The sequence below is a fragment of the Phytophthora cinnamomi genome (genome assembly GCF_018691715.1).
Source record: "Phytophthora cinnamomi strain GKB4 chromosome Unknown Contig111, whole genome shotgun sequence".
Lineage (NCBI taxonomy): Eukaryota > Oomycota > Peronosporomycetes > Peronosporales > Peronosporaceae > Phytophthora > Phytophthora cinnamomi.
This window is the reverse complement of record NW_027151044.1, coordinates 552,804-669,690: the sequence shown is the minus strand read 5'-3', so window position 1 is coordinate 669,690 and position 116,887 is coordinate 552,804. Positions and strand designations below refer to the sequence as shown.

The 116,887-nt window shown below is 54.1% G+C and overlaps 23 protein-coding genes across 23 annotated transcripts; 13 read left to right on the top strand and 10 right to left on the bottom strand.

Moving 5' to 3' along the window:
* Positions 1–54: 54 nt before the first annotated feature.
* Positions 55–1,399, top strand: IUM83_15823 (Myosin protein; the record flags this gene model as incomplete). The annotated part of the gene is made up of 2 exons (XM_067940663.1): positions 55–220; positions 924–1,399. The coding sequence occupies 2 exons, from the start codon at positions 55–57 to the stop codon at positions 1,397–1,399; spliced, it is 642 nt and encodes a 213-aa protein (XP_067782073.1).
* Positions 1,400–1,657: 258 nt separating this feature from the next.
* IUM83_15822 (Tyrosine decarboxylase 1) lies at positions 1,658–3,298 on the bottom strand (the record flags this gene model as incomplete). Its single annotated transcript, XM_067940662.1, has 1 exon — positions 1,658–3,298. One exon carries the CDS (start codon positions 3,296–3,298, stop codon positions 1,658–1,660), a length of 1,641 nt encoding a protein of 546 aa, XP_067782072.1.
* A 143-nt stretch (positions 3,299–3,441) lies between these two features.
* On the top strand, positions 3,442–5,445 carry IUM83_15821 (DNA repair protein; the record flags this gene model as incomplete). Its single annotated transcript, XM_067940661.1, has 1 exon — positions 3,442–5,445. The coding sequence occupies one exon, from the start codon at positions 3,442–3,444 to the stop codon at positions 5,443–5,445; it is 2,004 nt and encodes a 667-aa protein (XP_067782075.1).
* Positions 5,446–48,915: 43,470 nt separating this feature from the next.
* On the top strand, positions 48,916–50,043 carry IUM83_15820 (Molybdenum cofactor biosynthesis protein A; the record flags this gene model as incomplete). The annotated part of the gene is made up of 3 exons (XM_067940660.1): positions 48,916–49,146; positions 49,238–49,460; positions 49,532–50,043. 3 exons carry the CDS (start codon positions 48,916–48,918, stop codon positions 50,041–50,043), a joined length of 966 nt encoding a protein of 321 aa, XP_067782074.1.
* Positions 50,044–52,785: 2,742 nt separating this feature from the next.
* Positions 52,786–53,891, bottom strand: IUM83_15819 (pyrroline-5-carboxylate reductase; the record flags this gene model as incomplete). Its single annotated transcript, XM_067940659.1, has 5 exons — positions 52,786–52,867; positions 52,948–52,983; positions 53,051–53,149; positions 53,223–53,273; positions 53,347–53,891. 5 exons carry the CDS (start codon positions 53,889–53,891, stop codon positions 52,786–52,788), a joined length of 813 nt encoding a protein of 270 aa, XP_067782135.1.
* A 227-nt stretch (positions 53,892–54,118) lies between these two features.
* On the bottom strand, positions 54,119–55,415 carry IUM83_15818 (pyrroline-5-carboxylate reductase; the record flags this gene model as incomplete). The annotated part of the gene is made up of 5 exons (XM_067940658.1): positions 54,119–54,355; positions 54,431–54,545; positions 54,596–54,639; positions 54,717–54,953; positions 55,026–55,415. 5 exons carry the CDS (start codon positions 55,413–55,415, stop codon positions 54,119–54,121), a joined length of 1,023 nt encoding a protein of 340 aa, XP_067782136.1.
* A 216-nt stretch (positions 55,416–55,631) lies between these two features.
* IUM83_15817 (uncharacterized protein) lies at positions 55,632–57,560 on the top strand (the record flags this gene model as incomplete). The annotated part of the gene is made up of 10 exons (XM_067940657.1): positions 55,632–55,643; positions 55,717–55,854; positions 55,917–56,006; positions 56,092–56,181; positions 56,258–56,374; positions 56,449–56,787; positions 56,863–56,931; positions 57,005–57,104; positions 57,180–57,307; positions 57,384–57,560. 10 exons carry the CDS (start codon positions 55,632–55,634, stop codon positions 57,558–57,560), a joined length of 1,260 nt encoding a protein of 419 aa, XP_067782137.1.
* Positions 57,561–57,625: 65 nt separating this feature from the next.
* Positions 57,626–58,042, bottom strand: IUM83_15816 (elmo ced-12 family protein; the record flags this gene model as incomplete). The annotated part of the gene is made up of 1 exon (XM_067940656.1): positions 57,626–58,042. The coding sequence occupies one exon, from the start codon at positions 58,040–58,042 to the stop codon at positions 57,626–57,628; it is 417 nt and encodes a 138-aa protein (XP_067782138.1).
* A 44-nt stretch (positions 58,043–58,086) lies between these two features.
* Positions 58,087–58,823, bottom strand: IUM83_15815 (elmo ced-12 family protein; the record flags this gene model as incomplete). The annotated part of the gene is made up of 2 exons (XM_067940655.1): positions 58,087–58,497; positions 58,551–58,823. 2 exons carry the CDS (start codon positions 58,821–58,823, stop codon positions 58,087–58,089), a joined length of 684 nt encoding a protein of 227 aa, XP_067782139.1.
* Positions 58,824–59,017: 194 nt separating this feature from the next.
* IUM83_15814 (putative DEAD/DEAH box RNA helicase) lies at positions 59,018–60,480 on the top strand (the record flags this gene model as incomplete). Its single annotated transcript, XM_067940654.1, has 2 exons — positions 59,018–60,418; positions 60,475–60,480. 2 exons carry the CDS (start codon positions 59,018–59,020, stop codon positions 60,478–60,480), a joined length of 1,407 nt encoding a protein of 468 aa, XP_067782140.1.
* A 5,157-nt stretch (positions 60,481–65,637) lies between these two features.
* Positions 65,638–67,158, bottom strand: IUM83_15813 (Kynurenine-oxoglutarate transaminase; the record flags this gene model as incomplete). The annotated part of the gene is made up of 3 exons (XM_067940653.1): positions 65,638–65,823; positions 65,916–66,068; positions 66,151–67,158. 3 exons carry the CDS (start codon positions 67,156–67,158, stop codon positions 65,638–65,640), a joined length of 1,347 nt encoding a protein of 448 aa, XP_067782141.1.
* Positions 67,159–68,482: 1,324 nt separating this feature from the next.
* On the bottom strand, positions 68,483–70,642 carry IUM83_15812 (rna pseudouridylate; the record flags this gene model as incomplete). Its single annotated transcript, XM_067940652.1, has 3 exons — positions 68,483–69,971; positions 70,382–70,491; positions 70,559–70,642. 3 exons carry the CDS (start codon positions 70,640–70,642, stop codon positions 68,483–68,485), a joined length of 1,683 nt encoding a protein of 560 aa, XP_067782142.1.
* A 529-nt stretch (positions 70,643–71,171) lies between these two features.
* IUM83_15811 (uncharacterized protein) lies at positions 71,172–72,402 on the bottom strand (the record flags this gene model as incomplete). Its single annotated transcript, XM_067940651.1, has 3 exons — positions 71,172–71,558; positions 71,632–72,193; positions 72,254–72,402. The coding sequence occupies 3 exons, from the start codon at positions 72,400–72,402 to the stop codon at positions 71,172–71,174; spliced, it is 1,098 nt and encodes a 365-aa protein (XP_067782143.1).
* Positions 72,403–73,470: 1,068 nt separating this feature from the next.
* On the top strand, positions 73,471–74,646 carry IUM83_15810 (Arrestin domain-containing protein 2; the record flags this gene model as incomplete). Its single annotated transcript, XM_067940650.1, has 4 exons — positions 73,471–73,606; positions 73,685–73,785; positions 73,867–74,412; positions 74,530–74,646. 4 exons carry the CDS (start codon positions 73,471–73,473, stop codon positions 74,644–74,646), a joined length of 900 nt encoding a protein of 299 aa, XP_067782144.1.
* A 1,424-nt stretch (positions 74,647–76,070) lies between these two features.
* Positions 76,071–77,287, top strand: IUM83_15809 (uncharacterized protein; the record flags this gene model as incomplete). The annotated part of the gene is made up of 3 exons (XM_067940649.1): positions 76,071–76,172; positions 76,257–77,188; positions 77,260–77,287. The coding sequence occupies 3 exons, from the start codon at positions 76,071–76,073 to the stop codon at positions 77,285–77,287; spliced, it is 1,062 nt and encodes a 353-aa protein (XP_067782064.1).
* A 260-nt stretch (positions 77,288–77,547) lies between these two features.
* IUM83_15808 (uncharacterized protein) lies at positions 77,548–78,808 on the bottom strand (the record flags this gene model as incomplete). Its single annotated transcript, XM_067940648.1, has 2 exons — positions 77,548–78,582; positions 78,704–78,808. The coding sequence occupies 2 exons, from the start codon at positions 78,806–78,808 to the stop codon at positions 77,548–77,550; spliced, it is 1,140 nt and encodes a 379-aa protein (XP_067782063.1).
* A 1,851-nt stretch (positions 78,809–80,659) lies between these two features.
* Positions 80,660–81,671, top strand: IUM83_15807 (uncharacterized protein; the record flags this gene model as incomplete). Its single annotated transcript, XM_067940647.1, has 3 exons — positions 80,660–80,910; positions 80,996–81,275; positions 81,369–81,671. 3 exons carry the CDS (start codon positions 80,660–80,662, stop codon positions 81,669–81,671), a joined length of 834 nt encoding a protein of 277 aa, XP_067782068.1.
* A 709-nt stretch (positions 81,672–82,380) lies between these two features.
* IUM83_15806 (Adenine phosphoribosyltransferase) lies at positions 82,381–82,989 on the top strand (the record flags this gene model as incomplete). Its single annotated transcript, XM_067940646.1, has 1 exon — positions 82,381–82,989. One exon carries the CDS (start codon positions 82,381–82,383, stop codon positions 82,987–82,989), a length of 609 nt encoding a protein of 202 aa, XP_067782067.1.
* A 436-nt stretch (positions 82,990–83,425) lies between these two features.
* IUM83_15805 (3-oxoacid CoA transferase 1) lies at positions 83,426–85,209 on the top strand (the record flags this gene model as incomplete). Its single annotated transcript, XM_067940645.1, has 4 exons — positions 83,426–83,635; positions 83,728–84,256; positions 84,355–84,449; positions 84,538–85,209. 4 exons carry the CDS (start codon positions 83,426–83,428, stop codon positions 85,207–85,209), a joined length of 1,506 nt encoding a protein of 501 aa, XP_067782066.1.
* Positions 85,210–85,506: 297 nt separating this feature from the next.
* IUM83_15804 (succinyl CoA transferase) lies at positions 85,507–85,868 on the top strand (the record flags this gene model as incomplete). The annotated part of the gene is made up of 2 exons (XM_067940644.1): positions 85,507–85,706; positions 85,787–85,868. 2 exons carry the CDS (start codon positions 85,507–85,509, stop codon positions 85,866–85,868), a joined length of 282 nt encoding a protein of 93 aa, XP_067782065.1.
* Positions 85,869–88,824: 2,956 nt separating this feature from the next.
* On the top strand, positions 88,825–93,131 carry IUM83_15803 (Zinc finger SWIM domain-containing protein 3; the record flags this gene model as incomplete). The annotated part of the gene is made up of 9 exons (XM_067940643.1): positions 88,825–88,855; positions 89,020–89,262; positions 89,340–89,404; positions 90,557–90,716; positions 90,787–91,047; positions 91,185–91,509; positions 91,568–91,966; positions 92,094–92,336; positions 92,498–93,131. 9 exons carry the CDS (start codon positions 88,825–88,827, stop codon positions 93,129–93,131), a joined length of 2,361 nt encoding a protein of 786 aa, XP_067782071.1.
* A 5,003-nt stretch (positions 93,132–98,134) lies between these two features.
* IUM83_15802 (PhosphoLipase D) lies at positions 98,135–99,877 on the top strand (the record flags this gene model as incomplete). The annotated part of the gene is made up of 1 exon (XM_067940642.1): positions 98,135–99,877. One exon carries the CDS (start codon positions 98,135–98,137, stop codon positions 99,875–99,877), a length of 1,743 nt encoding a protein of 580 aa, XP_067782151.1.
* A 259-nt stretch (positions 99,878–100,136) lies between these two features.
* Positions 100,137–100,553, bottom strand: IUM83_15801 (uncharacterized protein; the record flags this gene model as incomplete). Its single annotated transcript, XM_067940641.1, has 1 exon — positions 100,137–100,553. The coding sequence occupies one exon, from the start codon at positions 100,551–100,553 to the stop codon at positions 100,137–100,139; it is 417 nt and encodes a 138-aa protein (XP_067782070.1).
* Between the last annotated feature and the right edge of the window lie 16,334 nt (positions 100,554–116,887).

Sequence of the window (116,887 nt, the reverse complement as noted above, 5' to 3'; positions counted from 1 at the left end):
AACGAGTGGGTTGCCACCGCAGGGCTATCAGCTTCATAGGTGGCGGAGCCGACCATGCCGATCGAGGTCAAGACACCTGAGGACTTCAGCGGCGCCATCGGCGAGAAGCAGCCGGCCACCGTGCAGTTCTCGGCGCCGCGGTGCGGTGGCTGCAAGATGGTGACCCCACAAGGTGACGCAACTGACGGAGAACGAGTTCCTGGCCGTCAAGTTCCTAAAGGTGAGCACCGAGGAGCTGGAGAGCGTCTGCAAGGAGATTGACGTGGACTGCTTCCCCACCTTCCGCGTGTGCAAGGACGGCGAGATGACCGCGTAGCACGTCAGCAAGTATAGGGCCCCACCTAATAGAGCGTGGTTGTCAGATTGTGTCCGATACAAAACCGAAGTGTTTTATTTTCGTACTTACACGAATAAAAATGAAAAAATATTTTTATTATATTGTTATCACGGATAAAAATATTTAAATATTTTTTTTGCCATCCCTGGTACAGAAGGGGTACACGTTGAAGTTTGGGGGGAGGGGGGGGGGGGCGACCTTTGGTTGATGATATCGATGGCTGGGGATTCGTTCTCTCGAGTTCTCCAGCATTCATTCTCCGATCTGCCAGAGATAAGAGAGGGTGCCATGGCTCAAAAATACTGCGCGGGATATAAGCGTGACGGAACCCGTTGCAAAATTAAGTGGGGGCTTAATGATCAGGGCTACTGCTTCCATCACGACTGGCAGGCCCGCCCCATATGCCAAGGCTTCTCTGTCGACAACCAGACACGGTGTAAAAACCACGCCAAGACCGGCTACGCGTATTGCTGTGCTTCTCATGATCCGGCGATTGGACTCATTCGATCTCACGAGCTCGACCCGATCGCGCCTGGGCTGCGCGTCCGAGTGCAAGCTGACGTCGTTGCTCGCTATGGTGGTACAGACGTCTACAACCGCGAGTGGCTGGATTTGAAAACGCCGTTTGCACTTGATCTCGACCATATCGTCGAGAAGCAGTGCTTCCCGTTCATGTTTTCCCAGATGGGGCTTCGCCAAGGGGATGAAGATTTGGCTATGGCCACGGAGGTCCTTCGGGAGAACGTTGTGCACGAGCTTGATAACTTGGCACTTACGCGCTCGAACACGAACCGCATCAAGGGCAGTGCGGTCTGGCATTTTCTTGACGACTCGCTTACGGGCCATCGTAGCAAAACCTTTACGGGCTACCTGTCCGACGCGAGGCGTGACAACGAGTCCCTCGGACGAGATGCCACCCGCCAGATCACGCGTTGTATGGGAAGATCCATGAAGATGTGCCAACGCAAATTGGGCGACGAAGGCGAAACCCCAGTGCTGGAACAGCTCAGCGAGCATCTGCAACAGATGTATGTGGACATGGAGCTGCACGGAGCTCGATAAAGCGGTCTGACCGACCACATTCTGCCGGTTTGGCAAACAACAAAAGCCGGTGAAGACGTCAAAGGACCCGTTCCAGGGCACTTCTACATTGAGAAAACAATAAACTAGAAACAGCAGAAAAATATCATACCCAGAAACAGCAGATAACAACAACAATAAAAAGAGGGGGAGGAAAAAAGAAGACTGCGTGTCGTGTTGGTTTTTACAGTTTTCATAGTACATGGATGCTGTACTGAACGAGTATCTGTCGTTAAAAACTCACCGCAGTGTTGCGCGCTGAAGTTCATGCCACTTCGGGTTTTCGTCGATGACCTCCGTGAGCACCTTCGAGAGCAAACTCACCACATTCTCAATGTGCCAAGTATCCACCTCGAGGCCACCGATAGCCAGACGCAAGAAGTGCACTCCGTCCACAACGGAGTGGATGAGGAACGCCTTGCCCGACTCGTTCACGCGACGAAGCAGAGCTTCGTTGATTTCACGGCCTCCGAACGCCACGTAGAAGCACACGAGACCCATTCGCGCCTTCACAAAGAGCTTGAAGCGCCTGTCCTTCGTCAAAAGCTCTTCGGCGTGCTTCGCCAGCGCGACCGAGTGGCGAATGTGCTCGCGGAGACCAGTAGCTCCAAAGCGACGGAACGTGAACCAGAGCTTGAGCGCTCGGAAGCGGCGGCCGAGCGGTACCTGCCAGTCCTTGTAGTTAGGAGCCGACTGCATGAAGTCGTTCTTCAGGTACTCCGGGTCGAGGGCTAGTGCCTGGACAAGAGGACGACGGTCCTTCACCCACAGCAAACTCGCGTCGAAGCTCACGAGCAGCCACTTGTGCGTGTTGACGCAAATGGAGTCGCAGCCTTCCGCGCCATCCAACCAGTGCTGGTATTCAGGGCACACAGCGGCGGCACCTCCGTAGGCTCCATCCAGGTGCACCCACACATGCTCAGGCTGCTCACGCGCGACAGCAACCAGCTTCCGCAAGGGGTCAATTGCCGTCGTGGACGTCGTGCCCAGCGTGGGCATCAAGCAGAACGGCACTAAGCCCTTCGCTCTGTCTTTCGCCATGGCACGAGCAACATCATCAGGCGCGAGTCCGTAGTTGTCCGTGTCGGCCTTACCTCGAACCGTGGGCACCACTCGCAGGTGCGGGAGGTCCAGCACCATGCAGCCCTTCTCGGCGATAGCGTGCGTCTGGTCCGAGACGTACAGCACGAGCCTGTCCGCCTTCTCCTCTCGGGCGATACCTTCCAACCCCGCCAGAGCTTGGTTGCGCGCCGCAATGAGCGCGCACAATGCTGCTTCACTCGCTGAGCCTTGAATGACGCCACCGCCGGGAGAGCTCGTGAGGAAGCACTCGGGCAGTCCGAGCAGCTTGGCCATCCAGTCGCAGACCACCTGCTCGAGTTCCGTGGCTGCCGGGGCCGCGACCCACGAGAATCCGACGACGTCCAGCGACGAGCACAGGTAGTCAGCCAGCACACTGGGGTCACTGCCGCAGATCTTGAAGTACGCGTGGAAGCTGGGCGACGCCCAGTGCGTGAGAGCCGGGAAGATGAGCTGCTCGACGTCGCGGAAGATGTTGGCGTAGCTCTGCGGGTCCTCGGGGCACTCGGACGGCAGCTGGGCCACCAGCTGCCCGGGCTTCACCTGCGAGCGGACTGGGTACGAGGAGCTGCCGGCCTCGCCGCGTTGGGGGTCCCGCCGCTGCAGGTTCTCGTGGTAACGCACCAGCAGCTCCGTGAGCGCCGCCGCTGGGTGGCGAATGGCCTCGGGGTCCTGCACGTCCAGCGGGCGGGTGGACTCCAGCGCACGGCGACGAGCGAGGTGCTGGAAAGCGGCCAGCAGAGCAGCACCGCCCACCAGACCCGAGCAAAAGGCGGCAGCAGTGGAGGTCGAGTCGTGCATGACGTACGTAGTGGAGACCGAGCAAGTTCAAGGATGACAAGCATGCTGCTGACGTACCTACCGAGTTTGACAGGGTTTCAGTAGTTCTGACACCAAAAATGTACTGACTCAGTACAGTTGCATTCAATACATCGATAGGCGAAATGGACGAGGACGACGAGGAATTCGCCTACTCTGCAGGTGAGCTGGACGAGGAGGAGGACGTGGACTGGGAGGACGTCCAGACATCGCAGCCCGCCTCGGACCCTCCCACCTCCCAGCCAGAGGCCCCCAACTCGCCTCCTGAGACCCACGAGACCGCTTCAACAGCCGACGATCCCGTCGCAGATGACGCCCCCGACACCTTCGAGTCGGCGCCGAATCTGCAGCAAATTGACTGGGAGCAGGTGAACCGCTCGCTGGCCGAGCAGGATGTGGCCTCAGTCGCTCGCAAGAGGCGGCGGCCGCCCATCCGCCTCACGAAGGACGAGAAACAGCGAGAGATGGCGCTGCACCAGACGCACCTGCTGGTTCTACTGGCCGCCCGCATCAAATGGAGCGAGCTCAGCCGCTCGCAACTGCTGCGAGGCCTGTTGCTGTCTCTGACCGCCAGTAGCGATGTGGATTTCTTCGCAGAGATGAAGCAGCAGCCACTTTCCTACTCTTTGGAGCTGCTGGTCCGGTGGTTCAACCGCGAGTTTCAAGAGGCAGATGAGGTGCAAGCGGAAGCTTCGGAGGCAGATTTGATGACGGAGTCCAGTCTCATGGACGTCTTCTTCACTCGAGAAGGGCGGGACTATGAGTTGGTGATGCTGTTTGCTGCGTTATGTGGAGCTCTGCAGCTGCGGTATCGTTTAACTTGTGCGCTGGACCCGCTGCTGGTTCAGAAAGGGAAGGCGTTCGAGTCCTCGTTCAAGCAGAGACCTAGCAAGCGACGACGGACTCGGAAGGTCGCAGACTCGCTGCTGAAGAAGAAAACCTGGTCGGATGGTGGTGATGAAGAGGAGAAACAAGAAGTCGAGGAGGAGTTGGAGGGTGCAGCGACTGCCGACCGAGTGTTCTGGCTGTGGTGCGAGGTGCTGGATGAGAAGACCAAGAGCTGGGTCCATGTTGATGTTGTACGTCGGCTTGTTGGACGGCCTCAGGAAGTCGAACTGCTACGAGGCAAAGCGGCCCGCTTCTCGTACGTGGTCAGTATCCAGGACGATGAGCTACTGGTGGATGTAACATCCCGATACACTATGCAGTGGAGCAAAAGCATAGAGCTGCGTCTTGCGGATTCGTGGCTGAAGCAAGTGATCGAGCGGTTCAATGAAGACGCAATGGAGAGGCGTGGTGTCTCCGCAGAGAAAGCGTCTGCCTCGCTGCTGAAACCCGAAGATCTGGAAAAGGCTCTCGAGGATGAAAAGAAGTCGCTCGAGACGCTGAAACTTGCCGAGGGCATGCCCACGAGCGTGGAAGGGTTTCGAAAGCACCACCTGTACTGCCTAGAGCGCCATCTCGGCCAGCTCGAGTGCCTTCACCCTCGGAAGGTGGTGGGGTTGTTCAACGGCCAGCCTGTATTTCTGCGCGAGCACGTGCAGCCGCTTCAGTCCGCCTTCAAGTGGCGTCGGCTTGGCCGCGTAGTGAAGGAGAGCGAGCGTGAGAAACCCGCCAAGTGGCAGTCGCGAGGCAGTGATGCGGGCTCTATACAGGCTGGGGCAAGCGATGCCAGTGACAACGGCGACGGCAAGCCTGGCGGCGTATCGTTGGCGCTCTTCGGCTTGTGGCAGACGACCTCGTTCGAGCCTCCGCCCTTGGTGGACGGCCGCGTGCCGAAGAACCAGTACGGCAACATCGAGATCTGGAGTCCGGCCCACGTCCCTCGCGGAGCGGTGCATTTGCGCCTACCCCGCATCGACGCGATCGCCGAGGCCTTGGGCATCGACTTCGCGCCGGCCGTCGTGGGCTTCGAGGTGTGCAACGGCCGCACCATGCCAAAAGTGGCGGGCATCGTGGTGGCGCAGAGCTGCGAGGCCGCGCTGCTGGACGCCCACGCCGAGCGGCAGCAGCAGACCATCGAGAAGGCGATCCAGCACAACCGCAAGCTGGTGCTCAAGCGCTGGGAGAAGCTCACCAAGCGGCTGCTGCTGCGCCAGCGGCTTGACGACGATTACGGTGCCGTGTAAAGCTGACGCTTCTGCGTGTAGTATGATACTAATGAGACTACTACAATAGTAATATCTCTCAAATGAAGTCGAGCGAATATGTTTATAATATATTATGTTTTGAAGACAAAATTACTACTCGAAGTATTTTATTACTATTTCGTAGTTACTACTCACATGCGATCGATTGCTGTATAAATTTCAAAGCTAAGTACATAGCATAGTACATTAATTACATTCGAAGTACGTATATGTTTTATGGATTCAGTTAAATCTTTAAAAGATACTACTATTTGAGGAATACTACCACCGTGTTCGACCATTTCGCAATTTACACGAGTCGGTACACACACATTGTGTCTCGCGTATACTGCCAGAGCAGCTCCACCGGTAGAGGTAAACGTGGACTACAAATTCCACGTTTAAAAGCTATATTTCCCCTAAGAATGCAACCAACACCTTGGCACTGGTCTGAGAAAACGTGGAGTATGTTGATTTTCGTTCGTTTTGAAGTGGGGTCCATTGCAGCCATTTAGTTCTAAGATTCCTAACGACAGCTAATGCCCGTCATTCGGCGCGATTTAATCGCCGAACGCTGTGCTGGTTACGCTCGGTACCAGCATATGCATGTGCCATCATGGGTGGTGTCGCGGGGTTACACGACAAGTGGCTACAAGCCACTTGAGATTTAACAGATAAATATCTGTTAAAAGTTTAGATACTTCCTCACCTTGGTGTAAGTCACACCAATGGATACATTGAAGTGGGCCACACCTACCCAAAGATCCTATTGGTAGAAAGCAGCATCTTTCTACCAATTAGAGACGTGCATATTAGCGGGGCTCTGACTGTCAACTCCTTTCATAGATGATAAACAGTTTTAGCAGATCTAGGAGGAAGATCAATTTTCAAACAATACAGTTCTCATTTTACCTTAAACTAGCTACTTGGAGTTTTATTTGATTTATATTATACTTGTGTACTCAAGTATAATTAACTCTAGTTATTACTAGGTATCTACGCTTCCCCATACACGTAGCGCAACGTGTAAGTTAAAGTAGTGAGTCAAGTTAGACCCACTACACAATTGGCCCATATCCAAAGGCGACTGGTCAGGCCGAATCTTGTGTGCCAGACACCAGGCGCCGAAAAGCCACAACGGGGCGACCCTTCAGAGCGACCCTCCAAGCAGTAACCGCCAACTTCAAAGAGCAACTACCGCGAATCCCAGACCGGCAATGTAGCCATCGCTGTGTAGCCACTTCATATACGAGACCACGAAGTCACACTTCAGGCCCTGCAGGCACACCGCAGGCTCTTAGTCACGTCCTAGGCTCGGAGCGGTAGCTGTCTTTCACCAGTCTTCACTTAACCTCCCAAACACCTTGTGTCCAGACGCCAACTTGTACCCACAAGTGCCGAATCTCAGTTTTGGCACAAGTTGAAAGACTGCCAGGTTGAAAACCTGAGCTGGGACCAGATTACGATACTGATTCCATATCCCGGCTGTTCAACCAATTTGACATGTCTCAATTCTGGCTCGAATTCTGGGACTCTGAGACTGGGAATCTGAGCTGGGGGTAAAATTACGATATTGATTCCGTACCACAGCTGAGGCACCCCAGAGCCAAGATGAAATCAGACGCCGCACAGCACACTCTCTTCCCAGACCCCAGACTACACATCTCAGGGTCTGTTCCACAGGCAAACCTGAGATCGACTCCAAATCCCAAAGTCTCAGACTTTTGACATCACTCTCAGGTCCAAGAACCCCTGGCACTCCAAATTAGGTCTCCAATCTGAGATCTGGGATCCGAGACTTAAGCAACCATGCGACTCCAAATCACAGATCCAAAAGGCCGAAGCTCAGTTCTCTGCCCATGGTCCGACTCAAGGCCTGGAACCCCAGATCTGCGGCCTCTAGAGCGAATTTCAGACCTCAGCCCCCAGACCGAATTCAAATCTCAGACCTGGGGCCCGGGGTCGTTGCAACTTAACGTCCACAGAGCCCAGTTTCCCGATGTAGCCAGTCCAACTTGAAGTCTGTACAAAGACCAGACTTGGGTCAACAAATATCTGCGATTCAACTGACATGTGGCCGGTACGTGGTAGGGTTTTGGGATTCTGACTGATGGGTCCTGGCCTATAATTGGCTGGGATCTCATCACAGTGTTTCCGCGGAGATGGCATCTTCCAAGCTGTCTCAGCACCTTACAGCCGCAGAGGCACCGACTTCGAGCTCTGGTGGGAAGATCTCCAAGGATATTTGCTTCGCATGCATGTGATAAATGAAGGTGGTCGCGCACGTAGTGTAGCTATTGATGAGAGAGCTGCCGGAGGACGAATGCGCTTTGTTAATCACTCGTGCAACGCCAACGCGCAATTTTTCGAGGTGGCCAACAATCGCCGGCATGCAGTGGTCATTGTTAGCACCCGCCAGATTATTCCTGGTGAAGAAGTGACTGTGAACTATGGAACGGACCTATGATTCGTGTTTTATGCGGAGCTCCTCAGTGCATTCATCGGAAGCTCCAGCTCCAGCATCTGGACGATCCGTAAGCGCGAGAAGGATGGTGACAAGTCCGACGGGGCTGACAGCAGCTCTGTTGAGTATACGTTGAAGGCGAGTGATTGAGAGGGTAATGCTCCGTAAACAAGTTGAAGTGAAGAAGGGACAATCGTTGTGGTGGCCTACTGCGCAGTCGTGCCAGTTACCGCGCCACGAATCAGCGTGTCCGGGAGGAAAGGCCCCGCAGCGGGCGACCCTCCACAGGAATCAGACCAGAAAAGATTTTTTAGCTAGGCAGCTGTATTCAGACGACCACGCGCGACGGCGATGAAGACACATGCAACGGGACGCATGTCAACACGAAGCCGAGGTCTCGCCCACGCGGCAGACGTGTGCCTCGAGCAGGGCTCTGAAGACGGCAAAGAGCAAGGATGTGACGTCGTTGGTGACGCCAACGCCCAAGACCGCGTTGAGTACGCCAGAGGGTCACGGGAATGGATAGAGCGCATGGCGGATCGCAACGAAGGCCACGCTGGTTGGAGTCTACGCCAGCTATCGGAAATAAGCGGTTAAGATCCCATTCAACCCAAGACAGAGACCATCACATGAGTCCGGACACATACGTCCGTGAGGACGACGACGCGGAGAAGGAGCTACTCGAAGACCTGTCAGATGAAGTGTGGACAGCGGTGGAACGAGGGTTTGCGGACTCTCAGATTCAAGTGTGTTTCTCGATGAATGAAGCAGCTGTACCGGTGTCCAGATCATGTAGCTGGCAGCTGGTGGACTTTACATCGGAGGTAGTGGATCATTGCAGGAAAGCTGGTGTGGAATTTGATGATGAAGGGCTATGCTTGGAGCTGAAATACCAACCTTACCTCAAAGCAAATCCTGTGCAACAGGACCGGGCTCTGTGGCTGCTGACTCCAGTGATGGCGACCAGGATTTGGCTTCAGCCAGCGTACACTGGTATCTCGAAGTATATGGGCATCAAGTAGCGTTTCTCACCTATTGTTTGCATGCGATACCCTGCGCGAACTTCGCCCTATGTGTTTTCCTACCGGTTGTTCTTTCCAAGTCCGGATGAAGCGAACACAGTCTATCACAACTACAAAGTGGCAGCGGCTCGTCATATCCGTAGGCGGGATCACCCGGAGGATACTATCCGCCTAAACATTACGCAAAACTTGGAGTGGGATCCACAGCAGGCCACATCGATACGGCCATCACCTACAGAACGAGCCAAGCGGGAGTCTGAACGTGTCAAAGTCTTCGGGGCTACAACGGAAGTAAAATCAATGTATATCAAAGAGGCGTTTGAACGTAATGGTTACCACACGAAGATGATTCGCATGGTCCGAGGAGGCGGTCGATATGCTGTAGTGACACTCGACTCGGTTGATCAAGCACTAGACGCGGTAAAATTCCTCGGCCCCAACGGGACGGAGACACTTCGTGTGGGGATATCCCATTGCTAGTCGTCCCAGCTCGAAGCGCCGACCGCTGGGGCTGCAACAAACCAGGGCACATCAGGCGTAATTGCCCACTCCTGAGCCCTAGTGCGTCGACTGCACTGACACGACGCGAACTGTACCCGAAAATCTGACACCCAGCAGCACTGAAATACTCCCTGTAGTTATTGTGGTTTGCAGATATTTTGTCGCTCGGATTTAAGGCTTAGATCGATCTCTGAGATAAAATAATTCGAAGACATAAAAATGCGAGACGGTAGTAAATCGACCTCCAGGCGTAGGTAAGTCGCACCACCTCTTCCTACTTAACATAACGGGCGCATCGTTGGTTCTCAGGACACCGAGGTAACGTCGCCGGCTACTGTGTAGTGGGTCTAACTTGACTCACTACTTTTGCTTACACGTTGCGCAACGTGTATGAGGAAGCGTAGGAGTTTATTAATAATTTTGAATTAATTATACTTGAGTCCACAAGTATAATTTAAGTAAGATAGGATTCCAAGTGACTTAGATTAGGTAAAATGAGAACTGTATTGTTTGTAAATTGATCTTCCTCTATAATCTGCTAAAAACTGTTTATCATCTATGAAAGGGGTTGACAGCGGCTGGCTGTCAGAGCTCCGCTAATATGCATGTCCCTGATTGGTAGAAAGATGCTGCTTTCTACCAATAGGATCTTTGGGTATGTGTGGACCACTCATTGTGGTTGTCCACTTCAATGTATCCATTGGTGTGTCTTACACCAAGATGAGGAAGTATCTAAAAGTTTTAACAGATAACCTATCTGTTAAATTCACAAGTGGCTTGCAGCCACTTGTACGTGTGACCCCGTTACACCATCCCCCCCTTAAGGTTAGACGCGCGGGGTCCCCGCACGTCAATCTTTGGAATTGACCATTCGTCAATTCTCCGCGTTTGGAGAAGAAATCCGCGCTCATTCAACGATGAGCGCGCCTCTGAAGAAGACCTCGAAGTCGGTGGGGAGTCATCTCTCCATCGACGACGACGATGAAGATATGGAGGGCGAGGAAGACTCGCCCTCAAAGCGCAAAGACTCAGTGTCGAGCGAATCGCTCGACCCTCACGCCAAGAACTTTCGTCCGCGTGAAGGGGACGAATCGGACGCTTCGAGCTCGAAGCGTTCGCGAACTGAAAGCGATACCCCACTCGCTTCCGCTGGGATTCTCAGTACTCCGCGCGCTGCTGCTGCAGCGCGTGATTCCAAAGCTCAAGGCTCTCCGCGCGCTGCGCCTGCAGCGCGCGATCCATGGATGCCGTCCGCGTCCGAGATCGCGGACCGGTATGAGAACTCGGTACCTCCGAATGAGGTGCCGCTGTACGTATGCAGCGCCATCAAAGATGACGCTGTGGCTGCCGAGCTGCACTTTGATGCGGAAACGCATCAAAGGCGCGATTACTACATCGGACTCTTTCATGAGCTCCGATGGTTTCAAAGCAAGAAGACATCTTCTCGCAGCAAAGTGCCCGAATGGCAGGCACTTTGTCAAAGTTGGAACGCCTTTGTTGAAAACTTCAACAAGAGGCCGAGTGCTTACCGTGATCGGATTAAGCAAGCGCGTGATCGCTTCGAGACATACTCGAAGCGTGGAAAGTTGGAGCAACTCCACGTTGCTGCGGAGGAGGCGAATGTGCCGTGCGCTGTGCCCGAGGGATTTCAGTGCACGAAGTGCTTCCCAGGTGCAGTCCGCTTGAGCGACCGCGACCTGAACGGGTATACGTCGTTCCATGTGCCCGAGAGTCTCAAAGAGCTCCATGCTACGTTTTTAGCACGTGAGTGTTCGGGCGCTAGCGATGATCGCAGCGCTCGTGTTACTTCCGCTGCGCCAGCGCGTACTGCTCTTCGTACGCCCTCACCATTTCCAGAACGTCCTCCAGCAAGACGTTCCGCGGCTCCCATGTATCTCGATGGGGAGGAAATCCTCTCCAACGAATACGAAAACGAGCCCATTGAGGGTTCGTTTTCGGGATACTATGGTCAACAATCCGCTCAACAATCCAGCGGGTTGAGCCGCGGGCGTCACGGATCGGCGGTGGCGGGGGTGGGAACACGCCCCGGGTATGATCAACCCCGGGCTGATCAGTACGCGCCTTTCCACGACCGGGTGACCGCCGTGGAGGGTTTGCAGGGCGCTGAGTTCGCCGCCCTGACGCAGGAGCTGGCGAACCAGAAGGCTCAAGTCGTGGCGGTCTCGCAGACCGCCTCGAATATTCAGGTCGATTTGGGGACCCGGATGAAGGAGTTGGTCCAGCGCGTTCGCGCGCTGGAGGAGAGGCTGCCCGTCGCCGAGGCCAAGGCTTCCGCTTCTGCCTCGGCTCCTGCCGAGGCTTCGGGTCAGCCGAGCTAGATGGCTCGTGCTGCAGCTATGGCTTCAGCCGTCCGACGTAAAGGTCGGATGGAGGCGCATGCTAGACGGTATGTCTAGTGTGCAAGCGTTGCCGTGCCGTGCCAACACAGTGAACGGCCTGATGAAGTGCGGAGCAAGCTTACTTGCTCCGAAATCCGAAACTGCATGTTTAGGCAGGTTTTGAGTTGCTAACAAATCAATGAACTAACTTTGAATCCATTTGTGTTGCCTCTGCCCACATTGTCTGCGTTCAGCTTCTGTTGATCAACAAAAGTTGCTATTGCATCCTGGACAAACCGAATTACGGCTTGGCCTTTGGTAATGAAGTTGGTTGCATCCGAGCTGAAGTCATTCAGCTCGCTCTCCGCTAGAGGCCAGGCCTCTGAGTGGTTCTTAGCGGTGTCTGCGCCCTGCGCAGAGCCGAGGCCTTTGTCCTTGTTGTTGGAGGAGTCTTCGCCCTGCGCAGACTCATGTGGTTCGTTCGTTGTTGCAGCTGACACTGTGCAAGTGTCAGCGGTTTTCTGCGGCTGCCGTGTTGAAGTCGTAGATCCTCCCCCATTTAAAGTGGGAGCCACCACTCCGAGTAAACTCGGTAGACGTGGATGCCGCATGGCATTCACGTAGAACGGCGTATGCCCGGTCGAGGCATGCACTGAGTTGTTGATGGCAAATTCTGCCATCGATAAACACTCGCTCCAGTATTGGAACGAGTGAGTGTAGCTCTTCAATATGTCGACGAGCACGCGGTTCACGCGCTCGGTTTGGCCGTCCGTCTGCGGATGATGCGCAGGCGACATTGAAAGCTGGCTCCCAAGAAGTATAAACACTTCTTGCCACAGGTGCGCTGTGAAGCGCGGGTCTCTGTCCGACACGATGTCGGACGGCATGCCATGGTGTTTGAACGCCATGTCGACGAGCAGACGGGCCGTCTGTTTCGCGGTCACCTCTGCTGGCACCGCAGCAAGATGTACCATCTTGCTGAAGCGGTCTACAAAGACCACAACACCGGTGTTCCCTCCGCTATCCGGGGGAAGACCAAAGATGAAGTCCAAAGACATGGACTTCCAACACTCCGACGGAGTCGTTAGTGATTGTAACGGAGCCTGCGCCATTCGCGCAGGTTTTACGCGTTGGCATACCTCGCAAGCACGGATGTACTTGCGCACCCACTTATACTGGTGGTGCCAGTAGAAGTCGCGCGTGAGAAGGACGTATGTCTTCTCACGTCCGAGATGTCCCGCAGTCGGGGCATCATGATATTCGTACATGATCCTGAGTCGCAGGTCATGGTCATTTGGCACGACAACGCGGATCGCGTTGTCATCGACTGCATTGTAAAGCAGTAATCCGTCGTGCACTCGAAAGCGGTGTGCACGCGCTCGAAGGTGCTTGGGCAGCTTCTGACGGGACTTGTCAGAAGGCGTTGTGCCATAGGCCAGCAAGAGCTTCGCGTCCGCGTCTTGCGCGTACGCGGCCTTCACATCATCCAACAGAGATGATGTGGGTTTGCTCGATCGCATGACGTCAATGGCATTGACGTCAGCAGCTTCCGCGTAGTCCGGCCGACGTGATAACGCGTCGGCCACCATATTCAATCTTCCGGGTTTGTATTCGACCCGGAAGTTATACTCCGCAAAGAATGAGAGCCATCTCGCCATTCTTTGTGATATGTGTGGCGACTTCACTGCGGTGCGCAGTGATGCATGGTCGGTGTAGACCACAAATGGTCTACTCCCAAGCAAATACACTCGGAACTTTGCGAGTGCATACTTCATGGCAAGGAGTTCCTTGTCATGCACCGGATAGTTGCGCTCAGCTGGCTTCAGCTGGCTTCAGCTGACGCGATTGGTAGTAGACGACACGATCACGGCCCTCGTGACCGTGCTGCATCAACGCGCATCCGATCGCGAAGTCGGATGCGTCACACACTACGTGAAATGGGCGATCTTGGTCAGCCACTGCGAAGATCGGTGCCTCAGTCAAGCCCCGCTTGACTGCATCGAATGCCTTTTGGCAATCGGGTGTCCAATTCCACACAGCTTCTTTCTTAAGAAGTTGTGACAGCGGGCGGATCTTGCTCGCGTAATCCTCCACGTACTTGCACAAGTACGTGACCAAGCCAAGGAACTGCCTCAGTTCCTTGACACTTGAAGGCGTAGATCATTCATTGATCACTCCGACCTTCTCCGGGTCAGGGCGAACGCCATTTTTCCCTATGAGACACCCGAGGACGGGTATCTCGCTCGCCCCGAAGATACACTGGTTCGCAGGTTCGCGTAGAGCTTGTGCTTTCGCATAAGCTCAAGTAGCTTCCGGAGATGCACCCTGTGCATCTCTACGTCGGTCTTCCCGTCCACAGCCCAGCTGTGGATGAACACATCATCGAAGTAGCTCGGCGCGAAGTCGCGCACCGAGCGCAACAAGTGCGTCACTCACCTGTTGAAGGTCGCAGGGGCGTTCTTAAGCCCCTGCGGCATTACTAGCCATTCCCAGAGCATGCCGCTTGGCGTGCTCACTGCCGTGAGAGGGATATCGCTCTCACGCATTAGGATTTGATAAAATTCATCTCGCAAGTCGAGAGCACTGTAAACGGTGCTCCCGGCCATCGAATCGATGATAACATCTTTTCGCGGTATCGGCGTCTGCGCCGGTACCGTCGCATCGTTCAGCTTGTTATACGCATGAACGATGCGCCATCCGCCCTGTGGCTTTTTGACACAGAACGTCGGAGTATTGTGCGGGGACTTTGATTCCCGCACTTGTCCAGCTTTGCGACGACTTTCAAAGAAGTCGTCGATCGCTTTTACTTGTTCTCGCGGCAGTGGCCACTGCCGCGTGACGCAGTACTTCGCGCCCGGCATGAGATCAATCTCGTGCTGAATTCCCTTATCCTGCGGAAGCTCCGCAGGAATCTCTTCCGGGAATCTTTGTACTCCCTCAATAATTCGTAATAGGGACTCGACTTCAGCGAGTCCCAACCTTGTTCCTCGAAGCGCTCTCGCTTTCCGTTCTTTCGCTGTTCGAAAGAACGCATACCTGTTCGATGCGTCCATCGTGCAAGTCGCGTGTGAAGCGCTTCCAGCTCATGGCTGGAAGCGAAGTCAACTCCGATGCCGTCGTCGGAGGACTAGCGAGTTCCATCTCACGATACTGGAATTCAGTATCGGTGCGCATCAAGACGCTTAGCGTCTCGACGTCCGGCGTCACCGCCTCAGTCTGCCCAGCAGACTTTTCTTGTTGCGTCTCGGTCCCGGACCGAGACTTGCGCAGCGTTCTCCGCTTGCGCCGTCTTCTTGTTGTGCGGAGCCGGGCTCCACACAGTTGTTCTTCTGCTCCAGGCCCGGCCGTGGACAGTTGTTCGCCGGCAGACCCTGTCCGTAGGCGCGCGGTATCAAGCCCGGCTTGATCGCATGGCGCTTCGTCGTGCAGCCCGGCCGCACGACAGCATGCAAATTGCGTCAGTGCGGTACGTTTGCAACCGTCCGCACTGTTTGCAGCGTCAACTCCCGGAGTTGACACGCCTTTGTCACCTCGACATCAGTTATTGGCGGATGCCCTCATCACCGAGGGTGCGTCGACCTGACCTCTTCGGGTCAGGGACTGTCCCATGCGTACTTGAACGCGAGTGTTGGTTCCCGGAACCGACACATCCTCATCTTCCGACGTCGGCAGCACCGCCGACGTGGATCCCACTTGTGCGCATCCTCGCGCACCCCTTGGGCATTCCGGGACAGCGGCATTAAGCGTTGTCTCGACTGGCGAGTCGCGCGCACCTGCTGGTGCGTGCGCTGCGGTAACAGGGCCATCGCTCTCTGTTCCGCTGTCGCGGCCGAAGCGCACGAGCGTGCGCTTCTTCCAGTCTATCACCGGATCATGCCGTGCAAGCCACGGCATGCCCATTACCACGTCGAACTTATCCTCCAGGTCTAGGACGATAAAGTGTTCGACAAACACTTGTTGTTTGTACGAGAAGCGCACGTTCACGACGCGCTTCTCGGCCTTTACGATGGCACCTGTTGCCAGCCGTACCTCTAGAAGCCTTCGAGGTGTATCTACCTCCTCGAAGTCAAGTCGCGGCAGGCTTCGTAGTCGAACAAAGTTGTTCGACGCGCCTGAATCTACCAAAGCTCGAAGAGAGTCACTCGCTCTCTTCGAGTAAACCTTCAAGATGACTAGGTTTGGCCTGTCATCTTGTTTCTTGCAGTGAGAGCTGGTCTCACTGGGGGCTGCAGTCCTCAGTGTCGCGTGCCCGATGTCGGCACGCGCGACTGCATTACCAGTAGGGCGCCCCGCGCCTACTGGATGTTCGCGTTTTTTGTTGGTCCGCGGCGATGCCTAGCATCGCCACGACGGCCGCCTCCAGGGGGCATGGGAGCTGTGCACTCCCGTGCAAAGTGACCGATTTTTCCGCAACGGAAGCATCGCACGTTGCCTCCCTGCTGCTGGTAACCAGCAGTTGTTGCGTTCGAGCGGTCCATTGGTTCCGGACCTCCCGGCCTCGCTACCGGGCGTGGTTGCGGCCTCGGCACGTTCACATGCAGTTTAGCGTGACGCAGGTTAAACTCTTCTTGCATTGCGAGAGTAATCGCAACTTCGAGAGTACTCGGATACTCTCGGAAGAGATAGGTCTTCACGGGCCCATCTCCAAGTCCCTTCATGAACCTGACGACCTTGGTCGCCTCGTCAATTTGATTAGTCACGATATTTGAGACCAAGTATCGTGCGCGCTGCGCGTAAGCATGAACGTCATGCTTACCCTGCTGAAGGTCGAGAAACTCCGCCCTCGACCGGAACTCGTTTTGCGGGGGCTCAAACGCTTGTCTGAGCTCCTCTATGAATACTTCGTACGTGCTGAAGCACGTAGGATCGGAGAGTCGGCGTCCATACGCCCAACTCCTTGCGCGTCCGCCAAGGCAGGACATGGCGAATGCGACCTTCGATAGCGGGTCGACGATGCGTCGAGCCGCTATGGGTGTGTCAAGCTCGATAAGCCACTAGAGGAGAGGCTCGCCCTCTCTTCCCACGTAATTGCTTACGCTCAATTTCAATGATTGAGCACGCGGTGTCGTCCCTGACGACGCCGTCACTGAGGAAGCAGCATCACGCTGCTCCTTTAAGATGAATCCTAGAGAAACACCTTGTTACTCCGTCGGCGATAGCGTACACAGCATCGCAGCTATCGCCGCTTTTCCAATGACTGTTGACAGTCGTTGAAGGGCTTCCACTCTGGGTCAGACAAGTGGGGGCAGTCAGCGCGTGCAACATGCGTTGCAGGCGTATTGGAGCTCTCCATGGGCACCTCCGTGTTCATGTAGTTCTCGGCTCCGCGTTCGTACACCACATCCGACGGTCAAGCAGTCGTCGTTGGACGGACTACAAAGTGCTACCAGGTGTAGTGGGTCTAACTTGGCTCACTACTTTTCCTTACACGTTGTGCTACGTGTATGAGGAAGCGTAGGTACTTAGTAATAACTTGAGTTAATTATACTTGAGTACACAAGTATAATATAAATCAAATAAAGACTCCAAGTGACTTAGATAAGGAAAAATGAGAACTGTATTGTTTGTAAATTGATCTTCCTCCTAAATATGCTAAAACTGTTTATCATCTATGAAAGGGGTTGACAGCGGCTGGCTGTCAGAGCTCCGCTAATATGCATGTCTCTGATTGGTAGAAAGATGCTTCTTTCTACCAATAGGATCTTTGGGTATGTGTGGACCACTCACTGTGGTGGCCCACTTCAATGTATCCATGGGTGTGTCTTACACCAAGATGAGGAAGTATCTAAAACTTTTAACAGATATCCTATCTGTTAAATTCACAAGTGGCTTGCAGCCACTTGTGCGTGTAACCCCGTTACATACTGCTACTCCGGTACGGCTCTGTTGGACGTGTTTAACGCCTCGTTAGCTTCGTCTGTGAGTGCACGAGCGGCTCCGGCAACACTGGGTTTTCCGCTTCTCTGTGGTGCGAGCAGCTCCCCGCCATGTAAGACCACATGTTGATACTACGCTACCATTTTACTTTAGGAAAAGCGTTTCGTATGAACCGCTGTAACTCCTCTAAATAAATGTAGGGTGGGCTTTCACGTGCTTTCGAGCACGGGTAACCACGGCACTCGGCCAACGTGACGAGCAGTTAGTTCGATCTCCTTCATCAACCACACCATCGGTCAAAAAGAACTTGTACCAACGTTGCAGTGTTCGCACGTTAGGCCAAAATATATCGCTAACATACTGCATACATATTCCATACACATGCATAAGAAAAACGGCTCGCCAACGGTAGTCGAGAGAGTACATGCTGCACTTGTGCACGATGAAGGTTTTCTAAAACTGCGGTGCTTCGACAGATCGGCAGCGTGATCTGCCGTCGACTCGTCAAGTGTCCAAATGTAAATGTCCAATTGCATATGTTATATATAGAAAGCGCGGCATTATAATCCGTACACAGCCACCGCGATTTAAAAAAAATCGGCCCGAATTGCGTTTTTGGATCGGCAATTCGACCACAGATAGCGTAAATCGAGATCGAGATCGAGGCTGGTGAAAATAACTTGGTCGAGTTAGTGGCCATCTGTTTTTATATCGGGCGCCAGATATTTTAACTCGGGCAAAACACAAGGTGAAAACGACAAACGCATTGCAAAGCATAATACTTCCTAAGCTATTCAAGCAGCCGAGATGGCTGTCAGCGGCAAGTTCAACAGCAAAATGAACATGGTTGAAACGGCGTTGACGGATATGGCGCACAAATGTCAGGCTACGGAACAGCGCTGCCAAGACCTTTTCTAACAAAATGGAGACTCTGGAGGTCACGTGGGAATCCCGTATTTCCGATGTGATCGAAGTGACATTGGCACAATTGCAGATTGGAACGTCAACTCCAGCGAGAAACACGACACACCAGTCCGTCCACTTACAGTCGGACCTAGACGATACTATGAGTGATGGCCAGCCTCCTGCGCACAACCGTGGTCGGGATTTTGCGTAAGGAGACCATGTACGCCAGGCATGGTCTCCGGTTTGCTTAATCTTGGCACTATCTTGCGGTTAGTTTGGATGCTTGTTCTGGTAGTCGAATTGGCAACCAGTACAGCAACGGCATCGTTGATCTCTGCGGAGGGGGATACTATCACCTCAGCGGGGACTCTGCAACCCGAGATAAATCTGGCGACCAGCCTGGATATCGGCTCTCGGAGCGGGTCAGATGAATCGGTTATTGAGGATCAGAGGTGTGTAGGGTAAGGCACGCAGCGGCAGGGACACCAGCGATGTGGTCGATTCCACCATCGGTGGCGGCCTACTCGTTGCTTGCTCCTTAGCACACGCGCACCTAATCGCAGTACTGTTCTACGATCTATCCTTCAACAAGAGCATTATTCAGGCGACTACATTGGAGACGACATCTCAGTAACGACAGACGCGGATAAAAATATTTTGGATGTGCACAGTGAATATCAACAAAAACATTCGAAGGAAGATGGAGGAGGAATTGGCAGGGTGGATCGTGGCGAACAATATCGACTGTCATTAGTGACGCCAAATTACGTAACCAGCGAACCGACCAGATATGGCTAACCCCTCTTGATTCCGTTCGCGCGATACCGGGACTTGTATTGATGGGTACAAAGCGCGTGGTGATAGTCTTCAACAACAGAAAACGATGGGAAAACCGCGTGATTAAAAATCAGTGCTCTTCACTCGCCTACTCGACGGTCGATGTGTATCAAAGCCCGCCTCGGAAAGGCCCGCAGACTGCTGGTGATTGGTACATATATACATCATTCACCTGAATTACACGCTGATGAAGTGCATGAAGAATGGTCCTGGATTCAAGAACGCGTTCTGGAGGGTCGGTCTCTGCGTGCCACAGTGACAATGGCCGGCGACTTCAATACATATCCAGATGAGCATTTAGACATCGCTAGCCCAGCTGACATACCCCCAGCAGCGCAGGAAATGAGTCGACAGTTCGCAGCATGGATGGCGGTCCAAGGGCTCGTATCCAGCTTTCGAATCAGACATCCTGACTTGCGGCGATATACCTATTCCAGAAATGGAACTCAGACCATGCTTAACGATACCTATATCTCCGGTGAACATGAATCCGCTTTCGCAGCCAGCGCGGTGTGGTTGAACAGCATTACCAGCAGCGAAAACGTAGGTGTACCCGCCGTCGTACTCAAGTGCGACCGCGGGTCGCACATAGCACATACCCTGTGTAATGTGAGCCCTATTCGAGTTGTGAATACACGCGCAAAATCCCCCGAGGAAATGAAGGAGTTCTCCGAGCACACAGCGATCAGAAAAAATCGATTTGATCGAAGACGTGGACATGGAAAACAGCTCTCAGGAGCAGGTCATGGAGTGGCTAGAGCGTGCTATTGACAACTTGTACAGTTGCCTATATACTAGTGCGAAAGATCTGTGGGGAGAGACTAATCAATCCCGTCGGCAATTAGCTCGCGCCGTTTGCATCAGGCGTAGTAACAGATGGACTGCCCAGCTTCGCCTAGCCTGTCTGCTGCTAGAATTTCCCGATGTCACGGATGAGCAGTATATGGCGGCGGCAGCGGCCATATGCTGACCGAAGTGGGTGCATTCCCCTGGAACCATGGTTGAAGGTAGTGCCCATCAAAAGGGTGCAAGTGTCTTGAAAGAACTGATCAATAACGTGCCGCTCTCGAATAGTACAACCGATTGGGCACGCTGGTTTAGGTCCGTCATCAGCCGGTGGAAGAAAACAATCAGGTCACGGCGTAGCTGGCGGCTGACAATGAGGAGGCGATTATTGCAAGAACAGCGCCGGGAATGGTTTGTGAGTGGAAATACCAAGGCGTTTCTGCGTAGTGCACTGGGAAAGCCGTCCCCACCTATGTCAATACGCAGTGCGGTCATTCACAACGAGACAGGAGATCATTATATAGGAGATCGCGCAGAGGTGCAAAAGGCGCTGACCGCGCTGCTAGACGCCTGGATTCCTAACTCTGAGCGCGCACCACGACCACGGTACTTGGACACGAAGAACCCTGACGACGCCACCACCTTACCTCAGTTGCGCAGGAATGGATCCTCCCCGACATCGAACGAGGTGGGCGTTATACGGAGGTGTGGCAACAAGAAGGTAGTAGGTGGGAGGACTATCATTACACAGCCGAGATGCAGGCGGCCTTCAACCGCCAACTGAAACAACACGTCGCGCCCGGGTACGGAGGAGTTTCGCAAGAAATGTGGGTTACAGCCCCTACTGTTATACAAAGCCGTGAACTCCGCGTCATCAAACGTATGTTGCGCACGGGGCTGGCTCCAAAGATCCTCCGGAGAAAGCAAATGGCTTTCTTGCCCAAAACAGCGACAATAGACCCAACACTCGACGTCTCGAAGGGCCTTCCGCCGTGGCGCCCAAAAACTATTCAATCGGCTTTTGCAAACCGTCTTTTCCTGGTGGTGAAGTTGTTCGTCGACAGAGGTGTGACGAGGCTCGCTCAGAGCTTTCCGGCGAACCCGTTAATAGCCTGCCGCCAACGCACTCTATGTCCCACGCACGACCCTTAGTGGATGGGAGAGGACAGCTGGCTTCAAGGAACCGCCGCTTCAACGAGAACTGGCTCGGAGACCATGGACACACTCTCGGCCGAAGTCCCAGGTCTCAGCTGGGAGGCTTAGCTATTTCGCTGAGACTATTGCGACGCTGAAGCCACGATGACTGAAGTTGACTATGAATTGGCTTGACTCCTATGAAGTTCGGATTGCGGTCACCCCGCTGAGCTACGCTGAGCTCAGACGTCCCGGATAGACACCTGTTGATGGCTGGATGCGCGGCAAACAGAGCCGACCTGGTCTCAGCTGAACTCGCTGCGGCTCGGCTGAGAGTCGGCCAGCTTTGGTGGTGAAGGCGCTGAAGTCTCCAAGTCTCAGCTGGAAGAACTGAAGTCCCCGGGTCTCAGCTTGGATCACTAAGACTAGCTGGTCTCAGCTGAAGCCAGTTGGTTTCAGATCTCACTACTCTGAGCTTGGGTGGTCTCAGCCGGAACAGCTGGAATCTGTATGTCTCGGCTCAGAAGTTTCAGCGGGATGTGATTGGGCTCAGCGGACGCTCCGGAGTCTCAGTTTGGCGACCCAGGTCTCAGATGATGCGGACACTGGTGGACATTTATGCTGGGTGTCTCAGTTGGAATCTCGCCTGAGACTATGGGGGCTCAGAGTGCCCGATGGGTACACGGTGAATGCGCGCTGCTGGGGGGTCGCGTCATCAAATGATGACAGACTCATATATCGGCCGGGATGGGACCAGCTGTACCCAGGTACGACACACTTTCGACCAATGAGTCATCGGGGATCAGCCACTCATCACTGAAGCTTCGTTGAAGATCTGCCGAACCCATGCCTGACCACGCTGGATTTTGCTGAGCTCGGCCCATTATTGGCTAAAACTCAGGTTGAAGCGCCGAATGCCTTAGGCACACTGGCAGCTCTCAGGATGGTCTTAGCACCCCTTTGTGGGTGCTCTCTGAACGGCGCTGTGCGCCCCCACTCGATAGGTCTTTGTTTGCATGTGTAATAATTGAATCAGAATCGAATTTGCCCCGAAGGACGCAAGTGGGAGTGTTTCCTTGTGTAAAAGGGTGCCGAGGACCGGTTCCATCAAAACTCAACCCCATATAGTCTTTTTGGGTGTGCCTCGGTGTGAGGAGGAGCTTAATTAGCTATTTTATATTATTACGTGATCTGGACGACATTACCGACACGTATTTCGTATTTTCGGGGAGTAAGTGACTCTCCTGAGGTTTCGGCGGAGCGACTACGCGGGAGCTGAGATAGGCTCAATTCTTCAGTGAGGTTGCTGAATTTCGCTCATTTTGGTCCGTGGTGCGCGGGCGTCCCTGGGTGCAGAGCGAGAACCCAGACTACGGACAGGCTCAAACCGAGCCAATTTTCTCGGGGCCACTCTAGGTCTGAGGGGCGAGTGAAGACCTGTGGAAGCGGCTCTCAGCTGGAGCCGCCGGAGGAAGTGAAGAAGCTACGGAGACCAGGTCCAAGGTCTCGGAAGAGGTGGACAAGTTACGTGTGGAGTGTCGTGTTTTGTATTGGAGAAAACCCGGGGCAGATTGGGTTGGACACGTGCGAGCTGAGACCTGTTGAGTGAGGAGCAGGTTTCGTTTGGAGAGCGCTGGAGACATCTGAAGTGGGAACAAGGTTGCTGTGGCTGGCTGACGTCTGGGCCCAAAGCGTAGCCCTAGGAAGAACCGTCAAGAGGATCGCAAGGGAGCTGCACACGCCGCGCCTGACCAAGGACCGGAGCTGGGACGTTTTATCCGAGCCGTTGTTGGGCTCAGCTGAGGTATTTCAGCCGAGACCCCAATACGCTGAGCCTTCTGAGCTCTAGTTCGACGTTCGGCGGTCTACGTTTATTCAAGGTTCGATCTGAAAAGCCGGGAATTGGCCCGCACCTCGCCACAACTGGTGCGCGTGCCCGGATCAGGAAACGACTTTGGACGGACGAACGTCAGCTATGTCGACTGAAGCTAGTTCAAGTGTCTGCAACACAAGTGGTGAGAAGAGCGAGACTTCGCTGAGGCGGAGTCTGAGAGTTGCTGGATTGCCGGCTGAGGTGGTGCCGCAGGAGGCTGAGAAGTCCAAGTCGAAACGATCGACTTCTGAAGTCCCGGCCCTCAGCGCTGAAGCGGAAGCGTCAAGTGAAGCTGAGCCAAGCGCTGAACCTGAGACCCCACCGAAGCCGGAAAATGTTGTGCCGCCGCCGGATTCGCCTGAGACGAAGAGGTCTGGGACGGATCAAGGTGGTGGAGCGGGCGCTCAGCCGAGCGCTCGTGTTGATGAAGGTCTGAGTCAAGGCGTGCCCGCGGAGAGCAAAACTGAAGCTTCCCTGAGCGAATCGAAGGCTCAGACCAAGGATTCTCAGCTGCCAAGTGCTCATCCGGAGCCAACTGCTGCGATTCGGCGCAGTAGCCAAGTCGAGGGTGGTGCGATGAGCTTGTTGGGAAGTTGTGAAATGTCTTTGAGGTCGCAAGGCTCAGCGGAGGCTGGGACGGGACCAGCTCGGTTCAGTTATGCGCCTGGAACTGGTTTCTTTGGCTCAGGAGGTAGTGGGGCTTGGTCAAGTTCTCTTTGGCCGGAGCAACGCCCCTTTCAACGGCTGAGCGGAGTCCCCGAAGGTGTGGAAGCTGGAACGCTGAGCTTGGCTCAGCTACCTGAGATGACTGAGGCTGAGATGATCGCGTATGGCCGATCTCAGCTGGAGTTGTGGATGTCGGTGCCTCCTGAAGTCGTGCACCCTGTTGATGTGGCGTATATACCGCGTCATTATGGCTATGACCTTTGGGGGTTCATCCGAGCTGCAAGTGCTACGGCCAGACACCTAATGTCGGTGACTCGGTCACCCTCGGCGAGATGGCTGAATGTTTTCCACGCTGAGCGTCGACGGATCCCTGTGGTGTCTGATCTGAAAGCCATCCAAGTCTCGCTGAGAGTGATGCCGCCTATCGCATGTGTCGCCTTACTTCAGACTATGCTGCATGAGGCTGGTTATGAATTTCTGAACCCAGTCCCTGCGTGGCACACTCTATCTGATGTGGCTGGAGTGCCGTAGTCACAGATCCGACTTGAGATCGAGCGAATTGGACGATTTATTGGAGCTGAACTGACCGCCTGGAAGATTCAGTTGGGTCTACCCCGTACTATGTTCGACCGGTCTCAGATTCGCTGCTATTGACTTCATCCCAGACTGCTGAAGCTCAAGTTGGTGCTCAGCTGGACAGGGACGGCAATGCCATTATGGATGAAGACACCCAGCTGTTCTTGGGTCCTGAGGTGGTTATGCGACTTCGGCTGTCTGGCCTCAGGCCTAGGAGTCCCGTTTCAAGTGATGAAGGTGAGCCGTCGTGAAAGCGACCATTGCTGGCAAGGTCTGAGGCTGGGATTTCGATTCCAAGCTAGCATAGTTCAAGTGAAGCCACTTCTGGAGCGACTCGTGGTGCCAGAAACGATCCCGTGCCTAGCATGGTTGGTGCAGGTGCTGGTTCCGACCTATCTATGATGGCCACGGATGATGGTGCGAACCTGTCTGGATTAAGTTCCTCAGGGTCGTCCCTAATGTCTGTGACCGACTATATGGTTGGGACTGGGGCGCATATGCCAATGTCAAGTGCTACGGTGATCCGAGGATCAACAACGACAATGCCGAGAAGTTCCTACCCTGGGATGGTGATATCGGTCACGTCTCAGCCTCCCCGAGCTATCTCAGCTTCAGCTGGAACTGAGACTGGGACGCTCAGACCTGAGAACCCAGCCCAGATACCGTTACCTGGCACTCCCGAGTCGAGGAGACTGGCTCACGCGAGACATACTGGTTTTGGTGATCAGCGGGTCCCTGGACCTGCCTTTAACTTTGGACCCCCGTCCAAGGGTACGAGAGTCTCAGCGGAAGCATTGATGATGGAGGAACAGTTTCAGCGGGACTTAGCTAAGCACGACGCTGATGGGTGGACTCGCATTAATGCTGAGCGGGATCAGAGACGCATGCTAGAAGCTCGGCTGAACGCTGCTTTAGCTGATAACCAAGCTGAGCAGCTGAGACTTCGTGAGGAGTATCAGAAGTTACAAGTTGCAAATGCCCAGCTGTCCGAGACTCAGCAAAGGGCTCAGATAGAACAGCGAAGGCAGCTGGAAGCCTTGGAGAAATTAGCTGAGCAACGTGCTGCCGAAGAAGCTGAGAGGCGCAAGGCAGACGAAGCTCGGGCTCAGTATATCCTGGGTGTGCAGAAGGAACTTCAAGAAGCTGAAGCCAGAGCCAGACAAGCTGAACTGCGGAAGGCTCATGAAGATCGTGCCTCGAAGATCCGAGCTGAGTATGAAGTTGAATTGCTGAAACTGAAGGAGAAGCATACCCAAGCCCAAGCTGAGCACAAGCGAGCAATTGACGAACAAGAGGAGAAGATTCAAAGGTTCCAGATGGCTCAAGAGCAGTTGAACGCTCGTGTTAATCCAAACGCTAGAGCGATCGGCTCAGCTCTGCCCTCAGCTCAGACCCGAGTCTCAGCTGGGACACCAAGGTCTCCTCCACCAAGCGATCCAGTCCTAGCTCAGCTCGCTCGGCTAACGGTTGTTATGCAGCAGCTAGTTCAGGCGAACGAAACTAAGTTGGAGCCGACGAAGGCGAGAAATACGACAGAAAAGGCTCAGAGTTCAACTCAAGGTGCGCGGACCAAGTCAATATCCCGAACATCGACCTCAGCGTCGAAGCGAAGCGGGAAAGTCCGTGCATCCAAGTCCAAGGTGCCTGATGATGATGACTGGAACTCAGATGATTCGAGTTCCAGCGATTCGTCTCAAGATGAACTCGAAGGTCAGTTCGGAGCCGCCGCCCAAGCAAAGAGTGCTGGTACTGGGTCTGAGACCAGAGTGGTAGTGCAAGCCATGGTCCCCCACGACGCACTGGAGAAAATCGATGAACGTGCATCTTTGAATGATCGCGTCAATTGGTGGGAACGTTTTATGTACTATTCGACTATGGCGCCATGGGATGAGAAGACTCGGATAGTTCAGCTGAGGATGCGACTCTCAGGTTCTCTGAAGCATTGGTGCACTCAGCTCCCGGACTAGACCCGCTCTGACTGGAAGAGGCTGTCTCACGTATTCAAGAAAGAGTGGTGCCGCAGTATTGGTTCTAAGGCTGAGCGGTATTACGCTATGGAGATGCTTGACTCTGAGACCCCTCGGATGTTTTTGTATCGACTCAACCGAGCTGCCAAAAAGGCTGGGATTGCTTTTGAGAAGCCGACAACCGATCGCGAAGCCCATATTCGCCGGTTCATCAAGGCGCTATGAGATTCTCGGCTGCGGACCACTTTACAAGGTCAGCGGTTTGATACTCTGAGCGAATTGGAGGAAACTCTGAAGCGTATCGAAGCTTTGCAACAGGAAGATCATCGGAAGGATCGAGACTATCAGCAAAAGAGAGACGTTTACCCGGTCCGTAAGCCCCTCGAAGGACGTAGTAACGTCATGCTGGTCGTCGACGAACATGGTACTGCCGACATCAATACCCCCGCCACCTTCATGGTGACGGACGTGAACTGGGCCGATGTATTGTGCCGTGTGCTCCTGAAGACAATCTATGTATACGCCGATGTGTAAAATTGCAAGAATGGAGGGCATCGGTGTCTCGGACACGGCAAGAAAATTGATGCTCGATCTGTTAGGTCCCTGTGAAATTGAGGTGAGGACGGCGTTCGGATGGCTCACGACGGGGGAACGAGAGTTTGGTATTGGCCAAGGGTCCATTCTTGCAATTTTACACATCGGCGTATACATAGATTGTCTTCAGGAGCACACGGCACAATGCATCGGCCCAGTTCACGTCCGTCACCATGAAGGTGGCGGGGGTATTGATGTCGGCAGTACCATGTTCGTCGACGACCAGCATGACGTTACTACGTCCTTCGAGGGGCTTACGGACTGGGCAAACGTCGCAAAATCTGTTCACGGGTAAATATGCTACAGGGGGAGTTTTTGGCTCTGCCGAATCGTTTCAAATGTACCTCGCTCCACCCGGCGAGCATTACCCAGCCGTCCTTCTCAATGATGGAAATGGAACCCCACAACCGGTGCTGGTGGTTGCTCCTGAACATGGATTTAAATACTTAGGGATCTACCAAGGTGGTGACGACCAATGGGCAGCATCGTTAGAACTCACATGGCAATGACATATATCTGATGCCGATCGTATTAAACGACTAGGACTTACACTACCCGAATTGCGGTATGTCGTAAACCACATCTGGATCCCTCGGTTGCGGTACCGCATGGTGCTTGGCGGGGCCATTTATGGCGGCTCAGGTGGATGTATTCATCAGACAAGTCCTGCGAACGGTGCTTCGCCTCCCATTTTACCTACCAACGGGAGTGTACTACGCCAAAGTGAACAGACTAGGACTGGAAAACTATGAGCGAGACGCAAATAACAGCCGCCTAGTTGAAGCCCTCCGCGTCCTCAACACACCGGAACTTCCCGTCTACGATCCCCTTGTTGAAAGTCTGGAGATGTATCAAACTAGATCTGGGTTGACTGATAACCCGCTGAGACAACCAGTACGACCTCCAGGTTGTGCCTGATCATGGACAGCTCAGTTAATCCGCTACGCAGCATCATTCAAACTTCCATTGACTTTGGCTGTGGACTGGAGACAACCACGTGCCTGCCAGTCTCGGCGTGGTAACGACAGACCTCTCATGGAGATCACACCCAACGAATTACAACGTATCCTAGTCGCGATAAATTGGACGGGGGATTTTAAGCTACCCTATGTAGGCGATATTGCTTCAGACATGGGTACACATGTCCTATCTCTAGCAAATGTGCTTCGGCGGGGTGCATGAAGCCCAAAGGTGTGTGAAAAGGTGACGCGCCTGTACAACATATGGCTTGGAGTGCTAACCATACCCACAACACGTCAGCTCCGCCACCCAGTCGGTTGCCTCCCTACACCACGAGGATCCGAAGGTTACCAAGTTCGTATTGGAATTGGTCAATGGGTTATCGCGGTGAAATTGGATACGTCGGGAGCGGACCCGGTGATCGCTCGCTACGAGCTTGGGTATCGCGACATCGGTGACATTCGAAGGCACCCGCTCGGACTCACAATTCCTATCCGGTAGTGGTATGAGCGCCCTCGCGACAGTATTAAGAATTGAGATTCCCCAACGTCGGGCATGACAATCTCACTTCTTAATACTCAACGCCCCCCCCCCCCACTTCTCCCAGCACCTCCCTATAGCTCCCTCATCTCAAGATGTCCCCAAACGACACGTAGACGACGATGAGCAGCGACATGGTTCGCGAAGATTCCCAGCTGCTGATGGAGGACATGAAGTTCTTCATTATCGTGAAAAGCCAACTGGTTCCCTGCGTCGTGTGCGCCCAGAAAAGACCGCACAAGATGCGTTACCAGCTGTTGTGCTGTTCTTCGGAAACACGCAAGGCCGCCACGCCGTACGACGCGTGTAAGTGGAAGGGAAAGGTGATGACATGCCAACAACTTGATCGTGTCACGATCATGAAGAGGGGTGTCCACGAGACTCTCGTATGAAATCCTTAAAATCCCAAGATGGCCCCTCGGTGTAGTGTAGCAGAACGCACAAATTAGCCCTTGCAACAATCATAACAATCGCCGAGCTAGTCGGCGCTAATCGGACTGCGCTAGGATTTCCCCAGCGATTCGACCCATCCGGGACAGCGGAGTCAATACTCCGGAAGTCAGCTGAGCTCACTGACTCCCGTTCTCCAAACCCCGGCCCTCCACCAAAGTATGGTCGACGCCGCGAGAGCGCTTTTACGGGACACCTAGAGCAAAGGCTTCTCGGCTAGCAGTGTCACGGCGGCTGGGCTATCTGGCGTACCGGCTCGCAGACTCGGCAAGACTTGTTATTGGCGCTCTCGGCGAGTTCCTTGCCCTACCCGAGCCGACTTGTCTCTTGGCGCTACCTGCCAACACCCTACAAGCTATACCTCTCGGGTGCTGACGGCAGAGATAATTCAGCCCGCGCAGGGACTTACCGGAGAGTGTACGCATGTCTTCGACTTAGAAGATTCAGCTCTGTTTGTTTGTTATCTCTCCGAAGAGCCGCTAGGGCTCTATCTACCTTCCCCTATGTCATATACAAATACCTAATAAAGTGAAGGAGTTTCGGATTTCAGCCGACCCCTCACTGATGTAACTATCTTGTTATCCTTGCTGGCTTCTGGACTCAGTTTGAATTACCGTATCCGCTCTCACCTTGCGACCCAGACTGCTCTCAATCTGAGACATATGGCAAGATGCACCGTGATCGGTCTGACTCTGCAACACTGGGTCGCTTTGACTTTGAGACACGTCCTCTAGTCCACGCTGCTTACACCGGAAGTCGGTGTCGGGTCACATACTGGTCACTGAATTTTGGTGTTGCAAAACACCACATCGGCTCATAGAATACGGCCCTGAGCTGGCGACTTAAGGGTTAACGAATTCTTAAGTGTATGGCTCGGCGTTTCGGCTTGTCGGAGACTGAACTGCTAACACTGAACCAAATTCAATGACCACTGCCGCATTCACCAAGGCCAAGTTGCATCGAAACGACCACTATTTCCATTTTGGACCAGATCGATGTGTTAGCGTATGGACCAGAAACCAACGACACACAGCCATGTTCGACTATGTGGCAACGAAATGACCAAGGAAAGCTAGATGCCGGAAACGGTTCTGACGAGCATCCAATTTTGGTCAAAGCGACTGCTGTAGAATGCCGCCTGCGATCCAGCATCGTTCGTGTTTCACATGGACGCCACCTTCATGTTGAACCAGGTGTCATATCCAGTTGTTGTTTGCGGTGTGTCGAACAGGAACCGTTCGATCCACCTGGTGGCTCTGTTTATCACCTCCCAGAGATGTATGTGAGGGCCTTGTCGGCGCTCCGGAAAGTGTTTCCGGCGGTTACGAGGAAGCAACTTCTGGTCAAATACGTCATGGCGGATGTGGAAGCGGCTCAGCGAAATGCTGTTGATCAAGGGTTTAGCGTGGAATTGGACTACGTGTACCTGGTGTGATTCTACCATGGATCTATGACTGGGTCAAGGCTGTTTCCTAGTGGTTGTGTGAGCGCGTAACAACAAACATTTACGATTTTGATTTTGCTGCTGATCAGGCTACTTATGATGAAAAAATGGTCGACTGTTTTTCGTCGCGTGGTCGCGTGAAAATGAGTTGGCTGGTTTCGGGATTACGTTAGGTGTGTGTAGATAAAGAGAGAATTTCATCGCTGGCAGTGCTTCCATAGCGTGACGGTGCCGACAGCGGCTGACGGCAGCTGACCGAGTTATGATTGGTGGATATACTATTTAGGTTGATAAATTCAGTTATTGTTCAGATCTCAATTGGCTCCGGTGTGGACTACACACTGGGGCCATTTGAACAAGACACAGCACCAAATCACGGCAGACGAGGGTGGCAGTGGGAGAAGAGCGGCGCAGTGCACCGGAAGGGAGATACCATGGAGGAGGGCGGGGAGCGGGAGGAGAGCAGTGTCCGAGGGGAGGTGGTGGCGGGCAGGTGGCGAGCAGCCGGTGACAAACAGGCGGCGACCAGGCAGAGTGTTTCGCCGGGTGGGGAGCTCGAGGGCGGTGGCCAGCGCAAGGATGACGGGAGCCAGGGGAAGGATGACTAGCAGGAGGAGGACGGCCGAAGGTGGAGCGCGGCGACCAGAAGGAGGGTGGTGGAGGGCAGCGCTCTAGAGGACTGATTCCCTGGAGGAGAGCGGGGGAGCGGCGACCAGAAGGACGGCGGCAAGACTGAGGAGGGCGTCCAGTAGTAGGAGCGACCGCGAGCCTGAAGCGGGTAGTGAATGTAAGGAGAGCGGTGTTTGGGGGAGCAGCTACCAGGAGGAGATTGGCGAGCTGGAGTGCGAAGAGAGAGGCCAGCGCAAGAAGAGCGGAGACCTGTTGGAGAGCGTTGGTCAGGAGAGCGGCGAGCAGAAGGAAGGCGTGGATCAGGAGGAGGGCGTGGAGTGGAAGGGCGATCGCGTGCGAAAGGACAGCGCCGAACGGGACGAAGGTGCACTGTGGTTGCCTGCTGGTGTTGTTACTAGCAGCGCTATCCTGCTGGGGTGGCGCTGATGATGGAGCATTGCCGTTCGTGGATGGCGCTGCGTGGAATGCACTAAATGAGTACCCCACGACCAGTACCTAGTAACTGTTGAATAGGGGTAAGTTGCAATAAATGGAATAAATTGATGATTTATTTGATTATTCCTCTTTGCGCTTTAAGTGGCTTAATATTTCGCTTGCACCTAGCTAACTCCACCTGAATGCTGTTCGTTCATGTCGTGCTGGGGGAATTGGAGGGTGTGGTGAAGTGGTTCTCGAAGAATTTAGGATATGAGAGAATGTGGGGCCCGGACCACTTCATAAAACCGCAAGACTGACGGAGCTGGATCCAGATCCAAGATATGGAAGCGGATTTTTGCAAGGCATTAATCTGGGCTACGAAGAGCGCAAAGAAGTACATGAAGTGTGTGGATAAACATACAAGGGCTCCTGAAGGCAAAGCGGGAAATGAGAGGGCTAGATCCACAGGTTGGATGGATTTGGATCCAGGCTCGGTCTGGATCCAGACTCAGGTGGATAAGGTCTGATTCCTGGATCCAACCTGATTCTTGGATCTAGGATACCTGTAGAGTGTCTAACTTGACTCACTACTTTAGCATACACGTTGCGCAACGTGTTTGAGGAAGCGTAAGTACTTAGTAATAACTTGAGTTAATTATACTTGAGTACACAAGTATAATATAAACCAAATAAAGACTCCAAGTAGCTTAGTTAAGGTAAAATGAGAACTGTATTGTTTGAAAATTGATCTTCCTCCTAAATATGCTAAAACTGTTTATCATCAATGAAAGGGGTTGACAGCGGCTGGCTGTCAGAGCCCCGCCAATATGGACGTCTCTAATTGGTAGAAAGATGCTTCTTTCTACCAATAGGATCTTTGGGTATGTGTGGACCACTCATTGTGGTTGTCCACTTCAATGTATCCATTGGTGTGTCTTACACCAAGATGAGGAAGTATTCAAAACTTTTAACAGATAACCTATCTGTTAAATTCACAAGTGGCTTGCAGCCACTTGTGCCTGTAACCCCGTTACACCATCCCCCCCTTAAGGTTAGACGCGCGGGGTCTCCGCACGTCAATCTTCGGAATTGACCATTCGTCAATTCTCCGCGTTTGGAGAAGAAATCCGCGCTCATTCAACGATGAGCGCGCCTCAGAAGAAGTCCGCAAAGTCGGTGGGGAGTCATCTCTCCATCGACGACTACTTCGAACGCCAGAAGGTGAAGTACGGCGACGTCGTCGACTTCGACGACGACGATGAAGACATGGAGGGCGAGGAGGACTCGCCCTCAAAGCGTAAAGACTCAGTGTCGAGCGAATCGCTCGACCCTCACGCCGAGAACGTTCGCCCGCGTGAAGGGGACGAGTCGGACGCTTCGAGTTCGCAGCGTTCGCGTACTGAGAGCGATACCCCACTCGCTTCCGCTGGGATTCTCAGTACTCCGCGCGCTGCTGCTGCAGCGCGTGATGTCAAAGCTCAAGGCTCTCCGCGCGCTGCGCCTGCAGCGCGCGATCCATGGATGCCGTCCGCGTCCGAGATCGCGGACCGGTATGGGAACTCGGTACCTCCGAATGAGGTGCCGCTGTACGTATGCAGCGCCATCAAAGATGACGCTATAGCTGCCGAGCTGCACTTTGATGCGGAAACGCATCAAAGGCGCGATTACTACATCGGACTCTTTCATGAGCTCCGATGGTTTCAAAGCAAGAAGACATCTTCTCGCAGCAAAGTGCCCGAATGCCAGGCACTTTGTCAAAGTTGGAACGCCTTTGTTGAAAACTTCAACAAGAGGCCGAGTGCTTACCGTGATCGGATTAAGCAAGCGCGTGATCGCTTCGAGACGTACTCGAAGCGTGGAAAGCTGGAGCAGCTTCATGTTGCTGCTGAGGAGGCAAATGTGCCGTGCGCTGTGCCCGAGGGCTTTCAGTGCACGAAGTGCTTTCCAGGCGCGGTCCGCTTGAGCGACCGCGACCTGAACGGGTACACGTCGTTCCGTGTGCCCGAGAGTCTCAAAGAGCTCCGTGCTAAGTTCTTAGCACGTGAGGGTTCGGGCGCTAGCGATGATCGCAGCTCTCGTGTTACTTCCGCTGCGCCAGCGCGTACTGCTCTTCGTACGCCCTCACCATTTCCGGAACGTCCTCCAGCAAGACGTTCCGCGGCTCCCATGTATCTCGATGGGGAGGAAATCCTCTCCAACGAATACGAAAACGAGCCCCTTGAGGGTTCGTTTTCGGGATACTATGGTCAACAATCCGCTCAACAATCCAGCGGGTTGAGCCGCGGGCGTCACGGATCGGCGGTGGCGGGGGTGGGAACACGCCCCGGGTATGATCAACCCCGGGCTGATCAGTACGCGCCTTTCCACGACCGGGTGACCGCCGTGGAGGGTTTGCAGGGCGCTGAGTTCGCCGCCCTGACGCAGGAGCTGGCGAACCAGAAGGCTCAAGTCGTGGCGGTCTCGCAGACCGCCTCGAATATTCAGGTCGATTTGGGGACCCGGATGAAGGAGTTGGTCCAGCGCGTTCGCGCGCTGGAGGAGAGGCTGTCCGTCGCCGAGGCCAAGGCTTCCGCTTCTGCCTCGGCTCCTGCCGAGGCTTCGGGTCAGCCGAGCTAGATGGCTCGTGCTGCAGCTATGGCTTCAGCCGTCCGACGTAAAGGTCGGATGGAGGCGCATGCTAGACGGTATGTCTAGTGTGCAAGCGTTGCCGTGCCGTGCCAACACAGTGAACGGCCTGATGAAGTGCGGAGCAAGCTTACTTGCTCCGAAATCCGAAACTGCATGTTTAGGCAGGTTTTGAGTTGCTAACAAATCAATGAACTAACTTTGAATCCATTTGTGTTGCCTCTGCCCACATTGTCTGCGTTCAGCTTCTGTTGATCAACAAAAGTTGCTATTGCATCCTGGACAAACCGAATTACGGCTTGGCCTTTGGTAATGAAGTTGGTTGCATCCGAGCTGAAGTCATTCAGCTCGCTCTCCGCTAGAGGCCAGGCCTCTGAGTGGTTCTTAGCGGTGTCTGCGCCCTGCGCAGAGCCGAGGCCTTTGTCCTTGTTGTTGGAGGAGTCTTCGCCCTGCGCAGACTCATGTGGTTCGTTCGTTGTTGCAGCTGACACTGTGCAAGTGTCAGCGGTTTTCTGCGGCTGCCGTGTTGAAGTCGTAGATCCTCCCCCCATTTAAAGTGGGAGCCACCACTCCGAGTAAACTCGGTAGACGTGGATGCCGCATGGCATTCACGTAGAACGGCGTATGCCCGGTCGAGGCATGCACTGAGTTGTTGATGGCAAATTCTGCCATCGATAAACACTCGCTCCAGTATTGGAACGAGTGAGTGTAGCTCTTCAATATGTCGACGAGCACGCGGTTCACGCGCTCGGTTTGGCCGTCCGTCTGCGGATGATGCGCAGGCGACATTGAAAGCTGGCTCCCAAGAAGTATAAACACTTCTTGCCACAGGTGCGCTGTGAAGCGCGGGTCTCTGTCCGACACGATGTCGGACGGCATGCCATGGTGTTTGAACGCCATGTCGACGAGCAGACGGGCCGTCTGTTTCGCGGTCACCTCTGCTGGCACCGCAGCAAGATGTACCATCTTGCTGAAGCGGTCTACAAAGACCACAACACCGGTGTTCCCTCCGCTATCCGGGGGAAGACCAAAGATGAAGTCCAAAGACATGGACTTCCAACACTCCGACGGAGTCGGTAGTGATTGTAACGGAGCCTGCGCGAATGGCGCAGGCTTTACGCGTTGGCATACCTCGCAAGCACGGATGTACTTGCGCACCCACTTATACTGGTGGTGCCAGTAGAAGTCGCGCGTGAGAAGGACGTATGTCTTCTCACGTCCGAGATGTCCCGCAGTCGGGGCATCATGATATTCGTACATGATCCTGAGTCGCAGGTCATGGTCATTTGGCACGACAACGCGGATCGCGTTGTCATCGACTGCATTGTAAAGCAGTAATCCGTCGTGCACTCGAAAGCGGTGTGCACGCGCTCGAAGGTGCTTGGGCAGCTTCTGACGGGACTTGTCAGAAGGTGTTGTGTCATAGGCCAGCAAGAGCTTCGCGTCCGCGTCTTGCGCGTACGCGGCCTTCACATCATCCAACAGAGATGATGTGGGTTTGCTCGATCGCATGACGTCAATGGCATTGACGTCAGCAGCTTCTGCGTAGTCCGGCCGACGTGATAACGCGTCGGCCACCACATTCAATCTTCCGGATTTGTATTCGACCCGGAAGTTATACTCCGCAAAGAATGAGAGCCATCTCGCCATTCTTTGTGATATGTGTGGCGACTTCACTGCGGTGCGCAGTGATGCATGGTCGGTGTAGACCACAAATGGTCTACTCCCAAGCAAATACACTCGGAACTTTGCGAGTGCATACTTCATGGCAAGGAGTTCCTTGTCATGCACCGGATAGTTGCGCTCAGCTGGCTTCAGCTGGCTTCAGCTGACGCGATTGGTAGTAGACGACACGATCACGGCCCTCGTGACCGTGCTGCATCAACGCGCATCCGATCGCGAAGTCGGATGCGTCACACACTACGTGAAATGGGCGATCTTGGTCAGCCACTGCGAAGATCGGTGCCTCAGTCAAGCCCCGCTTGACTGCATCGAATGCCTTTTGGCAATTGGGTGTCCAATTCCACACAGCTTCTTTCTTAAGAAGTTGTGACAGCGGGCGGATCTCGCTCGCGTAATCCTCCACGTACTTGCACAAGTACGTGACCAAGCCAAGGAACTGCCTCAGTTCCTTGACACTTGAAGGCGTAGGTCATTCATTGATCACTCCGACCTTCTCCGGGTCAGGGCAAACGCCATTTTTCCCTACGAGACACCCAAGGACGGGTATCTCGCTCGCCCCGAAGATACACTTCTTCAGGTTCGCGTAGAGCTTATGCTTTCGCATAAGTTCAAGTAGCTTCCGGAGATGCACCCGGTGCATCTCAATGTCGGTCTTCCCGTCCACAGCCCGGCTGTGGATGAATACATCATCGAAGTAGCTCGGCGCGAAGTCGCGCACCGAGCGCAACAAGTGCGTCACGCACCTGTTGAAAGTCGCAGGTGCGTTCTTAAGCCCCTGCGGCATTACTTCAGCTTGTTATACGCATGAACGATGCGCCATCCGCCCTGTGGATTTTTGACACAGAACGTCGGAGTACTGTGCGGGGACTTTGACTCCCGCACTTGTCCTGCTTTGTGACGACTTTCAAAGCAGTCGTCGGTTGCTTTTACTTGCTCTCGCGGCAGTGGCCACTGCTGCGTGACACAGTACTTCGTGCCCGGCACGAGATCAATCTCGTGCTGAATGCCCTTATCCTGCGGAAGCTCCGCAGGAATCTCTTCCGGGAGTACGTCTTTGTACTCTCTCGATAATTCGTAATAGGGACTCGACTTCAGCGAGTCCCAACCTTGTTCCTCGAAGCGCTCCCGCTTCGTCTTCGCACTGAGAGTGTCTCCACTCTCAGTGGTACTTCCCATGAAGAGCTGCCTCAGCTCTTCGATCTCGCTCTCCGTTCTTTCGCTGTTCGAAAGAACGCATACCTGTTCGATGCGTCCATCGTGCAAGTCGCGTGTGAAGCGCTTCCAGCTCATGACTGGAAGCGAAGTCAACTCCGATGCCGTCGTCGGAGGATTAGCGAGTCCCATTTCACGATACTGGAATCCAGTATCGGTGCGCGTCAAGACGCTTAGCGTCTCGACGTCCGCCTCAGTCTGCCCAGCAGACTGTTCTCGTGGGGTCTCGGTCCCAGTCCGAGACTTGCGCAGCGTTCTCCGCATGCGCTGTCTTCTTGTTGTGCGGAGCCGGGCTCCGCACAGTTGTTCTTCTGGTCCAGGCTCGGCCGTGGACAGTTGTTCGCCGGCGGAGCCTGTCCGCGGGCACGCGATATCAAGCCCAGCTTGATCGCATGGCGCTTCGTCGTGCAGCAGGGCTGCACGACAGCATGCAAATTGCGTCAGTGAGGGACGTTTGCAACTGTCCGTACTGCGTACTGTTTGCAGCGTCAACTCCCGGAGTTGACACACCGTCGTCACCTCGACGTCAGTTATTGGCGGAGCCCCTCATTACCGAGGGTGCGTTGACTCCCGGAGTCGACGCGTCGTCGTCGTCGACCTGACCTCTTCGGGTCAGGGACTGTCCCTTGCGCACTTGAATGCGAGTGTTGGTTCCCGGAAGCAATACATATTTTTCTTCTGACGTCGGCAGCATTGCCGACGTTGGTCTCGCTTGTGCTTCCTGGGCACTCCGGGACAGCGGCATTAAGCACTGTCTCGACTGGCGAGTCGCGCGCACCTACTGGTGCGTGCGCTGCGGTAACAGGGCCATCGCTCTCTGTTCCGCAGTCGCTCCCGAAGTGCACGAGTGTGCGCTTCTTCCAGGCTATCACCGGATCATGCCATGCAAGCTACCGCATGCCCATTACCACGTCGAACTTATCGTCCAGGTCCAGGACGATAAAGTGTTCGACAAACACCCGTTGTTTGTACGAGAAGCGCACGTTCACGACGCGCTTCTCGGTCTTTACGATGGCACCTGTTGCCAATCGAATTTCCAGAAGACTTCGAGGTACCTTTACCTCCTCGAAGTCGAAACTCGGTAAACTCCGCAGTCGAACAAAGTTGTTCGACGCGCCCGAATCTATCAATGCTCGAAGAGAGTCGCTCGCTCTCTTCGACGTTACCTTCAAGATGACCAGGTTCGACCTGTCATCTTGCTTCTTGCAGCGAGATCTGGTCTCACTGGGGGCTGCAGTCCTCAGTGCCGCGTGCCCGATGTCGGCACGCGTGACTAGGGCGCCCCGCGCCTACTGGATGTTCGCGTTTTTTGTTGGTCCGCGGCGATGCCTAGCATCGCCACGACGGCCACCTCCAGGGGGCATGGGAGCTGTGCACTCCCGTGCAAAGTGACCGATTTTTCCGCAACGGAAGCATCGCACGTTGCCTCCCTGCTGCTGGTAACCAGCAGTTGTTGCGTTCGAGCGGTCCATTGGTTCCGGACCTCCCGGCCTCGCTACCGGGCGTGGTTGCGGCCTCGGCACGTTCACATGCAGTTTAGCGTGACGCAGGTTAAACTCTTCTTGCATTGCGAGAGTAATCGCAGCTTCGAGAGTACTCGGATACTCTCGGAAGAGATAGGTCTTCACGGGCCCATCTCCAAGTCCCTTCATGAACCTGACGACCTTGGTCGCCTCGTCAATTTGATTAGTCACGATATTTGAGACCAAGTATCGTGCGCGCTGCGCGTAAGCATGAACGTCATGCTTACCCTGCTGAAGGTCGAGAAACTCCGCCCTCGACCGGAACTCGTTTTGCGGGGGCTCAAACGCTTGTCTGAGCTCCTCTATGAATACTTCGTACGTGCTGAAGCACGTAGGATCGGAGAGTCGGCGTCCATACGCCCAACTCCTTGCGCGTCCGCCAAGGCAGGACATGGCGAATGCGACCTTCGATAGCGGGTCGACGATGCGTCGAGCCGCTATGGGTGTGTCAAGCTCGATAAGCCACTAGAGGAGAGGCTCGCCCTCTCTTCCCACGTAATTGCTTACGCTCAATTTCAATGATTGAGCACGCGGTGTCGTCCCTGACGACGCCGTCACTGAGGAAGCAGCATCACGCTGCTCCTTTAAGATGAATCCTAGAGAAACACCTTGTTACTCCGTCGGCGATAGCGTACACAGCATCGCAGCTATCGCCGCTTTTCCAATGACTGTTGACAGTCGTTGAAGGGCTTCCCACTCTGGGTCAGACAAGTGGGGGCAGTCAGCGCGTGCAACATGCGTTGCAGGCGTATTGGAGCTCTCCATGGGCACCTCCGTGTTCATGTAGTTCTCGGCTCCGCGTTCGTACACCACATCCGACGGTCAAGCAGTCGTCGTTGGACGGACTACAAAGTGCTACCAGGTGTAGTGGGTCTAACTTGGCTCACTACTTTTCCTTACACGTTGTGCTACGTGTATGAGGAAGCGTAGGTACTTAGTAATAACTTGAGTTAATTATACTTGAGTACACAAGTATAATATAAATCAAATAAAGACTCCAAGTGACTTAGATAAGGAAAAATGAGAACTGTATTGTTTGTAAATTGATCTTCCTCCTAAATATGCTAAAACTGTTTATCATCTATGAAAGGGGTTGACAGCGGCTGGCTGTCAGAGCCCCGTCCATATGCACGTCTCTAATTGGTAGAAAGATGCTTCTTTCTACCAATAGGATCTTTGGGTATGTATGGACCACTCATTGTGGTGACCCACTTCAATTTATCCATTGATGTGACTTACACCAAGGTGAGGAAGTATCTAGAACTTTTAACAGATCCCCTACAACTAACAGAGTCTCCGGTGTGTCTGTCTCCTGTTCGTCGTATCCCGCCTTTGCGGCATCAGCCTGCCGTAGCGCATCGCCCTACGGCCCTGCATTAGCGCATTAGTAACCTGCCCTATGGCATCTCACCATCTTCCGGACTGCCTTATCTTTGCTCGAAATTACAACGCATAGCCATGCGTTATTTTTATTCGTGCTGTGATTGGCCGATTGATTTGCATCAGCTTTCACATTTCCTTTTTTTGAATTCCGCGCGCGGCGGAGCGAGGAAGCGCTCGGACGTCGGGCGCCGCTGCGAGCCCCACCGTCCGCGAGCGCCGCACAGCGACGACGGTGCGCTGCGTGCGCGACATAGCAACCTGTACATGTGCGCGATAGCGCTATAAAGTAAATAGAGGACGATCTTTTGGGCGTGAGCTAAATACATAATATATTATTACTGCTCTGTGATTGACCGAAACCCTCTCTGTTAGAATACATTGCTATTCGGGGTGCCACACACATTTCGCGATACAGCGCGCGAAATACAAGACGTGCGCTGGACAGGGGTGAGTCAGGACCTTCAAACGCGACTTGCAGGACCTTCAAGTACGCCGAACCTTCAAGTACACCGGACCTTCAAGCACCTAGGACCTTCAAGCATGCTGGACATTCGAGCACCGAACGCGATCGCGTAGTAGTGGAGCGAGCTGGCACAGCGAGCGTAACGGGTTGAGACAAACAGTAGGTCAAGTAGTGGAGCGAGCTGGAACAGCGAGCGGAACGGGCTAGGACGAACGGTATGGCAAGTAGTGAAGTGAGCTGGAGAGCGAAGGGTACGGGTTGCAACGAACGGTATACTAAATAGTCGAGTGAGCTGATCCAGCGAGCGTAATACGTTGCGACAGGAAGTTAAGTAGTGGAGCGAGCTGGAACAGCGAGCGTAACGGGTTGCAACGAACGGTATGACGAGTAGTGGAGCGAGCTGGCACAGCGAGCGTAACGGGTTGCATCGAACGGTGTGTTCAGTAGTGGAGCGAGCTGGCACAGTGAGCGTAAGGGGTTACAACGAACGGTATGCCAAGTAGCGTAACGGGTTGTGCCGAGCTGTAGACCCGCCGGAACGATGCGGAGGGGGCTATGACAAATAGTGGAGCGAGCTGGAACAGCGAGCGTAACCGCCTGCGACTAACCACACACACACCGCCGCGAAGCGGCGGCGATCGGCTAGTCCCCTACAACTAACAGAGTCTTCGGTGTGTTTGTCCGTCAGTCCGTCCGTTCTCTGTCTTCGGGCCTTAGCCTACCGTAGAGCATCGTCCTACCGCCCTGCATTAACGCATTAGTAACCTGCCCTATGGCATCCCACCATCTTCCGGACTGGCTTATTTTTGCGTGATATCTATTCGTCCTGTGATTGGCCGATTTTGCCTCTGCGCTCACATTTCCTTTTTTGAATTCCGCGCGCGGCGGAGCGACGTAGCGTGCGGACGTCGGGCGCCACAGCGGACCCCACCGTCCGCGAGCGCCGCACAGCGACGACGGTGCGCTGCGTGCGCGACATAGCAACCTGTACATGTGCGCGATAGCGCTATAAAGTAAATAGAGGACGATCTTTTGGGCGTGAGCTAAATACATAATATATTATTACTGCTCTGTGATTGACCGAAACCCTCTCTGTTAGAATACATTGCTATTCGGGGTGCCACACACATTTCGCGATACAGCGCGCGAAATACAAGACGTGCGCTGGACAGGGGTGAGTCAGGACCTTCAAACGCGACTTGCAGGACCTTCAAGCACGCAGGACCTTCAAGCATGCTGGACATTCGAGCACCGAACGCGATCGCGTAGTAGTGGAGCGAGCTGGCACAGCGAGCGTAACGGGTTGGGACAAACGGTATGACGAGTAGTGGAGCGAGCTGGCACAGCGAGCGTAACGTGTTGGGACCAACAGGAAGTCCAGTAGCGAAGCGAGCTGGCACAGCGAGCGTAACGGGTTACGATGAATTGTCCTTCCAGCGCGACCTGCCGGACCTTCAAGCATGCCGGAATTTCAAGAACGCTGGACCTACAAACCCGCAGGACCGTCAAGCACCGAGCGCGATCGCGTAGTAGTGGAGCGAGCTGGCAAAGCGAGCGTAACGGGTTGCAACGAACGGTATGTTCAGTAGTGAAGCGCGCTGGAACAGCGACCGGAACGGGTTGAGACGAACGGTATGTTCAGTAGTAGAGCGAGCTGGCACAGCGAACGTGACGGGTTAGGACGAACGGTATGGCAAGTAGTGAAGCGAGCTGGAACAGCGAGCGCAACGTGTTGTAACGAACGGTATATCAAGTAGTGGAGCGGGCTGGAACAGCGCGCGTAACGGGTTAGGTCGAAGGGTATATTCAGTAGTGGAGCGAGCTGGCACAGCGAGCGTAACGGGTTGAGACTAACGGAACGTTCAGTAGTAGAGCGAGCTGGAACAGCGAGCGGAACGGGTTGAGACGAATGGTATGTTCAGTAGTGAAGTGAGCTGGAATAGCGAACGGAACGGGTTGAGACGAACGGTATGTTCAGTAGTAGAGCGAGCTGGCACAGCGAGCGTAACGGGTTGGGAAGAACAGTATGACGAGTAGTGGAGTGAGCTGGAACAGCGAGCGTAACGGGTTGCAACGAACTGTACACCCTCCGGAGCGAAGCGGAGGGGGGCTATGGCAAATAGTGGAGCCAGCTGGAACAGCGAGCGTAACGGGTTGCAACGAACGGTATGTTCAGTAGTGGAGCGAGCAGGCACAGCGAGCGTAACGGGTTGGGATAAACAGTACACCCACCGGAGCGATGCAGAGGGGGCTATGACAAATAGTGGAGCCAGCTGGAACAGCGAGCGTAACCGCCTATGACTAACCACACACACACCGCCGCGAAGCGGCGGCGATCGGCTAGTCTACTACAACTAACAGAGTATCCTGTATGTTTGTCTGTAAGTCCGTCCGTTCTCTCTCTTGGGGCCTTAGCCTGCCGTAGAGCATCGTCGGGGGAGCGCCCTTCCCGCCTGGCGACAGTGTATCAGTAACCTACCCTATGCCATCCCACCATCCTTTTGACTGGCTAATCTATGCCCGATATTACAAAAATAGCCTTGCGTTATATTTATTCGTGCTGTGATTGGCTGAAATTGCCTCCCCGCTAAAATGTCCGTTTTTGAATTCGAATTCGGGCGCGGCGAAGCGACGCAGCGCGCGGACGTCGGGCGCCGCTGCGAGCCCCACAGGACGCGAGCGCCGCACAGCGACGACGGTGCGCTGCGTCCGCGACATAGCAACCCGTACATGTGCGCGATAGCGCTATAAAGTAAATAGAGGACGACCTTCTGGGCGTGAGATAAATACATAATATATTATTACTGCTCTGTGATTGACCGAAACCCTCTCTGTTAGAATATATTGCTATTCGGGGTGCCACACACATTTCGCGATACAGCGCGCGAAATACAAGACGTGCGCTGGACAGGGGTGAACCCGGACCTTCAAGCACCTCCCACAGGACATTCAAGCACGGTGGACCTTCATGCACAGCGGACCTTCACGCACGGCGGACCTTAAAGCACCAAGCGCGATCGCGCAGTAGTGGAGCGAGATGAAACCGCGAGCGTAACGGGTTGGGACAAACGGTATGTTCAGTAGTGAAGCGAGCTGGCACAGCGAGCGTAACGGGTTGCGATGTACTGTAGGCCAAATAGTGGAGCGAGCTGGAACAGCGAGCGTAACGGGTGGGGACAAACGGTATATCCAGTAGTGGAGCGAGCTGGAACAGCGAGCGTAACGGGTTGGGACAAACGGTAAAACCGAGCAAAAACGGGAGATCGTGCAGGAGACCGACCGTCTCCAACACGCACAACAACGACAGCAAGAAACGCCCGATGAACGTCAAGAACGGCAGGAACGTGACCGCCTTCGGCAGGAAGAACGTCGGGCTAATCTGACGCGAGAGGAAGCCGAAGCAGAGAGAGAGTAGCTCTTCGGGAGCATCAAGCAACGGTTCGCGATGCTCAAGAGGAGGAGGAGAGAGAGGAGCGACAGCAACAAGAGCGTATACGGCGCAGCACGCTTCGCAGAGGTCATGCACTCGCAAACCAAGAGGATTTCAGAGTCTCCATGCTCAGTGGCGCCAATATCGTCGATGGGCGCCACAGACTGCCTCCGACGACGGTCTGCCCTCATTGCAACGCATGGAAATGGCCTGCAGAGTCCAAGAAAGGCTGCTGTTTAGAGGGAGCGGTGCAACTACCCCCACTACGAGCTGCGCCTCCGCGATTGCACCAGTTGTACACGGACGCCGAGTTTCGGCGCCGCATCCGAGCCTACAATCAAGTGTTTGCCTTCACGTCGATTGGGGCTTCCTGTAGCTACCGCGCCAACTTCAGGGACGTGAACCAAGACGAGAGCGTTGCTGGACAACGCGGCGTATACACGTATCGTATTCAAGGAGCCATGGGGTACTACCTGGGCTCTCTGCTTCCGCGTATCGATACGTTCACGAACGAGCCCATGCCCCCCAAGTTTGCCCAGATCTATATCGTCGATCCAGACATGCACCAACGTGCGGAGCGACGCCGAGGTATCTTCGCTGACCTCCACCCTGGAACGCTGCTGGAGATCGAGCAAATGATGGAAGAGTCCAATCTGTTCGCGCAACAATTTCTCAACTTCGCGGAGAAGCTGCGCGCCGACCAGGCAGCAGGAAAGGAGGTGGTTGATATGGTGTTCCGGCTACATGAAAAGGGGTTGAACCCGCGAACTCACAACCTACCCACGGTTTCGGAAGTTGGAGCGACTCTTATCGAGGACGGAAACTTGGACAGTCCGCGGGACATCCTTCTGCGTACTAAAGATCACTCGCTGCTGCGCCTCTTCGGAACACACTCTGTGTATGACCCGTTGCAGTACCCACTACTTCTTCCGCATGGAGAATTGGGTTGGACCTACACAGACGTGTATGCGAACAACGTGGTGTGTAGAAAGAAGCGTGAAATGTCCCTCCGCGAGCACGTAGCCTACCGGTTATTCCAGAAAGTCGGTGACGAGTCGGTACTGCACCAAGGTGGGCGATTATACCAGCAGTACTGTGTAGATCAACGAGCCAAGTGCGAGCAAGAGCAACTGCGTTGGGTGGCATCCCATCAACCTGAACTTCGCGCCGATCAGTACAGCGGAGTTCGAGACGCTCTTCTAAGTGAAAACACGGTGGTTCTGCGCGAGGGAGAAGCTCTACTGACGGAGTACAACCGCGAAACTGGGGGCGCTACAGCACTCAGATGAACCGCAGCGTCGCTCGGAACACTTCCTGGACCAAATTGGCAAGCGCATCGTTCTACCAGCTACGCATTCGGGGAGTCCGCGGGCCATGTACATGTCTTACCAAGATTCTATGACTATCGTGCGCGAGTACGGAAAACCGGACGTCTTCGTTACTATGACGTGCAATCCTACGTGGGAGGAGATCCAGAAAAAGATACCGGAGCCAAACCAAAGCGCACAAGACCGCCCGGACATTGTAGCTCGCGTTTGGCAGCAGAAACTGGCGGCTATGCTGAAAGACTTGGATGAAGGCGTACTGGGACGTGTTCTGGCGAGGATCTACGTGGTGGAGTTCCAGAAGCGGGGTCTCTCATACGCACACATTCTTATCATTCTTGCTGACGAAGACAAGCCGCGTACAAGACAATTCATCGACAAATTGTGCTCCGCAGAGCTTCCCGACGCCGAGATCAACCCCCAGCTGTACGAGACCATCCTCACATGCATGATGCATGGCCCATGTGGCGCGATTAACCCCTCCAGCCCCTGTATGAAGGACGGGAAGTGCACGAAGGGGTACCCGAAGCCGTTGGTGGAGGTTACGCAAGGAAACGTGAACGGTTTTCCTGTCTGTAGACGTCGTCGCCGGCCTCGAGTTCTCAAGTTCAAGGGAAGGGAGTACGACAACGCCACCATTAACCAGTGGGTGGTCCCGTACAACCCCTACCTTTCGCAGAAGTACAACTGCCATATCAACGTGGAGGTCTGTACCCTCCCGGCGGTCAAATACCTGTACAAGTACGTCTACAAGGGGTCCGACAAGGCTGTAATAACTGTGGAAACGGTGAGCGGGGTGCAAGGATGGATCCCAACGAGATTCTTCGGTACCTGAACGCAAGGTATATATCTCCGATAGAGGCATGTATGCGGCTTCTCGACTTCTCCGTTCAAGGCAAGACGCACTCCATTGTACAGCTGACGATCCACCTGGAGAACGAGCAATTTGTGACCTTCCGTTCGAGCGACAACCCGGGCCGAGTTCTCACACGCGGCCGCCACACGATGTTGACCCGCTTCTTCGAACTGTGCGCCAGTGAGACCCCGGAGAACCAAATGGCAAAGATCATGGTGTACCAAGACATTCCGAGGCTATTCCGATGGGATGACAAGGCAAAGAAATGGGTTCGTCGCAAACAATACCAAGCGGCGCTTCGGCGGATGGTTCATGTGACCCCTCGGGACATGGAGCGGTTTTACATGCGTGTACTGCTGTGTCACCGCAAGGGGCCTCAGTCCTTTGCCAAGCTTCGGACAGTGGATGGTGTTACGTATGCGTCGTACCGCCAGGCCGCACTACCTAGAAGACGACGCAGAGTGGATTGCGTGTATGGAAGAAGCCGCTGCCTTCAAGATGCCGCAACTCCGCCAGCTCTTCGTGACGATCATTGTTTATCCTCAAGTTTCGGAGGTTCGCCAGCTATGGGATCGATTCTACGAGGTTCTTTCACAAGATTTCGCGCTCACATACGAGGACTTGGAAGGACAGGAGAAGGAAGACACGATCAGGTTCCACACACTCAAGGACCTTAACGACCTGCTCCAAATCAGTGGCTACGTAGTGGCGGACTTTGACCTCCCTCAGCTGGATGAATACCCGCGGCTGGTGCTGGATTCACTGCTGCGGAACAACCTCATTCGACGCGAACTGGAGGGGTACCAGCACTCTACCCTTCAAGCCATTGTGGACCAAGAAAGCCAGTTGAACGACGGCCAACGAGCTATTTACGACGAAATCATCCAGGCGGCCGAAGTACCAGTTCAAGGAAACAAGCTGTTCTTTATTGACGGCCCGGGAGGTACAGGAAAGTCAACTCTGCTGCGGCATATCCTGGCGAAGGTGCGACTGTCCGGGAAGATCGCGATTGCTGTGGCTTCGAGTGGAATTGCTTCGCTGTTGCTCATGGGTGGGCGCACAGCACATTCAACGTTCAAGATACCTCTCAAGCTGAACGACAAGTCGACGTGTGCGATTTATAAACAATCGCGCCTCAAGATGTTGATCGAGAGGGTCAGTTTGGTTATCTGGGACGAAGCTCCAATGACTCACAGGCACGCCTTCGTAGCGGTCGACAGGTCTTTGCGTGACATCATGGGTAACGACCAGGAGCCATTTGGAGGAAAAGTATTTGTACTTTCGGGTGACTTCCGCCAGATTTTGCCGGTGGTAGTGCGCGGCACACCAGCGGAGACCATTGACGCGTGTCTTAAGTCATCTACGCTCTGGCAACACTTCAGGCAGCTGCATCTCACGGAAAACATGCGTGTACAATCGGCAAGTAACGAAAGCACCGCCGCAGAGCTCGCGGCTTTCTCGGAGTTTCTTCTACAAGTGGGAGAGGGTAGGCACGATGTCAACAGGTCCCTGGGTAGGGACTATGTGAAGATTCCGCGCGATATGCTGATCGACAACATCTACGAAGAAGGAAACGACATTGAAGACGAAGAAATCGCACCTGGAGCTGTTCCACGGGGTTTGAAGAACATTATTGATAAGATGTACGCCGACATCAACGATCCCGAGGTTGCTACGGACGAGTACATCGCCAACAGGACCATCTTGACGACTACCAACGCCGTGGTGCACCGCATCAACCAAGCTGTCTCTGAACGACTCTCCGGGGAGGCCCAAGAGTATCTATCGGTGGATTCAGTGGATGACGACAACGAAGGCAACTTCGTTGAGCCGGAGGTGTTGCATTCGGTGACTATCAACGGTATTCCTCCACACAAGCTTACACTGAAGGAAGGCGCCCCAATAATGATGATGAGAAACCTGAACCCCGACTTGGGCCTCTGCAACGGAACGCGACTACGGGTTGTCCAGCTCAAGCCCCACGTCATTCATGCTACCATAATGACTGGCGAACGGATTGGTCAAAACGTTCTAATTCCAAGGATCGTCTTCGTCAGCGATGGGGACGCGCGCGAGTTCCCCTTCCGCTTGCGACGTAAGCAGTTTCCAGTTGTACCTGCGTTCGCCATGACCATCAACAAAGCCCAAGGCCAAACCGTCCAGAACCTGGGTTTGTATCTGGCGACACCCTGCTTCTCCCACGGACAGCTCTATGTGGCGCTGTCGAGAGTTACATCCAGGTCCAAGTTCAAGGCTTTGATCGAGTATCCAGAGCTGGAGGAAGACAACGGTGCATACACTGACAACATTGTGTACAGGCAGATATTCGAAGATGCTTAGACGGAGTAGGCATTCAGCAGTACACACTTCATAAGTACATAATTTCATGTCTGTTTTGGAAGAGCGATTCAGTTTAGCAATGTATTCCTTTGACGAAACCATCGCCCGCCGGAGCGAAGCGGAGGCGGGCATACCCATCCCCCAACGACAAAGCGTTGCTTAAGCGAACTAACCAGCCCGCCGGAGCGAAGCGGAGGCGGGTGGCCCACACTACTGTGACCAAACCCACAACCACCGCCGCGAAGCGGCGGCGCTCGGCTAGTATTTTATCTGTTAACATCACAAGTGGCTTGTAACCACTTGTCGTGTAACCCCGTTACAAATACGGTTCTCCTGCCGCTTCCGCAACCCATGAGTTCGATAAACACTGTGCTCGACGGGAAAATATACACGATATTTGGAGTATTGTAGCACAGTCGATATTGCGAAATGGCACATTATAATCCGATATAGGAGTGAATCTGAAAAAGTATACTTCGTTATTTCTCTACGAGTGCCTCTCATCAAGGTACTGTAAAACCTGTAATTGTGCCCCATCCCTTTAGAAGCCCCCCCCCCCAAATGTGTTTGCTTTTTGTGGGCAAAAGTAAATAGTGACCCGGGTACTATTCCGTTACTCCACCCCGCCCCACTTCCGGACGCAGCGCATGCACCGCCTAGCCTCCTCATTGCCGAGACGCACCGCTCGTCGCAGCGCTGCTCTCAGCACCCGCGCCGAGTGGAAGCGCCAGGTGGAGGAGGGACCGAGTCTACACGACTTCCTCTCAAACAGTCGCCCCAAGGTCAATTCCAGTGGTGCACACGCCCAGCAGACCACTTCAAGCCGAGAAGAATCGTTGCAGCAGATCCGCCAGATCCTGGCAGAGATCCGAGAATCGGTACGACTGTGATAAACTCAGTGGGGGGCTCGGGAGGTAGACAAGGGTGGCATTGACACGGGACTAACTAGTTGGCGCTCGTGCATTGCAGGAGCGAAGGGAGACAGCGCCGGCGCAGCTGGTGGACCGATTCGGACGAGCTCACACGTATCTGCGGATTTCGCTGACCGAACGCTGCAACTTGAGGTGTCGGTACTGCATGCCGGAGGAGGGGGTGCCCTTGCAGCCCAATCAAGACCTGCTGACCACACCCGAGATCATCCGACTGGCAAAGCTCTTCGCTTCTTCGGGTGTGAAGAGGATTCGGCTCACAGGTGGCGAGCCGCTGCTTCGACGGGATTTGGTAGAGTTGGTGGCTCAGTTGCGAGCGATTCCGGGCATTGAGTCCGTGGGGTCACGACGAACGGCATCACGCTGCAGAGAAAGCTGCTGGCTTTGCAGCGAGCTGGCGCGGATAGACTGAATATTAGTTTGGATACGTTGCAGCCAGAGAAGTTTGCTCATATCACGAGGCGGCAAGGCTTTACGCGGGTGATGAATTCCATTGTGGAGGCGCAAGCGCTAGGGTTTGCACCGCTCAAGATTAACTGTGTGGTGCAGCGGCATTTCAACCTGGACGAGATCGTGGGATTTGTGAAGTTCACTGAGAAACATGCAGTTGATGTGCGCTTTATCGAGTGGATGCCATTCGACAGCAACAGGTGGAATGACGAGACTTTTGTCCCGTTCAAGGAGATGATGGACCTTATCAAGGCCGTGTTCCCCACTGTGGAGAAGTTGCATGATGGCGCAAATGACACGTCTAAGGCCTTTCACGTGCCAGGGTTTAAAGGGCAATTTGGCTTCATCACATCCATGAGCGAGCATTTTGCGGTTCGTGCAATCGACTTCGTCTGACTGCTGATGGAAATCTGAAGGTTTGCCTTTTTGGGAACACCGAAGTCAGTTTGCGGGATGCCATGCGTTACAATATTGCCGACAAGGACATCCTCGAAATTGTCGATGTAGCCGTGAAGCGCAAGAAATTTGCACTTGGCGGGCATGGGGACATGTACGGCCTCTCCAAAGCAAAGAACCGTCCAATGATTCTCATCGGAGGATAGAGAGGCATGTGTTGACTGGACAACGTCCGTGTGTTGAATTTGCGAGCTGGTTACGCTACGGATGATAACCGAAACCAATTGGCGAATCACTATAAGATCTGGTGCGGATACAAACACCTTTGTCGTGGCGAGAACGTTGCAAGTCACTACTTTTACAATTTTCAAACGTGAAACTTCTGGTTTGAGGAAGCAAGGAACATCGCAATAATATGCATATCACTCGAATCATGCACCAATTCTCGGTGTATCAGTCGGAATGAAAGTTGTTTTCAGCCAAACAGTTTCATTTCATTCCCGACGTGTTGTTACGAAGGTTCATTGCCGTCAATGGTGCTGTTTTAAACCAGCTACGTCATATATTACGATAAGGAAAAATACCAGCGTTGTGCGGAGTGAGCACCTGCCTCTCCAGAAAGTTACCGTTTTCTCACGAGATCACCGATCAAATAATCGGGGGTAATGAGAGCGTTATCAAGCACCAAGCTCACATCTTGAAGGTTGCCGAGCACCCGTAGCAGAGGTGTCACCAAGTCCATGGCCGAGTCCAATCGTGACACCAGTCCGGTCGAGTCCCACAGAAAGCGGGTCGAGCATCGGCATTCAAGTCGCTGGCCGAGAAGGCGGGCGCACAACGGCAAATTGCCAGAATCAGCGTTAGCGCCGTCAGCGCGTGTCATCCCCAGTAGATGAGGAAACACGCACCGCAGCGTTGTCTCCGTGATTGTGATACTCAGAGAGGCTGACGTATTCAAGGCTCCAAATGGCTGTTCCTTCATCCACATCAAGTTCAGGTGAAGATTGCCGAAGTATGTCGAATAGCGTTGCCATTGCTCGCTTAGAGCATCAACCCCGATAATCTCTCCGATCACCACAAGAGGGGACATTGAACTCCTCAGAAAGTTTTCTTGCTGCTGAAGGGTGGGCAATTGCGAAGTAATGGTTGAAGCCCTGGGCTCCACCTCGCTAATTGGCACGAGACAACCATAGCGGAACAGACGAAAGTACTCCGCGGCAAAACTCCACACGTTGCGTTTAGTGTGGATACCGTAGCAGACTGTGTAGCAGTGGGCACTCAAACTCTGCACTTCCTCACGAAGTCGCTGGACATTCTCTTCGAGATTGTACTCAAAATCGCGTTGTCTGGCACGATACCGGGCTTGGCTGCTCCGGCACTGCTCGCGTCGTCGTTCTGGATTCCGTCGAACTCGTTTCCGTTTGAGCTTCATCTCCTGAGGATTTGTAACTAGCGAATCCTTGAAAGGAGCAATTGTGGGGCTGAAAACGATGAGTTTTTCGGTAAGATGGGCTACCACTGGCACCTGGGTGTCAGCCAAATTCGACACGTCGCGTTTCCGGGTGAACAGTGACGCAAGGCGTCGGGGTGAAAACTGTTTGCTTTCCTTCATTGGTTGTTCTGTGAGTGCAATTACCGAGAATGGCGGCAAACGCTGTCTTGCAGAATCTCCATCTCCATGACGGAGGCTTGAAATGCTGGTGCCAATCACTTGAGTGCCCTCGCTCCCTAGCATGCTTTGCTCTTGTTAAAACGCCAACTGCGGAGTGCTTGTTGCAGTGCGACTCGTGTCCTGGATTCAGAAGGTTTTGATTGCAGGATTGCGTGAGCCAATTCTGTTGACGAGAGGACCGCTACGCAGCGTAGCTTACGCCAGTACCTTCGACGATGGCCTATCAGGTGGAAAATATGAAGCCCTCCCTCCCTTCGCTCGTAGCATTGAAGTGTTCCAGGGCACTCGACTGCGCAGCTTATCACGGTGCCGCTTCACCGACCCCATAGATTTTCCTACAGCACGATTCGTGACAGTGCGCAGGTGGTTAGCTGCCCACGAGTGTACCGTTCAGTACGGTTGACGGGCATCGTGGACACTTCATCATCAACGCGAACATAATGACGGTTTTCTTCCAAACGACGTTAGCATCGACACAGTAGATGAAAAACCGACAGGATTAGTCGCATTTCCAAGGACATGCGATCGCATTGGAAGAGTCCTCGCTATCGTGTCGCTACCAAGCGCAGCATGCTAAGTTATTGGAATTAAGAGCGCGTAATTCCACAGCCGCAACATTGCAACCAGCCCGAAGTTTCGGGCGCATGCGTTCGACGTGGGGCTTGTCGTGTCCATACTGTCAGGGAGAAAATAGTAGGAGTCCAGCGCATAGTAGCTCCTGATCCTGGCGCGAATTTGTCCGCTGTGGCCAACCTGTTGCTGCTGTCTTGCCTCTTGACAATCTTGGTCAGCACAAACACCGCCTTCTTGAACCTTGGCGGCGCCATCTTCGAATGCAAGCATCGTCATGAAACATTCTTGATCGAGTTAAAATGCAAGGCTCTTTCCCCGTTCCTGTTTCTTCGTGGCCGCCTCATCTTCGTCTTTCGCCTTTTTCAGGCTTGCGGCATCCTCTGAGTATGTCGAGTCCTTGGCAACAGCCCCGCTTGGGAGACTGCATCATGGGATACAATCTGCTTATCAACAGCCCCCAGCTCACTGCAACGTATCAACACATCACAGCACCACGTTCAGTACAGAGCTCCCCCTCCCAACACCACAGACCAACTGTCGGCAATTACCTCGGATACAGTCTCCTCGCCCTTAGCACCCCTGCCGACGCAACAGATCACAGCAACTACGTGTCAGCGCTTCTACAATCACCAACTCCTTCCGCTCGACACAGTACGTACTCGGCAGAAGGACTGCGGCCAGCGCTGCTCCCCTCTCTGTCTCACATAACAGTCACAATCAGTACTCTCCGCGCAAAGCCACTGACAAGACAAAGCCACCCACCGCTTGGGCGAAGGAGAAGCGCGGCGCGGGGAGGGCGACGCGCGCGGCGAGCCTCGAGGCGAAGCCGAGCCGCGCTTGTCCCCGGGACTGGCGCTGCGTCTGCACCAACAGCCACCACCACCACACATCAGTCACACGCCCAGCAGTCATCGAGACAGCGCTGGCCACCCACCTCGGCGAGCGAGAGCGCGACTTCGAGCGTCGGCGCGGCGAGCGTCTAGGCCTAGACAGAGAGAGAGACAGCAGTCAGTACACCGACACAGAGCGAGCTGCTCCTACGCTGCCAGCGCACGTACGAGCCGTCCGCCGGCAGGTTGAGGATGCGGCGCATCTCCTGCGGACTCTTGCGGTGCTGCTTGGCGAAGAGCACGGCGATCTCGCGGCCGCCGAGCTGCGTGCGGTCCATCTCGAACTTGATGTCGCGGCCCACGCGCGCGTCGGCGAACTCGATGAAGGCGAAGCCGCGCGGGCGGTTCGAGTTGTACTCCTTGGGGATGTACACGTCCAGGATGTCGCCCGCGCGGCGCGAGAAGGCGCGGCGCAGCTCGTCCTGCGTGGTCTCGGGCGACAGGTTGCGCACCAGCAGGCTGATGGGCTCGCGCCGCCCGCCGCGGTCGGCGGAGCGCGAGCGCGAGCGGCCGCGCCGGTCTCCGCGTCCGCGGCTGCGGTCTCTCCGACGGTCTCGCGATCGCGAGCGCGCGCGCCGGTCCCTGGAGCGCGAGCGCTTGGGCGGCGAGGCTCCACGGCCACCGCGACTGCCGCTACGGCTGCGCTGACGCGCGCGGCGTGGGCTGCGGCTGCGGCTGCGGCGCGGGGAGGCGGAGGCGGAGCGACGACCCATTGAGGCTGCGGAGGACGGAGGAGGAGGAAGCGGTTTTGAACTGCGTGGCTGGCGAGGCGCGAAAACCTGCGCTAGCGCATGACGCATGACGTAGTGCAGGTTTCTCTGCGCCAATGATGGCGGCCACTTCAAGTTGATGGACAGGGTATTAGTCGTTATGGTATGGATAGGTGATGTGTATGGGTCGGCTGCTGCATACTAGCGTACTTGGAGAGAGAGAGCTGGGATTATGAGCGCGGGCGCTGGCGCTGGATGGGCTCGGAGGAGCCGAGCTCGAGGCAGCGCTCGTACGCGGCCCAGATGGAGTCGGCGATCACGGCGCGGAAGCCGTTCTTCTCGGCGCGGTAGAGCCCGGCGGCCGTGGTGCCGCCGGGGCTCGTGATGTTGTTCCGCAGCTCCACTGGGTGCACGTCCTCCGACTGCATGTACAGTGCGGAGCCCAACATCGTCTGCTGCACTAGTTTCTGCGAAGCGGAGAGTCGTGCGGTTAGTCAACCGGTTTTCAATAGGGGGGAGATCTGTCGGGGATTCATTCGTACCGTGGCAACGGGTCGAGAGAAGCCCATGTGCACGCCCGTGTCGATCATCGCCTCCGCCACGAGGGAAGAAGTAGGCTGCGCCACGAAGCCATAGTTAGTATTGTCAGATGCAATGCTGACAAACAAGCAAGACGGAGGGGTGACTTACCAGGGCCCGACCCGGACAGCGCCGTCGCCATGTCCAGCGCATTTTCATCATCAACAAACACCTGCGTCAAGCAGCACCAGTCAGATTCGACACTACACACGTGAGACAACGCCCGTCAGAGTTCCTTGTCGACCGCACCTCCACGCCGAAAGACCCGAGGATCTGCTTGGTCAGCTCGTGCTGCACGCTCGTGACCTCCGCCGACTGCGCCCAGACCGTCGTGCCCTCCCCGATCATGGCCGGCGTGTTGGGCATGGTGCGGATGATGTGGCTGTTCTGGCCCAGCATCTTCTGCAGCTGCTTGATGCTCTGCCCTGCCACGACCGAGATCACGAGCGCGTCCGGGTCCATGGCCGCCTTCACCGCTCGCAGCACCTGCTCAGCAGCCCAGCACAGTCAGAACTTAACAGTCAATCCACCTCAACTCCAGCAGCTGTGGCCACGTACGTCGTCGACCACCTGCGGCTTGACGGCCACGAGGATCACGTCCGCGTCCTTGACCGCCGAGCTGTTGCGCGTGTGAGTCTCCACGTTGAGCTTGGCGTACTTGCCGCGCATGGCTGGGTTCGGGTCCGAGACCACGACCTTGGAGCTGGGGATCAGCCCCTCGGATAGCACGCCCGTGATGATGGCCTCGGCCATGTTGCCGCCGCCGATGACGGCCAGGCGGCTGAGCTCCAGCTCCGCCTGCTCGGCGGCCGCTGTGGCGCTGTGCTGCTGCTGCTTGCGCGACCTGGCGAACGGGCCCTTGCCGCTGGACGAGGCGGCGCGAGCCATCAGCAGCGGTGCGCGGTGGCGGACCACAGCCGGGTGGAGCTTGGACGCGAGCGACAGCATCGAAAGAGGGGGCGGACGCGTGCGCGACGAGCGGCGGAAGCGATAATGACGTTTGCAACGGTCGCGCAACCGTCTCCTCTGAGAATGAATATGTTCAAGATGGTAAAACCGTATTGAGGACATAACAAGATGACCTTCTATAACGCATGTTGACAGCGACGGCTAAGATCACGACGTTCGTAACGGCATTTTTGGCTCGCGAGCAGCTCCGACAACATGCGCGGACAGGTACGCGGTATGGTACTCGCCGGGTGGCGCCGTGGCGGGGCCAGGGGCTGACGTTGCGGCGCGCTGCGTGCAGCTGGAGTTGACGCCGACCTACGCGGCGCAGCTGGACGGGAAGATCCTGGCCATGGCGCACGCCGTGGGCGACGTGGACGGCGACGGCGCCACGGAGCTGCTCTTCGGCTCCATCCTGGGCAAGGTCTCGGTCTTCAAGGTGCGGCGAGCAGTGCGCACTGTGCTGCTGATAGTGTAGATTCTGACGGGGAACTGCTGCAGATTGTGGGGGACCGCCTGGTGCAGTGGCGGTGCTGCGAGGTGAACGGATCCGTGACGTCCATTTGCCTCAATGACTCCTTCGTCGGCGACGTGAGTTGCGGCGGGGCTGATTGTTGTCGTGGAGGAGGAGGATCTGTGGTGCTGATGGTTATTGGGGTGCTATGGGCTGAGGCAGACGCGGGTTATCGTGGCGACGGCGGAAGGGAAGTGCTCCGTGTTCCGCTCGGTGGAGGGCGCTGACGTGATGCAGCTGTGCTCCGAGTTTGTACGACGATGTTGTGTTGTGTGAGTGGCGCAATAGTGGACTGATGAGGGCTTTTGTCTGCTGTGTTGCTTGGCAGAACGTCGCGCTCAATATCTGCGATGTCATTCACTTTGGGGGCGAGCTCATCGTTGCTACGCGCGACGGCCGGGTGTTTGCCTACAGGGCGAAACTTGAGCATGATGATCCTGATGAGGTGTGCATATCTGCCCCACGCGCTGAGATGGGAGCGACGCGAGCTCACCAAAATTATTTTATGTTGCTGCTCAGCTAGCAGAGTATTCGCAGGTCGCTCAGATGGAGGTCAATGGCGAGATCGAAACGCTGCTGGTGCTGCACTCCACCTTGTCGAACCCGGATGCTTCGCCCCAGCTCTTAGCTCGATGCTTCTCCGGTGAGGTATTTTGTGTTCGTGGACCTAGCGCAGAAGAAACCGATGACAAGCGAGAGATCACGCCCTGGAACGGCCCTCCTCATGACACCGACGGCATTACATTCGTGGTGGGCGATATCGAGCTGGGCGGTGAGCGAGGCATGATTGCTCTTGTATCCATGACTGGCCTGGTGTCGCTGTTCTCATCGTCTGGAGAGCGGCAGTGGGATTTCCAGGTGTGTTAAGTGCTGATGCGGCTCTAGCGTGTGCTCAACTCGGCTTCTGATTACAGTTGATTCTCTTTTGCTCAGTTACCGGAGGCAGTGGTGAATGCTGACAGGCTGGAGATGACAGCAGCGGGAGGAGATCGCCAAGATGCTGTACGTTAAAAGTGAAGATCATGTGCTCCTAGCTTACACGAGTAAGTTCTAACAGAATTTACCGTGGTCACAGATTGTGGTCTGTACTTGGAGTGGGCAGATTTACGCTATCCAAAGTGAGCGGAGACTTGTGCGCTTTCGGATGCTGCTGCCCGGTTGCTCCATGTTTTGCGGTAAGGTATTTTATTATGCACTTTTGATCGCCGTAGACTTTTGCTCAATTCATGTCTGATCTGCTTTCTCTGTAGTGGGCATCCGTGAGTCGTCGTCTACCCAGATCGACCCCACCATTGTCAGCATCAGCACTTCTGGCGCATTTTTTGTCTTCCGTGACGTGCAAGAAACGCTTATCCGCGGTCTGCGGGACTCCACACTGGTAAAATGCCGCCTTGGTACGCATTTCGTGCACATCCGCATCTAACTTTTGAGGTCTTCTGTTTGTTTATCATCAGGCTGATAAAGTGAGGGAAAGCGCAGTGTTTCCTAAGATGGACACCCCGGAAAAGCGCGAGTCGATCATGAAGAAACTCCGTGACGCGTTCCCTGAAGCAGTGGCGTCCACCGCAGCTACAACGCCGACAATGGAAGAGCTCATCAGTGCAATCCTTGCCGTTCCCGTGCAACCGTAATGTGGAATCAATGGGTATATATTGCATATTTTATCGCGCTCGCTAGTTCAGTTTGATCCGTGTGCCTACCAGTTCTGCAACTGGTAGGCGTGCTCGACGAGGCTAGTGACATTCTCAGAGCCCCGACGAAGCAGCTCTTGCGCGAAGTCGCCAACATAGTTGAGGTGGAAGCTGATGTCGGACGAGTTGGTCGAGTTGAGCTTCCACGATGCGTCGAAGGCCCGGAACGAGATGCAGTAGAGCTCGAAGAAGGCCATCGGGTCCTCAAACAGTCTCCAGAACGGCCGTTCCGACCCCAGACAGCCTCCATCTCTCAGCTGCAGCAAGTCTGACAGCACGTACGCGATCTGCGACCCCACCATCGCGTAGGAGTACGCCTCCGGTCCGCTCTGGTCGTTCAGGATCGGCAACGCCACCGTGCGGTGCACCTCGTGGAAAAACACGAGGCACTGCAACGGCAGCAAGAACTGCATCTCCCTCATGGGGTCTCCGTGGCGGAAGCCGAGTCGATTCCACTCCGCACTGGTCAGGGCGAAGGGCTGCGTGTCGAAGCACGAGGACCAGAGCCGCTGCAGCATGTCGACATGCTCGGGTTTCCAGGGTGCAGCGGGGCCTTCATAGCTCCGATGAGCTTGGCCAGCTGCGCCAAGGCCGCGGCCGTCGGCGGGGCATTGCCGGAGGCTCCCCCCACGCCGGCCGCGGCGGCCGTGACCTTCTCCCACATCTGCGCCGAGTGCTTCTGCAGCGTCTGGGCCATGGCCGAGCCCTTCATCTTGGAGGCCAGCGCCTTCTTGACCCCGAAGAGCACGCTGCCCACGTCCTGCTGCGGTGGGTGCTGCGGCTGCGGCATGGGGTAGCCCTGCTCCAGCTGCGGCTTGCTCTGCCAGTGGAAGAAGGCGCCGAACTGGCGGTCCTCCGGCACGTCCACGAGCTCCTCCTGCACGGGCGGCGGGGCGTCGGCGCGTCGTGGGCGGCCTCCAGCTGCAGCACCTTGACGCGGATCTCCCCGTTGCTGGCCACGGGCAGCGCGCGGCCCTCGTCCGTCAGGTCCCTCCAGCAGTAGCCGCCGCCGCCGCTGCTGTCGACCTGCAGGCGGAAGTGGAAGGCGCCCTCGAACGGGAACTTGCGGCGCAGCTCGCCCAGCGTGGGGCGCGCGGACAGCAGCAGCGACGACGCGAACTCCTCCAGCCGCGCGTCGTCCGCCTCCAGCAGCATCTGCTGGAAGAAGTAGCGGCACAGCACGCCGCACTCGCGCGGAGCCATGGCCGACGTCCGATAATGCGCCAAGACCGGCGGGAAGCACCCTGCGATTGGCTAAATTTAGACATGGCTACATCACAAATGATTGGCCGGCGACATCACATGTGATTGGTCGAAACTGCCACTTAGCGTTTCATCAGCCTGGAAGCAACAAGGACGAGCGAGTGCGCACTCGCCGCGGACGCTGCTGGAGGCGCATGGAGGAGGACGAGTGGGACGACGCGCTGCTGTCCGAGATCGCGGCGCTGGAGACGCGCCACCTGCAGAGCCACAGCCGCCAGGGCGCGCCAGCAGCAGCGAGCGCCGCCGCCTGGAGCTGCCGCTCGTGCACGCTGCAGAACGAGGTGGCCAGAGCCGCGTGTCAGGTGTGTGGCACGCCGCGCGGCCAGACGTACCAGGTCCGGACGTCACCGCCCAGAGCCTCCGCCTCTTCATCTTCCTCCACCGCAGCCAGGAAGACCGTGCAGGCCAGACTCTCGTTCGACGGGACGGCGGCGCCTGTCGCCGTGCCGCCCTCGCAGCAGAGACAGCAGCAACAGGCGCAGATACAGGATGAGGTGGGGCGCTCCGAGCCGTCGCCGTTCGCTGCTAGAGAGCAGCCGGTGCGGAACTCGCAGCAGACGACGCTGACGTCTGCGGCCACCGGGTCGGGGCTCGTGCTGACCTCGCGGCGGTCGGGAGGAGCCACTGGGACGGCCGCTGCTGCTGCTATGAGAATGGCTTCAGTGTCGCCCGTCCAGATGCCGAGACACGCGGCGGGGGAAGACGCGCAGGCCAAGACGAGGTACGTGGACGTCGTGGCGAGGTCGAACCTTCCCCAAATCGACTACGAGGCGGCGCAGCACTTCGTGTACCCGACCAACTACTCTGTCCGAGACTACCAGCTGACGATCGCGGAGAAGGCGCTGTACCACAACACGCTCGTGTCGCTGCCCACGGGGCTGGGGAAGACGCTGGTGGCCGCTGTGGTCATGTACAACTTCTACAGGTGGTTCCCCACGGGGAAAATCGTGTTCATGGCGCCGACCAAGCCGCTGGTGGCTCAGCAAATCAAAGCTTGCCACGAGGTCATGGGCATCCCGTTGTCGGACACGGCGGAGTTGCAAGGCAACGTGCCTCCGACGATGCGCCGTGTGCTGTGGAACTCTAGGCGTGTTTTCTTCTGCACCCCGCAGAGCTTGCAGAACGACCTTCGACGAGGGGTCTGTGCTGCGGAGAAGTTTGTGTGCATTGTGGTGGATGAAGCCCATCGGGCTACGGGCAACTATGCGTACTGTTGCGTGGTGCAGGAGATCGAGGCAAAGACGCCCTTTTTCCGGATCCTGGCACTGTCTGCTACCCCTGGTGCCAAGTTCGATGTTATCCAAGATGTGGTGACTAATTTACGAATTTCGCACATCGAAAGCCGGTCTGCTGATGATCCTGATGTGAAGAAATACACGCACGCGCGCCAGGAGGAGGTGATTGTGTGCCGTCTCGGTGCTCAGATCGTGGAGGTTAAGACGTTATTCTTGAAGTGCTTCACGCCGATCATTCAGCGACTGCTACGAGGAAACATCATCCCATTCGGCGATCCTGAGAGACTGTCCAGCTGGCATGTACTACAAGCGCGAGAGAGGTTTCGTAAGAGTCCCAACTATGCATCGAATCGCAGTGCTGAAAGTGACTTGGCGCTTTTGGTAAGTCTGTTGCATGCCAAAAGCCTCTTGACAGGCCATGGACTTAGCAGCTTCCGCGACCAGATTTTGAATTGGGCGGAAGAGCGAAAGAAGGGCAAGATGTCGTGGTCCAAGAGGGAGATGCTGCAGTCAGCAGAGTTTCAGTCGCTGGAGATGAGTCTGGGGGTGACTGAGGGTGTTAGCAGCAGTTCTACCAATACTGCGAGCCACCCGAAACTAGTTAAACTTCGTGAGGTGCTTCTGGAGCATTTTCAGCGTCATGCAGCAGCTGAATCTAGCACACGAGCGATCGTATTCACGCAGTATCGAGCAAGTGTGTCAGAAATTGTAGCGCTACTGCGCCCGCTGGCCCCGCTCCTGAGTGTGCAGCCATTTATTGGGCAAGGCTCGTCGGGCAAGGCCAAAGAAAACAAAGGTCAGACCCAAAAAGTACAGCAGGAAATCGTGCGCAGGTTTCGGTTGGGCGAGTTCAACGTTTTGGTGGCAACATGCATCGCAGAAGAGGGTTTGGACATTGGTGAGGTTGATCTTATCGTTTCATTTGATGCACTAACGTCGCCGGTACGGATGATCCAGCGAATGGGTAGAACTGGTCGTAAACGTGTGGGCAGGGTAATCATTCTAGTAACGGAAGGCGATGAGCAGAAGAAATTGGCACGCAGCGCGTCAGCTGCAAAGAGTGTGAGTCGCGCATTGACGACGTACAAGAGCAAGTTCACGTATTCCAAGTGCCCTCGTATGTTACCAGCTACTATTTGCCCAGCATTGAAAGAATTGGCGATGAATATCCCCACTTTTCACGCATCTCAAGTAGGTGGTAAAATGGCATCAGCACAAGTTGACCCTGATCTCTGGCAGCTGAGCGACGCGGAACGAGCTGTAGCTCTGATGAAATACTTCCCGCCAAACTTCGCTATAAGCTCAAGAAAGAGGCTGTTTCCGGTGGTAGCCAACCGAATGCATTTATTACGGCGCCAGCCACGGTATCTTGGACGGAAAGATGTGAGCTCTCGGGTGGGCTACTCTGCTCGTTCGTTAATTCTTCGGAGTATTGTGCGAAAGATTCATGGTGTGGAAGAAATTATGGAGTCAGACTCGGACGATGATGATAAAGGTGATAATGCAGGAAGCAAGATCGTAACTGCGGATTCTAGCAACACCGCGCGGTTTAACTCTACCCAGGAGCCGACGAAACGCTTACGCAGATCGAGCGTTGCTACGAATAACGCGGATACCGACAGTGACCTTGGCTCTCCATGGCGACAATCAAGTATGCTCGACAATGCTGATGGTGAAGGCAAACATGACGAGTCGTTTGGGGCAATGGACGAGTCAGTGAACAGTATTGACATGCACTTCAGCCCGCAGTTTATTGATTCTGCAACTCAGTTTATTCCTGTTGTCGAGGAGAGTGGGCAGTCCAAGGAAAATACTAAACGGCAGCAAGATGGCGAAGCTCTGACACCGACAGCAAAGAAACAGAAGGTCGATCCCAGTAAAGAAGACTTGGCACAAGCGCCATGGTCATCAAATGGGGTGGCCTTTACAAGTGGAGTTGTTGCAGATACAGGGAGGGCACAGCCAGCGAACGACGTGCCAAACGTGCTGGGTGGCCAGGATGTCCCAGAGCACCCTGAAGCTGAGGAAACTCAACAAATGTCGGCGACATTATCCTTAACTCTAACGTCTGATTCCCCACGTCCAGCTTCTCGCGCAGCCGAGAATGCATCCCATGAACTGTCAGGTGACGTGTGTGATAGCACAGAGGCGACACAGCAGCTTTCAGTTGCCCCTCGTCCGCGTAGCACGCGACAATTGCAATTCGATGAGAATGATGTTCACGAACACGAAACAAATCAAACGCAAAGCACCGAGCACCTGCAGCGTGAACCCCAGCCTCGAAAACAGAGCAGACTTCGGAAAAGAATTCGACCACGCCAGTGGAAGATGGCGACACACCAGCGTTTTCGTTCGCATTACTTCCTCCTCAAATAAGCAGTACGGGCGTCGGAAACGAATCAAAGAGTGGATCAGAAGATGATGATCAGGATGAGGAAGAACCTTCTGCACTTTCGTTTGCGTTGCTTCCTCCTCTTTGTACGACAAATGGCACCACTCAAAGCAAACCCTCGCAAGAACTGGCAATTGCGGTTCCGCAAGAGGTCGAGCTCCAACCAGTCGAAGACGCTACTGATGGTGATGAAGTGGACGAAACGAATGAAACAAAACCTGCAATTAAGGAGGATGTCGCTGAAAGCTTTAACCAAGATTTGATCGTCGTCGATCTTACTGAGGAGGAGGATTGCTGTGCTATTGTGAAGGAGAAGGTAAAGTCAAAAAATGTCCCTGAGTCAACAACTGCCGAGGAAGCAGGCGTCACCTCGCAGCGGGCAACTCAGAAAAATACTCAACCAGAACAAGAGGAAGAAGACTGCTGCTCCGTTTGCCTGGCGAATGAATCGTATGACGATGATCCGATAGTTTTTTGTGACGGATGCAATGTTGCGGTGCATCAATTTTGCTACGGGATCCGAGTTGTGCCTAGCGACAAGTGGTTTTGCGACGTGTGCACGGAAGGTCGGGCTGGTGGTAAGAATGCGAGCAAAAGTCAACCGCGTTGCGACTTATGTCCGCACCATGGAGGTGCGTTCAAACGGACCGAGTGTGGAAAGTGGGTGCACGTGCAGTGCTTCTTATGGGTCCCTGAGTTTCGAGTGGACCAGGGAGAAGATGATATGCTTGTCTTTGGTGCGTTGAGCAACTTGGATCCAGACCGTGCAACATTAGACTGCTCATTGTGCCACTCGAAAAAGGGGAAAGGAATTATTCAATGTGCACACAAGCGGTGTTTAACTGCTTTTCATGTCAGCTGCGCTGCGTACGCGCACTACCGAATGGATCAATTGGACCCTCCTGACGAAGAGGACGTTGGATCTGGTACTCTGTTCCTAGCGTACTGTCCACTGCATCGTAAGTCGACAGCACCACTTAATATTTCGGAGTACCATAAGACTCCCCCGGCAGCCAAAGCTCGGTCACCAAAGCCTCCACTCCCGACTTCGGCTACGAGAATGACTTCTCCTAGCAATCTGTTGGCTTCGCCTTCGTCTGCAGAGGTGAAGAACAAGTATAAGACTTTTCGGCGACTGAAGCGGAAGTACGATGCGTCTCAATCGCAAATGTTCACACAACCAGGAAGCAAGGTATCCCCAGCTTCGACTTCACCGTGGCAAAAACGCATCCGGCGGTCAAAGCGACGCCGACAAACTTCTCGAGCTCTAGCGGCTGCGTACATTGATGACACCGCAGATGTTCGAGGTGGAGCAAACGATGACGATGACGATGAAGATGACTATGGAGATGACTACAGAGATGCGGCGGACGACTCGTTCATCAATGATTCGTCGCAGCTACTATATTCGCAGTCTGTTGTATCTCCTGAAGAAACAGGCGACAACAGCGCAAGGAAGAAGAAGCGAAAGAAGTATAGCCCAAATATGCGGGCTATCTATGCCCGGTCGCTGTTCGAATCGCAGAATTCACCTCTTTGCTCCGTCGAGGTGGACGGCAATTGGGGCTCTTCCAACGAACGGAATTATTCGCGCTTGCTTGGATGAGCTGCACAATGGACCGAGCGAAGCTGAAACCACACCGTCCCCCCAGCATCGCTCGCGTTCTCGAGTACCCGCGACCCCAGAAAACACCGCAGCGGCTGCACCGCTTAGCGCTTCAGCTACAGTGACAGAGTCAGATGGTGATAATAGTGCGACCGAGGCGGAGCCTTCCCCGAGCTTGAATTTGCTTGGTGCTGCACCACTTCAAAGTATCAAAGAGAATTCCGAAGATGAGGACGAAAAAAAAGACGGCGGTTTGATGGAAACAGATATGACCGCACCTAGCTTTAGCTTGCTTGGTACTCTTCCAAGCGCGCCAAGTGCTATTTCGACGAGGCTGAATTCGGGTTCCAGAGTGCATACAGCGGCTTCTCCTCAACCCGTGGGTCGTTCTCGAGGCACAAACAAAGACGAAGTTCAGAAGAAGATTGAAGCTAATCGTTTGAAGGCTCTCAAGAAATTGGAAGAACGGCGGAAAGCAAAACTACAGGTGCAAACGCGTGCACCGCAACAGCAAGCCCCACCCGCAAAAAATGTTCAGCCGACATCAATTTCTCACAGTGGCAGCGGCCATGGATTTACCTCCGCCGCAGCTCTCATGTCTACCGAGACACATGATAGCGAAACTGCCCCCTCTTTCAGCTTGTTGTCATCGACGACTAATGCTGGACAATTACCTCCTCCTCGAGACATGCATCTCGCCGCGACACCTACAGTTGATCTGACATGGCAGAAGCCTACGAAACCTGAACCCAGCCAGCCGGAGTGGATAATTTTCACTAGCTCCAGTTTCGCAAGGTCTAGCGGTTTCCCAACATTTTTGTCAGAAAAACATGGCGATTGCACTGTGGCCATCGATGATTCATTGGAAGCGGACGCTCTGCTGAGTGTGCGCACGGCTGTGGTCTTCCTGACAGCCCAGCAACTGCATGAATTGGCTGTTTCAGCTCCTGCCCAAAATGTGGTCAAGAGCCGCAGAGTCGGAACGCTGCTTGCCATGTACAAGAAAATCGTAGTGGCCATGGTCCACGATGGAAGCGACTCACCAGAAATGATGCGATTGAGGCAACTTCCGAGTGTATCAATAGTTGCACAGCCTCACATCGAGTCGTTGTGCGCGCAACTGCACCGACTCGCCCACCAAGAGCTTGTTGAAGGGTATGAACTACCATCCCCGAGCCTGTGTCGCTCTGACTTCAGCGGTGGGGTTGTCCGAGGCTTAGACAAGGACTTTGCGTCGCGGCTTCAGTTTTTCCGCACGATCCCAGCGCTTTCGCTCGGAAGTGCTCTCTCACTGAGTTTCCGCTTCAAGAACTTCGTGACGGGACAGGTTCCTGTGCTCAAGTTTAACGAGATGCATTGGAGACGGATGCTGCCTTGGATTTCGGAGCTAACAGCAGAAGAGGTTCGGAACCATGTCCAGCAAAATGCGGAGCGGCGTTGAGCAGCATTTCAAGACTGGGGGTGACGGCGAGACTTACAGATGCGACATCTACGTTGCTCTATACGCGATCGGCCCAGCGCCTAGTTCTTGAGGGACTCGATCACGCGGATGGAATCGTCCAGCGTCTTGTCGTCCTTGCAGAAGGCAAGACGCACGACACCGGGGGCGAGGCGGTTCTCCGGGCGGCTGAAGAAGGGCGACGTCGGGATCACGGCGAGGTGGCCGGCCTTCGCCAGCTTGTACGCGAACTGGTAGTCCGGGAACTCCTGCAGTCGCCACAACACACAACCAAACACCGTATGAGCGTCATGGGGACGACAACTCAAACCGACAGCACAGGGTCCAATCATGAACGCACCGTCTTGGGCGTGTCCGGGGTGATCTCGATGCCGCGGAACTCGTCGTAGAACGGCAGCCCCTCGACGTTGCAGCAGACGAAGTAGCCGCCCTCGGGCACGATCGGGCGCCAGTTGTACGCCTGGAGCGCGTCGCACAGACGGTCGCGCTTGGCCTGCAGCAGCAGCAACACCACCACCATGTAATGTTAGTGTACACTAGAGAATAACTTATCCGACGAACGCGTCGAATTCTACCTGCAGCGTCTCCCTCAGCTCGTCGTAGTAGCCGTTGTGCTTGGCCTCGCGGAAGGCCGAGGCCAGCGCCACCTCGATGGGCGTGGTGCCGCAGAAGGGCACGGTGCTGTGCGCCTTGGTGATGCCCCCGACGAGGTGCGCGGGCCCCACGGCGTAGCCCGCGCGCCAGCCCGTGCAGGAGAAGGTCTTGCCGGCGCTGAAGAGCGACACGGTCCTGTCGAAGAAGCCGGGCAGCGCGGCGATGCGCTCGTGCGCGAGGCCGTCATACGTCATGAACTCGTACACCTCGTCGGCCAGCACGAGCACGTGCGGGTGGCGCTCCAGCACGCGCGCGAGCTGCGCGAGCTCCTCTCCGGACAGCACCTTGCCCGTGGGGTTGTGCGGGCTGTTGAGCACCAGCATCTTGGTATGGGGCGTGATCATCCGCTCCAGCGCGTGCAGGTCCAGCTCGAAGTCGCGCGACGAGAAGCGCTCGCTCACGTGCGCGTCCTGGCTCAGGAAGGCGGCGCGCTTGGCCGGCGCGAAGCGGAAGGGCGCGCCCCTCGCACGCACGCCGTGCAGCTGCGAGACCGTCACGTAGGCGTCGAAGTACGGCTCGAGCGTGAGCACCTCGTCGCCCGGCTCGAGCAGCGCCGCCATGATGGAGGCGATGCCTTCCTGCGCGCCGTTGAAGGTCACGACCTCGCGCAGCGGGTCCAGCTCGCGGCCCAGCAGCGGCGCGTACATCTCGGCCAACGTCTCCACGTAGCTCACGTGGCCGCCCGGCCGCGTGTACTGGTTGTTGCCGTCCGCGATGGCGTCCATGGCCGCCTGCTTGACGAACTGCGGCGTCTGGAAGGACGGGAAGCCCTGCCCCAGGTTCACGGCGCCGTGCTGCGCCGCCAGCGCCGAGAACTCGGCGAACACGTTCGGAGGCAGCGACCGCACGCGCTGCGAGATGCCGCGCGCGTGCGCGTGCGCGTGCGCCGGGAGCGACAGGGCGAGCGACAGCTTGGACGCGGCCTGCATCTTGATGGGGAGTGACGCGGGTGATGGATGTGCAAATAATAGGCAGATAACTGGTCGGATACGTTGTGATGACTTCAAGTAGACGTGACAGGGATTCGGTATGCGGCTTACTGAGCGCAAGAGGGATTTGTTTGCTCAGTCACGTGAATGTAAACGACCGGTTGATAGGACAGGACCACTTCAACTTGAGGGCTGCCTATCACGCCAATTCGCCTTGTGGTGCAGACTCCGACCGATAATGGAGAGAAAGGCTGCAGAGTCGAAGCTTTCGTGCAAGTTGTCGCGGTTTGTGTTCGAGGAGCTGTGCACGTCAAATTTCACACATATCTCGCGCGAGTCTGGTCGGCCTACGAGAACAATCGCAACAGTTATTTGGCTCCGTGTGTGGCGCTGGTGCAGAGCTCGGGCTTCGGTAAGAGTCGAATGCTGAACGAAGTGGCCAAAATGACGGCAGATGACTCAGCCGTCGCGTTCACAGACCCTCTGTTGAGCATGCGGGTGCTGTACGTATGCACTCGTGACGGGCGCAAGTCGTCTGGTTTCTCGCTGGCGACGCCCGAATTAGCAAGCTCCACGTCAACGGCAGTGCCTCAAGATGTAATGCATGTAGATATTTATCTACGCACCACATCCACGAGTGGTCATCACAGTTGCCTTCAAGAGGAGAACATTATGCTAACGGTAGCAACTAACAAGCAATCGGTGGACATGGCCACCCGCGCACCAACAACCAAAAAGGCGAAGTTATCGACGGCCACGGATGTGGGATACATTCTCTCTCATAGGCATATGCCAGTATGAAACGGTGGGTGGTACAAGCAAACGTCCGTTGTCGTTCTTATCCTCGGATATGGAAAAATATTTGGAGAATATTGCGAATGCATCATGGCGGACGTGAATGAGCGAGTGTTATGTGATTTGAAAAAGCGCAGCAACTCGAGTTTTGGTGATCACTTGAATGTGTTGTCCGAGAGTGAGTTGTTGGAAATGTTGGAATACTCGATGATTAGTGTATCAGCGAGTTCTAACAAACGCAAACAGTGAGCATTTATGTGCTACCTGTTGTGTGCGTCGGGTGCATTTTCTAGGTCGTTAGGCACTAAATGACTGTAATGCACCCCACATGAAAACGTAAAAACGTGCTACCTGTTCAAGGTCGTTACACACTAAATGACTATAGTACACCTCGCATGAAAACGTAAAATACGTGCTACCTGTTGTGGGCATGTTGCTACGTAGTGACATTTTTACCGGGTGCATTGTCGCTGCAGGCGCTGCGGTGACGGAGGATTCTCGCGACGCTGCTGTGCCGTCGATGATAATGCTAATAAGAGCACACAAACTCACGATCAATGGATTTTGCTCTTTCAGAGTCGCGCAAAATGGCCCAGTGTGGCAATGGCACCTCAAACGACCAGTTAGGCGACTCGTATCGGTACGAGTGCAGCCACAGCACCGTATCCTCCTCCTCTATCGCTAATTCCCCTTCACTTTCAGATACGCACACATCACACACGGAAATGCACCGATGTTCGTCGTCAACGCCTCTGTCCTTGCCAGCATTCGCTTTGTCATCCACGGAACCCTTGTTTGGTGCTTGTTTTGGTGGGGATTCGGTGGACTGACCGTCGCCAACAGGTCCGTACATCGGATCATTCACAATCGGGAAGCCTAAATGTTGCAGATGCACTCGGATCTGGTGCGTACGTCCCGTCACAAGCCGGCACTCGACAATGCTTTCGCCCCCAACGAGCTCTCCTCGACGACGCATCAACGTGACACAAGGCTTGGAGTCATCGGCGTCGATCACGCATCGCACATGACCCTTTCGCGGCGACATCAGCCCGATCGGCGCATCCACGCGCCAGTAACCATCTCCTGCGCATTCAATCTTCACTAATCCGGAGCTCAGCCCCATAACATCGGCAAACCCGGCCTCATCATCAGGGAACTCGCCCTTCACTCTCGCAACGTAGTACTTCTCCACCGACCGAGTCCCAGCGCCTTCCGCCGACGAAGTGGCTGTCAACTCGGACGTAAGACTCCGCGCCTTGTCCGCCGACTTGGCAAGAATCAGCAACCCCGACGTAAGTCGATCCAGTCGATGCACCGGAAACAGCTCCAGCATCTCCACCTCCGCGTGCTCTGCAGCTTCACACCGATCGTGCTGCAGCATGAGTGTCAACGAGTTCAGCTGGAAACTGCCCGTCGGGTGCACAGGAATGCCCGACGGCTTGTCCACCACCAGCAACTCGTCCGTCTCCAAATGTATCCATTTCGTGGACAGAGCCGTCACGGTGGACAAGTTGGTCGCCGCGTCGACCACCGGCAGGTGGACACTCGGCTCGTGTCGATGCTTGAGGTGCTCGAAGAAGTCTCCGCCTTTGATGACGGTGTCGAGCTCGGCCGAGGCCCCGTTCACCCTGATGAGACCCAGCTGAGCAGCTCGGGCGCAGTAGGCTGTCGACAGAGTCGGGAACTCGCTGGCGAACAGCTCGCGCAGCGTGCGTCCGGCCCAACGGCCTTTGACGAACAGCGCAAAGCGATGCACGTAAGGATCGACGCTGCGGACGACGCAGGAGCCGCCTGCCAGGCGGTTGTCACAAGTGGTGGACGCGCACGCCTGGTAGTGGACGGCGGCGGACGGAGGTCCACTCGCACTGGCGCGACTCTGGCGCTGGTTTCGACGCTTCCGCTTGGAGGGTGCGCCGCCCTCAGCCAGTTGTGCGGCCTTGCGCTCTGCCAGCCATCGGGCCTTCTCCTGCTTGCGGCGCTGCTTCTTGCTCGGCGGTGGAGGGACGTCCGCCATTGCCCTTTTGTGTGGAGCTCCGAAAACTGTATTATGGTAGTCATTGGGAACTATTCACGTAAATTACAACTGTCCAGGACCGTAGGTGGCTCGAGATCGAGGGGAAATACTTTTCGTTGTTGGGCGTTATCGAAGAGTGACACTGGTGGAGTTCCCATTAATTTAGCTGCGCACACTGTGGTGTTGTGGATTGGCAGTCATCCTTCAACTTCGGTAGCGTGTTCTAGTATCGGGTAAATTTTCAGCCCAGGCTTCTTCCGCTCGATATCGTCTCCTGCAACTCTGGGGCGACGGTCTTTTAGTGAACCAATTTTGTCAGGCCGATGTGCTCCTCCAGTGTTAGCGCTTAGCGCATTCCTCATTATTGCGAGTTGCTGATAAGCTCGGCGAAGAATGGAGGCGAGAGCTTCGCACTTTTCTCTCTCCGCTTCGGTGCTGTTTGACATTCGGTGACTTGTCAAGAGTAGCTGCTCGTATTGGGCCTCCAAGACTTTGACTTGGCGCTGGAGGTCTCCAAGCAGGTTCTAACGCAATTGCAACTGGTTCAGCGCATCCTGTTGCAGTTGACGACGCAAAATGTATAGATCTTACCAACTTCTCGCGCACCCGTTCCTGGGACTGCTCGTTACTGTTATCCCGCAGTGATGTCACGGTTTCAGCGGCAGAGTTCTCCATCGATTTATTGTGCCAATGGTATGGGTGGAATTTGAGTTTAGTGTTGTGTGGTACAATGGAAAGTGAGGCCCTGCGAACTGCGTAGGAGACCCAGGAAAAGAAGACCAAGTGCATTTCGCACAACCATTTGTCGTCTGGCTTGATCAGATTTTCGCAGATGTCAGCTTTGGCAAGCTGGTTAGAGCTCGACATGAGGATGGAATTGCTTGTTCATAGTTGCTGTTTGTCGCCATCTCTCGAGTCGATCGGTTAGGCATCTTTCTTGACTTCACCACGAGATGTTCGCATGATTAACACTCGAGTTCGTCATACTGGTGGTAAAAACGCTCGAAATAATAGCCCGCGTGCCTCGAAGGCTTACCCGTGTGAGCCAATTCGGCCTCTGCATCTTGTCTTGCCAATCTGAGATGCTCTTCTTCATCAGAACGAAAGCGCAAACACCACCAGCACCAACACTCAAGCTCCGCGATAAGTTAACGATCTATTAGTCAAAACCACCTACAAAATAAAAACACGTATGGGGACGGTATCAATTGCTGAGAGAGAACATGGGCGAGATGAGCGACGACTCGAAGCGCAGCACCAGGAACAAAATCTCCATGAGCCAGTACTTGACGCCGCCCTTGGGGATGTTCACGTAGTTGCCTCCGTATTGCACCACACAGCCAACTTCCGGGTGTTCCGGGTCCGTGGGCATGAAGCGCAGCACCGTGAGCGACTGCGTCCAAATATCTGTGGCGCATACCCGCTCCCTCACGTCCGGCAGGTCCAGCGTCCTCACAAAGTAGACGAGGTCGTTCTCCCTCCTCACGCGGCTGATGACTTCAATAGCGCGTGAGACTCGCCCAGTCTGCGGGTAGCAGATGACCCGGTAGATGATGATCGCGTCGTCGCAGACTTTCTGCAGCAAGTGTTTCTACACGAACCAAACAACAACAAGTTAGCCTCCGTTCACACCAGCCCAACACACCACAATTAATTGCACGCACCCTGATAAACAGCGACGGGCTGAAGAAGCTGGCGTAGCTGTCCGTGGAGAGTCGCTGCCATGTGACGTTCCAGAGGTTCTCGGCGCACACGTGCGGGAAGGCCTTGTGCAGCGTGAACTTGACGCTCGAGTCCTCGACGTGGCGGCGGTCGGACCAGCCCATGACGTTGAGCCCGGAGGCCTGCATGGCCTCCTGCGTGAGGATGCCGTCAACATTCTGCAGCGTCTGGCACACGAGCTCCTGCCACTGCTGCAGCGAGAAGGGCGTGAACTGCTGCTCCACGGCCGCGGCCTCGCGCCGGAAGATGCTCTCGAGCGCCTCGAGCGTGGACACGGCGGGCGCCGCGCTCTGCGCCTGCTCGTGCTTCTCCAGCAGCGAGCGGTGCTCGGTCTCGAGCGCCTCGCGCTCGCTCGAGAGCTTGAGCACGGCCACCTGGCGCTCCAGCGCGGCGATGGACTTCTTCACGCCCGCCAGCATCTCCTTCTTGCGCTGCATGAAGCGGCGCTGCACCTCTCGGTGCTTCATGCGCTTCTCCTCCACGGTCACGCGCTTGCGGCCGCCCCTGCGCGGCGGCTTCTTGGCTGCGAGCGGCTCCGTCTTGACGGACGCGCTCGAGTCGGACGAGTCCGCGAGCGACGACGAGCTGGGCGACGGCAGCAGCAGCGACTCGAAGATCTGCTGGTCCGTGTCGCTCCAGTCCTCGGGCAGGAAGTCGGGCCGCGACGCGTGCAGCTCGAAGGCCAGCGGCGCGTGCGTGAACGGAGACGCCATGGGGGCCGCTGGGTGATGGGGTGAAGGCCGGAGGAATCGCGATTGAGGTCGAGGAAGAGCGGAAGACGAGGGGGTACTGAGCCGCTTCGGATAAGTGCGAATATCTAGGGTTTAAGGTGCAGAGACGGGGTGAGTACCTGTAGGAATGAGTAGACTGCGAGATGCAGTTTCTGGGTTGATGACGCCACCATAGGAAGTGACGTGGAGCGTGCCTGCCAGAATGGGTATAGAGGATGACGGGCGCACTGGCGAAAACGTTTTATCGGAGCTCGTGCCGATGGACAGCACAGATGCCATGGCGTCTGACACCGCTTGACACTTGCTGGCGGAGATTTTTTTTACTTAGAGCGCTGTCGTCTGGGAGCTCTACACGACGGCTGTGTCGGCGGTGCGTGAAAGTCTTTCACGTTAGTCTTTAACTGGAAGATCCACAGGCAGGCGAGGCGTGACGGAGTTGAGGCCGGGGAGTGGGACGGGCGCGTTAAGCGGTCCGGCTAGCTGCAGGATTGGGCAAGCGCCGCTGACTACAAAACCGCCGGTCTCGCATGCAGCGGCAGCAACGGCCGAAGGCCTGGAGAGCATTTCTGTGATGACCCACGTCATTCGTGCCATTAGCAGGTGTTTGCCTCCTCCACGGAGGCAGCTGAAAGACGAGCTGCATTTGCAGTTCGACGGGTTGGAGGGTCGCCGCTCTGGCTACCGACTTGTTGGAGTGTAACGGACGGGCGATGCAATGCTCGACTACCCAGAGCCATGAGCTGGCAACAGGCTCTCGTGCGGTGTTCGCGGCGTTGGAATCTTTCGCTTCTCCGGCTCGTGCGACTCGTTATCCTCGAGATCTGTTGACGTTGATGACTGCGGTCGGTAAGCCTCGGGCCAGATCCCGTCAAAGGTCGAGGTTGAAGCGAGGGCGTTTCCGCGCAAATACGTCATGGTCGCCGGTTATTTCTCGAGGCTTTCTCCTCGGGCGCTCTGCTTGGCAGGACCCCCACCAAGTTAGATCAAAACCAGAGCAGAAACGCGTCCCCCTCGTCTGCACAACGCAATTGGCTCGGCGGCGCACGAGCGATGGCGGCGCGCGAGTCGGTCGAAGGCGTGCTCGGACGCCTCACGGTCGAGCTGCAGCAGCCGAGCTACGCCCCGGGCGAGGTCGTGTCGGGCGTCGTGAAGCTGTCAGCGCTGGAGCTGATCCAGGCGCGAGAGCGTGAGCATCTGCCGTTGCACATGTAAGTTCGCACATCTGTTCGCCCACTCACCATTGGTGTGCCTTTCGTGCCCCCAGCACTGGCCGTGGTCGTCCAAGGCAAAGAAGCAGTTGCATGGGACGAAGGCGGCTACAGCCCCGTGACCAACGCATTCGACAAGATCTTCCTTCAGGAGAAGGTTGGTCGGCAGTGGAAAAACTAGCGTGCAAGTCTACGCCTTGCATTGACCGCACTGGCCGTTTGTCGTTGCATTCTCCAGATTGAGCTAGTCCCGACCAGGATCTTCATTGCTGGAGACTCGGAGTTCATCTTCAACTTCAAGCTGCCAGAGGACTTGCCCTCGAGCTTTGAGCTACTGGACATCTACAGCGGAACGGCCGAGCGACTCCGAGTTCAGATCAAGTACCAGGCGAGCGTGTGGCTCCGAGCCGAGAGCGACTCGGTGGCGTATCTGCAGGCGTCGCAGGAGTTTTCGGTGCACGCGCCGCCGACAGTGACCCCACCGACGCGCGCTCTGGAGATCTCAGCGTCGGAGGTCGTGCACTGGCTGTGTTGTATCAATCGCGGCACTCTGCACTTAACCATCGAGATCCCGAAAGATGTTTTTGTCGCAGGCGAAGTGGTACCGCTGGTGTGTCGGGTGGACGGATCCTCCTGTCGAGCACCTGCCAAGCTGATCTCTGTTGAATTGGTCGAAGATGTAGCGCTCCGTAATCTGGGCGAGCGACCAGATTGGACTGTCACGCGTGAATTATCGGCGCGACAAGTTTTTGGTCCAGACGCCGGTCAAAAGGGGGAGCAAAAGGTGAATGTCGGGTTGGTTGAGAACGAAAAGCAGACTCCTCTAAATCCTGATGTGGTCTCGCATTTCTTCCGATGTACTCATCGACTGATTGTTCGGTGCAAACCTATTATGGCGAAGAGTATCGTGGCTGAAATTCCTGTGAGGGTGCTGCACCAGCATACGTCTTTCAGCTCGGGGGCACTTCGAGTGCTCAGATTACCTGCGGAGGCTACTTCCGGGAGTAAAAGTCCGTGAGTTTCGACAAGCAGTATGAGGCGTGATCTTGTGCTCAATCGCAGGTCACGAAGACTAAGACTACGTTACCTGCAATGGCAATTCAGTGTTGATATCAACGAGCGCAAAAGTTAATTGACCAGTCTGGACTCCCGTTCTCAACGTTAATGTGCGTGATCACTTTCCAGCGGAAGGCCGTTCTGAGCCGATGTTAGGTCGGTCACACTTGAAGTGGCCTAACAAAATGAAAGAACTTGAAAACTCGTGAAGATCAGTCTTTTGGGGTGGTGTTGGTCGTGTTTCTAACCTGCGTTGCGTGCTTGTGCTACAGCGCTTGGATGGAATTAAAATCCTTTGACCTAGCCAAACCTGGCGTGGGTTGCTTGGTGTGACGCCGCTGTTCCGCAGCTACGCCTCGATTCCAGCAGCGTGTATTAATAATTTCAGCGCTATAACACAATGGTGCCCAGAGCTTCGTCATTCCACCGTCGAATGACGCAACGAAGGGGAAAGTCCAAGTGACAGGCTGGTAGTTGGCTGTTCGTGACTTGCTCTTCAAGTTGATGCAAAGTGCGGGAAAAGGCTGTCTTTGGATCGTCTTCAAACCTGCTTCGTGAACTCCAAGCCTTATACGCCAGACGCAACGTGTGTGCGCCGACGCGCCCAGTCTCTCTGCCAGTCGTGTAACCTATCCTCGTCACTGGCGACGTCAGGAAGTCGTAGTAACAGCAATATGTATTAACATCGATAGTTATATAATAATATTATATTTATACTATAATATGTAGTCACAACATATAGTAATATAATATAACTAAATTTGCATTGATAGTATTATGATAGTAATAAATCGACCAATGTAATATGCTGGACACTGAAGGTTCAGTTGGGTTTGCCTGGTTGCTAGTACACTTGTGCTTGCTACTAAAAATACTGGAGACTCGAGAAAAATGACTGTTTGCTAAGCATCAACGATGACGCACCTAATACGTGTCACCCTTGACGACAGAGGGCAGTGGCCTTAGCGATTAGTAGAGCGGTCTCAGTTCGTAGATCTATGTGGTGACCAAAGCCGCGTAGCGCCTCCTGATATCCTTGCGCTGGAGAAATCTACCACGCCACGGTGCATAGCTTCTACAATCGTACTTAATGGTACGGATACTACTTATCCATTTTAGTATAATATTAATAGTATTTGTTTAACGTTCTAACGTATTTTAGATAATAAATTATAACACTAAGATTTGTGTAACTATACTATAATACACCGATATCTGTACTGTATCAAACCTATTACATCTGATTCCTGACTATCCACTCGATGCCTAAATGCATCTGGCTCTGCCTATCCCGCTTTTGCTTCACTTTGGCTTATTTATCCGTACACACCACAGTCAACTCAGTCATTCGCAATTCAGCCCTAGAAGCTCCAGCACATCGGCCCAATGGACTTCCTCGACCTCGTTGACGAGGTGAGATTCCTCACAAGTGCCGAAGAGCGCGCCAAGAACCGGGTGCACGTCAAACGCCTTTACTACAGAAAGCTGGTACGATTTGGTCCTCGCTCGCTAATCTACAGCGGTATGTGCGGCGCTAATGCGAACGTGTTTGGTCTTTGCTGGCGTTACTAGAATGTGCTCGAGAGTCTTCAACACGAGGTCGACACCTTGGAAGTTCAGCACAAACAGCTACTTGCCAAGCACCATCAACGGGATTCGTGCCCAACTCCACAAGGTGCCACCGTTTCCGCGCTGAAGGCGTATGTGGAGCTGGCACAGTTGCAGACCGCATTGATCAAGGAGAATACCGAGCTAACACGCGTCAACGCGACCTTCTTGGCAGCTGAGAAGCAGCTCGGCCAGCTCGTTGACGCACAAAACCGTGGAAATGTGAAAATACAGCAAGAGCAGGACCTCAAACGGAAGAACCCAGAAGTGTCGGTGGTCCAACTGACCCTCGAATACTGCATAGACATCGCGAAGACAGCTTATGGCGAATTCAAGGCTTTCCGAGAAAGTAAAGAGTGCTCGTCAATGGGGACACGCATGTTTGGTTGGAGAGACCGGCATATTTTCCACCCAGACAAGCTGATGTTCTCGCTGGACAAGGTTTTCCCTCACCACTCTATGCAGAAGATGGTGCAGGGTATCTGGCAAGTTGTATCGGACCCAGAGTTAATCAAGATCATGAGTCCGCGGGACGCGAATATGCACTTCCACGTTATGCAACGAGTAAACGAGGACGCAGTCGTGTTTTTCCACACACTGGACCGTGAAGGCTCGGACGAGCGTGTTCAAGCGTTCATACTGTCAATGCGTATCAACCTCGGAGCGGAAGGGTGCCTCATGATTTTTCGTACTCTGGATCCCAAAACATTTCTCACGCTTGAGTGCTCCCCCTCAGCTCGTCGTGGCCGAAAGAAAGTCGAGCCGCAGAAAGAGATCATTTGGGTGGATGTGTTCTTGTGGAGCTTCTGCGAGTACGCAGGCGACCGACAGGAGGGCTGCAGATACACGTACGGTGGGACAACTAAGAACACCAAGCTCACGTCTGGCGGGTGGTGGTACGTTCAGATACTTCGAGCACTTTTAGCAATGGAAACCAAAGTAGCGGGGTCGCAAGGACTTCTACAAGTATGAAGGACGAGCGAGTCATGAAGTGATTGTGCACTCGTAGCTTGTTTTGTGCGTACGCCTTATCTTCATTTCCGGCAAGCAAACCCGAAACGCCTTCAATTTTCGTGTCCTTGTCGACATGTACATGTATGCAGTACACCGAGTTAATGATAATAGATTAAGACCCCAGCAAGCTCTATCTCTTTGTTTGCGGTATATACACTGATTCGTTTGCACTCTACTAGTAATTTTACGCACGCTTTGATCTGCGTTTGGATTGTTCACAAACGTTCAAACAGAGGAGTTGTTACTGCACAAGGAGAGCCTGCGGGCCAATCACATTAGCTTCGATGCGCATTGCAATCTGCAAAATCTCGAGACACCACCACCCCGCGCTCGCAAGCTCTGTGCCTTCGATCACGCCGCCAAAGTCATCTTTACAATGTTCTCCGTGGTCACCCACACGATCAAAAATTCCCCAAACGAACGCATTCATCCACACATCTTCCTTTTGTGGCTCCACCTTTTTGCGCCCGCGCGGATCACGCATGATGCCGTCACCTTCATGCTGGAGGTAAGCTTTAGGGTCGAGACTTCGGTACAGCACCATGCAGCTGTCCGGCCCAAGCTCAACCCGCATCACCAGAATAAACGCTCTCGTACGCACTTCCGTGTTCTCGCGCTCGAGAGTGTGGTGGTAGATGATCGTGTTCTCGTCCAGTCGCTGAGTGACGTGGAAGAGAGGCTTCACATCCCGCGGAAACATACTCGCTAGTAACTCAGGTTGCGAGAGCACTTGCCACGTCCCCATTGATACTTCCTCCAACAGTCTTCCTGGAAAAATCTTCTCCAACGAGAACGTAAGCTTGTCAGGGAGTAGCTTGTGGCGATCTCGCCAGCCGAACATATTCGCCCCCGTGGTGAAACACGTCTTGCTATCCCGGTACGCCGTGATTTCTTCGTACGCTTCACGCGCTATCACGTTGCACTGCTCCAGAGTGAGCGGATTCACTACTAGAATCGGGTTTGTACGCTTGTCTTCTTGAGCCTGCCGGACTGCTGCGATGGCCTTGTCCTGCGCAGCGGTTAACTGGGCGACCTGCCGCTCCATTGTGGCGTGCATCGCTTCAAGTCGTTTGAGCTCGGCGTTCTCCTTGGTCAAGGCGCTTTTCATCTGAGCGAGCTGCACGTATGCGCTGTGCAGAGCGGAGTTGGCGTCGGTCTCCTCCTTCGTTTCATCGGCCGCCGTTGGCTGTGCATCTCGCAGGTGTTGGGCGGCGATTAGCTGCTCGTACTCGACTTCCAAGGCTGCAACTTGATCTCGGAGTTCGTTGAGCGTGTTCTGCGCACGACAACCACACAGCCAAGTCAGCGCGACAGACTACGAGAAGAGGTAGTCGAGGCCATCCAGCAGTAACGGAGGTGGCGGTGCCTTCTCAACTTCAAAATGGGCAAACTCGTACCAATTTCTTGTAGTAACAGCGCTTGACAATGAGTCGGTTCTTGGCGCGCTGGTCCTCGTCCAGCACGCGCTTCTTGGCGCCAGTCGCGGCGTCCTGCGCGTCCATTTGGCACATTGAAACTCAAAATATCAATGTGCGGTGCCGCACCTTCACTTGATTAGCTAACCTACGACGGACGACGGGGATTACTTTTTACGGCGTCAACGTTTGTGGCGCTATCTTCATGTGCCAAGCTCGAAGAAAAATTTCGGCGTCGCGTGACCAATGGTCCGACACAACTGGCAACCGCCTCGCTCGGCCGTGCATTTTGTGAGTCAAAGCAGGTTGAAGAAGCCTCGGCTTCGCCCTCGCAACGCTGCACTCGACGCTACGCTCGCCATTTAATCCACTTTGTGCCCCTTCGATTGACACGCATCGGGTGGATTCTCTTGCTGTCAACGAATCGTTGCTGAGCAAGGACAGCAAGCATAGCGTAGGCAGCGATAGTGCGGAGATCTCGACCTGGCGCTCGGCTCGACTTGGCCATCGACGGCGAAAGGTGTAGACACTCGGCCATGTGCCGAAACGGATCGCCCATACGACAACCAAGATGATTGACTCGAAATGACTGCTGCCGCTGACTTCTTGAAGTTGGAACTGGCTTCTGAACAGTGGCATGGGCTGGCAATGCGTGTCAAAAGTGGTCGAACGAGTGGAGCCCTTTGGTGTTCGCCGTGGATTCTCGATGCCGCTGAAGGCACAACAATTATTAGGAAACACCATAACTAATGGGTCTTTGCCCTCGAATACGTCCTCCTTCCAGCCTCACGTCGACAAGAGGCCGGCACGTGGGAGCTGCTCGGGTTCCTTGCGTGTGTGTGTGACAGAGCTGCGATGGCCTGTCAAGCTCAAGGATTTCGAAGCAGCAGTCGGGTGAGGCGATGGACGTCCACGATGGCAGAGCTTGGTGATGCGGCTGCAAGCCACACGACCCGAGTTGCACCCCCGATTACTGCGCTGCCTTCTTTAGCTTGAACTGCACTGAATGTCCAACGCGAAACGCGTAACTCACAGCGACCACACTTGCAGTCTTGGTGCGGTTCCTCGACAATACGGTTGCCGCACCCGCCCATGCATCACTGCATCAGCTCTCGGGCTGGCCTCAACGCGACAGCTTCCGGCGATTTTAGCAGCGCTGCACCGACCCGCTGATTTGGCCACCACCGTTCACAGGAGCATAGGGCGCTGGAAAACTCGGTATCGCCGGCGGACAGCAGCACCTGTCATGCGTCCACGTGTGCGTGGCATCGTCGGGTTAGATCGCCGCCCTGAGTCAGTCTTCGGATCCCACTGCTTCCACCGCCACTGCCGACATGCAGTGCTTGTCAAGCACGCCCTCGCTTCGATCTTCGTCGCCCACAAGCGAGCAGCTTTGCCGATCTTCCGCCACGTATGTAACGGTGCTAGCGCGTCAAGACCACTCCGGTCAAGGCCGTAGCCAAGTGCGCGTGCTGTGGATTGCAGGATGTTCGGTCAGATACGCCGGCGTCTGCTCGCTGGCGAGACCGACACGGTCCGCCTCCGTGTGTAGCGGTCATGGCTACAATGCAGAGCGTGGCGTCGTCGAGCTGATCCCACCTCTGCACAACGCGGCGATGCGAGTGTATGGCGCAAATGAAAGTTACTCGCGCGCGGGCGAGCGACAAGAATCGAGTCCCGAGATCAGAGCTAATCGCTGAGCTAAAGCCTCCACCCAGCCAGACGCCTTGCAATCCAGCGGCCGGGGCATGGGGCTCGGATAGTCTCACAATTGAATCTGCCCCCGGCAGTCACTTAGCTCGCCTGCACGCGCCAAACCTCCGTTTGCTGCGTCTGGTGCTGCTATTTACCTAGCGAACTCTCCACACGTCGGGCACCCACCACCCCGTGTACACCCCCACCCTTCCTCTTCTTCCTCCTCCTCGTTGCAGCGCCAACATGCTTCGCATCGTGGATCTCCTGAACAACATCGGAGAGGATGACAGCCAACTGGCGGACGCTGGCAGCCGCGGCCAGGTGAAGCTCGGCAGGTCCGTGTCGGCCCCCGAGCGCGGCGCGAGCGTCGATGACAGCCACGAAGCTGCAATGGCCATGATGGCCATGGTGGACGACGACGAGCACGCCGCGTCCTGCCCGGAGGACAAGCAATCGTCGCGCTATGCCCAGACTCGACTGAGGTCGCTCTCCAGGTTCGTGCTCTGATAAATGACAAACTTGGTTCATGCCGATGAGCAAAGCTCGCCTAACATGGTATCATTTCTCTGCTGGCAACAGAATCCAGGAGAAGACGACCATGAAGAGGTCCCCGCACAGACTCTCGCCCTACTACGGCGGCTCCCAGCAGCAGTTCATGACCATCGGGAACATTGTGAATCCGCGCGAGCCCACGGAGGCTAGTGGCTCCTCGTTCGGATCTCCCGACAGGAAGACTGATGCTGCCGATGCTATTGGCGGCAAGAAGCGCAGCACGCGCTCGCTCTTCCCGGAGCTGTCCGAGTCCGAGCGCCGTGCCAAGCAGAGACTCATCGTGAAGCGCTGCTACTACAAGAAGATCGTAAGTTCAACCGCGCCTGTCAATTGTTGTGCAGTCGACAGAATCCAGGAGCTCACGCGCTGTGGTTGTCGTTGTGTGCATGTCAAAATGCAGAACACCATCAAGTCTCTTCGTAGCGAGGCCGACACCCTCGAGCAGCAGTTCCGCTCAGCCCTGCGCGCCATGCAGCAGCAGGGCGAGGCTGCCAAGGCTGCGGGCCACGGAGAGGACGTCAAGCTGCGCGAGATGTTCCTCGACACGCTCACGACCAAGGAGTCCCTGCGCGAGGAGAACATGCGCCTGCGCCGCCTCGCCGACGAGTACTACATGAAGAACCAGGGCCGCCTGCGTCAGCTCCTGGACTCCAACCACAAGGGCCTGGTGCTCTTCACCGCCGTCCACAACGACGACAAGTGAGTCGTTCGCTTATGAAACACGAGCATTTGTTCGTACACACACAACATCTACTGCGCGTCAAGAACCGCGCTTTACATCACCCCATTCTCGTCAAAGTATCATGACGCGGATAACATGGATGCGCAGCGACCTGAAGCCGCCTCGATCGAGAGAGACGGCTAGCTGCGCAGCCCCGAAGTAACTTATATAGAGCTATCTAACTTAACACATAAACAACCCCGCGCTTCGCGCACCCAAGCCTGTCGAATCGACGACAGTCGATCCCTGGGCGGCAGCACTTGGCCTTCCAGAAATCGGGTCAGGCTTAGCAGGATCTGGTCGAGATGCCTGCCAGCAGTAATGGCCGGACCTCCATGCGGCAAATCAATCTGCACGTCCGACGCGACGTGGTGCAAGCCCAGCAAGTGAGCCGTTCAACGTTGCGTCGAATTCGGTCCGTACATGTATCGGATAATGTCCAGCGTCGGTTAGTGTCGCCTCCGAGCGCATGGCGCTCTTCCTGCATCAACAATGGCGCTGCTAGGACAGCGACATGTGCACTTGATACGCATGCACACCTGCTGCGTCATCGCTTGCTACGACACCCTCGAAAGCGCGGGCGCTGACTGGTCCACAAGCCTCCGCCTGCTGCGCATGAGCCAGTGCTGTCGGTCTCCCGTCTGTGCATGCAACGCGGTCCTCACTAGCGAATTCGATCGGATCTGAGACCATGGCCCCGACCAAGCTGAACCTGGAGGACCCCGAGGTCAAGAAGCAGGCGCTGGCCAGCTTGGCTAAGACCATCCCCGTCGTGCCCTTCAAGGGCGTCGAATTCTTCGACGTGGGCGGCCTGCTGGCCAACCCGGAGAAGCTGCAGCTGACGTTCGACCTGTTCGTGCAGGCGGTGGCGCCCTTCATCGACCAGGTGGACGCCATCGGCTGCTTCGACGCGCGCGGCTTCCTGTTCGCGCCCTACCTGGGCGCGCTCTTCCAGAAGCGCGTCTTCATGCTGCGCAAGCCCGACAAAATGCCGAGCGTGAGCGACACCATCGAGTACTTCAAGGAGTACAAGGGCGACAACAGCGAGGGCGGCGACCACCTGAGCATCCAGACGTATGCCGTCAACAAGGGCGACCGCGTGCTGCTGGTGGACGACCTGCTGGCCACGGGCGGCACGTGCGAGGCCGGCATCCGCCTCGTGCAGCAGGCGGGCGCTTCGGTCACGGCCTGCATCTTCGTGGTCGAGATCGCCGTGCTGGACGGCCGCGGCCGCGCCGTCAAGGCCAGCACGGACGAGAAGACCCAGGTCATCTCGCTGCTCACGGAGAAGGACTTCTAGGCTGCTACTTGGGTCTAGTCCACGGTGGTTGTGTGCTTTCTGCGTCGGTATCGAGGAGAGGGATACATATACGAAAAATACATTAGACAAATTGCCATGAAGCTGCTGGGCTGTCCTATCTAGAGCTGCGTCGAGAGGTGCTGGGCAGATGCATGTCAGTGATGTTGTCTCAATTTGAGAGCGGCCTCATTATTAAATGCAGCAAGTTTCCACATCTTGCATATCTTGTTAAACAGCCCGTTTATCAAGGGGATTTTATAAAACAGGTTTATCAAAATTCTTCACCAGCATACGCATAATAAGTGTAAATGGATTTGTACCGTTACTTTTGCTGTGGCGTCGTAAATGCGATGTTCAGACGCCGTTGAAGTTGCGAGAAGGGCATTGCAGCGCCGCACTGCAAGCGCCACACGTCAATCACTTTTGCTCTTTTGCCATGCTGCGCCTGCCCTCCCTCCACGCCTCCAGAGCCGCTCGCCTGCCGCTGTCGCGGGCGCTGAGCGCGCGCTTCGCCTCGTCGCACCACAAGGTCTTCGCGGACGCTGATGCCGCCGTGCGGGACATCCCGTCGGGCGCCAAGCTCGTCGTGGGCGGCTTCGGACTCTGCGGCATCCCAGAGAGCAGCATCCAGGCACTGGTGAAGCAGGTGGGTTAGGCTATGTAGTGTTAACACTACCTGCCCCGCGTTTAGAGACAATGCATAATCATTTGCACTTTGTTGCCTCTTGCCTGTTGCAGGGAGCCAGCGACTTGACGTGCGTATCCAACAACGCCGGCGTGGACGACTTCGGGCTCGGGCTGCTGCTGCAAACGCGCCAGGTTAAGCGGATGATCTCGTCCTACGTGGGTGAGAACGCGCTCTTCGAGAAGCTCTACCTAACCGGAGAGTTGGAGGTGGAGCTCACCCCGCAAGGAACTCTGGCCGAGCGTATCCGCGCTGGAGGCTCGGGCATCCCCGCCTTCTTCACGCCCACGGCGTACGGCACTATCATCCAGGAGGGCGGATTCGCCATCAAGCTCAGGCCCGACGGGTCGGTTGACACCCCCAGCGCCCCGCGGGAAGTCCGCCAGTTCGGCGGGCGCAACTTCGTCATGGAGGAGGGCATCACGGGCGACTTCGCGCTCGTGAGGGCCTGGAAGGGCGACACGGACGGCAACTTGGTGTTCAAGGGGACGGCGCGCAACTTCAACGTGGACGCCGCCAAGGCCGGCAAGATTACGATCGCCGAAGTGGAGGAACTGGTGCAACCGGGGGACATTCACCCAGGTGAGTGAGTTGCTGCTGCCTGGAGGTTTCGTGAATTTTTGCGTTATTACTCTTTTGTTTTTTAGGATAGTGTTAACACCGATATGTGCTTTTGTCAGATGAGGTGCACCTCCCGGGTATCTACGTGCAGAGAGTGTTCAAGGCCAACAGCTCCGAGAAACGCATCGAGAAGCTCACGCTTGCCAATGCAAAGGTTGGTGGTGAAGATCGCTCCTGAATTTTGCCGTTATGGAGCAGTTGCTGAGTTTGGGAGGGTTGCTTTGGGCCTTTGCTTGTTGCAGAAGTCGCAGCACAAGATCTCGCCGGATCGCGAGCGAATCATCCGCCGCGCGGCCAAGGAGCTCAAGGACGGCATGTACGTGAATTTGGGCATCGGTCTGCCCACACTGGCGTCCAACTACGTCCCGGACGGAGTGAAGGTGATTCTGCAGAGTGAGAACGGGCTGTTAGGCATGGGTCCGTACCCGAACGAGGGCAAGCAGGATCCGGACCTGATCAACGCCGGCAAGGAGACCGTGACGTTCCTTCCAGGGTCGTCCACGTTCTCATCGTCCGAGTCGTTCGCCATGATCCGAGGCGGTCACGTGCAGTTGACCATCCTCGGCGCGCTCCAAGTTGCGGAGAACGGAGATCTGGCCAACTGGATCATCCCGGGCAAGATGGTCAAGGGAATGGGCGGCGCCATGGACCTAGTGGGTAGCGGCAACCGAGTCGTGGTCACCATGGAGCACAACGCCAAGGGCGGAGCCAAGAAGATCCTCAAGAGCTGCTCACTACCGCTCACAGGCAAGAGTGTCGTGAACACCATCATCACGGAGCTGGGTGTGTTCGATGTGGTGCCAGGAAAGGGCCTCGTGCTGGTGGAAATTGCACCTACCACCACGGTGGAGGAGATTCGGGAGCGTACTGAAGCTCCGTTCACGGTCTCGCCTGATCTCAAGTCAATGGACTGAGTAGTTGTGCGCATGGGATCCGCCAATATCTCGATCAGTTCTGGGTGAAATCTAATAAAAATGTAGAACGTGAATTCAGACAGAAGAACTGTGAGCTTTGCACGCGTCTTCTGTGAAAGCTAGCCTGTAAAAATGATCCCCATTTCCGTAGAATAGGGCAGTGAATATTTGTGTAAGATAAGACTTCGAGGGTGTTCAGCAACAAGAATAAAAGTCTGGGCGCTATTTTTGAATCTCACTCGAAATCGAAGCTTGAGCGAAAGCATTTGAATTGTTTCCGGGTGAAGAGAGGCTGCAATGACATCCAAGGATAGCGAAAAGGAGATCGACTACGTGTCAAAGCAGGCCAACCTCACAGCACAAATCGAGAGCGAACGCCAGGCCGCCAAGAAGTGGTGGGACGAGTACGGCATGTGCTACCTGGAGAACGCGCGTCCAGAGGACTTTACCTACGACAACCGCGTGCTTGCTCTCAAGAAGAAATTGGAAGACCCGAAGTAAGTGATACGGCGTGGTGAATGTTTGCTGCTTGTACGAACGGTTAAGCTGATTCGTGTTCGTGTTGCAACTTTTGGAGATTCCACCATGCTGCATTGCACACAACGAGCACAGACTATGGTTGCCGACCGCCATTTAAGGAGTGTAGGAAGAAGATCTAAGAAGCCCGTTCCAGTGTGATAGGCTAGCACAGAATACTACCAGGGAGCACATGACCCGTCACAATGCCATTTAGTGTTTTAATAGTTTTAAACTCTAGAATATGCAAAGCAACGTACCGCTCCGTTAAACCCTTCATCAAAGGCAACTGGCGTCTGTACATGTTAGGTTCTTGGATATTGTCCTGGGTGTAGCAGTTGGATACATCACCTGCATAGTTGAAGTGCGTAGCCAGTAAGTCGGTGGCAACTTCTTTCTGCGCTTCACACGGTCGGCAACTACGAATTTTGTTGCCACTGCATAAAATACCACTCGTCGAAATCGGCGTTTTGAGGATTTGCTCGTTTGGCATGCCGCAACCGGCCGCGCTCGTATTCGTGAGGCACTTGTCCACGCTTTCATCATACTTGAACAACCTGAAGCTTTTCGGTATCTGATCGTTGGTGTTGATGCGGACGACGCCGCATGAATTCGTTCTAAAGTTCTTGAAAAGGTGACGACCCACACAGTAGGCATGCTGGTCTCGCAAACCTGCCACGACACTCCCGGTTTTAAAATCCAGTATAGTGTAGAACGGTGCCAAATTCAATTAAACTTACAAGAATACGAGAAATCTAACGCGAAATGAATATTGCGTTAGATTGGCATTCTATTACATGTATTTGTAACAGAGGTACCCGAAACTAGGGTACTAGCCCGACCCAAAAATATTACGGACGGGTACGTGTGCCCGATTAAAATGCGGGCGGTACAGTGACCCGGTAGGTGCAGGAGATCCGAAAATGGTTGTCAAGTATTCCAGTCGTTTCTGGATGGTTAATATAATTTTTATATTTATTTATTATTATTATTGAAGCTACGGGTACGGGTACCCGAACTTCACGGAGGGACCTGCTGGACGGGTGCGGGTGCCCGATACCAGATCAGTACACCAGTCGGACGAGTAGGGTGACCCGTGGACCTCTGTTTGCGACCTCTGATTTATAAGTTGCAAGTCTATTCATTATCGGTACCCAAACCATTTTTACAGAACTTGCTGTGCACCATGAAATACTTATGATTGCGGGTGTATCTTAACTTTTTTGCAGTTTGGAAATGCTCCGAGTGCACAGCACTTGCAGCTTTGCAACCACGTTTTCAGGAGTCGCCCAATAGGTCGTTCCTGAAAACTGAAAACATGTCAACCTCCGCAACTTGTGGACCGCAAGATGCTCCATCAGGTACCTACGATTGCGCACCGTCCCGTAAACTTGGACACTACACCCCGACTAGAGTAGGGCTGTGAACGTTCAGCTTCACAATCGGTTTACGATCTGAACGTTCACGGGCAGTAAAGTCGTTTTAAACGCACCGTGAACCTCCGTGAACCTCCGCATGATTTTGACTTGGAAAAACTATACTACGCGATTGTGTAAGAAACACTACGATTGTGTAAGAAACACTACCCAGCCTGTCAGCCCCACCAGGTAGTCTTTCGCAGTGCTGGCCAAGTTCGCCTTGATATGCTGTTCAAGGTGTCCTGAGTTGAGCTACGCCATGATATGCAACGTACTGGACGACGTCTTCGAGCACAACGTACGGCGCATCACGTTGTCATCCGCACTTCTCAGACTAGCTGCAGGCCGACATCATATTGTGCTCGATCGACTGTTTGTTGAAATGTGTTGCTGCGATTGATAGGACGGCTGCTGTTGCTGTTGTGGACGGAGCTGCAGTTGTGGCTGAAGCGGCGAAAGAATACCATTGCTGATAGTTGAGGTGTGCTCGAGCTGCGATCTAGCTGCTTGCACCGGTAGTGCTGACGCCGACGCAGGACCGAATGAAAGTGAGCGATGCGCACGGCGAGGCGCTGATGGTACAGGAGGGCCTCGACATAGATCGACGCTCTGCGGCGTCTGGCAGTGAGTTGGTTGCCAGCCTTCCATGATGGAAATGAAGTGTCATTTCGATCGCTTTCGAGGTACTTACATACTGCAAAACTGTATGTGCATGCTGAAGTAAAAGACCCAGTGTTTGACCAGAATATGCCGAACATGGAAAGCGTTCTACTGTACATGTACCGTATCCGAACCTGCAACCTGCAAATCTATCATCCATCTCACCATTAGTGCCTCTAGTCGGGGTGTAGTGTCCAAGTTTACGGGACGGTGCGCAATCGTAGGTCCGAACCTGCAACCTGCAAATCTATCATCCATCTCACCATTAGTGCCTCTAGTCTAGAGGTGTGAACGTTCAGCCTCTGAACGTTCGCGAACCCTTTCTTTACCTCTACTACGGAGTTTTGATTTTGCTGTTTCTGAACCTCTCCAAACCTCCTTTTACCCCCCGTGAACCTCCCGCATGGGTACACTAGACTGGGACCGGGTATAAACCCAGCGGGATACCCGGTAGATGGTGAAATACCCCTAGCTGCGCGAATAAGTGGTGGTTCTCTGAGGAGACACATCTTTCTCGAGACAGCAAGCACATCGTGATTAAATAGATCTCCCAGCAAATCACGGTATTTTTCAGCGTGTAGCTGTGTGTTCTGCCGATTTACGTAGACTTTTCCATGCCCACATACAAGACAAAGTCAAAATACCAGTGTAAGTGTGTCCAGTGCTGCCTGCACACTGACGAACCCCAGTTAATGATCTCGACCGGTACGCTGGTGACTGGACAGATGCCGAGATGTGTGGGAGTGGTTACAGCAACCATATGTATGGTTGTTTTTAGACATTCTGAGACTTGTATGGCTGCTTTAAGGGTTTTTAAAAATTACGAGCGTAATTTAAATGTCTAAATTGCCACCTCGACATTTGGTACGCGAATCTCGCTAAAGTGTGCTTCCGATTAGGTACGATGTCATTAAGTGCGCTTCCTTACGGCCGCTCATTTTAAGAATCGCGCTGCTGGACGGAGGCCTCGTGGGCACGCATTTCGCGAATCGGAGAAGCAGTAAACGGCGACGGGGGACCGATGGCTCCTGCGGGGGGAGCAACTAGAAACGGTAAGCAGTTTCCTCCTTGTTTGTAGCAAAGAAAATTTCTACGTGCCTCACAGGTTCTTTGGATTCTGTCTGTATTTCCTGTCTGTCTGTATTGTTTAGTGCGAAAGCTGCGGAATGTGAACGAGGAGCTAAACTACATGTATGCCGCTCTCGGGCTTGAAAAGACGACGACGAAGACGAAGACTTTGTTCTGGATGATGACGATGAGGGGGACAACGACGACGAAGAGGCGGAGGATAACTGCCAAGAGGAGGCAGGCGAAGAAGAGGTCAACGATGACGAAGAGAGTGATGGCGGTGACGAGGAGGGTGACGACGATGAAGAGGATGGTAGCGACGGACAGGCGGCGAGTGACAATGAACAGGAGGCAGGCGACGAATCCACCGCGGAAAACGAAGCAAAAGCGGGTAAGACTCGTTTGGGTTGTAGTTGACACTTATCGACATGTATTGATGAGGCATTATGTATTGTTCATTTTGATTAGCACGCAAGACACAACCGAAAAAGAGAGCTACATCACGCAAGCAAACGCCAGGTATTTTCGTTAAGGTTGCTTTAAACATTATGGTTGCGCTATCATTAATAATATTCTCGTTGCAACCGATAGATACTGCTCTGTCCAAATGCAATCTTTCTGCTGGGAATGATGGCCGATCTTTCGCGAGAAAGCGTAAGGCTGAGCTGCACCATCACGAGTCTGTCGACGTCGATTCGGCTCAACGTTCTTCCAAGCGGAACAAGCAGCACATACCGCGGAAGCAATCGAGTAAGCACCTCGACGAGTTGCGAGAGATCAACGATGAGCGAGAAGATTATATCAACCCCGTTCCGCCGTTCACCCCTGTTAAAGTGAAAGAACGCTTTTGTTTTGTTTGCCAATTGTCTTTATTAGCCACTTTACCGCTATTCTAATGCTATCTAACAGACGTGCTCAGTCCGAAGCAAAAGCGGAAGTGAGGACACCGTCCTCGCTTCCGATCCGCTGCTTCCGTTCCTCATCGCACAAATCCTGCCTCTGTATCAAAAGAGAGGAGGCAGTCTCCCTAACCCTAATGGCTCCATACCAGCCATTAGCGTAGTACCGTAGACTACATCGACACTTGCCTTCGTATACTTAAACTAAATATACCTAATCTTATTATGTCTGGCCCGGTGCTTGCGTACCCATCCCGGGAAGCCCAGTCGGTTTCCGAACCGCACCTAGCATTCCGCGGGGCTGGCACAGCACCGGCGCCAGGCCGTCGAGCCCCAGACTCAACAACCCCAACGGTTATCGAGAGTTGGAGCAAGTTCAATGCACACACGAAAATATACAAGAAGAAATACCGCCTCAAGTTTCGAGTTCGAAGCTCGGAGTCGCGAGACCTGTACAATAAGTATGTGTGTCTTCTGTTTGATGACAAATTTAATGCATTAACGAAAATTCTCTTCATATGCAGCAATCACCGGGACCAAATCCCTTCACGTTTTAATTGGAGTCATAAGGTTCTCCGCTGTACACACGGTGTTTTCGCAAGCATCGCGTTCCAAGGGACACCGCAATCGAAAAGGCAAATAATGCGGGTGTCCTGCACGCATGACGCCAACCGTTCAGCGAATGGCTAATGACAAATTTCGAATCGTCATCAGAAACGAGGTATCTGTCTTTTCGGCTATTTGTTAGCTTTTTATTATTTCTCACATGTTGATGTTGGTAAACAGAACTCTACGCACACTCACCCGACCACCCGAACGCAAGCATCGTTGTACCTGACAACGAAGACACTTCCATTGGACGAGCAAGATCTCGAGGATGTTAAGACTTTAGCGGACGCTAGTGTCTCTTCCAAGCATATCACGAACTTTCTCAACGAGAGAATCGGTATGTAGTTTTATATGTGGTATACTGAAGTGTTACTTACTTTACTGCTAGCGCTTCGTGTGATTGCTAGGCTGCAAAATAACACCTCAACAAACCCGTAATCTCATCTGCAGTATCATGGGGCACGGCGCAGCGGAGGCCCGTTTGAAAGACTTGCTGCAAGCTATCCGCCAGTCAGACGGTAGTGACGTCCTTGTTATTCAAGACCAAATGGACGTGACATGCGGTATTGTGAAGCAAACAAAGGTGCAGAAGCTAATGTTCGAGCGCTGGGGCGACACGATTACGATGGATTTCACTCACGGCACGAACAATTTGGGCTATCACTTGGGTGCGTATGAGTTGCTCAGTATAGCAACTTTATCTTTCTTACGGCAACCTTGCGTAGTTATTGCAACCATGTCAATCATATAGCAACCTTGTTGTTTAACAAAGTGATTTTCTGCTGTTGTGTGTTGAATATCTTAGGGAGTCTGGTCGTCACAACCGCTACGGGTAGAGGGTTCCCAGTTGTAGACTTCATATGCCTCAATCAACGAGCCCCGATGCTGACAACAATCCTGGGATATTTCCAAGAGAAGAACCCAGGATGGCGACTGATATCCTCCATCGTTATCGACAAAGATTTCGTTGAGTGGAGGGTGCTGAAAACACTACTCCCTGATGCGAAAGTTTTGCTCTGTCAATTTCACGCCATATCGTACTGGAAGAAGGTGATGCAGCGGGCTCCATATAAGGTGAAGTTGTCTGAACGCGACGAGTTACTCAACCTGATGATAAAAACGCTCTACAGGTGCGCACTTGTTCTTTCTATAATTGTTGGTGTTACGCTAACTTTGAACAATATCCAGCACCACAGAGACAGGTTACGATTCTAGTTACGCTGTATTGAAGCAATACTGCGAAGATAACAAGAAACAAGCTTTCTTCTCGTACTTTGAAAAAAGCTGGGATTCGTGTCGTGACATGTGGGCCAACTTTGCTCGCGGCAAATTTTTCACGGCTGGGAATACTACAACCAACCGGATTGAGTCGAACTGTAATCAAGTGAAAATGTTGTTGGGGCACAAGACACGAATTGACAAGACTATTGCGGGCTTGGTGCAGCATCAAATCATGATTACTCAGCAGATCGGCTTCGTCATCGCGCAGCTCCATTCGACTTCGCCCGTTCCTAAAACCATACCGATGTTTCTCCGGACGGTAGCAACTCGGCTGTATCCTGACATCTTCGAGAAAGTGAGAAAAGAGTGAGAACGATTTGTGAACTTCATGGCGGATGCGACTTGTGAGCGTACTACGTCGAGTTCTTCACATTGGAAAATTTATTGCGGGAATCAAACATTTCACTGTCACGATTACTTGTCTATTTTACAGTAGTCACCATTTACCATGTCGCCATCTGATGCACTTAGCGCGCGAGGGGCACGGCTTCAAACAGCTTCCTGCTATGGCAATTCATGATCGGTGGAGTACGTACCGGACCTTGGAAGTGAAAGACGTATTGACGGCTGCAGCGGAAATGTTGCAGCCTATTGTGCAGATGTCCAAGTTAAGGTTGCCGAAAGTAAAGTTGCCGAACGGCATTGGGGCTGAACCAGAACAACCACTTGTGATGAGGTGGGCAACGCTTCGCCAACCGAAACTAGGAAGCAAGTTGCGTACGTTCGGCTACGACGAGGTGAACAGGCAAATCAGGTTGTATTGTCTTCAGCTGAAAAATACTCATACGCAAAAGCGATGATGAAACCACTGTTGGAGCACCTGTCAAATTTGCCTAGTGCAGACTTCTACCAAGAGTTAAATGCTTGGAAGGAAACGATCGACATAGGACTCAACCGTGTCAACCCTGACCCACAACCGAGTTCTAAAGAAACTGCTGAAGATGGCAAGCAAGAGGAAGACGTATCCGAATCTGTCTCAGACATCGTTCTGGACCCCGTGGATGCAATGGGGACTATGAAGCTCATGGACGCATCGGAAAGTAGCCTCGGGGCTATGAATTATGGCGATTTTGATTCGGATGAAAGTGGGTTACCGACACAACGCACAAACCTTTCGCAGTTATCTCAAACCCGACCCCCCTCCGACGAGAAATCTCATGACGGCGGCGCAATGAGTACTTCTGACAAGCTGCCGAACCTTTCGAAGCCCGATACAGAGTCGCGCGTGCGCCAGGTCGATATCGTTAGAGTTCCTAAGCCACCAAGTCGAGGAAAGTCAAGGTCAACTCCGAAACAGCTGAGGCAAACTACGATCAGTCTCAAAGCCGACCGTCTTGCTGTTCACAAGTACCCAACTGAACTTGCCGTGACTTTGGATCAGTTCCTGATTTGGGCCAGAAATACCTCAAACCTGAAGTACGTGATGGAGATGCTGTTGAAGTATCCTGTTCAACTGGAGGATCCTATCTAAGAGCTCGGAAGATTGACTGTCAGTGGGAAATTGTACAACCTGCGGACTACATGCACACATTTGTAATTCCACACGACCTCGCCCTATCCATGCAGGCAGCAACGACTACTACCCGGAGGGAGAAACTGCCAATTGTACTCGATGAAAAGTCCGAGAAGCAAGGGCTTGTTCTCGACGTCGTCTTGTCGATTGATCCAAACTCTGGAAGTTTAGCGGGTAAGGTTGCCTTAGAGATATAGTTGCTTTAGTGATATGGTCGTTTTAGTGATATGGTCGCTTTAGTGATTTGGTTGCTTTAATTGGGTTGCTTTAACATGCTTATGGTTCTTGACAATATGTAGGTGCTCTAACAGGATTCTACACGATCAAGGCGAAGTGCTCGTCATGGTTGAAGGATCGAAAGTGGCTGGAGCAAGATTGGCATAAAGTTGACTCCATCGTGGATCGTTTCGGTGAGGAGACAAAAACTGCAGGACTATCGCGTGGTGCTGTTCGCGAGCGGCACCAAGGACTAGCGCGTGAAATTATCGCTAAGTTTAGCTCAAGTCGGCTACGCACTGAATTTGCGACGCTCTCAAACAACGTCCTAATCAGCTTTGACAATATCGTGAGAGGGATGTATCGAGGTTGTCTAAATGATAGCCGTATGGACTTTTGCTTGGAGACACTTGCAAGATCGGTGGGGAAGTGCCATGTGCTGTCATCGTTGACATGGGCTATCGGATGGCCAAGTGTCCCTAAGACAGCACTTGCAGCAACGAATTTTATTATCCACCCCGTTAATCTGCACGCAGACCACTGGGGCGTAATTATTCGTCGTCTACGGTACACGGCAAAAACAAGCAAGCTTCGGGTGCATGTTTACATGTACGAGCCGCTCATTGATGACGACTATCACCATGAAATGGAAACCGTTGGGACTGGAATTGCAAAGATGAAGAGAATGAAGAAAAGGAGGGGCTTTGTGGTTTTGTGGAGCGGTGGCATAACGCCTCTGACCCCCGTGAGCATTTCTTCGATCCAATCGAATGGATCTGTGCCCCTCAACAACCTGATTTTGCTAGTTGTGGTGTGATGGTAGTAGCCCAAGTCCACAGCTATCTGACGGGAAGCCTGCAGATGCAACTTTGTAGTATTTCCAAGAACGACGTCAAGGTGATGCGATTGAAAATGTTGTGGATCATCATGTGTTACTCCCAGGAACGGCATGTTTCTGTTAGCAACGCTGCTAAAACTAGCCGGATTCATCAGCAACTACAGAACCAGCTCTGAGAAACACCACAATCTGTATTTGCCTGTAAATACAGAGTTTACGCTGCATTAGTCTTTCAGTTTTTGCATCGCTAGTTCCAGTAGAATATCAAAGGAAACAGCGTAGTCCTGTGTGGTGAGATCCCCATGATCGACCCCTTCATCGACTAAGGCGGCTGCTAACGCATAGCTGTTCTCTTCGTGATCTTCGACGAGGGCTTGAACTTGTAACTGTGCTGCCAGAAGCTTTTCCAGATGCTCGGTAAGCTCATCCAGCTTCTTCTTGAGGAGTGCAATCTCAGCGATTCTCGCGCGCACCAGCTCACGTGCCAGCGATTTCTTCTCCATTCTTGCTGTCGCTCAAAATCTGCCAAGTGTTGGAAATGTGTGACACATATAGGCATGTGTTTCACGTATTTCTGTGTAGAGGACATCGGTTAGGCGCCAGCACGACATGTCTAAATCTAGAGATATATAGGCAAGACCCATGACGAAGGCAACGTGTCCCTGTCATTTATGCGTCATTTAAAATAGATTACCGGGCGTTTAGGCCTTGTGGTTGCTATAATTTCTCGTCATATGGTTGCTGTAACGCCATTCGGTCAAAGACTGGGTCTTTTACTGGGACCGGGTATAAACCCAGCGGGATACCCGGTAGATGGTGAAATACCCCTAACTGCGCGAATAAGCGGTGGTTCTCTGAGGAGACACATCTTTCTCGAGACAGCAAGCACATCGTGATTAAATAGATCTCCCAGCAAATCACGGTTTTTTCAGCGTGTAGCTGTGTGTTCTGCCGATTTACGTAGACTTTTCCATGCCCACATACAAGACAAAGTCAAAATACCAGTGTAAGTGTGTCCAGTGCTGCCTGCACACTGACGAACCCCAGTTAATGATCTCGACCGGTACGCTGGTGACTGGACAGATGCCGAGATGTGTCCTCGCATGCTAGCGGGTTCATATTCGCACCAATTCAATACCGTGTCTGTGCATTACCACACCGAACAAGCAGTATGCCCCCTCATACGTAGCTCAGAACCCGCGCCTCTACGTGTTGATCTCGCTCCCGATCGAACCAGTGCATGCTCGAGTCAATGCACTTGGATAAGATCGAAGGGTAGCGAGCGTAAGCGCGTTACAGTTGGCATGTGAGTGCTCGGATATCTGTGCAAAAATGTATCTCGGTTCCCACAATACTAGGTCGTCTAGGGAGTTGGTCGGCACCTCGGCAAATATCGCATCTTTGGTGATAAAGTATAGATCTTCCCGAGACCATGCCAAATCGTACGAGGGACCTATTAACCTACAAAAGACTGGGTAATTCGGGATAATCTTTGGTTTTTCGTGTGCAAATCACTCGCTCAAGAGAGGCAATGTAACTATTTGAATATCACGCTTTTCACGAATTCCTGCACTTGAGCACTCCCATGCCAACTGTAACGCGCTTACGCTCGCTACCCTTCGATCTTATCCAAGTGCATTGACTCGAGCATGCACTGGTTCGATCGGGAGCGAGATCAACACGTAGAGGCGCGGGTTCTGAGCTACGTATGAGGGGGCATACTGCTTGTTCGGTGTGGTAATGCACAGACACGGTATTGAATTGGTGCGAATATGAACCCGCTAGCATGCGAGGACACATCTCGGCATCTGTCCAGTCACCAGCGTACCGGTCGAGATCATTAACTGGGGTTCGTCAGTGTGCAGGCAGCACTGGACACACTTACACTGGTATTTTGACTTTGTCTTGTATGTGGGCATGGAAAAGTCTACGTAAATCGGCAGAACACACAGCTACACGCTGAAAAAAATGTGATTTGCTGGGAGATCTATTTAATCACGATGTGCTTGCTGTCTCGAGAAAGATGTCTCCTCAGAGAACCACCACTTATTCGCGCAGTTAGGGGTATTTCACCATCTACCGGGTATCCCGCTGGGTTTATACCCGGTCCCAGTAAAAGACCCAGTCTTTGACCAGAATATGCCGAACATGGAAAGCGTTCTACCGGTAGTAGAACGCTTTCCATGTTACTGGTCCACGACAAATCGGTGTCTGCTTTTCCTACCCACATTGTATTAATTAATACCCTCCAAGTGTAGTAGTCATATTCGAGTGTAGTAGTCGTACAGTGTGACCCCCCGTTTTCCCGGCTGCTGACCTCTAATAAACTGTTAGAAATAATACTCCGCACATTCGGAGGCACTCGGATGATAGCTTTTGGGATAGGACTGGATTGCGCAAGTGGCGTGCACATCTCCGTTTTCAAAGGTTTTCCCTGTATCAAGGGAGGGATGACACGTTCTCCGAGATTGACTTAAACTCGGGTGCATAGACCTTTTCATACCCCTGCTCTCATTAAACATTTCTTTGTCGTACAAATGTTGCGTCGCCCCTCCTGGTACACTACGCTGACACTAACTCAGAAACACGAACTTTGTCTTAGCGCCAACATGGTATAAGACTGTGGATCTCTTCTCCGCAATGAAGTGTTGCTCTGAGGGCTTTAAAAGATCTCCGATGAACTATTCGCAACTGCTGGTGTCGCACAGGCTTCATGTATAAGGCCCGGATTAAGTGAAATACAGTACCAAATAACAAATCATTTTAATGTCCATGGCATAGTTTATTACCCTCTCGTTTCTTTTATGGTCCACCCTCCGCGAAAACGGGGGGTCGCACTGTACTGGTATATTATAGCTTCCGCACAAGTTGATAACCGATTGATTTGACGTCGTGGGGTGCTAGCACAAAGATACATCTGGAGGCGTTCGGAAGCGTTTTGTCACCGTCACACAATCAATATTAAATAGACGTATTGGATACGATACCGGCGAGCACCCATCTATGTAGTGCCGGTAGATACAAAACTACTCCCCAGTTCGACTACTGTACAGGTCCGAGTATCGACTTCCTAGATGCAGCCAGGTGGTAATCGTCACAAAGCATCACAAGTTTGGCGCGTTCCAGACTGGCCCGACGTGCTTCTATAGCAGCGCTATAAATAATGGGACACCGTCAGTAAACATTTTGAACCGCAGACAAAATGACGACGTGTTGTTCTGTCGCGACTGCACTGTGAATTTTGTGTTGAAGGTGAAGTCAACAATGTGTTGATTGATTATTTTAGTAGATACCGGTATATCGAAGGTCTGATTCTTTGCCAAGAATCCCGAATGGCATCACTCTCGCATCAGCTGACGAATGGTTGACGTGTGTATGGACTGTACAAACCATAGTACAATCAAGTCGAGCTCGATTGTTCTTGTTATTGTAGAACAAACCGCGGATCCGTATGGTTTCATATTTCGTGGACATGGTATGTACGACCTATACATACGACAAACCTCGTGTATGAGTGAGTCACTTACACAGATTAATTCGACACAGCTGATACCCATTTCCAATCCCAGAGATTTTTCTGCGTCCATACACAGGGCCCCAGTCTGCGGAACCGTGCTTCGGAGTCTGCATTTGGCAACTCGATTGAGTCGTTTTCTGCTCGAATTGGAGTCTGTACCAGCACTAGATGTACAGTACGGCAGCTGTTGGCCGGTCATGCGCACTGATAAATGCTTTGCTCTTCCCGACTCTATTACTGTATACCACTGCGAAATCCGTCCGTGCATGGGGCACGCGATCGCTTGACAGTACCGTACAGATAATGCCGTCGGAGAATTACGCCTCTCACAACCACTTCAGCCGATAAACGGAGCGCTCCTCCATTCGTTAGTTTGAGTTCTTGTCCGACATGAGGGTCGTATCCCCACGCCGCAGCGGGGTCACTAGGCTTACCATCATCTTGGTTTGCGTACTGGCGCTGGCTCCATTGCCATCTTCGGCTTGGTCCTTCTCATCACTGTTCGGCGGTGATGACGACGACGACGACCCCAGTAGCGGCAGTGTGGACAAGTCCGACGGGTCCGATGTGAAAATGGAGCAGCCCCTCCTGAAGGCCACGGACTGGTTCCTCACGGAGGAGGAGATCACCGCATCTCGCGGTGGCATCCCTCGCAGCGACATGTCGACGTACACCAGGGGAAACTCGGTGGTCACGTTCACCGTCACAAAGGAGTTCTTTGACTCGGCGTACAAAGACCTCTCGACGACAAAGGAGAATGACCGCGTCCTGCTGGCTGCTTGGAACACTGACCTCATTCCTCTGATACCCGACGTGGATCCGAGCGGCGCGAAGTCGAACTTTGATGTGGTCATGGGAGGCATCGTCAAGCGTGGAGGAGACGTCAAGATTCTAGGCTGGGCGAACAAGTTCCTCTTCTTCCAGGACATCAAGGTGCGGAACAAGATCAACAAGCTCCCGAAGTCAGGGATTAACGACGGCAGCGCGCTGTTTATCTTCGACGACCGACTCCCGTACGGCATGTCCTCGCAGCATCAAAAGACTCTCGTGATTGCTGCTGGAAATTCATCGCGACGAGACGAGCACCCTGTCGCGTATGTAGGCGGCATCGACCTGAGCAACGACCGCTGGGATACCATCCATCACAACGTGTCCGCGCTTCGGAAAGAGTCTGGCGTTCACTTCCGCAACAAGGGCTGGGTTGACAGCAGCATGCGAATCCACGGACCGGCCGCGAAAGACGTGGCCAACAACTTCCTTGCTAGATGGAACTCGCCCTATCTTCCGACTCAAAGTCTGGGAGATGACATCATCGACTTCGAGAACCCTCAGTACTCATACCTTCCGCCTCTTGACTACGCGAGCAGCAACACCACCTCCAAGCTCGGTAAGCAAAACGTGCAGATTGTGCGAACGTTCAGCTGCAAGTACAAGCACTGGGAGTTCGCTCCAAATGGCGAAAACTCGCTGTTCCACGCGCGTATCAAAGCCATCAAGAACGCCAAGAACTACATCTACATCGAGGATCAGTACTTCATTCTCGTGCCGGAACTGCACGACGCGCTCATGGAGGTGATGCCGACTCTGCAGCGCCTAATAGTCGTCGTTCAGCCACCGGAGTTACTTACGAAGACCGGTGGCTATGAGAAGTACATGTACGAGAACATGCAGCCCCTCAAGGAAAAGTTCCCAAACAAGTTCAAGCTCTACACGATGAAGACTGACCTGGACATCTACATTCACAGCAAACTGGTTGTCATCGACGACGTGTACTTGGCGGACGGCTCGGCAAATTGGAATCGCCGCAGCATGACATCCGACCCCGAGCTCGACGCCAATGTGGTAGACGACGAACACGTGAAGACTCCCGACGGCGTCACAGTCGGCAAGCTGGTTCGCGACTTCCGCGTCCGTAAGTTCCAGGAGATGACGGGCCGTAGCTACGAGAAGATCGACGCCATGAAGTTTCTGGACGCGGCGGATCTCTACGACACGGCAGCTGCAGAGTCGTCATCGCTCATCGAGAAATTTGACGTGGATAAGGAATGGTACTTCAAACTCTTTGGGAGTGCCGTGCAGAAGACAGTTGACCCTCAAGACACTTGCGGTGCCTCCTCATCCGGTGCCTCGTAGAGAATAGTGTTGAGCGTAGGATCGTTGGGTTAGCGCGACATAATTTAATGATAGAAATGTGAGCATTGAGTCTATGTCATTGACAGCATGGACTCCACACCGTGCAACTGCCTGCAAGATTTACCCAATAATGCAGAAATAAAATACAGTCAAACCTGTTTATATGAGGCCCCGTTGGTGGCCATCTACAACAATGACTCATATAAAATGGACTCAGTTAAAAAAATTATGTGGTGCACGTAAAGAAATCGCGCATAATTCACTGCCGCTTTGCCTTCACCGTAGTCTCCCGAACCAAAGCGGTCACGGTCTGTAAAGCTCTTCGTTCTCTATCAGTCTGCTCTCCGCATTGGAGCAGACATGCAGACAGCTCCATGCAGTGTCTCAGAGCGAAGGCAGGTTGAATTGTGGGTTCCTGGTCCTCCTCCTCCTCCTCCTCCTCCTGCTCGAACTGTGGGAATTTCACTCGGCGCCGCTTGGTTGGACTCAGGTCGACGTGGCTGAAGTAGGAAGAAGGCAGGTTGCGCAGTCGGGCAAGTGTGGCACGGCTGACCCGGGCCTTGAACGTCGCGTAGATCCACTCAGCGAACATGGGGTTGTTCATGCCAGGATTCTGCTTGAGCTTTAGGTGCACTTGGAGCTTTTGTTCTAGCGTCAGACAGGTGCGAGGAGACATTGCGAGGGAAGGGGGCTTGCGTTGGGCGTTGGGCGTTGAGCAGTGGGGTCTTTGAAGAGTGTGTGGTCGTGAACAGTGTGAATCAAATAAACAGGTTAGACCTAATTTGGTCCTCCAAAATGTGACTCATATACCTTGTATACATATAAACAGCGGTTATACAAAAACTAAGTAAAATATTTGGTAGCAACAAAGCTTGCATCAAATAAATGGCAAGGCTCAAATAGGGAGGATCATATAAACAGGTTTGACTGTAGAACGCAATTATTAGGTCCAACGGCAATGCAAAATAGGGCATACTAATAAAAATAATTGCGCGGTCTGAAATTTTCAGTATAAAATGTTATTATATTTAACAATCAGCATATTTAAATTAAAATAATTATTATTGGCGTAATATATAATTGCGCACGTTTTGGGGTTCATTGATGCCACTTAACTGCTTTGGCTAACGACAGCGACAATTTGTAAATGCTAGCAATCCTGACGGCAGGTTCGAGAACTATTGTTGGTGTCTTCAGTACGTTGTGCGCTAAACCTAATGTAGCTCAACTACGTTTTATAATTACGTATGGCAGATGCCACACTATATCTATGCGATCAAGTAGCCGAATAATCGACACGGTGCGATGCTCCGGAAGAGTATACGTGTCGTCGAAAATGGAGTGGGTATGCATTACGTTCATGATCGAACGGTGAGTTGTATAGCAACCACCATCGTGTGCAAACGGGTACAAATAATGAAATGTAATCTCCCTAGGGTTAGGTGTTGCTGTATTTGAATGCACTATGATACGAGGAAGCCATCCCTGGGTGCATGATCGGCCGTCGCAGATAGCGGAAAACATCAAAAGTAAAATAAAATAGTCCGCATCCCTGTTTGTGTTGCAAGGGTGCAATGGAGCCACCGACCTGCAAGTAGTGCTCGAAGAGGCTAATGCAATTCTAGCTCACTGTTGCCCGGCGGGACCAACGAACACGACATACGCGTACGTGACGAAGCAACAAGAGTTTAGAACCTGGTGCGATCGAAAAGGTTCCATGAAGCAACACACTATCAAGTTACAGCATCAAAACTGCATCTATCTCTACAAGAAGAAGTGTTCGATCGTGAGCTTCGAGTAGAAACCTCGACGCGTAAGGTTGGTGTTGCTACCGTGAAGATGTATGTAAATGCAACCTCCTGCAACACCGAAGAGCGGCTCGGCATCTTCCTCGATGGAAATGTCGGCTAAAACACAAAAGCCAGCTAGAAAGTTGATAAAGTTGCTCTGTCAACCTCGACATTCATGCCATGCGCTACATCGTCTTCAAGTGCGCGTCCCTGACGTGCTAGGCGACGTGCGAGTCGACGGAGGCGCACTGCCAGTGTCCGTGGCTGCTTAAAGTGCTAGCATGCGAGGTGACAGACGAGAGCATCATTTCACAACACGGTTCCATGTCTGTGCGGACCCTACATCCCCAAAACCGAACAAACGGAGCCTGATGATGCAACGTTTTGTAGTCAAAGGCGCTGAAGCGGTATCGAAACCAGCAAAAATAAAAAATGGTTTAGTACTCGCATTCAGACTACGTGGCGTTGATGAAGCGATATTATTGCGGAGCGTGCAGAACAGTGTTCGGACATACTGGCGTACGGTTTTGCACGACAATGACTACATCGATGAGATGATAGGGCTCGCGTCCAAGAACCGCTATCGGGACAACTTGGACGATACGACGGATTTCGCATTTATATTTGACTTTGACGAAAAAAAACGAACCCATTGTAACGGGGTTACACGCACAAGTGGCTACAAGCCACTTGTGAATTTAACAGATATGTTATCTGTTAAAAGTTTTAGATACTTCCTCACCTTGGTGTAAGATACACCAATGGATACATTGAAGTGGGCCACCACAATGAGTGGTCCACACATACCCAAAGATCCTATTGGTAGAAAGCAGCATCTTTCTACCAATCAGAGACATGCATATTAGCGGGGCTCTGAGAGCCAGCCGCTGCCAACCCTTTCATAGATGATAAACAGTTTTTAGCAGATTTTAGAGGAAGATCAATTTACAAACAATACAGTTCTCATTTTACCTAATCTAAGTCACTTGGAATCCTATCTTACTTAACTTACATTTGTGTATTCAAATATAATTAACCTAAGTAATTACTAAGTACTTACGCTTCCTCATACACGTTGCGCAACGTGTAAGCAAAACTAGTGAGTCACGTTAGACCCGCTACACCTGGTAGCACTTTGTAGTCCGTCCAACGACCGACTGCTTGACGTTCGTACGAGGTGTACGAACGCGGAGCCGAGAACCACATGAGCACGGAGGTGCCCATGGAGAGCCCCAACACGCCTGCAACGCATGTTGCACGCGCTGACTGCCCCCACCTGTCTGACCCAGAGTGGGAGGCCCTCCAACGACTGTCAACAGTCATTGGAGAAGCGGCGATAGCTACGATGCTGCGTACGCTATCGCCGACGGAGCAACATGGTGTTGCTCTGGGGTTCATCAGGAAGGAGCAGCGTGATGCTGCTTCCTCAGTGACGGCGTCGTCAGGGACGACACCGCGTGCTCAACCATTAAAGTTGAGCGTAAGCAATTACGTGGGAAGAGAGGGCGAGCCTCTCCTCCGATGGCTTGTCGAACTCGACACAGCCATAGCGGCTCGACGCATCGTCGACCCGCTGTCGAAGGTCGCGTTCGCCATGTCCTGCCTTGGCGGACGCGCAAGGTGTTGGACGTATGGACGCCGACTCTCCGATCCTACGTGCTTCAGCACGTACGAAGTGTTCAAAGAGGAGCTCAAACAAGCGTTTGAGCCCCCGCAAAACGAGTTCCGGTCGAGGGCGGAGTTCCTCGACCTTCAGCAGGGTAAGCATGACGTCCATGCTTACGCGCAGCGCGCACGATATTTGGTATCAAATATCGTGACTAACCCGATTGACGAGGCGACCAAGGTCGTCACGTTCATGAAGGGGCTTAGAGATGGGCCCGTGAAGACCTATCTCTTCCGAGAGTACCCGTGTAGTGGGTCTATCTTGACTCACTACTTTAGCTTACACGTTGCGCAACGTGTATGAGGAAGCGTAAGTACTTAGTAATTACTTAGGTTAATTATATTTGAATACACAAATATAAGCTAAGTAAGAAAGGATTCCAAGTGACTTAGATTAGGTAAAATGAGAACTGTATTGTTTGTAAATTGATCTTCCTCTAAAAGCTGCTAAAACTGTTTATCATCTATGAAAGGGTTGGCAGCGGCTGGCTCTCAGAGCCCCGCTAATATGCATGTCTCTGATTGGTAGAAAGATGCTGCTTTCTACCAATAGGATCTTTTGGGTATGTGTGGACCACTCACTGTGGTGGTCCACTTCAATGTATCCATTGGTGTGCCTTACACCAAGGTGAGGAAGAATCTAAAACTTTTAACAGATATTTTATCTGTAAAAATCACAAGTGGCTTGCAGCCACTTGTACGTGTAACCCCGTTACACCCCCCCCCCTTAAGGTTAGACGCGCGGGGTCCCCGCACGTCAATCTTTGGAATTGACCATTCGTCAATTCTCCGCGTTTGGAGAAGAAATCCGCGCTCATTCAACGATGAGCGCGCCTCCGAAGAAGTCCGCAAAGTCGATGGGGAGTCATCTCTCCATCGACGACTACTTCGAACGCCAGAAGGCGAAGTACGGTGACGTCGTCGACTTCGACAACGACGATGAAGACATGGAGGGCGAGGAAGACTCGCCCTCAAAGCGCAAAGACTCAGTGTCGAGCGAATCGCTCGACCCTCACGCCAAGAACGTTCGCCCGCGTGAAGGGGACGAATCGGACGCTTCGAGTTCGAAGCGTTCGCGTACTGAGAGTGATACCCCACTCGCTTCAGCTGGGGCTCTCAGTACTCCGCGCGCTGCACCTGCAGCGCATGATGTTAAGACTCAAGGCTCTCTGCGCGCTGCACCTGCAGCGCGCGATCCATGGATGCCGTCCGCGTCCGAGATCGCGGACCGATTTGGGAACTCGGTACCTCCGAATGAGGTGCCGCTGTACGTATGCAGCGCCATCAAAGATGACGCTGTGGCTGCCGAGCTGCACTTTGATGCGGAAACGCATCAAAGACGCGATTACTACATCGGACTCTTTCATGAGCTCCGATGGTTTCAAAGCAAGAAGACCTCTTCTCGCAGCAAAGTGCCCGAATGGCAGGCACTTTGTCAAAGTTGGAATGCTTTTGTTGAAAACTTCAACAAGAGGCCGAGTGCTTACCGTGATCGGATTAAGCAAGCGCGTGATCGCTTCGAGACGTACTCGAAGCGTGGAAAGTTAGAGCAACTTCATCTTGCTGCGGAGGAGGCTAATGTGCCGTGCGCTGTGCCCGAGGGCTTTCAGTGCACGAAGTGCTTCCCGGGCGCGGTCCGCTTGAGCGACCGCGACCTGAACGGGTACACGTCGTTCCGTGTGCCCGAGAATCTCAAAGAGCTCCGTGCTAAGTTCTTAGCACGTGAGGGTTCGGGCGCTAGCGATGATCGCAGCGCTCGTGTTACTTCCGCTGCGCCAGCGCGTACTGCTCCTCGTACGCCCTCACCATTTCCGGAACGTCCTCCAGCAAGACGTTCCGCGGCTCCCATGTATTTTGATGGGGAGGAAATCCTCTCCAACGAATACGAAAACGAGCCCCTTGAGGGTTCGTTTTCGGGATACTATGGTCAACAATCCGCTCAACAATCCAGCGGGTTGAGCCGCGGGCGTCACGGATCGGCGGTGGGAACACGCCCCGGGTACGATCAGCCCCGGGCTGATCAGTATGCGCCTCTCCACGACCGGGTGACCGTCGTGGAGCGTCTGCAGGGCGCTGAGTTCGCCGCCCTAAAACAGGAGCTGGCGAACCAGAAGGCCCAAGTCGCGGCGGTCTCGCAGACCGCCTCGAATATCCAGGTCGAGCTGGGGACCCAGATGAAGGGGTTGCTCCAGCGCGTCCGCGCGCTGGAGGAGAGGCTGCTCGTTGATGAGGCCAAGGCTTCCGCTTCTGCCTCGGCTCCTGCTGAGGCTTCGGGTCAGCCGAGCTAGATGGCTCGTGCTGCCGGTATGGCTTCAGCCGTCCGACGTAAAGGTCGGATGGAGGCGCATGCTAGACGGTATATCTAGCGTGTAAGCGTTGCCGTGCCGTGCCAACACAGTGAACGGCCCGTTGAAGCGCGGAGCAAGCTTACTTGCTCCGAAGTCCGAAACTGCATGTTTAGGCAGGTTTTGCGTAGCTAACAAAACTAATGAACCAACTTTAAATTCATTTGTGTTGCCTCTGCCCACATTGCCTGCGTTCAGCTTCTGTTGGTCAACAGAAGTTGCTATTGCATCTTGGACAAACCGAATTACGGCTTGTCTTTTGGTGATGAAACTGATTGCATCCGAGCTGAAGTCATTCAGCTCGTTCTCCGCTAGAGGTCCGGCCTCTGCGTGGTTCTTTGCGGTGTCTGCGCCCTGCGCAGACCCGTGGTCGTTGTCCTTGTTGTTGAGGGAGTCTGCGCAGGGCGCAGACTCATGTGGCTTGTTCATTGTTGCAGCTGACACTATGCAAGTGTCAGCGGTTTTCTGCGGCTGCTGTATTGCAGTCGTAGATCCCCCCCTCTTAAAGTGGGAGCCATCACTCCGAGTAAACTCGGTAGACGGGGATGCCGCATGGCATTCACATAGAACGGTGTATGCCCGGTCGAGGCATGCTCTGAGTTATTGATGGCAAACTCTGCCATCGATAAGCACTCGCTCCAGTATTGGAACGAGTGGGCGTAGCTCTTCAGAATGTCGACGAGCACGCGTTTCACGCGCTCGGTTTGGCCGTCCGTCTGCGGATGATCCGCAGTCGACATTGAAAGCTGGCTCCCAAGAAGTGTAAACACTTCTTGCCACAGGTGCGCTGTGAAGCGCGGGTCTCTGTCCGACACGATGTCGGACGGCATGCCATGGTGTTTGAACACCATGTCGACGAGCAGACGGGCCGTCTGCTTCGCGGTCACCTCTGCTGGCACCGCAGCAAGATGTACCATCTTGCTGAAACGGTCTACAAAGACCACAACACCGGTGTTCCCTCCGCTATCCGGGGGAAGACCAAAGATGAAGTCCAAAGACATGGACTTCCAACACTCCGACGGAGTCGGCAGTGATTGTAACGGAGCCTGCGCGAATGGCGCAGGCTTCACGCGTTGGCATACCTCGCAAGCACGGATGTACTTGCGCACCAACTTATACTGGTGGCGCCAGTAGAAGTCGCGCGTGAGAAGGACGTATGTCTTCTCACGTCCGAGATGTCCCGCAGTCGGGGCATCGTGATACTCGTACATGATCCTGAGTCGCAGGTCATGGTCATTCGGCACGACAACGCGATCCGCGTTGTCGTCGACTGCGTTGTAAAGTAGCAGTCCGTCGTGCACACGAAAGCGGTGTGCATGCGCTCGAAGGTGCTTGGGCAGCTTCTGACGGGACTTGTCAGAAGGCGCTGTGCCATAGGCCAGCAAGAGTTTCGCGTCCGCGTCGTGCGCGTACGCGGCCTTCACATCATCCAACAGAGACGACGTGGGTGTGCTCGATCGCATGGCGTCAATGGCATTGACGTCAACAGCTTCTGCATAGTCCGGCCGACGTGATAACGCGTCGGCCACCACATTCAATCTTCCGGGTTTGTATTCGACCCGGAAGATATACTCCGCAAAGAATGAGAGCCATCTCGCCATTCTTTGTGATATGTGTGGCGACTTCACTGCGGTGCGCAGTGAAGCGTGGTCGGTGTAGACCACAAATGGTCTACTTCCAAGCAAATACGCAAATACACTCGGAACTTTGCGAGTGCATACTTCATGGCAAGGAGTTCCTTGTCATGCACCGGATAGTTGCGCTCAGCTGGCTTCAGCTGACGCGATTGGTAGTAGACGACACGATCACGGCCCTCGTGATCGTGCTGCATCAACGCGCATCCGATCGCGAAATCGGATGCGTCGCACACTACGTGAAAGGGCGATCTTGGTCAGCCACTGCGAAGATCGGTGCCTCAGTCAAGCCCCGCTTGACTGCATCGAATGCCTTCTGGCAATCGGGTGTCCAATTCCACACAGCTTCTTTCTTAAGAAGCTGTGACAGCGGGCGGATCTTGCCCGCATAATGCTCCACGTACTTGCACAAGTACGCGGCCAAGCCAAGGAACTGCCTCAGTTCCTTGACACTTGAAGGCGTTGGCCATTCGTTAATCACTCTGACCTTTTCCGGGTCAGGGCGAACGCCGTTTTTCCCTACGAGACACCCGAGGACGGGTATCTCGCTCGCCCCGAAGATGCACTTCTTCAGGTTCGCATAGAGCTTATGTTTTCGCACAAGCTCAAGTAGCTTCCGGAGATGCACCCTGTGCATCTCTACGTCGGTCTTCCCGTCCACAGCTCGGCTGTGGATAAACACATCATCGAAGTAGCTCGGTGCGCAGTCGCGCACCGAGCGCAACAAGTGCGTCACGCACCTGTTGAAGGTCGCAGGGGCATTCTTAAGCCCCTGCGGCATTACTAGCCATTCCCAGAGCATGCCGCTTGGCGTGCTCACTGCCGTGAGAGGGATATCGCTCTCACGCATTAGGATTTGATAGAATCCATCTCGCAAGTCGAGAGCACTGTAAACGGTGCTCCCGGCCATCAAATCGATGATAACATCTTTTCGCGGTATCGGCGTCTGCGCCGGTACCGTCGCATCGTTCAGCTTGTTATACGCATGAACGATGCACCATCCGTCCTGTGGCTTTTTGACACAGAACGTCGGAGCACTGTGCGGGGACTTTGATTCCCGCACTTGTCATGCTTTGCGACGACTTTCAAAGAAGTCGTAGGTTGCTTTTACTTGCTCTCGCGGCAGTGGCCACTGCCGCGTGATGCAGTATTTCGTACCCGGCATCAGATCAATCTCGTGCTGTATGCCCTTATCCTGCGGAAGCTCCGCAGGAATGTCTTCCGGGAGTACGTCTTTGTACTCCCTCAACAATTCGTAATAGGGACTCGACTTCAGCGAGTCCCAACCTTGTTCCTCGAAGCGCTCTCGCTTCGTCTTCGCACTGAGAGTGTCTTCACTCTCAGTGGTATTTCCCGTGAAGAGCTGCCTCAACTCTTCGCTCTTCGTTCTTTCGCAGTCCGAAAGAAGCAGACCTGCTCGATGCGTCCATCGTGCAAGTCGCGTGTGAAGCGATTCCAGCTCATGGCTGGAAGCGAAGTCAACTCCAACGCCGGAGGATTAGCGAGTTCCATTTCCTGATACTGGAATCCAGTATTGGTGCGCGTCAAGACGCTTAGCGTCTCGACACCCGGCGTCACCGACTCAGTCTGCCCAGCAGACTGTTCTTGTTGCGACTCGGTGCCGGACCGAGCCTTGCGCAGCGTTCTCCGCATGCGCCGTCTTCTTGTTGCGCGGAGCCCGGCTCCGCACAGTTGTTCTTCTGGTCCAGGCCCGGCCGTGGACAGTTGTTCGCCCGCACACCCTGTCTGCGGGCGCGCGGTATCAAGCCCGGCTTGACCGCATGGCGCTTCGTCGTGCAGCCCGGCTGCACGACAGCATGCAAATTGCGTCAGTGCTGTAGTGGGTCTAACTTGACTCACTACTTTAGCTTACACGTTGCGCAACGTGTATGAGGAAGCGTAAGTACTTAGTAATTACTTAGGTTAATTATATATTTGAATACACAAATATAAGTTAACTTTAGACAAGACTCCAAGTAGCTAGTTTGAGGTAAAATGAGAACTGTATTGTTTGTAAATTGATCTTCCTCTAAAATCTGCTAAAAACTGTTTATCATCTATGAAAGGGTTGGCAGCGGCTGGCTCTCAGAGCCCCGCTAATATGCATGTCTCTGATTGGTAGAAAGATGCTGCTTTCTACCAATAGGATCTTTTGGGTATGTGTGGACCACTCACTGTGGTGGTCCACTTCAATGTATCCATTGGTGTGCCTTACACCAAGGTGAGGAAGAATCTAAAACTTTTAACAGATATTTTATCTGTAAAAATCACAAGTGGCTTGCAGCCACTTGTACGTGTAACCCCGTTACACCACCCCCCCCTTAAGGTTAGACGCGCGGGGTCCCCGCACGTCAATCTTTGGAATTGACCATTCGTCAATTCTCCGCGTTTGGAGAAGAAATCCGCGCTCATTCAACGATGAGCGCGCCTCAGAAGAAGTCCGCAAAGTCGGTGGGGAGTCATCTCTCCATCGACGACTACTTCGAACGCCAGAAGGCGAAGTACGGTGACGTCGTCGACTTCGACAACGACGATGAAGACATGGAGGGCGAGGAAGACTCGCCCTCAAAGCGCAAAGACTCAGTGTCGAGCGAATCGCTCGACCCTCACGCCAAGAACGTTCGCCCGCGTGAAGGGGACGAATCGGACGCTTCGAGTTCGAAGCGTTCGCGTACTGAGAGTGATACCCCACTCGCTTCAGCTGGGGCTCTCAGTACTCCGCGCGCTGCACCTGCAGCGCATGATGTTAAGACTCAAGGCTCTCCGCGCGCTGCACCTGCAGCGCGCGATCCATGGATGCCGTCCGCGTCCGAGATCGCGGACCGATTTGGGAACTCGGTACCTCCGAATGAGGTGCCGCTGTACGTATGCAGCGCCATCAAAGATGACGCTGTGGCTGCCGAGCTGCACTTTGATGCGGAAACGCATCAAAGACGCGATTACTACATCGGACTCTTTCATGAGCTCCGATGGTTTCAAAGCAAGAAGACCTCTTCTCGCAGCAAAGTGCCCGAATGGCAGGCACTTTGTCAAAGTTGGAATGCTTTTGTTGAAAACTTCAACAAGAGGCCGAGTGCTTACCGTGATCGGATTAAGCAAGCGCGTGATCGCTTCGAGACGTACTCGAAGCGTGGAAAGTTAGAGCAACTTCATCTTGCTGCGGAGGAGGCTAATGTGCCGTGCGCTGTGCCCGAGGGCTTTCAGTGCACGAAGTGCTTCCCGGGCGCGGTCCGCTTGAGCGACCGCGACCTGAACGGGTACACGTCGTTCCGTGTGCCCGAGAATCTCAAGAGCTCCGTGCTAAGTTCTTAGCACGTGAGGGTTCGGGCGCTAGCGATGATCGCAGCGCTCGTGTTACTTCCGCTGCGCCAGCGCGTACTGCTCCTCGTACGCCCTCACCATTTCCGGAACGTCCTCCAGCAAGACGTTCCGCGGCTCCCATGTATTTTGATGGGGAGGAAATCCTCTCCAACGAATACGAAAACGAGCCCCTTGAGGGTTCGTTTTCGGGATACTATGGTCAACAATCCGCTCAACAATCCAGCGGGTTGAGCCGCGGGCGTCACGGATCGGCGGTGGGAACACGCCCCGGGTACGATCAGCCCCGGGCTGATCAGTATGCGCCTCTCCACGACCGGGTGACCGTCGTGGAGCGTCTGCAGGGCGCTGAGTTCGCCGCCCTAAAACAGGAGCTGGCGAACCAGAAGGCCCAAGTCGCGGCGGTCTCGCAGACCGCCTCGAATATCCAGGTCGAGCTGGGGACCCAGATGAAGGGGTTGCTCCAGCGCGTCCGCGCGCTGGAGGAGAGGCTGCTCGTTGATGAGGCCAAGGCTTCCGCTTCTGCCTCGGCTCCTGCTGAGGCTTCGGGTCAGCCGAGCTAGATGGCTCGTGCTGCCGGTATGGCTTCAGCCGTCCGACGTAAAAGGTCGGATGGAGGCGCATGCTAGACGGTATGTCTAGCGTGTATGCGTTGCCGTGCCGTGCCAACACAGTGAACGGCCCGATGAAGCGCGGAGCAAGCTTACTTGCTCCGAAGTCCGAAACTGCATGTTTAGGCAGGTTTTGCGTAGCTAACAAAACTAATGAACCAACTTTAAATTCATTTGTGTTGCCTCTGCCCACATTGCCTGCGTTCAGCTTCTGTTGGTCAACAGAAGTTGCTATTGCATCTTGGACAAACCGAATTACGGCTTGTCTTTTGGTGATGAAATTGATTGCATCCGAGCTGAAGTCATTCAGCTCGTTCTCCGCTAGAGGTCCGGCCTCTGCGTGGTTCTTTGCGGTGTCTGCGCCCTGCGCAGACCCGTGGTCGTTGTCCTTGTTGTTGAGGGAGGCTGCGCAGGGCGCAGACTCATGTGGTTTGTTCATTGTTGCAGCTGACACTATGCAAGTGTCAGCGGTTTTCTGCGGCTGCTGTATTGCAGTCGTAGATCCCCCCCTCTTAAAGTGGGAGCCATCACTCCGAGTAAACTCGGTAGACGGGGATGCCGCATGGCATTCACATAGAACGGTGTATGCCCGGTCGAGGCATGCTCTGAGTTATTGATGGCAAACTCTGCCATCGATAAGCACTCGCTCCAGTATTGGAACGAGTGGGCGTAGCTCTTCAACATATCGACGAGCACGCGATTCACGCGCTCGGTTTGACCGTCCGTCTGCGGATGATCCGCAGTCGACATGGAAAGCTGGCTCCCAAGAAGTGTAAACACTTCTTGCCACAGGTGCGCTGTGAAGCGCGGGTCTCTGTCCGACACGATGTCGGACGGCATGCCATGGTGTTTGAACACCATGTCGACGAGCAGACGGGCCGTCTGCTTCGCGGTCACCTCTGCTGGCACCGCAGCAAGATGTACCATCTTGCTGAAACGGTCTACAAAGACCACAACACCGGTGTTCCCTCCGCTATCCGGGGGAAGACCAAAGATGAAGTCCAAAGACATGGACTTCCAACACTCCGACGGAGTCGGTAGTGATTGCAGTGGAGCCTGCGCGAATGGCGCAGGCTTCACGCGTTGGCATACCTCGCAAGCACGGATGTACTTGCGCACCAACTTATACTGGTGGCGCCAGTAGAAATCGCGCGTGAGAAGGACGTAAGTCTTCTCACGTCCGAGATGTCCCGCAGTCGGGGCATCGTGATACTCGTACATGATCCTGAGTCGCAGGTCATGGTCATTTGGCACGACAACGCGATCCGCGTTGTCGTCGACTGCGTTGTAGAGTAGCAGTCCGTCGTGCACACGAAAGCGGTGTGCACGCGCTCGAAGGTGCTTGGGCAGCTTCTGACGGGACTTGTCAGAAGGCGCTGTGCCATAGGCCAGCAAGAGCTTCACGTCCGCGTCGTGCGCGTACGCGGCCTTCACATCATCCAACAGAGACGACGTGGGTGTGCTCGATCGCATGGCGTCAATGGCATTGACGTCAACAGCTTCTGCATAGTCCGGCCGACGTGATAACGCGTCGGCCACCACATTCAATCTTCCGGGTTTGTATTCGACCCGGAAGATATACTCCGCAAAGAATGAGAGCCATCTCGCCATTCTTTGTGATATGTGTGGCGACTTCACTGCGGTGCGCAGTGAAGCATGGTCGGTGTAGACCACAAATGGTGTACTCCCAAGCAAGTACACTCGGAACTTTGCGAGTGCATACTTCATGGCAAGGAGTTCCTTGTCATGTACCGGATAGTTGCGCTCAGCTGGCTTCAGCTGACGCGATTGGTAGTAGACGACACGATCACGGCCCTCGTGATCGTGCTGCATTAACGCGCATCCGATCGCGAAATCGGATGCGTCACACACTACGTGAAATGGGCGACCTTGGTCAGCCACTGCGAAGATCGGCGCCTCAGTCAAGCCCCGCTTGACTGTATCGAATGCCTTCTGGCAATCGGGTGTCCAATTCCACACAGCTTCTTTCTTAAGAAGCTGTGACAGCGGGCGGATCTTGCCCGCATAATGCTCCACGTACTTGCACAAGTACGCGGCCAAGCCAAGGAACTGCCTCAGTTCCTTGACACTTGAAGGCGTTGGCCATTCGTTAATCACTCTGACCTTTTCCGGGTCAGGGCGAACACCATTCTTCCCTACGAGACACCCGAGGACGGGTATCTCGCTCGCCCCGAAGATACACTTCTTCAGGTTCGCGTAGAGCTTATGCTTTCGCATAAGCTCAAGTAGCTTCCGGAGATGCACCCTGTGCATCTCTACGTCGGTCTTCCCGTCCACAGCCCGGCTGTGGATGAATACATCATCGAAGTAGCTCGGTGCGAAGTCGCGCACCGAGCGCAACAAGTGCGTCACGCACCTGTTGAAAGTCGCAGGGGCATTCTTAAGCCCCTGTGGCATTACTAGCCATTCCCAGAGCATGCCGCTTGGCGTGCTCACTGCCGTGAGAGGGATATCGCTCTCACGCATTAATATTTGATAAAATCCATCTCGCAAGTCGAGAGCACTGTAAACGGTGCTCCCGGCCATCGAATCGATGATAACATCTTTTCGTGGTATCGGCGTCTGCGCCGGTACCGTCGCATCGTTCAGCTTGTTGTAGGCATGAACGATGCGCCATCCGCCCTGTGGCTTTTTGACACAGAACGTCGGAGCACTGTGCGGGGACTTTGATTCCCGCACTTGTCATGCTTTGCGACGACTTTCAAAGAAGTCGTCGATCGCTTTCACTTGCTCTCGCGGCAGTGGCCACTGCCGCGTGATGCAGTATTTCGTACCCGGCATCAGATCAATCTCGTGCTGTATGCCCTTATCCTGCGGAAGCTCCGCAGGAATGTCTTCCGGGAGTACGTCTTTGTACTCCCTCAACAATTCGTAATAGGGACTCGACTTCAGCGAGTCCCAACCTTGTTCCTCGAAGCGCTCTCGCTTCGTCTTCGCACTGAGAGTGTCTTCACTCTCAGTGGTATTTCCCATGAAGAGCTGCCTCAGCTCTTCGCTCTCGCTCGCCGTTCTTTCGCTGTCCGAAAGAACGCAGACTTGCTCGATGCGTCCATCGTGCAAGTCGCGCGTGAAGCGATTCCAGCTCATGGCTGGAAGCGAAGTCAACTCCGACGCCGTCGTCGGAGGACTAGCGAGTTCCATGTCACGATACTGGAATCCAGTATCGGTGCGCGTCAAGACGCTTAGCGTCTTGACATTCGGCGTCACCACCGCAGTCTGCCCAGCAGACTGCTCTTGTTGCGTCTCGGTCCCGGACCGAGACTTGCGCAGCGTTTTCCGCTTGCGCCGTCTTCTTGTTGTGCGGAGCCCGGCTCCGCACAGTTGTTCTTCTTGTCCAGGCCCGGCCGTGGACAGTCGTTCGCCGGCGGACCCTGTCCGCGGGCGCGCGGTATCAAGCCCGGCTTGACCGCATTTTTCCTTCGTGCAGCCCAGCTGCACGGTAATGTGTCCCTTCGCCGGCAGACCCTGTCTGCGGGCGCGCGATATCAAGCCCGGCTTGATCGCATGGCGCTTCGTCGTGCAGCCCGGCTGCACGACAGCATGCAAATTGCGTCAGTGCGGTACGTTTGCAACCGTCCGCACTGTTTGCAGCGTCAACTCCCGGAGTTGACACGCCTTCGTCACCTCGACGCCATTCATTGGCGGAGCCCCTCATGACTGAGGGTGCGTCGGCTCCCGGAACCGACGCGTCGTTGTCGACCTGACCGCTTCGGGTCAGGGACTGTCCCTAACACGTTTGAACGTGGGTGTTGGTTCCCGGAACCAACACATCCTTTTCTTCTGACGTCGGCATCATTGCCGACGTTGGTCTCACTTGTGCGCGCCCTCGCGCACTCCTTGGGCACTCCGGGACAGCAGCATTAAGCGCTGTCTGGACTGGTGAGCCGCGCGCACCAGCAGGTGCGCGCGCTGCGGTAACAGGGCCATCGCTCTCTGTTCCGCTGTCGCGTCCGAAGCGCACGAGCGTGCGCTTCTTCCAGTCTATCACCGGATCATGCCGTGCAAGCCACGGCATGCCCATTACCACGGCGAACTTATCGTCCAGGTCCAGGACGATAAAGTGTTCGACAAACACTCGTTGTTTGTACGAGAAGCGCACGTTCACGACGCGCTTCTCGGTCTTTACGATGGCACCTGTTGCCAGTCGTACCTCCAGAAGACTTCGAGGTGTATCTACCTCCTCGAAGTCAAGTCTCGACAGGCTTCGTAGTCGAACAAAGTTGTTCGACGCGCCTAAATCTACCAAAGCTCGAAGAGAGTCACTCGCTCTCTTCGAGTAAACCTTCAAGATGACTAGGTTTGGCCTGTCATCTTGTTTCTTGCAGTGAGAGCTGGTCTCACTGGGGGCTGCAGTCCTCAGTGTCGCGTGCCCGATGTCGGCACGCGCGACTGCATTACCAGTAGGGCGCCCCGCGCCTACTGGATGTTCGCGTTGTTTTGTTGGTCCGCGGCGATGCCTAGCATCGCCACGACGGCCACCTCCAGGGGGCATGGGAGCTGTGCACTCCCGTGCAAAGTGACCGATCCTTCCGCAACGGAAGCATCGCACGTTACCTCCCTGCTGCTGGTAACCAGCAGTTGTTGCATTCGAGAGGTCCATTGGTTCCGGACCTCCCGGCTTCGCTACCGGGCGCGGTTGCGGCCTAGGCACGTTCACATGTAGTTTAGCCTGCCGCAGGCTAAACCCTTCTCGCATTGCGAGAGTAATCGCAACTTCGAGAGTACTCGGGTTGTAACGGGGTTACACGTACAAGTGGCTGCAAGCCACTTGTGAATTTAACAGATAGGTTATCTGTTAAACGTTTTGGATACTTCCTCACATTGGTGTAAGACACACCAATGGATACATTGAAGTGGACCACCACAGTGAGTGGTCCACACATACCCAAAAGATCCTATTGGTAGAAAGCAGCATCTTTCTACCAATCAGAGACATGCATATTAGCGGGGCTCTGACAGCCAGTCGCTCTCAACCCTTTCATAGATGATAAACAGTTTTAGCAGATTTTAGAGGAAGATCAATTTACAAACAATACAGTTCTCATTTTACCTCAAACTAGATACTTGGAGTCTTGTCTAAAGTTAACTTCTATTTGTGTATTCAAGTATAATTAACCTAAGTAATTACTAAGTACTTACGCTTCCTCATACACGTAGCGCAACGTGTAAGCTAAAGTAGTGAGTAAAGTTAGACCCACTACACCTTGTAGCACTTTGTAGTCCGTCCAACGACTGATTGCTTGACGTTCGTTCGATGTGTACGAACGCGGAGCCGAGAACCACATGAGCACGGAGGTGCCCATGGAGAGCTCCAATACGCCTGCAACGCATGTTGCACGCGCTGACTGCCCCCACCTGTCTGACCCAGAGTGGGAGGCCCTCCAACGACTGTCAACAGTCATTGGAGAAGCGGCGATAGCTACGATGCTGCGTACGCTATCGCCGACGGAGCAACATGGTGTTGCTCTGGGATTCATCATGAAGGAGCAGCGTGACGCTGCTTCCTCAGTGACGGCGTCATCAGGGACGACACCGCGTGCTCAATCATTGAAATTGAGCGTAAGCAATTACGTGGGAAGAGAGGGCGAGCCTCTCCTCCGATGGCTTGTCGAACTCGACACAGCCA